This window comes from Panthera onca, chromosome D4, assembly GCF_046562875.1.
Source record: "Panthera onca isolate mPanOnc1 chromosome D4, mPanOnc1 haplotype 2, whole genome shotgun sequence".
In the NCBI taxonomy this organism is placed as follows: Eukaryota; Metazoa; Chordata; class Mammalia; order Carnivora; family Felidae; genus Panthera; species Panthera onca.
In genome coordinates, this window is record NC_138351.1 from 80,745,826 (window position 1) to 80,853,217 (window position 107,392).

The window sequence follows — 107,392 nt, forward strand, 5'->3', positions numbered from 1 at the left end:
AGCCTCCCACGGGAACACCCCCCTGCCCCTGTCCCCCACCTCCCAGGGCATCCAACCGAGCTGGGCCTCCCTGAGCCCCCCTGCCAGCCTCGCCCAAAACCTTCACAAATCGTTTCCTGGAAATCTCAAGGCGGCTGTGGTGTTCTTTTTCCCTAACTCAGGAGACAACTCAGCAGTTTTGTTTTTCAAAGTCTGGGACTCATAAACCTGGAATCCTTTCTTCGTTTTTTCCACTAGAATTTTCCTTGGCTGGACGCCTCTCCCCAGGGCCTTGGCCAAGAGGTTACGCTCAGCACGCCCTCTGCCGGGCTTGGTCCTCCCAACCCAGTGGGCAGTTGCAGAGGGGGAAAGACGGGACCTGTCTCAGATGCAATCACTTTACAGAGGGGGAAACTGAGTCAGGCGGTGGTAATGGGGTGAGGTTGGGGAAGGTAGGCTCCTTCCAAGTGTGTGCCAATGTGTGCTACAACTAAGTGGCTTTGTGATTTTAAACTTAACAGAAGACCATCGGGGAAGGGAAGGGGAAAAATAGTTTCAGAGAGGGAGGCAAACCTCTAAGAGACTCTTAAATGCAGAGAACAAACTGAGGGTTGATGGGGGGGGGGGGGGCTGTGGGAGGGGAAAATGGGTGATGGGCACTGAGCAGGGCACTTGTGGGACGAGCACTGGGTGTCGTATGTAAGCGATGAATCACGGGAATCTACCCCCGAAACCAAGAGCACACCGTATACGATGTATGTTAGCCAACCTGACAATAAGTTATATTTAAAAAGAAAATAAACTAAAAAAAAAAAGAAGAAGAAGAAAGAGCTTCCAGAGCTCAAACATGGCAGAAAAAGCTCTCTGCTCTTGCTGGCCTCTGCGTGGGGCAGAAGGCAGAGGTCTGGGAACTTGGTCAGTTTCAACTTTTTCCTTGACTCCCCATCATATTTAATTGGCAAGGAAATCAAGACATGGAGAGAGGTTGGGGGAAGGAGCAGGAGTGACATTCTCTGAGTGTCGGCTCTGTGGTAGCTGTGTGGACAAGGTCTCTCGCTTAATTGTCACAGCAGCCTCCTTGCTGAGGTAAGTGGTTTTGTCTCCATTTTACAGGTTAACGCATAGAGGCTGAGGGAGGTCTCGAGATCGGAAAGGGTAGGGGCAAAGCGGGGGTTTGAATCCGAACCTGCTGTTTTCTTGGCTTTGCAGGCTTCTAGATTTTTCCCATTTGGCTTCAGTGGGCCCAGGGTGAAGATTTTGTGGCTGGGCTCATGGACACAAGGTTTTTATGGCCCTTCTGCTCAGAAAGGGCGGCCCTCCCCTAGGCCTCTCGCAGAGGGCAGCTTGGGGTGCCCCAGGGCAATGGGCTGGGCAGCTCCGTCAGACTTGAAGCTGAGGGCCCCAGGGCTGGAAGGAGGGTCCTGGGACGAGCAGCTGTGCCAAGACCCCTTAACTAAGAGTAAAAAGAGGATTGGGTGTCTTTATAAACTGAACTCAGGAGAAGATCCAAAGGGCAAGGGTTTTCCTGGAAAAGAAAGCAAGTCCTGGAAGGTTTTTGTTTTGTTTTTCTTCTTAATGGGACCCTGGTTAATGACTCAAGGAAATGAAGAACACATTTCACCAAGAATTAGTCACTGCCTTTCTCAACCCGCCCTCCATCTTGTTGCCCCGTTGGAAACCTTCGGGACTGACTTCCTGCAGACAAAGATCCAAACCCCGTGTCTTGTTCATGTCGGGTCTGGCTCGGCCTTATCTTTCACTTGTCCCGTTTAAACAAACTACTTAGTGGTAATCTATACACTCCTCCTCGATTCTACCACTGGGCATGTGTCCACACAGTTCCCCCTCTCTGAAAAGACTTCATTTCGGCTTCTGCTTGTCTTCCTCCTTCTTTAGGACCCAGCTCAGAGGCTGCCTTCTCCATGGAACCTTCTCTACTGCGTCCAGCAGGGACTATGCTGCCTCGGGCTGGCCTTACGGATACATGTGCCAGTTCTCCTCAGAGACCGGAACTCTTGAGAAACAGTGGTGGAGGCATCTTTGATTCCCCTGTGTGAGCACATGTGTGTGTGCGCGCACGCGTGCACACACACGCGCGCGTGTGCCCTTCATACTACTTAGCGGTATGGTGTAATGGCAAAAGCCCCAAGACCCTTGGGGCTGCCTTTAGATTAGAGCTGAACAAATTTTGTGTTGGAGTGAGCTCTTGTGTGGCCCCCTTTCTCAAGTCAAGAAAGCGGGGCTTCTTTGCACCTGAAACTAATATAATATTGTATGTAATTATACTGAAAGAGAGAAGGAAGGACGGAGAGAGACAGATGTTCCCTGGAGTCTACTCAGAAAGCTTAATATGTGTCTATGGTAGTTTGAGACGGGGAGACAGGGGGACTGGCATCTCACAGCCACCATAGAAATCAGAAGGATGAGAGGGGCGCCTGGGTGGCTCAGTGGGTTAAAACATCCGATCTCGGCTCAGGTCCTGTCCCCAGCTATAGCAGTCCTACCTGCAGCAAGCCCTGTTGGAACAAAAGGTGGAATTAAAAAAAACATTTTTTAAAATGTTTATTTATGTTTGAAGGAGAGAGAGAGACAGAGCATGGGTGGGGGGAGGGGCAGAGAGAGAGGGAGACACAGAATCTGAAACAGGCTCCAGGTTCTGAGCTGTCAGCACAGAGCCTGACCCGGGGCTTGAACTCACGGACCTCGAGATCATGACCTGAGCCGAAGTCGGACGCTTAACTGACTGAGCCACCCAGGCGCCCCTAAAAGGCAGAATTTTAAATCAAATTTGGGATTTTGCTTTTGTCTGGGACTGAGCATCTCATTTAGGAATAGCGTTTGTTTGGTGACTGGAGTGGTCACCGGACTTTTCATTTCCTGGGAGTGGCAGACAGGTTGGAGGATGCTTGAAGTCTCATTGAAGGGCAGAGAAAGGGCGACCCTCCTTCGGGGGGCTGGGAAATGAAATTAAGTTGATTTATGATTATACACTGTGAGTCTTACTCAATGGATTGATTCTCTTCGCTATTGTAAAGTGGGATGTCTTCTTCGGTTACATTTTTCTACTCACCAGCGTTTGCTTCTATCACTTCTTCCAAAGCAGTTAAGTCCCCGTGCTCTGCCTAGATAAAGTCACTTAACGGGCACTAAACGTTGAGCTGGGCTTCAGGCTTCAGATACCTACCTTGAGGAAGATTTTAAGGAGCCTCATGTCCACAGGCCAACAGACTCGGTATCTATTTTCCTTTGCTGCACGTTCCTGTATGACAATCAAATTCTGATTCTCCTGTTCTAGTAAATGTAACAGCCTTCAGTTTATATCTGCCCTGTGCCAGGTCTTGTGCTTCGGGATACAGAGAGGAGCCCCTGTCCTCAAGGAGCTCACATAGCGATGACGGGACGTGGATAAGCCATCAGGACACTCGGTGTGTGGTGAGAGTTCCAGCATAGGTGTGCTCACAGAGGGTGGCTTACTGGAGGTTTCACCAAGTCTATCCCTTTTTTTTTTAAATTTTTTAATGTTTATTTATTTTTTGAGACAGAGAGAGACAGAGCATGAGCGGGGGAGGGGCAGAGAGAGAGGGAGACCCAGAATCCGAAGCGGGCTCCAGGCTCCGAGCTGTCAGCACTGAGTCCGATGCGGGGCTCGAACTCACGGACTTCAAGATCATGACCTGAGCTGAAGTCCGATGCTTAACCAAATGAGCCACCCAGGCGCCCCTCGCCAAGTCTAACCTTTGATGCTGCCACAATGCTTGGCCTGTGGTAGACACTCTGAATCAGACAATTCGACACTTACTTCTCATCCGCACGCAGATGGTCGTTACGTAATGGCAGTCGCTGGCTCTGTGTGCTTAACAGTATCATAAGCATTTTCCAGGTTCCTACCTGTCTTTAGAATGATTCTCTTTCAGAGGCGACCTACCATTTCATAGAATGTGTATGCCATCATTTATGTAATCGTTTCTCCCTTTCTAGGACATCACTTTGTATGTCATGTAGCTCTGTCGTATAAAGTACTTCCCAAAAGGTCGGCGCCTTACTTTACAGACCACAGTCTTAGACGCGTATATCCCATGGCTACTCAGTAACTCCACGTGGGCATCTAAAAGGCTTCTTGTGTAAACATAACAAACAGAAATCCTACTTCTCTTCTGTATGGTTTCCTAGGGCCATAGCCAAATATCACAAACTGGATGGCTTAAGACAACAAAAATGTATTCTCCTGCAGTTCCGGAGATGAGAAGTCTGAAATCAAGATCTCGGCGGGATTGGTTCCTCCCGAGGGCTCTGAAGGGGGACCTTTGCTGTGCCTTTTCCTGTCCACTGATGACGAGCTGGCAGTTCATGGCATCCCTTGACTTATGGATGCCTCACTCCAATCTCTGCCCCCTCCTCATGTGGCTGGCTCTCCTCAAGTGTCAGGGTCTCTACATGCTCTTCTCCTTTCTGTGTGTCTCTGTCTCTGTGTCTGAATTTCTCTCTTCTTATAAGGACGCCAGGCATGTTGGAGAAAGGGCCTACCCTACTCAGCAGGACCTCATCTTACCCTGACTAGTTACATCTGCAATAACCCGATTTCCAAATAAGGTAACGTTCTGCGGTGCTGGGGGTTAGGATTTCAACATCTCTCTCTCTCTCTTTTTTTCTTTAATGTTTATTTATTTTTGAGAGAGAGAGTGAGCGAGCAGAGGAGGGGCAGAGAGGTGGGGGACAGAGGATCCGAAGCGGGCTCCACACTGACAGCAGAGAGCCCGATGTGGGGCTCAAACTCGCGAACCATGAGATCATGACCTGACCAGAAGTCAGACACTCAACCAAATGAGCCACCCAGGCGCCCCTCAACATAGCTTTTTGAGGGGGACACAGTTCAACCCATAACGTCTTCCCTTCTCATTTCCCAAATTTTGATCTTCTCCCGTCTTCCCAACGGTAGCTCAAGTCGAGGATCCATGAGTAATCCTGACTTCTCTGCCTTCATCACCCCATCCCAATTCCTTCCACAAACCCTTCTAGCCCTGCCTCCAAAAATATCGCAAATCCATCAACTTCTTCTCCGTTTCCACCATGCCGGTTCAAGCTACTATCCCTTTTCACGGGAACAGCGGCAAGAGCTCCTAACTGCCCCTTTCTCATCCACAATCTGGTCTCATGCCCTTGCTTAGTATTTATTATCTACTGAACAAAGTTCAAACACCTCACCCGTGCTTGCAAGATCCTATTGATCTGGCCCTTTCCCCTCCTCCGAACGCATTTTGGATCACTTGCTTTCTTTGATCAGCTTTCTGGCAGTTCCCTGGAACACTGGCCTCCTTTTCTGGAATACTCTCTTCTGGACCTTCATATGGCTGCCCCTTCCTGTCCTGAGAATCTCAGCTTAAAGGTCATCTTATTTAGTGACATTTAAGAGACCATCCCTGGCCACCTAATCAAAAGCAGCCACCGAGTTATTCTCTACCACAGACCTTTATTTTAATTCTCTGCAGAGAATTTTGTAAATAGATTATTTTTCTCATTTATGTAGGTATTTATTGTCTTTTTCCACAGTTAAAATGTCATTCCTAGGAGAGCAGGGACCTTGTTTATCTTGGTTCCACCATCTAGAACTGTGTCTGGCACACAGGAGGAACTCAATAAATATTTATCAAATGAATAATTAATCCCGCACAGGAGATCTTTGTGTATGAACTCCCCCTCTCCCTACCCACTTTTGGAAATTTATTTTATTATAAATAATCCAAGAGGAGGAGGATTCCTGGATCAAGGGATAGAAACATATTTTGGCTCATAAAATGTATTGCCAGAAGTGGTTTGCAAAGATGTAAGGTCAGTTTTCATTTGTTAGGCAACTTTTTGAATCCCAAGTGCCAAGGTAGTGATCTTTGGTGTGTGGGGGAGGGAGGGACGGAGGGCGTGAGACACAAGTTGGGATGGCAGGGATGGACGGGTGGGTCAGGCCTCAGCGGCAGCAGGGACCAACCATTCAGCAGGCCACCCATTCCAGGAGGGTCAACAGCCTGGCTCTACAGACCTGCCTGGAGCCACACACGCAGGGGGCCTCACCCGCTGCATGAACTTGGGTGCAGCTGCAGGAGCCAGCCTGAGCGGAATAGCTGGCAGTTACACCTGCCTTTTGGTACAGCGGGGCCTAGTTCTGGAGGCCAGGTCGGGAAGCGGAGAGGGTGTGGAAGCCGAGGACACACAGTGGGGCTTGCACCCGGTATACTGGAGGCCCCTTTGCAAAGGTTATTCCTGGATTGGAGCTCTTCTTCTTAGAACCTGGAGTCTGGAACTTTCGGCGTCTGTGCACCTGCTTTGCACAGTTCTGCACACAGCCGGGCCCATTCAGCAGTGCCCTGCCCTGTCTCCTAAAATTGCTGCAAGGGCTAAAATAGCAGATGTGTGTAAGGCTGGCACATAGTCGGCGTCATCCAAGTGTTGGCCATTACTCCTCCTAGCTCTTATTCCTCACGGGACGACCGTGAGCTTCCTGATGGCAGATGCTATATTTGAGGCAGAAGAGTCTAGTGCTAATGGGTGAGGCTGCCTCAGTTCTAAATCCCGCCTCCACCACCTACGAGCTGAGTGATCACGGGCAAATTTCTTAATTTCTCTGTTCCTCAGTTTACCCCTCTGTAAAATGGTAATAATGAAAGTACCGGCCTCATTGGGTTTCTAGCGGATTGAGTTGATGAATGCAAAAAGCACAGACAGTGCCTAACATATAGACAGCACTTAGTGAGCGAATGGATTTAATGAATGCTCTGATCTGCCCTGAACACATTCCGCAAGGGTAGCCTACGTTTCCCTTAATGACCCCCTACCTTCTCTTTTTTTTCTTAAGATCTCTCATTGTTGCCTCGTGTTTCTCTGGCTGCCAGAATCCCTCAGCCTTTCCTGCAACCCATTCCTGAAAGGCCCAGGCACCATTACTCTTAACTAAAGTGCTGGCTGTTAAGGGGTTGCTTCCGCTCATGCAAAAATCCTGACTTTATGGGACACTTCTAGAACCTTGCTATGTCTGAGAACCAGCACTGTAGGCATCATCTGGGAAACGCAGAATCTCAGGGCCATTGCAGACCTACAGAATCAGAGCCCGCATTTCCACGAGCTCCAAAACAATTCTTCTTAAACTTTAATGTGCCTCTGCTTTTCCTGGAGATCTTTTTAAAATACAGATTTCTTGGCTCCACTCAGAGTTTCTGTTCAGTAGGCTGAGGTGAGGCCTGAGAATCTGCATTTCCACAGGGTGATGGGGATGCTGACCTAAGACAGCCTCTCGGATCAAAGGAATAAAGCCCAAACAGGAAAATTTGAGGCCCTGGGGGAGACGGCTTTTTAAGACAGCAGACCGCTTCCCAGTCTTTTAAAAGCACGTCAGGCAGCCTCTGCCTGTGGCATCTTAGCACAAAGATGCTTTTGATTATTAATGCTATTTCCATATTTATTCAAAATCCTACAGCTTATAAATTCTTTCATGTGTTTGATCTGATTTCATCCTGCAACCACCCTGTAGATTGAGCCAGGAGAAAGGCTCACCTCGTTTCCAAAAGAGAGAACCGAGGCGCAGAGAGTTACGAGGGGTAGAAACCCCACAGCCGGCTGGCTGCCGTTGGCCACCACAGACTGTGTTCCCTGGGCTGGCACTGAGGTACTATTTCTAATCCTCGAAACCCTCCGAGGCCGACAATGCTACTCTGTCTTCACAGAAGAACGTTCAGGAACATTCCCGAGGTCACAAACAACAGCAGTTCTACTTTTCACCATAGTTACTTCCCCTTAGTAACAGGTCCTGTCTCTGTCTCTTACACACACACACCTGACCACCCCAACTCCAGCCAAACAGAAAACCCTCTTTCTAGGATAGTTCTGACTTCTCACATCTCCTCTGTTGAAACTGTTAGCCCTGGGCCCCACAGGGGCTCTGACCTGTGCTGGCCGGTGAGGCCCAGCTGGTGGGAGGGGACACCAGGCCCTAACAGGAGGGAAGAGTGTACCTCGGTGGCTAAGAGCCTGGGCCCTGGGGCCCAAAAGATGCCCGACCACTTGTGAAGCTGTGTGACCTAGGGCAACGCGGCCTCCCAGACCCTCGGCTGTTTCCTTCCTAAAAGTAAGAATGGTGACAACCATCCCAAGGCTGTGAAATGTCGATAGATGCTCCACGAAATGCAATCAGTGTGGCGCGGGGCAAGAAACGTGTGAACGTCACCATCCGTGGCGTGCCAGGGATGTGTTCTTAGCCACCCCAATTACATTCGTCATTCCAGGCCCTGTGCGCATCACTTTCTGTGGGCTCTCCCGCTGAAGTCTCGCAGAAATCCTCCCGAGGGTGAATTCTTAGTGCTCCCGCTTTTCAGATGTGAAGACAGAGGCTTACGGAAGTAAAGCAGATGCGTTCGTTTCTACTAATGACCTCTCCGAGCCAAAGGCACATTGGGCATCCTCGGGGCAGACCTCTCACACCGAATGGTTCCTGTAACACTTCTGGAAGGGGTTAGTGACAGGACACTTGGTCCCTCCATCAGAGCCTAGTCTGTCCTTGAAGGGCTCTGGTTGGAAGAAAATGCTTCTCTGGAGGGAGCCCAAATCAATTTCTCTGTAACCGCCCCTCATCTGCGTGGCGGAAAGAACGCTGGGCTAAGAGTCGGATGCCCTGGGCTGGTGTCCCAGGCCTTCCACTTAACAGCCTTCTGACCACCAGCAGGCTGCTCCTCTGGGCCTGTTTTCCCAGGTGAAAATGAAGGAATTGGATGCGATGGGCTCTAGGTCCTTCCTGGCTTGGACATTTCAGATCATATAATTCGTGAGTCTCCGTGTGTGTTATGCACACATATCTGATTATAATGATGGAAACAGTGAAGGAGTGGACATTGTGTTCCAAGGAACAGATCTGCTTCTGCCAACATGTCTGTCAGGGTGGGGACCCTGCCAGCTGAGAAGAATCCAGAAGGTTCTTAGAAATGGAGTTCTCATCTTGTCTTAAAACAAACCCCTCCCTCCCTCCTTCCCTTCCCCTTCCTGCACTTCTCCACCCTCTCTCTTTCATTCTTTCCTTCCTTCCTCCTCAATTCCTTTCTGATTCAGAACCATAAAGCCACATTTCAATCTCCCCATCAGAGTTAAAGATCATGTCCCTGGTGACTCATTTCTCACATGACACCAAGCGTGCAGAATCAGTTTGTTTTCAGGAGCAGAGAAACCTATGCAAACATGACACGGAGCTGCCTTATGTCTCTGAGAGCCTCTCCCATCGGGCAGCTGAAATCCCGGCTCCTGAGGCAGGCGTCGGGCCCACGCGTGGACTTTCACAGGGGCTCCTGGAATCAGGCACAGATCTGAGCACTGTTTGTGAATGTGCGTTTTCTAGGAAAAAGAGTCTATGCGAGAGAAGACAGCTGGGTGCTGGATTGGTAGCTGGGCTTGGTGACCGTAGGAGTTGACCTGGTATTCAGAGTCAGGCTATCCTGTTGTCTGTGTCTGATGTCATGGAACACAAACATCACGCAAAATGGATCAACGTGGGGAAAAAAAAAAAAAAAAGCCTAAACTTTGCCATAATCATGTTTGAGCAGAAAATAGGAACAGTATCCAAACCACAAAAACGAGCAAACATCTCCCCCTTTCCTGGCTAATGTGAGTGACTGTTACTTCTTTTCCTTCCACTTAGATAAGAAATCTGAGTGCTCCCATTTTTCAGATGTGAAGACAGAGGCTTACGGAAGTAAAGCAGATTACTCCTGCTTCCTGACAGCGTCCAATCCGGAGCAAAGCCTTCCTTCCTTAAACCCTCCCTAAAATAATTCACCACAAGCCCAAATCCTGTAATAAGTCCTATCTAACATCCTTTTCTGAGAAGTTGTATGGTTCCCGTGCTGTGTGTTCTCTTTCATTGCAGAGTCAATGACCTCTGCCTCATTCGATTGGTTGACGCAACATCTCTTGTCTGTTTTACTACAGTGGCCTCCTGCTGCACTCCTCTGCTCAAAACCTCGCAATGGCTCCCCTTTCCCTCTGAGTAAAGCGTAAAGCAAATACCCTGTCCGTGACAGGCCTGATCTGGTCTCTGTGCAGTCTCTGGCCTCATCTCCACCCACCTCCCCTATGCCTCACTCTCCTTCTATTACACCAGCCTCTTTGCTCTTCCTGTAAGACACCAGGCCTGCTCCTGCTTTGGGCCTGGGTACTCAGTGCTCCCTCTGCCCGGAACACTCTTCCCCTAGGTGGCCACCTGGCTCCCTCTCTCGTCACCTCCAAGCCTCTGCTCACGTCTCACTTTGAAGCCCACTCTGACCAGACCACTCTATTGATAATGGAAACCCCTCCTCAGCTACTCCCCAGCTCCCTTACTCTGTTCTCCTTTTCTTTTCCTCATAGTTCTTGTCCCCTTCAGACAGTCAGGGCCAGGTGCCCAGGTATTGTCTTTACTGTTCATGATGTGTCTCTCCATCTGGGATCGAAGTTCCATCAGGGTGGGAATCTGGGTACCAAGCGCCTAGAGTTGGGCTTAGACTACAATTACCAATCAGGGCATGTTTGTTGGATGTTGCTGAATAAATTAGCATCATCGGGGCTGGGAGGTAAGACTGGACATGACTTTGGCTCAGGATTCCTCACTGAGGAAAATGGAGTGAGGCTGCCTGTCTCAAGCTTGGCACACTGTCAATTCCACATATTTTCTTAAGACAGAGTTTCCTAAACGTCAATCTTGTGCATGCCAACCTCATGATTTTCCCAAGAACAACCTATACTTTTGTTTACTTAAAACTTTTCCTTAAATAGACTTATTTTTTGACCGATACATTTATTTTTGAAAAAAATTGTATATCGTGGTTTTGAGGTGCTAGTTGTATTTTTTCTAATATATGTTAACACAAACATATAGCTGAATCGCTATATCACGTACCCGAAACTAATATAGCCCTGTATGCTAACTGGAATTAAAGTAAAAACTTAAAAAAAACAAAAAACATCTAGCCATTAAAATGAATAGCGTTCGTTTGTAGCATCTAAATCTTCTTACTGCCTCCAGTGGAAACCTGCCTTATGCTTTTCCCTTCAACCAGAAAGATCCTTCTGCCTCCCTCTCCCTACCCAAATCCTGCCCGGTCTTTAGGAGGTCCGCGGAAAGCCCTCTAGCTCACACACTCACTCACTTCTCTGAGCTCCCTTCCTACTTCCAGAAAGAAATACATGCCTTGCTTACATGCCATGTGGTTTTGTTTTCTGTTTCCCAACATAAAATTATGAGATACCTTCTTAGAGCTGTAGAAAGGCGTTTGAATGTTCCACTCCCTTGTTTACAGACCACCAAAGAGATGAGAAGGTTTGTCCCAAGTCCCTGCAGGGGCAAAGCCAAGACTAGAATTTGGGCTTTCTGATGCCCCATACTCAGCGGGAATCCGCAGACACTTAATGAGTCCCTGTGACACGTCCAGCATTGTGCCAGGCACCAGAGACAGGGGTGAACAGAACAGATCCAGACTTGCCCACACAGAGCGGACGATGGAGCTAGGAAGCTGCACCCTGAATAAACAATGTACCTGCTTGGAGACATAGTTGCAAGTGCCTTGGAAGAGTGCTCAGGGTGGAGCAGGGACCCCAGCCTGTTTGGGGGGTTGTGAAAGCCTCATTAAAGAAGTATGCTGGTGGATTTCTAACGGGTGCCGGGCTAACTCAGAAAGTTTTGATTTGATGTTTGAAAGCTCTGAGGTATGGTGGGTTAATTAGGCCACTGTGGCCCAACCTATTTGCCACAGTGCTTGGGGAAAAGAGAGACCCGTGCCTCCCAGCACTGCAGCGGCCGGCTCCATACATCCTGCATTTGGCAGGAGGGGGACAGGAGACGCTTCAGGTCAGCTCTGGAGGGGGGCCTCATCCCTTGCTGGCAGAGAGTCGGGGCATGGTTGTTTTTGCCAAGGGAGTGCCCACAATGTGAGCCTTGACATTAACGAAAATAAATTCTCAGCTCCTGGAAGTGGAAAATCTTAGTATTACTTACAAGGCACACTGCGAGCCTCGTGTAGTTCTGCCTAACTGGTAAAATGCTGATTTTACAAAAAGGGAATGTGTTACAGTCACTGTTACTGTTATAGCCAGAGTTTATCATCCTGTTTCCTGGTGAGATTTCAATGGAGTTCGTTAAACTATACCTAAGAAACTCCAACTGCATCCTACTTTGGTCTTAGAAAATTAAACCTGACAAGCAATGTGATGGTCATGATGTGGAAGAGGGATGTTGTCTGGACAGAGGGAAAGCCTTGGGGTTTGGTCTCCACTGCTGCCCCTTACCAGGCTGGGGAAATTGCTTCACTTTTCTGAGCTTCCATTTCCTCCTCCATAAATTGGGGATAATAATAATCCCTGTACCTTGTGAGATTATTGAGACATTAAATGGGAATCTATTGGGAAAATTCTTTCCTAAGATCTAAAAGTCACTTAGGGGCACCTGGGCGGCTCAGTCGGTTAAGCGGGCAACTTTGGCTCAGGTCATGATCTCTCAGATCGTGGGTTTGAGCCCCATGTCGGGCTCTGTGCTGACAGCTCGGAATCTGGAGCCTGCTTGGGATTCTGTGTCTCCCTCCGTCTTTACCCCTCCCCTGCTTGTGCTCTGTCTCTCTCTTTCTCTCTCAAAAAATAGACATTAAAAAAGAAAAAAAAGAAATGAACATCCTGTTATAGACCCTCTTTTAGAAAAGTTTAAACACGGCTCCAAGACCTGGTTAGGGCCCAGCAGGAAGGTCTCCTGATCACCACTTGGCTTCTCCTCACCAGGTGCTGCACTGCGGGCTGCCTCCCAGGGTGATTATTGCTGAGGGAGACCCTGGGGGAAATGGACAGGTGCTGGGAGGGAGCGGAGGGAGTCGTGGACCCCCACGGGGGGAAGGGGAGCCACAGGGGCGAATGCTCCCGCCTTCTCAGTTTGCTGAGGACTCTGAGGCTGGGCCTTCTCAGGTCTTTGTCTCTCAACTTGCCCATCTGTGTGGGTCCAGCTGGCCTCGCATAAAATAATAGGCCTCTTCGCTTTTTCCCACATTTTGAAAGCAAAGTCAGGTTTTAATGACCAGCTCTCTGCCCCTCGGTATTTTCTTTCAAGCAAAGGCCATGTTATTGTAAGATACTCCATTTCAATGGGGGCTATTCTTTGGTCCCCGGCAGACATTCCTGAGCGGTAGGTTTTAGGAGGTGGTCCAATTTTTATTGCTTCTGGTGTCCGATAGATAACCTTGGAACGGGTGTCTGTCTCCATGCCCCCTAAGGCCGTGTTATTTCCGAAAGTTACAGCTCTTAAAATCATCCTCTACTAAAAGCAAAGTGCCACTAATTCTAAGTAAAGTGAGCTTTCCAAATAAGACCAGCTGTGAATGTTAAAAAGAAGAAGAAGAAGAAGAAGAAGAAGAAGAAGAAGAAGAAGAAGAAGAAGAAGAAACAAAAGAAAAGGAAGACACTTCCACAACAGGAGTCCACAGTGAAAACCCTACACGATTGAACTTCCTCAGGGGTTTTCGCAGCCATTTAGAAAAATGTCTTCAGCAAACTCATCTAAATTAGCCAAGAACGCCTGGCATGATGGGCACATTGCGTTTGTAGGCCAATATTCAATCCAGGTGGACGAATCCAAAGGGTAGAGGTACCTGCCGAGAAAAAAGGAAAATGAATAGCGAAGAGCCCAATTCAAAGGCACTCAGGCTGCTCACCCCATGTGTCAGCCGGACTCTGCTGGGCCGGCCTCCCCCTGGGAAGGGCCACAAACCCTCAAATCTCATGAAGCTGCTTGGGGCCCCACGATTAAAGGCAGGAATGGCATCTGTTTCAAGATCTATTTTTTTAAGAAGAGATCATAAGATGCATATTTAAACATCTCCCTCTTTACAAACAGAACAGTCTGAGAACTTATTGAGGGGGCAGATGTGGCGGAGAGGGGGTTGGAGGGGCGCCTTCAGAAACACCTACACACCCAGGTGCTCAGTCGGTTTGTCCGTCATTGAGTTCCCGGCTACCCTGATGGTTATAAGTAGTTCTTTGTTTCCAATTCTCATTGTTTCATTGCTTCTTGGCCTTTTGGCTAAGGTCAAGTGTAAATTCACATTATTTTATTTATGCTCCTAATGGTTCGTTGGTTAATAGCAGGACACATGAGAAACGTATAGTGTATTTAAGAATAAATTACACCTAGTTTTGAAGGAAAGATCAGAGGGACTCCAAAATGACTTACTTGAAACTGAAATTGTATTTTATCTGGAGGGCTTCTTTACCCATAATCAAATATTGTCTTCCTTTTTCCAGATCAGCGTTAGCACACGTTGCCTTTTTAATGAAGGTGACGTCAGAGTCTTTCTGGGCAACAGCTTCTCCTGAGAGGCACACACATGTAAGGTTATCACATTCATGTTATAATGTCACGATTATAAACTCTCAGAATTCTAGTACCTCGTGGCTATTTACTCAAGAGTATATGTTTATCTCGAGTGGCAATTGGAAAGTGACAATGTCTATATGGTTAAGACTCTGGAATCTGGAATCAGGCTCTCTGGGACAAACCTCAGCTCTGCTGCTTGCTGGCTGTGTGGACCCGGACAAATGAGGCTCAGGTCCCTCATCTGAAAGATGGGAGTGACGATGAAACCCACCTTGGGAAACTGATGTGAGATTAAATGGGTTAACATATATATGAAAAGTGATTAGAACACAACAAGTGCTGTATAAGTGCTTGTTATTGTAACTCCTGTAGAAACAGGAATTAAAAGAACGTCTCTATAGTTAAACAATATTAATCCCCAAAATACCAAAAAAGTATTTGGTAGCTGGCAATGGACAACTTGGTAGAAAAATGTAAGCCGTGTGAAGGACTTGGAAAATTTTAAGGAGGATAACTTGGGATTCCCAAAGAACTCAGAGATTGGCAAAAAGCTATCTCTTCTACCTGGAATGCATTCCTCCCCATGTTGTCCTGTTAAATTTCTACCCATCCTCAAACACATCATCAATTCTCAAGGTATCCAGTAAACACTCCCAGAGGCTCTTTCTCATAAATATCTCTCTGTCTCTCCCTTACTCCCATTATACTTGAGCTTCTATCACAGTATTTCACCCCACATGTATCTTCAGCTAGGCTGGAAGCTTCTTGAAGCAGGGACTGGGCCTGATTCATTGCTATAGATTCAGGACTGATGATCAGTTATTCAACTCTGACAGAGTTATCCTAAGCATTAAATCTTGAAAATCTTCTGAACCTGTACATAATAGTAACTACATCAATGGCAAACTTTAATTAGTGTTCTTTAACTAGTGTGCACACATCAGCTCTCCTGATGACCATTAAAACATACATGACTTCCCCTGGCAGCAATATCTAAACAATATTCCCAGCACTGTTTACCAACTCAGCCCCTGTCACGGCCTTATCAATATTTTTAAAAGCCTCTGGTTATGGAAAATTTCAAGCATATTCAGAAAGAGGGAATAATTAACCTTGGCTCAACAATCACTGATCTTTTTTTCTTTTTTTCCCATTTATATCTTCACTCCAAGCATCCTATGTTTTGGGGGAAACACCAACTTGTCATTATCCTTGAACTGTATAATTGCTCTCTGTTTTAAATAGTTTAGGTTTTAGTTTGGCTTATTGTTAGTGTGCAGCAATTCTTGGGTAAGTGGTAAATGTGTGATGTTTTGATATTTATAGACATTTAAAATTTGTATATATTAAAAAATAAACACCCAGAAAGAAGAGATAATAAATTATGCAAAATTTTCTTAACATTTCCTTTTAAATGTCATAAATGTGAATCTTCGGAATGGACAGGAGAACAGAAAAGAAATGATATTAAAAAGAACTACAGCTTGGGGGGCACCTGGGTGGCTCAGTTAGTTAAGTGCCTGACTTTGGCTCAGGTTATGGTCTCATCAGGCTCTGTGCTGACAGCTTAGAGCCTAGAGCTGCTTCAGATTCTGTGTCTCCCTCTCTCTCTCATTGCTCTCTGCCTCTCAAAAAATAAACATTAGGAGCACCTGGGTGGCTTAGTTGGTAAAGTGTCTGACTTCGGCTCAGGTCGTGGTCTTGTGGTCCGTGAGTTTGAGCCCTGCATTGGGCTCTGCTCTGTGCTGACAGCTCAGAGCCTGGAGCCTACTTTGGATTCTGTGTCTCCCTCTTTCTCTGCCTCTCCCCGCTTATGCTCTGCCTCTGTCTCTCTCTCTCTCAAAAATAAATGTAAAAAACAAAAAAAAATTTAAATAAATAAGAATAAATAAACATTAAAAAAAATTAAAAGAACTATAGCTTGGGAATCATCTGATACTGCACAAAATTGAGAACAGTCTGGAATGTCTTTTGATTCTGTGCAAGAATTGGTGCAAAATAAAACAAATAACTTGCATTTCTGTAATGAAAAGCACTTGATTATTTCAGCAAAAATAGGAATGGCTTATTATTGCTTATAATGTGAAAGCTGGATGCAATTGGTGCTCAAAAGTTGGGCTGTGAAACGATCGAAGTGCTAAACACCTGTTTTGTCAGAATGACGATCATGGTTCAAATAAACAAACTTTGTGATCATCAATGAGAAAAAAACAGAATAACATGCTAAATCAATTTCATACAGTGAAACATTTGAAACAATAAAAACCAGAAAAGCATTTTATCAGAGTATTGATCCACCAAATAAATATTTGGAAAGTATTATTAGAATCCAACTCTAGTCTATGGCTAACAATGATCAAGCATTTTCAGACTCAAAACTCTTGATAGAATATCAAAAGAGAAAGAAAATCAATATAAACATATTGCAATTTAGATTTATGGTCCTACTTATTGTAAAATTTATATCTACTGAAATGAGAGCACAGCTTTTTGGAAAATCTAAATAAGGTGATAAAATTAAATTCCAATATTTTTTAATTAAACTCTTTTTTAAAATGTTACTTGTTTATTAATTAATTCATTAATTAATTTAGAGAGCACATGAGAGTGGGGGAGGGGCAGAGAGAGAGGGAGACTCCCAAGCAGACTTTGCACTGTCAGCACAGAGCCTGATGTGGGGCTTGATCCCATGAAACATGAGATCATGACCTGAGCTGAAATCAAGAGTCAGACGCTTAACTGACTGAGCCACCCAGGCGCCCCTTAAATTTCAATAATTATTGAGAAAATCAAGTACTTAACATCAAAAGTGTTTAAAATAATGTAAAAAAAACCTGCCGACTTCGAAGACTGCTTAATGGGTTTTATTGATATCAAGGTACTGGAAGGAATAACTGAACAACTGTTTGAGAGAATGGAGTCAATGAGGAATATTCATGTGAACTCCTTACTGGTGCAGATGCAATGCCAAAGAGGAGTCTGGGTTTCAGCAAAAATTTGGAAGTTCCCAGCTGTTCAATTTGGCTTTGACTGAATTATGTATCAAGTAGATATCAAGTATCTCTGGACAATATAAAGATACGAGCCAAGCAAAAGATCACTTTAAATATTGTCTTAATAAATTTAGTGTTTACTACCACATATCTAATACACACTAGACAGAAGTAAGTAATAAGAAGAAAGCTTTAAAAATTGTAATAATGAAAACAATTGCAATAATCAAAATTGGAAAAATATTGGGATTTTGATGGGCAGCTGGTAGTGCTAGAATCGTGAAGGCAGTTTGGAAATTATAAGTTTGATAGATTCACTTTGATACATAATTATGTACACAATTGTGTTATAGGAGCAAATATTTAGAAAGTGGATAGATATACTTTTTGGTGATTTGCTTATGATAGTCTAGCAATTTTGTCAATATCATCTTTAGCTGTTCAAGAAAAGATATTTCAGTTTTGATAAGCTCACAGATTACAGAATGATAAAACCATATAAAAATAAGTAAAGGAAACTACAAAAGTGGAACAAGAGCTGTTATAAAATCAAGAATGATCATAAATTTGACATAAAACAAAATAAAGTCAATTTAAGGGAAAAGCGAATTTATGAAAATATTTTTGTTTTAGTGACAAGAGTTAAAAATATGACAAACTTTTCAGTTTTTTAAAAAATTTATGAAGTCTACAGTTTTGCCTATGACATTTGGAAAACTGAGGGTTGAAGGGGAATAAAAATGAAGAAAATTGGGAAAACTAAACATGGCATTTCAATAAATTGTTTTTATGATTTAGCTGATAATAGAGATATGTTGAACATGAAAAATGTCAGACAGTATCCAAAGGACTAGAAACATTTTGAATGTAATTACTACCAATTTAGCTTGAGCTGAGAGAGACTTCATTACCATGAACAATACTGTCACTATAGGAGAAATTACTTATTGAGATTATAGGTTGTGTAAAGACTATCAATGCAATAAAGATGTAATTGGAAATGTTTGAGGTGGTTCCTCATTGTCAAATCAAAGCTCAGATGGGCAATTCTGTAGTGAGGCAAGCAAAATAAAACTGACAATTTCTAAAAATAAAAAACTTATTTGGAATTATTAGAATGATTTAATGGGGGCGCCTGTGTGGCTCAGTTGGTTAAGCGTCCAGCTCTTGATTTCGGCTCAGGTCATGATCTCACAGTCCTGAGGTTGAGCCCCACATCAGGTTCTGAGCTGATAGCACAGAGCCTGCTTGGGATTCTCTCTCTCCCTCTCTCTGCTCCTCCTCAGCTTGTGCGTGCGCACATACTCTCACTTTCTCTCTCAAAATAAATAAATATTTAAAAAAGAATGATTTAATGAATCATTTGTGTGGTAATTTATGTAATCTGACAAGCAGCATTATAACATTTATAGCTTAGTTTGATTAGAGAATAAAAGGGAACATATTTTTAAATGTTTTATGTGTTATTTTACATACAAGTTCATTTTATTCTATTGGTTATTGAAACTCTCATTTATCTTCACTGAGCCTCTAACCCAAGCCTTTGCACTTTACAGATGTCCTTAACTGGTTTCCCTCTTTCTATTTGTGTTCCCTCCAACAGAAGAAAGCCAGAGTTTTCTTTTCTTTTCTTTTTTTTTTTTTTTCAATTTTTTAAATGTTTATTTATTTTTGAGAGAGAGAGAGAGCCAGAAACAGAGTATAAGCAGGAGAGGGGCAGAGAGAGCCAGAGACGCAAAATCTGAAACAGGCTCCAGACTCTGAGTTGTCAGCACAGAGCCTGACACGGGCTTGAACTCACAAACAGTGAGATCATGACCTGAGCCGAAGTCGGATGCTCAACCGACTGAGCCACCCAGGCACCCCCAGAGTGATCTTTTAAAATCATAAATCAGATCATGCTATTTGCCTACCTCAAACCTTTTATTAGCTTCCCTTTGGACTTCTAGAATAAAATCCAAATTTCTAGCCATGCCTTATAAATCCCTGTATGACCCAGCTCATGTCTATCTCTCAGCCTCTTCTCAGGCTAGGCTCTCCCTGTCTCATTACAGCCCAGTCACCCGGGGTTCATCAGTTCCCTGATGATGCCTAGTTGCTTGCTGTCTCGGGCCTTTGCATATTTGGTTCCCTCTCTGCCCCGTCCCTTTAATGGCCACACCCCTAAACGATGCCGTCTGTTATCACAATACAGAAGCTTCCCACACTAATTCCATATCTCAAATATAGTGCTGGCTATGATTAATAATTGTTTAATTTGTTTTTTTCATTTCCTTTTTAAAAACACGTGTCTCCTTATATTATGGAATATAAGGTTTATGAAGGCAGGAACTCTGGTTGTGTTATTCAAGTTGTTTTCTCTGTGTCTAATAAAATGGCCCATAGTAAGTACTAAATATTGGTGGAGTGAAAGAATAAATGAATGAATTCTCACCAGCTTTGTAGATATCCAGGAGGGTTGCCGTGTACTTAACAAAGACATTTTCTTTGGTGATGGATGTGATACGAACTTTATAAGCTGGTAGAAGAAACAACACAAGAATTCATGCTTAATGTCACTAATGCCGTGTCCAGTAGAAGCCAGAGTTTGTCAAACAAATGAGAAAGGAAGCATAGCAAGCTTTTACGGGCACCCTGAGGTAAATCTCATTTCTTTCAAAAGGCCTTCCTAGATTCTGATAATGACTCATGGTTCCATTCTACTTAGAACCATTTGCCCTCGCCACTGTTACAGAACGGGCTGATCGGGATAAGAGCAATATTAAATTAAAAGACAGAAGCACACTAAACAGACAAAAATATGCCTTTGTTAGATGGAGTGTTCAGATTCTGATCCTTTAAGATTAGTGGGGTCACACCCATGGGGAACGTGGAGGAGATCCTTCTCCATAGGCCCACAGACAGTTTATCTACCATTCAGGCCTGCCCTGTGGGCCTCCTGTCTCCTTGCCTTGATCCCTTGCCTACCTCCACTGGCTTTGATCTTTGGGTTTTGACAGGATTCCGTTTTCTGACTCATCTTTGCTTGGATTGACAGCTATCTGACACAAGACATTCTCTATCCTGGTTTCTCTTCCTTCAGGCGTTACCTTTTAATCCATGGTATTTGATCTCACTTTTGGAATGGGAAGCTTAAAGAGATCTATCCCATCTATGTGGCCTAAGAAAAGATCTCATTTTTGCTTTGGGTGGGGTTGAAGTGAATGATCTGAAAGGTTTGCCCATTTTGGGGATTCTAGCTAGCGAGCTAGATGAATGAACTCATTGTGCCAGAACAAAAGCTGAGTGAATTAGTAGTTTAAAACAGATTTTAAAATGTCCCGAATTTCAGATTTATGTCTCTATGGTGCATATGGGCAACGTACCTGCTCTGGACATAGGTGGAGAGAGGGAAATATTTTATTTTGTTTTTATTTTATTATTCTAATATCAACCCATAGTCTTCAAAAAAGCCAGATAAGCCTTTTCTTGAGAATAATAAACTACATCCAGATTGCATTTATTCTATGTGTTAAAACAGGTTTTTGATATTCAAGAGTTAAAATAGTTCTAAAATGGAGGGAAGAAATAATTTGGTGAAATTTTTATTTATTAAACAATATAGTATTCAAATCTTAATGTGTTTTAAAACCTGCAGTGGGTCTTGGCTGAGTTAGGCAGCTTTTTTAGCTTTTTTAAAAAAATCAAGATGAATTCTAAAAAAAGAAAGACTATAAACCATACCCAATTCATCCTGAGATGGCTGCATTTCCACTAAGAGAGGTCAGTATAATATAACGGAAATGACACTGGAGACCAGGATGCATCCTCATTTTCCTACTGACTTCTTGCATAAATTTGAACAAATTACTGAGTCTCCCTGAGCCTCAGTTTCTTCACTGGCAAAATGTAGATAATTCTCTGTTACCTCAAAGAAGTCTTAGGGGACCCCACTGAGGAGCCATATATGAAAACAGTTGGTAAACACAAAGTGCTGAATTAGATGTACTTATCTTTCATTTATAAATAACACCCTACTTACACACACACATGGTTTGAGATAGTGTACAAAATGCTCTCTTTCTCTCTCAAAACAAACAAACACACACACACACACACACACACACACACACACACACACACACACACACACACACCAGAAATAAATAAACACTAGAAACTATGGGTAGAAAACAAGACTACAACCATACTGGGCATCAGATTTAGCTCTGTGCTCCGGGTAAACAGAAGGAGATGCTCCTTTTGAAGTGAAAGATTGCAGTTCTGCATACATTTAAAATGATTTAGTACCAATATTTTTACCTTGTCTTTAAAGGGAGTTTGAAAAAACTCCAAGCCCCCGAACGACCTTTGTCTCTCCCTCTGCTCTATTGACTGGAAGAATATGCTAGTGAAATCTTACATCTTCCTGGCTTCTCAAAAGTTTTCTTTAACTATATTTTAGTTCAGTTTAATTCAATATGTTTAATTCAATGTGATCTATTGGAGTAAAGTGTCTTGGCCAGGTGTGTACATCACTCCAATCATTTTAAATGAAAGTTACATTTCTTTCCTGAAGGATGAATAATTTTGCATGTTAATGCCAAAAATTGATGGCATTTTCCTTCAAGGGAACACATGGAGTACAGTATTCACAGATATAATCATTGTGAAAGGTTGTTGATCTTTCTAACTGATCACGTATTCATAACATCTCATGTTTAATGGAACTCTACATTGAACCTTTGAACTTACCATAGGCAATGTCTGGTTTACAGGCTGTTTCTTTTCTAGCATCTGCAGAGATTGTCAGATCCAATTCTGTCTGCATCTGTCCGCAGTCAGCTGGATTTTGCGAAAAGTGCTAAAAGTTAGGTTAACGTAAAGAAGCAGCCACTCCCTTTGCATTAAACACAGTTCTCATGAGTCCTGAGACAATCCAGTATAACCTTACAAATACCAGACACCTACAACCTGTCCATTTTCTCCTCTTCCACTAAGTAAAACATTATGCAAAGCAAAACCAAAACAGACACAAGCACAAACAAAATCTTGAACATGAAGGCTTAGAATGGGCAGTCACTCCACATTCAGTTCTTTAGAAATGTATATGTTTTCACGGAAGAAAGGAGGAAAATTTTCCCATTCCCTTCCTGCCTTGAAGGAACCAAGATGATAACTGGACTGATTTACGGTTATAAAATGGTATAGTAGGTACCTAAGAAATGTATAGATGTTAAGGTTTCTGAAAAACAAAATAAACCCCAAACCAGCTCAGACCCACATGGAATCGGTTGTTGACTGTTGTTGGGTTCTGGGTCTTTTTCTTGACCAAGAAGACTGTCTTAGGTTTACAGAAGACTGAAGGTAACTGAACAATAAACAGAGATGTCACAAAGTGGGAAGGACAAGGGAAAAAAAAAAAAGAAAGAGGAGCTAGTGGCTCAGTCTTGAGCCTCTGTTCTCTTAGGTTGTGGTCCTATTACATTAAAAAGACCATGTGAAAAGTAAAAATTTCGCATCATGCTATCCCTCTGATATCCAACAATTGTCTAGAGGGTGTTTCTCCCGCTCTGTATAGTAGAAGCTATCAGGATGTTCACGAGTTGTTGAGTAGTTTTATCATATTAAAGGAATCAGCTTTCAATCAGCTGAGATTATATGTCTACTTCTGAGAAATGAGTTTGTCAAATAGCTTCCCCCAGATTAGCCCTGGATTATGAGTGGCTGCTTTAAACAAGCATGCAGCCTAAACATGTTAAATGAAGTTTACCTTCTATGCATTTGCATGTTACTCCTTCACAGACTTTCTGCAGTCTGGCATCGAATGGGTTATAGAACATGGTGCACTGCTTATCTGTGGCAATGAAAACATAGTTAGGAGAAGTGGCTTGATTAACTCTCAATACATTCATGGATCAGTGAGTCTCCCATGGGAACTTGGAGATCACGTATCCCAAACCTTTCGATTTTGTAACTTAGGTGCAGGGAGGTTAAATTGTGAATTGCCTCTCCTGGCATGGGCCCCTTCCACCCTCCCTCAAAGACTTGCCTTTCTATGCTTGAAACTTACTGTTCCATATTTATTTCTTAGAATTAAAATATTTGGTGCTTCCATAAATGAGAGGAAATAAATTGTGTTACACGAGAGTCAATCGAAAGAGCTGTAATTGTTTGGGCTGGAGAAGAACAGGGGAAGTGGGGCTGAGTGTGTTCCATGTGATTCCAGAAGACACAACTAGAATGAATGGATATGAGAGTTTGGTTCATTTTAAGAATTTTTTTTTTTTTTTTGGAATAAGTAGAACTGCTTAATGTGGACTTGTCTGCCCTGTGACCCAAAGAGCTCTCCAATCACTTAGTATTAGAGGCTGAGTGATCAAAAGTGGGGGTCATTCACTCAACATTTATCAATACGTGTTATATACTGAACACTGGGTTAGATGCTGGGGGCACAAGGACGAAAGCCTTCCATCTGGGTTTGGTGAGAAAGACATGCAAACAGATAACAACAAAGCAATGTGACAACTGCTACAACGGAGCCCTTGGCAAAATGTGATGAGACTATCAGTGGACAAGGTGATTCTTGGAGGATGAAAGAAATAGGGGGGCGGGGGAAATGGGCTTCTCCAAAAACGAGAGATGCGGTGAGTAGTGTAACGAAGGCAAAGTCATACTCTGCAGAAATCTTCAAGTCAAGCTGATTACCTGGTCTGTGGTATTCATACACCGTGAAAGTAGCAGGATTCAGAAACCCAACTTGAAACAGCTCAAATATCCGGAACCGAACACAAAGGAACTCATCAGAAGGAATCTGTCCGACAAATTCAAGGTTTGAGGAAATTAATGGGAGAGAAGAGACTCAGCATTTTTAGCCTGTAGATTTTGGATAGTGATTGGAAACGGAGAACGGTGGGAGGTGGAACTTACCGAATTCAGTTGCAGAATAATATGTCCATCTTTGATTTGGTAATCAGCTAATAGTTGGTCCACCCTTTCCACAAGCTAAGAGAGGAAAGTGAAGGCTTGAATTTAATTTCATGATCTTTAAAAAATTTTTTTTCTCAAAGTTGATCTTTTTGTTTAAATGCTTTCATCCAATATTGGGATGTTAGACATGGGGATGTAATCCACTATTCAAAAAAGCTGAAAAGCAGCTCTTCTTCTTGAAGAAGTCTGGACATGTTATCATATGCACTCACATTTTGTTCAGACCATGCACACATATGTCCCCACTTTACTTCGGAAAATCAAAGCTTAGGTAGATTGTTGGTTTGGAAAGAATATTCTAGGTGGTTCCATGAAAGTGATATATTAAAAGGAAAGAAAATAGCTTTATCTGTAAAATAATGCAATAAAGAAAACCAAACATCCATAACCATATGTAAAAGACAACATTTACAGCTTTTAAGTCTTCCTGGTTTGCACCGATTCCAGTAGGCAAAGAGATATCCATCACTGCATGGGAAGATCCCGATGATGATTCTTCTTTGCTGGGCTTGTAGCTAAAACAAATTAGAGATTAGGAAATGCAATAGATACGTGGACAAGATTCTTCAAGAAAAGGTCTTATTTCTTAGTAGGCTTTAATTTTTAATTTGGGCCTCCACTTCCTTGCCTCTCTACAATACATGCATTGTAATCTCTAAATTTTAGAGTTGCAAGAGACTTTTGAGTCATCTATTCTAACTCTTGCTCACTTGGCAAATACTTTAAATGGACCACCATTCTGGAGCTGGAAAACATCATAGAAGTCATTCAGTCCAAGCTCTTTAATTAACTAGTTGAGGAAACTGAGGATGAGAGTAAGGTACTTGTTCAAGGTCACATGACTAGTTCACCCCAGAGCTGCATAAACCTCTTGATTTCTATTCTAGTTCTTTTTTTTCTAACAGAGCACATTTGAAAAAGAAAATTAGTTCTATATTGGAAAAAGACTCAATAAACATGTTTAGGAAAAGACTGGAAGGAAATACCTAAAATGTTAGCAGCTATTTTCTCTGGATGGTGAGATTATAAGTGATGATCTCTTTTTCTTACCCATGCTTTTCTGTGTTTTCTAAATTTTCCATAATAGATAATTTATTCTTTAAAAAAATTTTTAATGTGTATTCATTTTTAAGAGAGAGAGAGAGAGAGAGAGAGAGAGAGAGAGTGCACAAGCATGGGAGGGGCAGAGAGAGGGAGACACAGAATCTGAAGCAGGCTCCAGGCTCTGAGCTGTCAGCATAGAGCCTGATGCGTGGCTCGAACCCATAAACCACGAGATCATGACCTGAGCTGAAGTCAGGTGCTTAACCAACTGAGCCACTCAGGTGCCCCAATAGATAATTTATTTTAAAAAAGTGTTTGAGGACTATCCTTTGCTAGGAATTGTGTTTGGGAGGAAGCTAAGGAAAAAGGCAAAGGGGGTAAAATGGGAGATTTAGTGTTTAAGTTTTTTTTGTTTTTCTGATAAGAGAGAGAAAAAAAAACCACTGAACTGGGGAATCAGGAAACTTGGGATTCACCCAGTTCTGCTGAGACATTTCCACAAATTGTTCTCCCTTTCTAGAGCTCATTTTCTTATTTGTAAAATAAACTGTGAAGAAGAATGAACTTGTGTGTTAGTTTTATATTTATAATTCCAAGGCTTCGTTTTGAGTGGCAGAGGTTGATGCTACCATTAAGCAGAATTAGAAGATTTAAAAGGGGCAAGTTGGCAGGTCCGGGACTGGGGCCCAGGGACAGGGGCAGAGTGTGGTTCTGCAAAGGTTGAGTTTCAGGTCCCAGCTTCACCTCAAGATGCTTGACAGGTAGCCAGACTTTTGAGAGTGGAGCTTAAAGATCAATCAGGATTAAAGGAAGAAACGGGGGAGACAGTGTCGTAGGGGGGCAGATAAATTGATCTCACCTGAAGGACTGAGTTTTAATTAAATGGGAGGTTTTATTTGAGATAGAGGTGGCAAGGGATCTCTTTCCCCCAATTGCACCTAATCAGGGCAGACCCCCTTAGATGTCTTGCATGTAATAGTTACCGTAAAAGATATTATAAAATCTCTGGTTACAGAAATTTAACCCCATTCTTCACCAAATTAACAATTAACAACAGACTGTAAGACAACGTGGAACTGTAAAGTGATATCTGGACATCTCCCCGTAACAGGGCGGGTGAGTATCACCAGAAGCAGAGACCCCTTGCTCACAGATGCAAATCCTCTGTCAACAGAATGGAAAAGGGCCTCCTGAATGGAGAATGTCTATGAAAAGTTGCTGGAGCCTTGATGACTGGTTGCCATGGTGACTGTTTCAACCATGGAACAGAAACCTTCCTTTCAAGAAGCCCCTTGCCTGCTGCCAAAGACAGCAATCTCCCCCAAAGGCATTTTGTTCAGAGAGGAGAGAAGAGAAATCCTTTTTTTCTTCTCTTATGGATACAACAGAGAGGTTATAAGAAGCTAAATACAGGAAAGAGACCCCCTGAATACAGAAACTGTATGCTGGTGTGTTTTTTTTTTTGTTGTTTTGTTTTGTTTTGTTTTTTGTTTTTAATCAGGAGAGAGAATATTGGATGGCAGAGAATTTTTCACATAAATAAGTACTACACAGTCACTTTTGGACTTTATCCAACCTCACTTCAGCTTTACAGAGCCAAAGCATATTCCACCTGGCTTTTTTGAACATTCTGTTCCGAATTTGTAAAAGTCAAAAAATAGAAAATTCAATATTACATCTCCATTTGCCTTCTTTTGTATGTTAGCAATCTGGAATTAGGCCTCCTGTCAATGAATTCAAATGAATGAGTTTGGTTTTTTTTTTAAGTTTAAATTTTTGAAAGTGAGAGAGAAAGCATGAGCAGGGGAGAGGGACAGAGAGAGAGAGGGAGAGAGAGAGTCCCAAGCAGGCTCCACGGTATCAGTGCAGAGCCTGATGTGGGGCTTGAACCCACAAACTGTGAGATCACGACCTGAGCTGAAATCAAGAGTCGGAAGCTTAACGGACTGAGCCACGCAGGTGCCCCTCTCATGAATGAGGGTTTGATAAGAGCCTTTGTAGGTATTGCACAGCTGTGGAACATAAGAACTGGAAAACACCTGGGGATGAGATAGTTCGGTATCCTTGCCCTACAGAAGAGGCCCAGAGAAGTGAGCTGGTTTGCTACAGGTCACATGAGGACTTTGCAGCAGAGGCTACCCCCCAGGTGGCCTCCTCCACTATCAGAGAGCCCTCCTTTGCGCCCACTATAGGGTCCCACGCCGTGACTCTGGCTTTGCCCTGAACAAGTTTGCTCACCTCTCCCTGTGACAAGTATTGTGAATATAAAGACAACTCCCCCAGAAGAAATGGCAGTTAGGAGGAAGGGAAAGGGGAACCTTCTTCGCAGAAAGACATGAGGGAATGAGGAAGGATGTCTGAGAGGGAACAGAGGGCAGAGACTGGACAGGGATGGAAGGAGATATCGTGAGCAGACTGGCCAGTGAGGGAATCCTGAAGAGAGAGAGATTGGGCAAGCATTGGCAATGGCTGGGAAGGAGGCAGTGGGAAGCAGTGTGCTGTTCCTTGAGGTCAGTGGGCTCAGGTTATACTGATTGGAGGAGGTGGCTCAGATCCTGGACTGGGTGTCAGGGTCTGCGGCTTGAGGCCCTGGCTTTGCCACCAACTCTGTGACAACTTGGCAGGTTACCTCACCTCTTTGTGTCTCTGTCTCTTTATTTCTAAACTTTTTTTTAAGTTGATTTATTTATTTGGAGAGAAAGAGAGAGAGCATGAGCAGGGGAGGGGCAGAGAGAGAGAGAGAGAGAGAGAGAGAGAGAATCCCAAGCAGGCCCAGCACTGTCAGTGCAGAGCCTGATGCAGGGCTCAAACTCACAAACTGTGAGATCATGACCTGAGTCGAAACCAAGACTCGGAGGCTGAACGGACAGAGCCACCCAGGCGCCCGTCTTTATTTCTAAAATAAGGGATTACAATATCATCCCTAAAATCCTTTTCATCTCAAATCTATGACACAACGCGATGGAATTTCTGAGTTATCCATACTGAGTGCTTTGACATCACATGTGATGATCAGTAAAATCAGCAGAGTACCAACCACAGAAATCAGCTATTGAGAATATGAAGAATAAGGAAACAGAGCCCAACAGGAAGTGCTGAGGGGTAATGAAAGGAAGAAGGCAGAAGCCTGCGCTCGAACATGGCTTTGCCACTGACTGATTCACTCTATGTGAGCACTAAGATACGTACACATAGAATAATGGCCCCTGAAGACGTCCACGTCCTAATTCCCTGAACCTGTGAATACGTTACCTTATGCAGCAAAAGGGACTTGCAGATGTGATTAATTTAAGGGTCTTGCAATCAAGAGATTATTCTGGATTATCTGGGGGGGAGGGGGGGTGCCCAGTGTAATCACTAGGGTCTTTATAAGGGAAAGAAGCAGGGGAGATGGTAGCCTCCAGCATCTGGAAGAGGCAAGGAAGTGGATTCTCCCCTAGAGCCTCTAGGAGGAAGGCAGCCCATTGATTTCAGGCAGGACTTCTGACCTCCAGAATTGTAAGAGAATAAATCTGGGCTTTGTAACCATTAAGTGTCTGGTAAATTGTTACCAAGGAGCAACAGGAAACTGATACAGTGGCCAGTTCGGGGCTCTGGAGTTAGCCTGCGGAGGGCTGGTGGCTCTCGACACTGGCTGCCATCAGGATAACCTCTGGGGGTGAGGCTAGAGTTTTGGATAGTTCGAAAAGCTCTCCAGCTGACTTCCATGTGCAGCCTGAGTTGAGAACCACTGGCTGATAATGGCTAGGGAATTTTCTGGGGGAATGGGATCTAAGTAAGAGAGTAGAAGCTGCTTACAAGAAAATCTTTTGCTTTTTCTTTTCCTCATCCTTCTATCTCCTCTCTACCTTTCTGGAAGACAGAAAAAATAGATATTATAGTGTTTGAATTAGAAGAAGGCCAAATGTGGGAGGGAAAACTATGAGCAAAAATGAAGCTGTTCTACAAAGTAGCTAAGAATACCCATTATGTTCTGCATTTTAACAAGCAAACAATTTTGCATCTTCCGGCCATCTTAAAACTCCAAAAGATGTAAAGAGATAATACCACGGCACAAGTGAGGCCCTGAGTCTGTGCTCCCCTCTGTGGAAACAGACTTACCTGGCACATGCTACTATGCGTTTGTAATCTGAGTCGCTGTAGCGTCTGTAGCTGGAAGCTGCGCATAAAAAAACAAGCAAACAAAAAATGAGAGTAAACCATTCTTAGCTGTTTTGTGCCCTGTCGCAACAGAATAATCAACGAAAAGGTCCCTGAACACATTTAAACATGATTTTTGACTTGGAAGCTGGCGCTGCTGGTGATTTTAATGGCAATTCATGGCTGCTGACAATACCAATAGCTGTAACAGTTCCCTGCTCTCAAAGAAGTTATGATTTAAGGAAGGAGTTATTGAAGGTAACGTGTTTGCAGAAGGTTGGAGGGAGAAAGGGCCGATGCTTGGATTCACTGGTGGCCGGAAAGTTTCCTGTAGGAACAGGCCTTTGAGCCACAAATGGGAGCTATCAGGGCAGAGGAGAGCATGTACCCTGACCCCAGAGCCAAGGTTAGAGGGGTACTTCAGGGTGCAAGAGGGCTTGCTTTTGGAGTGGAGGAGAGAACCAACCCACCAGGAGAGGGATGTGAAGGCCACAGGTAGAAAAAAAAAGGCACACAATTACAGCATGTATCGTTCTGTTTTACCTTCTATGTCTTGGGCTTCAATTTTCAAATGAAAGCTGCAGATTTCCTCAGAAGTACTGGTTTTCTGAACCACAGTTGTTACCTACGTTGGGACGTGTGAACAATAGTCTATTTAAAACAGGACAGGGCAGCCACTCTGGAAAACAGTGTAGAGGTTCCTCCAAAAATTAAAAAGAGAACTACCCTATGCCCCAGCAATTGCACTACTAGGAATTGATCCAAAGGATACAGGAGTGCTGATTCAAGGGGCATATGCACCCCAATGTTTATAGAAGCACTATCAACAATAGCCAAAGTACGGAAAGGGCCCAAATGTCTATCAACTGATAAAGAAGATGTGGTATGTATGTATATATATATATATATATATACACACACACACACACACACACACACACACAAATATATATAATGGAATACTACCTGGTGATGAAAAAGAATGAAATCTTGCCATTTGCAACAACATAGATGGAACTGGAGGATACTATGCTAAGTGAAATAAGTCAGAGAAAGACATATATCACATGACTTCACTCATATGTGGAATTTGAGAAACTTAACAGATGACCATGGGGGAAGGGAAGGAAAAATAAGATAAAAACAGAGAGGGAGGCAAACCATAAGAGAGACTCTTAAATACAGAGAACAAACTGAGGGTTGATGGCGATGGGCTAAACGGGTGATGGGCATTAAGGAGGACACTTGTGTCGTATGTAAGTGATGGATCACTGGGTTCTACTCCTGAAGCCAAGACTACACTGTATGTTAACTAACTTAAGAATAAAAAACAAAAAACAGGACAGCGGGGAAGGCATCATGGCTGTACTGTTGCTGCAGGTGAAATGCCCAAAGTATTGACTCCACAATCCAGTACAAATGGGGTGTAGCAAAGACTCATTTCCCAACAGCTGGACTTTCAGCGAACTCTATAATTTGAAACATACCTGAGAAGCCCAAGTAGGCAAAAAAAAAAAAAAAAAAAAATGACATCTAGGCAGGCAGAATCTTGCCAAATCCCATGTGGTCAAATCTGAGTACTTTACTGTATAGAAAAGTTCCTAAGCCTCTTGTCCTGGAACCTGTATACTCTAGTTTCATGCAAAACACTTCAAGGCCAGGAAGTATGGTTTTCTCCTAACCCCCATGCCACCATAGTAAATGACAAATTACAGGTGTGCAGGGAAGGACAGAGGCGCTGCCAGAAGTAGATATACTGAGAGCAACTACAAGTGACAGAGAAAATGCACAGTCTGTCTCCCCCACCAACCCAACCATGCAATCTCATAAAGTCTTAGACGGAATGGACATGCCAAAGATAAGAGTGTAACTGAAATCATCAGTAGAGTGTTAACTGATGCTTAGAATATGTAGTTCATCTTAGCCATTCGGCAGTCAGTCACACGTTTCTCTAAGCTGTTTGTGTATGTGCATGCAGTCTACAGTTAAAATAATAGAAACTTAAGTCCTTACATATATTCATCAATCTGCAATGATGCTGGAGAATTGCGATGTGACTATGTAACTAACCATAGAAAGCAGGGATATGTATGTGTGTATAATCACATACATGCATCATATGCACATACAACTACAGAACCGTAAAATTATATATATATGTATAATTATATATATATATAATTTCCACAAATACAAAGACTATATACGTACAAGGATTAACGTAGCCATCTGCAAAAAGAAATTGTGAGGACCGCTACTGAGACAGCTAAAAAGAACGAGTAAATGAATCCTACTTTAGTCCTGGTTGCCCAAGCCTAGATCTCTGTAACTTTGTGGCAAAGTCCCTAACTTTCTTTCATGTTACTTAGTACAAGCAGACATATGGTTGAAATCGGCTCTCAATGAAATACTTACGTGCACCGTAGCCACGCCATTGCTATACCCAGTACTGACGACGAGGTCATCATTGAGGGGCACCTGGAAAGGTGGATGAGAAACTGTGCTTTGTTTTCTTCTTCAATAGGGAGGGAGGACAGAACAATGAAAAGTAGCCTGACACCTGCCAGCTTCCTCTCTCTGGGCTTCTGTGAGATTCAATGGATAAGACAGTGGAGATCCTGTGCACACAGATGCTAGAAGTGCTGGAAATTCCTTTTCCCTTGTCCGTATGAATACCACGTCTTGAGCTCTCCTGAGCAAGCCCGCAAAACCAACACAGCAGAAGCCACTTTGGGTTATGTTTTCATTTATATATGGTTATGATAGAACTGGATCTTCATCTCCTTTTGCCAACGGAATAAATCCCTTTCAGTGCCTCAGGAGGAGGCTCATCTCCTCCACTTCCACTGGTCTTTTATTCAAACCCCGTTGCCCCATCCGGCACCTCACTTAAGCCTGCCAGATCCTTAGGTGCTGACACTCTTCTTCCGTCCTTGCAGGAGGAGAGCGAAGGTCAGGACTGGGTTAAGAAAGCCTCCCCTCCGGAGAAGCTCTGTTGTACAAATGCTCCCTGATGTGTGGAAGGCGTGGGAGAGGCCATCCTGAGCAAGAGGCCCAAAGAGTAGGTTTCTTGCTCGCTCCAAGGCTGCGGGCTGCCCGTTCCCTCACTTAGCACACTAGTGCAAAGGGGATTCGGTGTGCATGAAGAGTTGTCAGCCCTTCCTCTAGATTTTAGTAAATGTAGATAACAAGGCCAATTCTCTTGTTCTCCCTGATGGAAGATAGCAGCATTTACTGAAAAGCCAGTGCATCAAGATGCTGCATGAGGAATGGGTTCTATGAACTTGAGTGACAGATAGGTTTGGGAAATGAATACTGTTGCCCTGCCCCCATCCCCATGTCCCTCCATTGCCCATTCTTCCCCAGGGTCACCACAATTACTCACATACATATGAAGGGTGGGGTAGGAATCCTCTATGAACAAACTTGATTAACTTCATTTAAACTAGAGTGTCCCACACTAACTTGACCACCAAACCTTTGTTAGGTAATGCATTTCAGGAAATGCTGGCATAGAGATATTCCAGACTAGATACTCATAGCCTGAGTTTTATACAAAGACAGCGTCATGGGCTGAGTTTTAGTTATTTAAAAATGGCAAGAGGCCCTTACAGCATTAGCCCTGTAGAGAAGAATTGACTGCGGTTACATCTCTGGTGGGCCTACCTTGCCGCTCAGGTCAAGAGCTCCTCATGAGATCTTACACCATTGGCTTGGAATGTGAACCTCTGGTGAAGTCTACACGCTCCCAGAGAAAGGAGACACATTGCCAACCCTGGGGGCCATAAGCACACGTGCCTGCAGAGGCCCAGGCACCAAGCAAGGGCACACAAAGAGCGCGCGCACACACACACACACACACACACACACACACACACACATATATCACGTGACTGCCAGAAACTGGGACCGGATGAAGAGTGCTTGCTGTGGCCAACACCCTGTTGCCTGATCGTCCGGTTTTTTAAGAGTTTGGAGGCAGATTTTTATTTGAGGTCTCTGGACTTTCAAGTGTTGGAATATTTCTATATCTCTGTCTATATATCCGTATCCATACCTATCTTTTTCTTTTATCTGTGGGCCAATTGTTTTTAATTTTCGCGTTCAATTTTATTTCTCATGCCTACTTACTTCTCCCAACCATGGATTTGTAGAGCATGTAGACAGTTAAAAACTATTTCCAGTCATCTGTGTATTTAAATATGACCTAAAAGAATCTGAAATGTGGTAATTAGAAAAATATATGTTAGCAGCCGTTTACTAGCAGCTACTCTTATCGACACAGAAACTAGTTCTTCCAACGTGTCCTTTACTTTGGGAAATTTTCACAGGCCATTGAGGTTTTCATAAAAAAAAAAAAATTCAGCAGGGGTACATGGGGTAAGCTGTCAGGGGACCCAAAGGCCAATCCCTCAGTTTGGCCATACTTTGTGTGTATGACGGGCCCACATGGAACCACGTGGATGTCCACACGTGTCTTCCCTCTCACTCTACCACTGCACCTTTGTGCATACTGTTCTCTCTGACTAGAATGTTTTCCCCCTTTTCTTCGCCTTGCTAACTCATCCTGATTCTCCCAGATTTAACCTGCGCATCTGGACGCACTTGACAAATTCCTACCTCTCACCTTGGGTCAGGAGGCCCTGCTCTGTCCTTCCATGTCCCTACCAAGGCTCTTATTTTTTTACTGTCTGTTAAAACAGCAGTCTCCCCGAGTACCCAGTTTCTTCATACACTTTGCTTTTGAATTCCCAGTGCCCTGGGACATAGCAGGTACTCAATGTATTTTTAAGTAGTAAATAGATACATTTGTAAAGTAAGAGGGGAACACATGACTTCAAAGGGCCCACCCACTTATAAAATTTTATAAAAAGTCCTTAATTTACCTCTATTGGCCTCCCAAGGAAATTCGTCTCTGTCATCTTATAACGGTGGAGGTCACCTTTATGCTTGTAAGAGACATTGATGTCCATGTTCAAGTGGAGTTGTTTTATCAGGAGTGAATATTCCGTCAGGCCCTCGATGGCATTAATCGTATCCTGTCAGCAATCAGCAAGGCACAAAAACAGGTTTAGCTCATTTATATCTTCCCTGTATTTACAAATCCGCTTTCTTATGAGAGAGTGAGGATGCACTGACCAGTGGGGAAACTCCAGCTGACTGAGTGAAATTGGTGAAGGGCTCCTAGGTGGAGGTCTCTCCCTCCCCAGTAGGGATGCTGCTGTTGGCAGGGAGAGGAAGGAGGTGTGGCCTCAGTTCCAGGCTCTCCAGGTGTCCTGGGTGCATGACCTCAGGCCAGTCACTCTTTGCAGAATGCCTTCTAATCATTGCATGACTGTCTCCTTTTTATCCTTAAGTCTCACCTTAGATAACTCTACAGTGAGGCCATAAATACGTTCTCCCTCTCTATTATTCCGTTTTCATTTTCTGCTTCTACCACTGTAATGTAAGATTTCTTGGCATCCATTACATTTAGTAGCTACTGAACAAGTATTTGTTGAAGGAATGAATGGGTGAACTTTATTTTTCTAGGTCTCCTCTTCCTCATGTGCAAGATTGGGAAATGTGACTGACTAGATCAGAGGCGTCAAACACGTGGCTACCCCGTCTGCCTGTGACATGGCATGATAATCAATGGGACACTCTTCCCTGCTAAGCCTACACTTGTCTCCAAGATGAAATTCATTTGCCTCCTCAGATTACATAATCACTAAAGTAACCTTAAAGGACCCCTCTAGCTCTAAATTTTATAAACACATAGAAACACATTCTACGATCATCCAAACATTCAAGGAACAGAGAAGATGCTAACGTTTGAGCTCATCTTTGAAACCAGAGCATATTATACAACTACATAATAACTACAAAACATACATACATAAATGAGTTTACACTGGTAGCTAGGCAAACCGTAACAGTCAGTATTTCTCTCACTTTTTACTCATTTTGGGGGGGAGGGAATCTCAGTACTTTGGTCCACACGGTGGCCTCTGTTCATTACATAGGATGTGATGGAATCACTGATAACCTTACTAGCCCTTCGTGATCATTAAGAATCATAGAGGAAGTACTGGATTTAGAGTCAGGAGATGTGAGTTTTGATTTTGGCTGTGCCACTAACTCCATGAATGAACCTCTTGGGGCTGACTTCCTCCGCTGTAGGAGAAGGGTGTCACTGCAGATAATCTCCAAGGGTCTTTTGACTCTAGTCATTTATTCAGATCTTGGCGGGAGGACGAAAGCATGGGCGACAGAATGAATGTGGCACATGTCATGCAGGAGGAGGGCAAATGTCTTCAGGAGGGTAAAACCAGACAGAGAAATGTTACCTGGGTTGAATAAAAGCCGCCTCCGTACCTCTGCTCTTCAGATAGCCATCTGATGATTGGGTTAACATAATTTATGTCTTTCAAGCTCAGACTGGTGAGTAAAGCGTAGGCAGTGGTTTCTACCACGTGTGCTGTACTGGGGTTAGGTGTGGATGTGCTTTCCTGTTGAAGATCGTCTTTCCAGAAGCGATAAATGACTGGATCGCCTGAACATCAGCAAATCACATTCATTAATGTGATTAAAAATGTGAATTTGAGGGGCGCCTGGGTGACTCAGTTAGTTAAGTGTCTGACTCTTGATTTTAGCTCAGGTCATGATCTCACAGTTTGTGAGACTGAGCCCCATGTCGGGCTCTGTGCTGACGGTGCGGAGCCTGCTTGGGATTCTTTCTCTCCCTCTCTCTCTGCCCCTCCCCTGCTCATGCTTGTGCTCTCTTCCTCTCTCTCCCTCTCTCAAAATAAATAAATTAATTAAAAAAATACATGTGAATTTGATATACTTCTAGCAGGTTTCTAGACATTTTTACTGGTAGTGGCCTTCTGATTTCTAGAAGTTTCTTACTCTTTTGTAAGAAGAACTTCTTCAAGGTGACCAGTACATAATAAGATCTCTTAATACAGTGCTCTTTGTCTTTACTCAAAAAGGTCATCATGCAAAGCCCGCATGTACTGGGGAGAAGCAGTACTGTAAAGGGAGAAGTGTAACCAACTGGTAACCAGTACACCCAGGTTCTAGTCTCTGCTCTACTAGGAAATGACCATGTCATTTTGGAAGAATTCTGTTTTATTCTGTGGGACTCATTTTCTAATACCTAAAGTGTACGTAGTACTTATTTCCTTGCAGTGAAACTCAGATGAGATACCAGATGTAACTTTTTATCAACCAGAGAGCACCATACACATAGAAAGCTTTATTGTGATTATTGACACAGTGAGATAAATTGGAGAACTTTTCTCCCTGACAGAAAAAAAATCTACAACCTAGAAATTGAGATCACACCCAAAATCTTAGTTCATTCTTTTTTAATCTCCTCAAGTTTAAAGCACTAAAGATAATTTCATATATGTAGCACTTTTCATAAATTAGGTTCTAAATTATATTTGTTATTGCTGTAGTAATTTAAACTGTCACTTTAAGTCCTTTTTTTGTGCAAATTATATTTTAAAAAACAGTGAGGCATATTTGGAAATTATTTTTGAAGATTAGTCAAAATTTTGATGTATCTGTTTACAATTCATAATTACATTATTTACATGACTTTGGGTAATGCTTCCCCTCCCTCTCAGAGACTCAGATTTGCTGTATTCAGAATAAAAGATTTGGTTTTTAAAGATATTTGCAGCTCAAACATTATTTGAATTATTAAGATCTCTTCTAGCTCTTCAATTCTATGATTTTATGATCCCTGTCTTACAAGACCCAAGACATTTCTTTTGTGTTATTTTAAAAGCACTGTACAAGTGGTTTCGAGGTGTATTCTATGATTCAGTCATTTTTAAACGATGACAGAAATAAAATCTTGTAAACAGTGACACACCTCGTGTTAGATTTATTAAGCTTTCAGGAAACCTCAGCCAGAAGAGGGCTCAGAAGTACCCAACCATATCCATGCTGGTACGGGCACACTGGCCAATGATCACTGCTACCCTCTTTCCATTTCTTTACTCTTGACCTATAGGAAGTGGTATCTTTATGTTTCAAAATGAAATACGTATATAGCCAACTCAGTACAATATAAGCCAGAGTAGAAAGTGCAATAAACTGGTAATCAGTACACCTCTGATAAAAAATCCTCCAATGTCTTCCCTTTTCACTCAAAGCAGAAGTTAAAGGTTTAGTGCTTCCACTGCCCCCCTCCCCCCCACCCATCCAGTACCTTGATGTGAATGAGACACAGGCACCCTTTGCTCTGGGCAGAAACAGACCCAAACTAGGATGCATGGCTAGGGGGGTGCCCGGGCTGGATTTCAGCCTCAGTTCACTGGCTTGGGTGGGGGCTGTCTACATTGCACAACTGTATACAGGGGTCTTGCAGAGCTCCTGTGATGACCTCCAAGGCTGTATATGACCTTCCTTGTCATTCATGGAGCTCCAGGCACCCTCCTGCCTCAGGCATTTGCACATGCGGCTTCTCCATCAGGAACATTCCTCAAGATATCCACCAGCTTGCTTCCTCACCTCCTTCAGGTCTCTACTCAAGTACCACCTGCTCAGTGAGGCTCAAGCCTGACCACTGTATCTAAAATTACAACCTACCCCTTCTCCTTGTCTCCTTTCCCTGCTTTATTTTGCTTCATATCAATCATCCAACCTATTCACTGTATGCACTATTTTACTTACCATGTTTGTCTGTCTCTCCATAACTAGAATGTAAGTTTCACAAGGACCTGGATTTTTTTTTTTTTTTTTTTTTTTTTTGTTGCTTTGTTTTGTTTTATTTTGGTCTGTTGCTTTATCCCCAGAACCTGGAACAGTATCTGGTACATAGGAGGTACTCAGTACATAAGCTGCGTGAATGAATAACAGCACTTAATATATCGTATTGTGACGGTTGGTTTCTCGAGGGCAGACACCGTGCCTTACTCAACTTTGCCTGCCCTAACCTCCTTCACAGAATTGGCACACTCTACATGCTTAAACGCTTGCTGAAAAAAATTGTGTGAAATAAGTCATACCTTTAACCAAAGCTTTCTTCTTCAGGGCTGAGACAATTGAACGAAATTGCGGGTGGGTTTTATCTCCCAGGGAAAGAGCGTAAGCAGCAATGGCCAGTGTAAAGGTGCTCTGGGCTGAGAGGGTATTTTCAAGCAGAAAGGTGTCAGCTTTAGTGATAGCCGTGTTGATTTTCTGGAACAAGAGCAGAGGGTACCTAAGTTTGTCAAGCCTCAACCTGTCAACTGATGGGAACCACCCCCGGGGGGGCACCATCCTGGGGCAGGCAAGGCGAAGGGTGGAAAGAAGACTGTCCTCATAGAAGTGGATGGTGTCTCACTGGAACAGATCCCTCTGGGAGAAGGAGCAGAGCCTAATCTCAGAAGGGGAAACATGCTCGTCCAAACCGGGTTAGGCTTTTTGCCCCTGGCAAAGGGCATCTCTGGAGACGTTTTCGCCTTTAGTTTCTGCTTCCCGCAGCACATGCAGCCCCTGGGAAGGAGAAGCCAGGCCTAGACTTTCACCACTCCCCCTTGGCAGAGCTGGGACAGACTCACATTTTCAAACAGAGTTTTACTAAAGAAAACCATAAATAGCAGGAAAAGAACCAAAAGCTACCAAAGTGCTTTTTGATCCTAAGAATTCCTGGGAACATCGTCTCTATTACTCGGTCCCGACTTAAGTGTGTGAGGAGAAAGCCGGAGTGATGTCGTGGTCAGCTCTCCTGGCTCCTCCCGTCCCAGCTCCCCTGCCCCTCCCTCACGCACCAGTGGGTGTCAACTTGTCCTCTAGGCCCCTGGGAACTTGTCCTTGTTGACTATTTTGCCTCGTTAAGTATAAATAACAATTCTCTTGGAAAAAACTACAAACATTATTTTGTTCTGTGGCTGAAACCCTATAACCCCCTTTGGGATTTTCCATGTCTGTTCTCTATGCTGGTTTGAAGGACATGTCTCATTCGCTTCCGATTTGTAAGCAGGCACGTTTGGCCTCAGTGTGGGATGGTCTCTCCCCCGATCAGGGAAGCTCCTGCTCCCTTGGAGTCTTTCACATTGATCCACGCAGGCGAATCCTCTCCTCTCTCCCCACAACTTCCTAGCAAATGAAATGGCACAGCCCAAAGAAGCAGACAGGCTATCGTGTGTTCTCAGAGGTTCCACAATACGAGATGCCTTGGGTGTAGGGTAACAGTCACATCCGCATCAGAACATTACCAGAGATGCAGGCAGGAGGCAGAGGAGACACTGCCATTTCCCCATGTCAGCCAAAAGTTACTGGTTCTGCTGTCAGCTCCACAGTTTGCTGGCCTGTGACACTGGACAACTGAATTCACCTTACCCAGGGTCTCTAATACCTATCATAATTCTGAAATCCTTTGACCCTGAAACTAAATTCATTTTCAAGGTGGCCCCTCCCACTAAATGGTTAGGAAACAGAGGATGGGTGTTGGAGAAAGGAAACTCTTACTTACCACCAGGGAGCATATATCAAAAGCCTTTCTAATTCCAATCACAGCAAAGGCTGTCAGATATAAGGTGTTCTCCCGGGCTTCGACAGGCAAGGTACCCTACAAGTAAGCAATGTTTTAAAAACAGAATGAAATGGCGTCCTCACAGTAAAATGACCTGGGTGTAATCTCCGTTTTGAGCCTAATCTCGCCCTCTCCCTTCATCATCAGTCCCGCAGGACTGCTTGCCATTTCTCAGCAAGATCTGGGTCTTTCTTACTTGCATATGTTCACGTGACTTTCTCCCCCTCATCTCCCCCCTCTGAAGCTCCGATTCATACCTCTTCACCACAAACTCTCCCCCTCCTTCAAGACTCCGTGAGGGACACCTGGGTGGCTTGGTTGCTTGAGTGACCGACTTGAGCTCAGGTCATGATCTTGCGATTCATGGGTTTGAGCCCAGCGTTGGGCTCTGTGCTGACAGCTCAGAGCCTGGAGCCTGCTTCGGATTCTGTGTCTCCCTCTCTGCCCCTCCCCTGCTCACACTCTCTTTCTCTCTCTCTCTCTCTCAAAAATAAATAAACATTAGAAAAATTTTAAAAACTATTTAAAAAAAAAAAAGACCCTGTGAAAATGCCACCTCCTCTCTGCAGCACTATCCAGCCTCTGTTCTCCCATGCTATTTCCTCTTAGGGCAGTAACATTCCAATGCGATGCTTATAAGACCTTCCAAAGTGCCCTCTATTTACCTCTCCAGCGTTATTTTATGCCACTCATCCCCTAGCTCTCTTAGCCCCAGTTATTTGAGTGAACCTCCCTCCCTCTCCACCTCAAAGTGCCAGGCACACTGTTTGCGTCAGATGGAACATTCTTCCTGCCTCCCTCCTACGTATTTCCCAGGGTCCTGGCCAAGTCATTTTCTTCAATTCCCCCACACCAGATTAGATCCCCTGCTTTCAGTGAAACTGTATTTCCCTTTTCTTAACATGCATCGCACACTTGAAATAACTTGCTCATGTCTGACTTCTCTGCTAGATCGTAAGCTTTATGGCCTCAGCGACCACATTAGTTTAGTTCACTGTTGTGTCTCTACCATGCAGCCCTTAGTTCCCATTCAGTAAGCGTTTCTCGTATGAATAAATGAACACACACAGTTATATGTAGATTAGTGTTGTGAGTATGTAGAGCCTACTTTCCTTACCAGTGTGTGAGCTTCTCTGTGGCGGGCCATCCTTCCCACACCTCCTCCCAGATTGTGCTCAAAATAGACCCTTGCCTGTATTAGGTGCTCAGTGAATGGTTGTCGAATAAATATGGATAGATGGATGGATGGATGGATAGGTGGGCATCTTAAGTAAAACACTGTTGTAGTATTTTACTCTTCAAATAGCACCTGCATGGTGTCAGTTGCCCTCCATTTCTTGTGGGAGTCCTAATCTGCTATTGGTGCAGCAGAGTACCATTATGAGCCCCATGTTAGCCAGGGAGGGATTGGGTTAGGGCAGGCAAAAAAATAAAATAAAATTTAAAAAAAGGCTGTTGAATCTTAAAGAAACATTCTAAGGAGCAGAAGATACTGTAATGACATTTTGGAGAGATACTATAATTGCTTTGTAATTCAAGTTTATAAGTAGATTCTAACCTTAAACAACACTTTGTTGCAGTTTAACAGACTGACCCCAATCTCTCTTACTAACAGGATGTAAATAGAGTCTCACCTTTCATGACAACACCTTGCAGCCTTGACCTGTAAGAGGGCTCTGAACTTCACATACAGGTTCTCTACCAAGGGTGTGGGGACATATTAGTACATTTTGCCTGTTCTGGGATCTCTAGCACTTACACCCCATGAGCCACCAATGCCTGTTACACAAGATGATGTCAAAGACATCACTCATGTGACCTATACTGAATTTTCTGAACTTTCATATTCTTTGCTTGTACGTGACAGGACTTTCTTAAAGGGTTACGTATGTTTTCTCTTCTTGAAACTCCTAAAATAGGATGAGAACAAAACTCAAACTTGTAAATTAAACTGTTGCTAATCTGTATACTTGGTTTCCTTACCTGTAATTTTATTGGTTGATAGCCCGAATTCTCCTTGAAAGATCCATTTTCTAGTTGACAATTCTCCACCAGCCACAATAAAGTATTACAAATTGAATTTTGGTTCTGTTCTATGTATTTATTTAATTGTCCAAGCACTCTTAAAGCAAAGGCTGTTAACCTTTAAGACAAAATCACATGATGAATATTTAGATGTTCAATCCCTATGGGCTCCCAATTTATAGTGTGTTTTAGTTAAAGCAATATTTATTCTTTAAAAGAAAATAATATTTTTAATCATACAGTTCTGAAGTAAGTTGTCACCATTGCACAGAGGAAGAGAAGATTTTAGGAAGATCTCCAAAAGCATTCAGTCAACAAATGTGAACAGCACATCTTTGGTGATTGCAGTATTGTTGACCAGCACACAAACTAAAAAGTGGTGCCTGATGATTAAAAACAAAATTACTCTAAAGTTAAAGACAATAGTGGTGAAGCAAATAGTTTTGAGTCAGGGCATGGACACATGTACTTGAGACACTGAGGAGCAAAATCCTAAAACTCTAGATTGTAAAATGGGTAAAGCGGTATAATCTAAAGTCTTGTCCAAAGCCTGAATTTTCCTCCCCAACATTCGTGGGAGTGTTTGCCTCGCTTCTCCTTGAGCCATGCCATTGATGCAGAACTCACCACCTCACAAGGAAGCTTGAACTGTCATGATTACTGAGGTGTTTGGTTTTTTTGTTTTGCTTTGTTTTTGCTTTTTGAAGCAATGTCAGTCTTTACTAAGATCTCTCAAAGAATACATAAGAGTATCTAATTCATAAGCCCACAACGCCTCTACTCCCTCCTCCCGCTCCCGTTCTCTCTCTCCGAGCTGCCAAGAGCTGCCCACTCTTCGGCCCCTCAGGTGCTTTTGAAAGTCAGCCCACTTGACTTTCACCTTCACTTAAGAAATTTATTTTCATTTTTCTTTCTACAAGGAATGATGCATTATTCTACGTACTTTTTTTGTATCTTCCTTATATTTCTCAAAAAAATATTTTGAAAGTATTCAGGTACTGACCATTTTCTTCTGTGTATATGTTTCTCTCAAGGAACTTGTAGAGTTGGGTCTGGGAAAGTACCCAAATATTTCTGTGTTTCTGGCTGAACTCAGGCTTGCCTAGAACTCTTGAGAGGTATTTACTGAGAGGTGTCTACTGAGAGGTTATTGTATCTTCTGGGGGGAAAGGGGGATTTTCTGTTCTCTAGGCATTTAGTCCCCAGCTGCTGCTGTGCTGGTTTCCAGTCTCACCAACACCAACCCCTTGCATCCTGGTTGGTATCCTCCAGTCGGCATGTTCCAGGGGTCTATGTGTCTTTTAAAATGTGCCACCCACACATGGTTAGACCCACTTCTAAGGTACAATCCATGGGACTTGATCACTGATTGGATATAGAACAAAAAGGAAAGGGAAGATTCAAACTTTAGTATAGAGTATTGCTGCCCACATATTAAGGAAACAAAAACAAAAGAATGAATTTGGCATAGATTATGTTTGAAGGGCTTTGATTCCCAGATCCCTAGAAATATGGATCTGGAGCTTAGGAAAAAAGTTAGGCCTTGAGACATTAATTAGGGAATCACCTGTGTAGAAATTATGGAAATCATGGGTTAGGATGAGATTGCACAATGAGAAACTACAGAAAATAAGAGGGTCAAGAATGAAATCCTGGGGACTGTCAGTAGTTAAAAGGGCATAATATAAAAGTCAGTTATTCCAGATTGTAAAGTTCTTTTTTTTTAATTTTTTAATGTTTATTTATTTTTGAGAGAGAGAGGACAGAGTGTGAGCAGGGGAGGGGCAGAGAGGGAAGGAGACACAGAATTGGAAGCAGGCTCCAGGCTCCAAGCTGTCAGCACAGAACCCATGAACCGTGAGATCATGACCTGAGCAAAAGTTGGACACTCGACAGACTGAGCCACCCAGGCGCCCCGTGGATTGTCAGATCCTTAAAAGTGTTTCACACAGTTGAATCTACAAGGCACCTGGAACACCATGTTTTCATTAAATATTTCGTCAGCACATGATAGCATTTTTTGAAAGCAGATTGCCTTGTAGCCTTTCAATTAATTCCAATGGTCTTTCCTTCAAATCATCAGAAATAAGGAGGTTATCATGCCTCACTGAATAAGCACTTCGTGAGCACCTGCTATGTGTCAGGTATGTACCAGGCACGAGGAACCCTTGGAACTGCCCGTGTGGAGAGTACATTCTAGCGGCAAGATAGACTACACGTGAGATAAGTAAGAATGTTAGTGACAAATTTTAAGGAGAAAAGGAAAGCTTGGGATGAAATGTTGGGATGAGAATGAGATTAGAACGATTAGCAGGGGCCTCGCTGAGAAGGTGACTTTTGGTAAAGACCTGAGGGAGGTAAGGGAACTAGGCACTGATGCCTGGGGAGGAGCATCTCGGACAGAGGGAACAGTCAGTGCAAAGGCCCTAAAGTGGAAGCATCCCTCTAGGTTCAAGGAACATCGAAGAGGCCAGTAGGGCTTGCGTGGAATAAAAGAGAGAAGTGAGGGATGCAGTTGGAGAGGTGAGGCGAGGCCAGACCAGGTAGGGTAGTTCACAGTAAGAAGTCTGGTTTTTACCCAGGGTAAGTTGGGAAGCTCCTGAACCGTTTCGAGTGACGTGACCTAACTTATGTTTTAACAGGGTCACTCCAGCAGCTGTGTTCAGCATAGACAAAGAAGGGCAAGGGCTGAAGACAAAAGACAAGGGGAGGTTAGTGCAATAACCCAGGTAAGAAATGATATATTACTTGGTCATCAAATAGAATGAAATCTTGCCATTTGCAACAACATGGATGGAACTAGAGTGTATCATGCTAAGCAAATTAAGTCAGTCAGAGAAGAGTAAATATTGTATGATTTCACTCATATGTGGAATTTAAGAAACACAACAGATGAACATAGGGGAAGGGAAGGAAAATTCAGATAAAAACAGAGAGGGAGGCAAACCATGAGAGACACTTGAATACAGAGAACAAACTGAGGGCTGTTGGAGGGGAGGTGGGTGAGGGGATGGGCATTAAGGAGGGCACTTGTTGGGATGAGCACTGGGGGTCGTACATAAGTGATGAATCACTAAATTCTACTCCTGAAACCATTATTACACTATATGTTAACTAACTTGGATTTAAATAAAGTTAGAAAAAGAAAGAAAGGAAGAAAGAAAGAAAGAAAGAAAGAAAGAAACAAACAAACAAACAAACAAACAAGAGTGGCTTGGACCAGGATGGTGTGATGGGGTTGGTGAGAAGCAGCCAACTTCAGGATATGTTTTGAAGGTACAGCCAAAAGTATTTGCTGGATCGGATGTGGCTTGTAAGAGAAAGAGGGCAATGAAAAATTACTAGACTTTTAGCCTGAGCAACTGGATGAATGGACTTTCCATTAAGACCGTTATTCTTTAGTTAGTTAGGCAACCATTTTATGAAAATGCAAATCAAAACCTTTATACTCACCAAGTGCTAGCACTGCCACCCTTCCACATGCTGTAAGAAGAGTCAGCATTTCTGTAGGACATGATGCTCACCATCCCTACGAGGCACCAGAGAAAGAACACAGTGCTTCACTGACCTCTATCTCTACTCACAGAGTGCTTTATTAGCTCCTGGGAATGGTAAACTTCCTTCGGTGCTGGGCAGCACGCATGTGCTCTGTGGCCAACGTTAAATTTCTCAAAAGAAGTATGTGAACTGCTTGAATTGGGAATTATCAAGTAGAACATTCTGAGCTCATTCAAGAAGTAAGGAAGTGCTCTGTAGAGTTTGGAAGGCAGATGTCTTGTCTCTCATCCAGGCATTTTGGTAAGTTAAGCCAAAATGCTACAGAAAATAGTGTTTATTTATGTAGTTGCATCTACCTCACGATTCTCTTTTTGTAGAAATGCTTTTACAATTATGTGTTTGTATAATTCATAAAATTATATATTGGTTTAATGGCACCATTGGTTTAAGAACCACAAGATCTTTAGGTATAATGTGTAAAATGGATTTTTTTTTTTACCTTCTTTTAATTTTTTCCTCAGGTTCTGGTTTTGAATAAGTGAATTAGTAGAAAAAATGTTCCAATTTTTTCCTGCTTCCAGGTAGTGAAAAACATAGAATACTGGGACAATGCTCATCAGTTCTGCTTCTGCATTCCCCTTGGGGAGGTGGGTAAGAATGTCAATGCCTTCCTGACTCAGAACTGTAGACATGACCTCTCCTATAAGCAGTCCTGTAATAGACAAACAAACAAAAACTCAAGGTAGATGAAATCAATTGCTATCAACTTCTGAGTAATGGTATATTTTAAACAGAGAGCAGACTTGGGGTGTCTGGGTGGCTCAGTAGGTTAAGCGTCCAACTTCGGCTCAGGTCATGATTTAATGATTCATGAATTTGAGCCCCATGTCGAGCTCTGTGCTGACAGTTCAGAGCCTGGAGCCTGCTTTAGGATCTGTGTCTCCCTCTCTCTTTCTCTCCGCCCCCCCCCCCCACTCTGTCTCTCTCTCTCTCAAAAATAAACACTAAAATTTAAAAAAAAAAATTTTTTTTAAATACAGAGAAGAGCAACTCTCTCTGTTCTTTCCTTTTTATCTAAGCAATTGAATTCCTTCTTAGCTGGGGAGAGACAAAATAGATCTGGTCAGGAATATGGATTTAAAAGAAACACCAAGGAGCACCTGGGTGGCTCAGGTGATTGAGCGTCCGACTCTTGATTTTGTCTCAGGTCATGATCCCAGGGTCATGGGATTGAGCCCCACCTGGGGCTCTGCACTGAACATAGAGCCTGCTTAAGATTCTCTCTCTGCCCCTCCCCTGCTCTCTCTTTAAAATAAAATACATTAAAAAAATTAAAACAAAAAAGAAAGAAACATGAAGAATAGCCTTAAAAATAACCACTCAAATATGGTGGTAAGATGGTATAATGTAGTGGGCAGATTACTGCATAGAGGACATGGAAAATTAGTTGTCGTTCAACCTGATAGCTTTAGACATTGTAGACCCTATTAATCAATTGCTCCCACAAAGGAAAGCAAAAGCCTGGACTGTGAGGGCTTTGTCCATAACTCATCATGCAATGTTGGGCAAACCAGTATTTACACATCCAATAGGATTGCACATGATTAGACAAGTTGTTCCCTGGGGTGCCTGGGTAGCTCAGTCTGTTAAACATCTGACTTTTTTTTTTCTTTTAATGTTTATTTATTTTTGAGATAAATAAAGAGAGAGAGACAGACATACAGACAGACAGAATCCAAAGCAGGCTCTAGGCTCTGAGCTGTCAGCACAGAGCCCGATGCAGGGCTTGAACTCATGTACTACAAGATCACGACCTGAGCCGAAGTTGGAAGCTTAACCGACTGAGCCACCCATGTGCCCCTAAACATCTGACTCTTGATTTCAGCTCAGGTCATGATCTCAAGTTTTGTGAGATTGAGCCCTGTGTCGGTGCTGATAGCGTGGAGCCTGCTTGGGATTCTCTCTCTCTCTCTCTCTCTCTCTCTCTGCCCTTCCCACCCTCACACTCACTTGCATGCTCTCTCTCTCAAAATAAATAAACTTAAAAGTTTTCTCCAGTACTAACATTCTGTGAGTCCAGGGCTCTCTCTGAGCTAAAATGCAGTCAGGACATTCTATTATTTTAATGATATGTTATTGACTTATAAAGGCTAGGGACGAGGGAAAGCCCACCAAAGCTTCCTCTTCCGCCAATGTATCAGAAAGAAGAGAACCCCTTTGGGACTGATGTTGTGTTTCAGTAGAGCAGTGCACCCCTGGTGAGGCCACGTGTATGTCGTAGAGCCTTGTCTGGTGCAAGAGTGGTCGCTAAGATCATGGAAAGTTTTAGAGAAGTCTTTGGGTCAATGACAGCCCCCCACCCTCCATCATGGGAGCATGAACCTCTATTTAAATCAGGCCAGTGGAAGAAGATGGTCGGAAAAGTGGTTGGAGGTTTGAAGGTGGAAGGGGTAGAGATGGGTTTGTATATGCTGCTGAGGAGAGAGGAGGAGAAACAGAATAATCACGAGGATATTTGATTGTAGTGCAAAGCATAAAGTGAAATGAGAAATGAAAATGGCATATGTCAATTTACCTTTTACGCTCACTATCCTTTTGACTTTTGTTTTGGGGACCAAATCTAACGGTATCCTGTATGGGAACTCTTTTCGTCTAGTAACGACACCTGAAAATTAAAAAAAAAAAAATTAGATTGGGGTGGTTGGGCGGATCAGCTAGTTAAGCATCTGACTCTTGATTTTGGCTTGGTTCGTGATCCCATGGTTCATGACATTGAGTTCTGCATTGGGCTCTCTCTCTGCCCCTCCCTCCCTCTCTCTCTCAAAATAAATAAATAAACATTTTAAAAAATTATTGGATTTACACAGAATTCTTGAGGGAGCACCAGTAGCAGATTATTTATAATATACCAGCTTCCAAGGAATTGTTTTAAAAGACTCTTTTATAATAACATTAAAATCTAAAAAGGAAATTAAAAATAATCAAGGATTTTTATCAGACCCTAGGCTTATATAATCTCTTTAAATAGAGCATTCAATTTAACTGTAAGCTTCCTGGTCATTACAAGATAGGAAATAAATAGGATATATAAATTTTATCCACCAGAAAAAAGGAGCACGCCGTTTTGTCCAAAGAGAGAAAATTATTCTCAGAACTGAAAGCTAAAAATAACTAAAGTAATTCCTTAGTCAAGGGTACATGAGATTATCTCCTTTGGGAAACATGCCCTGAAATTCTTTCCAATCTCGCTTGATTTAACTTAGACACTTTTGCTCTATGCGCAATAACAGAGTTTTAGCATACCTGTATCAGAGCATTTTTCTACTTTAATCGTTGGTTTATTTCACAAAAATGACATTTATCATTCTATTGGTAGAACAAGCACTCTGCTGAGCTCTTAAATGCATTGTTATACTGGATCTTACAACAATCCTGTATGCCAAGTCTATTGTCATTATTTTTATTTTATAGATGAGGAAACTGAGGTTTGGAAAGCAACTTGCTCAAGGTCACAGAGCTGTGCAGATGGGGCTTGGATCTGAGCTCAGGAAGTGTTACTGCAGAGCCCACAGCAGTCATCACAAAGAGACCCCCCCCCCCCACACACACACACACTATTGTCTTGCCAAGAAAGCTCTGAGGGCAGGAACCATCTCTTATTAAATGTTGTAATCCCAGCATTTAGCACAGTCCCTGGCACAGGGCAGATGTTAACAGAAAATAGTGACATTTTGCCATTCAATGGACAAGCCAGAGGACTTTGCAGAAGAGACAGGAATGTTCCTCAGGTAACTTCTTTCTTCACTAACCTTTAATAAATGCCGAGGATATAATATTGAAATAAAACTCAGTGAAGACATTTAAGAGATTTGCGGTGTGGTTGAAAGAGCATGGGGTTCAGAAGGAGCTCACTCTATACGTGACACGGGGCAGGACACTTCAGCTTTCTATGCCTCACTGTGCTCCTCAGTTCAACAGAGGCAATCACATTTTCCTCCAAGGGTTTTTATGAGGGCGAAAGTAATACAGACAAAGAGTCTGGCAAACAGTTCATGCTCAATACATTGTACTTAATGACAGTAGGCTCTCTGAAATTATCTAAATTCGATCCCCCACTATTTTTCCACTGATGCCCACCCTTGACTATCTCAATTCTCATTAGCAACTGTGCTCCCAGATGGAAAAGGTACAGAAGAGAAAACTAAAACCTAAGAGAAGTAAATTTTACTCTTTGTCAGAAAGCATGATAGAAGACTCATCATCACATAAGAAGCTGGATGCCAGAGGTGGGGCCCCTGGGAGGCACAGTCGGTTAAGCATCCTACTTCAGCTCAGGTAGTGATCACAGTTCCTGAGTTTGAGCCCTGTGTCAGGCTCTGTGCTGACAGCTCAGAGCCTGGAGCTGCTTTGGATTCTGTGTCTCCCTTTCTCTCTGCACCTCCCCCACTTGTGCTCTGTCTCTCAAAACTAAATAAACATTAGAAAAATTGTAAAAAAAAAAAAAAAAAAAAGGTAGATGCCAGAGAGATTAAAACATTTACGAGTTAAATCTATAAAACCAATAGTATACAACATTATCTTTGTGAACTAAGGGTGGGGAAAGACTTCTTAAAGATTACCCTCCAAATATATAACAGCCTTAAGGTAAAATTATAATGAATTTGACCGTATCAGAGTAAAGGATTCCTGTTAAAATTATTGCTCAAAAAAGTACACCAGAGACAAAAATCTTAGTATATGTGCTACCAAAGCAAGCACATCAGAGACAAAAATCAATAGACAAGAAAACCCAAATGGCAAATAGGAAATAGGGCAAAAGATAAGAATAGGTAATTCACAGAATAGGAAGCGCAAATGGCCCATAAACATATGGAGAAAGGTTAAAAATCATTTGTAATCAGAAGACTCCACATTAAAACAACGAGATACTGTATGCCCAAGCGGCACATTTTATAGATGCAGGTAATAATACCAAGGGTTGGTAAGGATGTAGGCAGATGACAAGCTTTATGCAATGCTTGTGGATCTGAAAGCAGCACAGTGGTTCTGAAGACCAATATGACAGCTGTAAATAATATTCAGGATATGTATGCCCTTTGACCCAGGGGTCACACTTCTGGATATACAGTCCAGCTAAAGGCTGATGCGGATTTGTAAAGGGAGACGTGTAAGGATGTTCAGCATGGTTTATGGTGGTGGAAAATCTGTCTCTAAGAAAAACTGTGGTGGAATAGACTCTGAGACACTATGTAAGAAGCAGTGACTATTTCTTTAAGACAGAGTGTTGCGTTTACAAACTGGCGACATAGAATAGGATGTAGATAGAATAGGATGTAGACGAGGATTTGAGTGCATGTCAGGAGGAGAATGGAACTAAGAGTAGGGGTCAGCAATGCAGGGAGAAAACACGAGAGGGGTCTGCCCTGACCTCCAACGATGTGGTGTGCCAGGAAGAGAGGAGGGCGAGACGGGCTCCCTGCAGCCGAGGGAAGAAAGGATTTGGAGGCAAAGGGCTCGTTGGGGAGAGAAAGCAGGAAGTCAAGATGAGGGCTTGTGGGACTGAGTTTCCAAATTTAGTTCTCATTTTAAGCTGATGTCATGCAATTTTAATTACTTTACAATTTGCTCTGACACTTCCTTCTCCCTCACTGACATATAGTTTTTCAAATTTTCAGTGATGTTATTGTCCATTTACTTTTCCAAATACATCTTAGCCTTTTTTTTTAATGGAATTTTAGGGGCATCTGGGTGGCTCAGTCGGTTAAGCGTCAGACTTTGGCCCAGGTCATGATCTCAAGGTTTGTGAGTTGGAGTTCTGCCTCTGTCAGCACAGAGCCTGCTTGGGATTTTCTTTCTTTCTCTCTGCCCCTCCCCAGCTAACACTCTCTCTCTTTCTCTCTCAAAAATAAATAAATAAATAAATAAATAAATAAATAAACACTTAAAAAATGGAATTCTATAAAGTATCATACTGGTATAGAAATTCCAATATATAAATATTGGAAGTATTTAATAAAATCTCCAAACTCAACTGGACAGAATTACTTGTCATCTTTACCCTATTTAGCTCTCCAGAAAGTAACAAAGCTGCTTAAATCTAAATTGTCTCAAACAATAAGGGAAAAAATCAGATGGCAAGATTGGAAAGAGACATAGACATATTATTTATTTGATCAAGATTTTTGATGGAGAGATTTATCTCCAGATAAAAGATCAATCCCATCTTGTGGCCCTGATGTCCACGCCTGGGATGTGTAAGACAGGGCCATTTTGGGCACAGGAGGCATTAAAGGTACAAAGGAAGGAAAGCCAAAGGACCCAGTGGCTCTGAGGGTTGATTTAATTGCATGAGGCCCCAAACCTCAGGATTTGTAATATCTCTACCCACAGATCCTTCACAATGGACAGGCTGGAAGAAGGTCTGTGGGAAGATAAAATTAAAGAAAAAAGTTAGCATATGCATGTAGGATGAATTTTTCTTTTTGTTACTCTGTTGAAGTCATCCTTAGTATGCTTATGATTCTCAGCTGATTTAAATGTAAACGTCTGAATTCTTTGCTTTCTCAGAGGAAATGTCTTTCTTGATGTGTAAGTAAACTTTTTTTCTCATTGCTATATGACTGAAAGAAAGGAAAATGATTCGATGCAATAATAAGGTAAATTTTAACCATTTACTAAGGACTATGGAAGGCTATCTTCTTTGTTGTTGAAAAGAATTGTTAGTTGAACACATTCTAAATTTCATATATATATATTATAAATATAAGTATTTATATTTACATATTTATTTCATGTATGTATATACTTAGGCCTTGATTAGATGCTCAAATGTTTGCAAAATTCTAACTGTGAGAAGATTCAGAATATCTTTATTGATGGGTAAAATCAGGGAAGCAGGAACAACGAGGAATGGGTTAGTTAAGTGATTAATCAGCATTTTTGTGTTTTCAAATCATGCATGTTAAATTAGTACATAGATGACTTTTTCTTAGGTGTTCTTTGGATTGATAGCTCTATAAGAAAGTATTGTAAATTATTGTGATAGATACAAAATGACTAATATATAAGAGAAATCATGCAATTATTACTATTTCAATGCTTTGCACTAAAACTAATGGAATTATTTCTCTTTGTTCTAAACACGTTCAGATTACAGTATAACACATGCTATGAAGAATGTCAATGAACTAAGAAGTGGTATTTCTGATCCCATACAATTAACATTAAAAAAAATTTTTTAATGTTTATTTTTGAGAGACAGAGTGCAGGCAGGAGAGGGGCAGAGAGAGAGGGAGACACAGAATCTGAAGCAGGCTCCAGGCTCTGCACTACCAGCACAGAGCCCGACTTGGGGCTCGAACTCACAAATTGTGAGATTGTGAGATCGTGACCTGAGCTGAAGTCGGTTGCTCAACCAACTGAGGCACCCAGGCACCCCCAGACAATTAACATTTTAAAAAACAGTGTTTCAGGTTACCTATACACTTGAATTTCTAGGGCAAAAGATAACATATAAAATACAAAATCATTTTGCCTACCATAAATACCCCTTGGGTCCAGAGTAACACCAGCATAACTTTCCTTTTTGACACCTTCTGGCTAAAAAGGCAGAAAACATTCAGTCAAGAATATAATTAAACTTAACTCCCTCAGTTAACTTGTTCCTCATTTAACTGTAACTTAATTTGTTCACTGGATTTTGGATGCCCCCTTCAAATGACAAAAGAACATAATTAAATTTATATGACCTGAATTCTTGGATCAACTTGACCACTTTCTGATTGAAAAATCATTTTTTTAAAGGTCAAATATGTTTAGATATTTACATTCATACATGCAAGGATAAGATTTTCTGGCTATTTTCATAATAGAGCAAATACTTAAATAGAAGTTATTATAAGCCAGGTAATTGATCTAAGTGCTTTGTATGTATTAGCTCATTTAACCTCAAAAAATACTCTATGAAGTAGATGATATTATTACTCCCATTTGATAGATGAGGAAAATGACACATAGAGAAATCAAGAAAATTATCCAATGTCACACCGCTTGTAAGCAGTGGAGCCAGGATTCAAACACAGAGAGCCTGTCTTCAGAGTCTGTGCATGGAAACACCATGCAAGGATGCATAGAGCATGCCTTGGACAAAATAGGTCAGTACATGTTTACTGAAGTGATTTCATGGCTTAAAACAGAAATCAGAGAATGAAGACCCAAGAAGGCCCAGTTCTGTCATTAACTAGCCATGTGACTCTTGGTGAGAATCTTAATCTTAGTAAAATAACATGAAAACACTCAACAGACTATGTGGGTAAATAGTACTCTAATAAATGATAGTTTTCTTTTTTACCCTGTTTACTCATTTGTAAATGGAAAATTTCTGTAGACTATAAATCCTAAACTGTAAATGCATGGGCTGTATCTTATCTACTGTTATATCTCCAATACCTGGCATAATGTCTGGCACATAGATTTTAAGACCTTCTGAATGTGCTAGGGGGAAAAAGCTTGAAAGGCTAGATACCAAATTGTTAAAGCTGTATATCTCTGGGTGTGGGAGTTATCAGTGATTTAATTTTCTTCTCTGTGGTTTTTCAGTATTCTATATTTTCTACAATAAGCAAGTATCATTGTTTTATTTAAATTTTAAAACACTATGTCAGACTTAAGGAAAAGTTATGATAATAGTAAAAAAAAAAATCTGAGATAACCTCCCCCCCAGTTTCCCACAAATGTTACCATTTTATTACATTTACATTATTCTTCTCTGTGTTCTTTCTGAACCACTTAGTGATAAGTTGCTGACATTTTTTTCAGACTGAAAAAAGTTGGGTTTTTTTGTTGTTATTGTTCTTTTCCTTTCTTTTTAAAAATTTTAATTCCAGTGTAATCAACATACATCATTATATTAGTTCCAGGTGTACAATACAGTGATTCAACAATTCTATACATTACTCAGTGCTCATCACGGTTAAGTGTACTCTTAATTCCCTTTCTATGAAAAAAGTGTTTTTAAAAAGAATCAGAAAAAGCATATTTTTCTTACCACCACTCGTAATGTTTTTACTAAGATTTCTTTTCCAAGTGAAGTCTCCAGTGAAAAGTTGATGTTGTGGAGGCCGATTTCCAGGGGAAGCACGCTGAAGGTCACCAAATGACTGGAGGAACCTTCTACTCTCTGGGACAGACATTTGGAGGGATTTATGCCCTGGTGGCCAATGGCTTGGCTTCCGGATGTACAGATTCCCTCCACGGTAGACATTTTAACACAGAACTGAAATATCACCAGTAAACAGTTACATTAAAACACTTTATGATAAGGAAAGTATGCCTGGACCATGTTTGTCTGGATACAAACTCTCCCTGATATTTTTACAGTGTTAAATAATCCCTTAGATTCTAAGGCAGAGGAGAAATGTGTATCAAAATCCTTATACAATTTAAACTAAATCCTCAAGCAATTACTTGACACTTGGGGTCTTATAATCATAGAATTTAAATATATTTCAATGTCAGCGGCACCTGGGTGGCTCAGTTGGTTAATCTTCGTTTCGGCTTGGGTCTTGATCTCATGGCTCATGAGTTCTAGCCCCCAATGGGCTCGATGCTGACAGTGTGGAGCCTGCTTGGGATTGTCTCTCTCTCCCTCTCTCTGCTCCCCCACAGCTTGTGCTCACTGTCTCTCTTTCTCTGCCTCTGCCCCTACCCTGCTCATGCTCTCTCTCCCTCAAAATAAATAAATAAACTTAAAAAAATATTTTGATTTCAGATATCTACTTTTTTTGCATCATAGTATGAGGGTGATCAATAGAAAACATTCAAGCATAGCATATACAACATTAGGAGAGTGAAATGGAAATATGTATTCACAGAGGAATTGGTATTTAATCTGTTGGTAATTACAGTTTATTTGGGTATATTAAAATGGAATTTTATGGCATTTAGATTCTGCTATATACATTCAGAAATTTGATATAACCATTTCATTAAAATATTAATATTTAAATATTCCAAAAGTTATAGATTAGCATATTTTTTGAACTTATGATAAAAAATTTTAGAAGCTAATTCAAAATATGCCAATGGGGTACATAGCTTTCCCCTCAGCATTTAGAGAGCATGTAAGCAAAATTTTTGGAAACCGCTGAGAATGAAATTAGAGCTTTTTAAAAAATATAGTTATTATGTGGATGGAACTGGAGGGTATCATGCTAAGCAAAATTAGTCAGAGAAAGACAAATATATGACTTCACTCATATGAGGAATTTAAAATACAAAACAGATGAACATAAGAGAAAGGAAACAAAAATGATATAAAAACAGGGAAGGGGACAAAACATAAAAGACTCTTAAATATAGAGAACAAACAGGGTTACTGGAGGGGTTTGGGGAGGGGGGATGGGCTAAATGGGTAAGGGGCATTCAGGAATCTACTCCTGTAATCACTGTTGCACCATATGCTAACTAACTTGGATGTAAATTAAATAATACATAAATTTAAAAAAATAAATAAAAACTATAGTTAGATTTTTGGACACACTGAGTTCCCATATAAAGTTTTGTGACTGTGATTTTCAAATGAAATCAGTCACCCTATTGCATAATTCTCTATTTAGCTGTGTGCGGCAAAAAGAAGAGAAATGGTGGGTCCAACCATGGTTGGAGTTTTTCAGGGAGTGTACCCAGGAGTGAGAGAGAATTAAGGGAATTAACATGACTTTAACTAGTGTGGTTTATTATTATAGTGGTAGTTTATGGATTCTAACCTGAACAAGGAGCGAAGTAAAGACAGCAGAGGGCTAATGGATAACAGAGGAGTGAGGAAGTCAAGGGATTGGAGGTTTCAGTGATGTGCAGACCTGTAGCTACAAAGTAACGGTGCGATGTCTGAAATAACTTTCAGAGGGGACCCGGACATCTACAAAGCAAAGATGAGCATGACTGGTAAAGACAGAGAGAAGGAAAGGGCTGTTAGATGCAAGACGATGAAGAAACTCAGAATCCAGGGACATAAATGAACTGCCTGTGAAGCCCTTTCTCTGAGCCTCCACAGTATACTGATTATCTTACAGACTTGTATTCTTCTTTAAATTGGAGTTATAAGAATACATGTCTTAAGTCTGCCTTTCTTCATCCCTTCACTGAGCTGAATTTTTGTGTTTTGTGTGTGTACGTGATCATTCCATGAATAGAATTCATATAAAATCAGAGAATTCTTCCTTTTTCCATTTATCTGAACATACCATAAATACCTACTCACCTGCATACCAGACATTCTATAGTTGTAAACAGTTCCTTTCAACTGGATCTGCTCCCCTCGCACAACAGAATATGGTATATTCACTTCCAGGAAGACATCTTTGAACACCTGTGCCTTGAGAGTATCAGCAACACATATACCTTCGGTCCAAAGGGAAAGCAAAGTAGAGGCATATTAGGGAATTCCTATTAATGCCTTGTTAGTACTACTACACCTAAGAATTGCTGTCCTTCAAGGAAAAAGGAATACTGTATCATATTTTTCTGTGTACTGTCATGTCCTTGAATTTTCCACTCATTGATCTTTATTTCAATAATTGTTGGTATTAACAGAAAACTTCATTTCTCCAACAAATATTTAATTCTATTTAAGGCATGAGAATGTTTATCAACTGAAGTGCCAAATCTCTTTTTGGATATGCATTATTGGCTCTATTTAATAGGTATAAAATTTTGATTGTGGAAACCACGATTTTAAAGAAATAAAAAATACAAACAGATGAAACCAACCCTGAAGTGATTTATAAAGTACCTCCACTAAATCACCACAAAAGGGAATTAGCCCAAGGGAAAAGTAATACATTTGCTTCTAACTCTACTCAAGCTCCCAGTCACTGAGAAAAACAAAGGAAATGGGAAATGGACATTAGCATTTATAAAATGCTCGTCAATATGGTCAGAGATATGGGCATATCCAAGTCTTTTTGTAGTATATTAAAAAGATATTTAACAAATGACACCACTGAAGTCCTGGGTGAGTTTATAAATTATAACAAAAAAACCACATTTTGCTAACAAAATCACTCCTTAAATGAGCATACAACTTAAGTTTGCTTACCACTATTTGAAATGCCAACACCTTGAATTTCCCAGGTAGTTAGAGAATCAGGTAGCACAAACTGCAATTGGCTTCTGAAAATTAATGTGTTAATATTCAAATACAGTGAAACATTGAGTAGCCCAATTTGCCCCCATTCACTAAACAGAATGTTTGCTGCCTACTACTTTAGAAGAAAGAAAAAATTCACAATAAAGCAAAATGACGTCAGGTGTTAAGGAAAAATCAAACCAGAAAAATATATTCATTAAGTCTCCTACTTGTTGCTTGTTTTTAAATATTTCACTTGTATGAGAATTCAAATTCAGAAAGATGCCTTTGAAACACCGCAAACTCAAAACATACAGAAAAAATATTTCTCGTGTGCTATGTTCTAAAATAGGGCAGAAAGGTAATGCATCTTAACGGTGCTCATAACGAAGTCAACATAACTAAGAATTTCTTTTTTTAATATATATTTAGGGAGAGAGGGCGGGGTGGGGGAGGGAGGTAGAGAGAACCCCAAACAGGCTCTGCTGTGTCAACATGGAGCTAGACTAGGGCCCCATCCTGAACCGTGCGTGACCTGAGCTGAACTCAAGAGTCAGATGCCCAACCGACTGAGCCACCCAGGGGCCCCCATAATGAAAAAATTCTGATTAAGATTAAGCTTATACATTTATTTCTTTGATCCAACAAACAGCTGTTGTCCACCAACCTTGAGTCAGGCATAGCACTAAATACTGAATATGCAGCACTTACGAGATAAAAACCTATTCTCAAGTAGTTTATAGTCTAGTAGAAGAGACAGTTAAGTAAATACATTGTAGTTCATTGTAATAACTGTACCAATAAATCATCTAAAAAGTTCAGAGCCAGTGTGCATTGATTCAACAGATTTATTTGAGTGCCTCTAACAAGCTGGACCCTGTGCCAGGTCTGGAATATAAAAGAGTAATCTGAATTTAGTCTTTGCCCTGAAAGAATCCTTCTCATGTGGGAGACAGCAGGTAAACAGGCCATTATAACACTGTATGATATAGGCAACAGGGTTGACTGGGAGGGGTAATTACCCCAGTCACTGATAGGGTGGGGGAGAGTGGTGGGAAGGCTTACCAGAGGAAGTGCTAGCCCCAGGGGAATGTCAGCTGAAATGGGTGACACTGTGGAGGAAAACTTAGAGGAGACGAGGGTAGAGACGAGGAGACCCATTTTAAGACTGATGCCAGTGTTGGGCCTTGGGGCTTGAAAAGTCGATGCTTGGAGCCCCCAAGGGACAGTGATGCTCAGGGACTCAGCACTGTTCATCACTGTTTCCAGTGCCTGGGATAGAGTAGGCATTCCCTAAGAGTGTGTTGAAAAACAAGAAGAGAATCTTTCTTCTTATTAATCAGTATTTATTTTCTAATACAGATATTTCAGGATGAAAATGCCTGCTTAATTCTCTCTCTGCCTCTCCTCTATTCTCTCTCTCTCTCTCTGTCACAAAAATAAATAAATAAATATAAATAAATAAATAAATAAATAAATAAATAAATAAATAAATAAAATGGGGCACCTGGGTAGCTCAGTTAGTTAAGCATCTGACTCTTGATTTCAGCTCAGGTCCTGATCTCAGGGTTTGTGAGTTTGAGCCCCGTGTCAGGCTCTGCACTGTCAGCATGGAGCCTGCTTGGGATTCTCTCTCTCCTTCACTATCTGTCTCTTCCCTGCTCTCTCCCCGCCCACCCCCCCCCCCAAAAAAAAAAAAAGATGAGGGAGAATAAGAAGAAAAAGAAGAAAGAAAGAACAGAAAAGAAAAGACAAGACAAGATGATGGCTGCTCACTGCAGCATATAGCACACATTTGAGCAAAGGCTTACTGAAGCGGGATGAAATTAAATAGAATAGTACCCTTCCTTACCAAGAGTTAATTTTGTCCTGGAAGTAATGACTAGAGCAAAGCACACATTAAAAAAAAAAAAAAAAAAAGGTAAAGCAAATAAAACAAAATTTAACCAAATGGTAATATTGCCTTAACTCTTAAATAAACTATTGGGAAATGGGTAGTTTCCAGATTTATGGCCATAATATTTGCATTTTCCCACATTTTTCAGAGGAAAGTCAAAGAAGTATAATACCTTCTGGGGACATGATGAACTTCCCATAACCAGCTTTCTGGAAAATAGCTCCTTATTTCTGGCTTGCTCACTGGTAACAGGGTCTTTATATCTGGGGGGAAAAAGTATATGTGATTATGAAAAAACAACACGCATTTTATTTAGAGCCAAATTTTAAAACGTGGACAGACATTAATCTATAACTTAAATATTTTCTGAAAGGTCAATGAAACATTTTGTTTAGTGATTTTCAAATAGAGCTTTATTAATTTTTTTTAATGCTTATTTATTTTTGAGAGAGAGAGAGAGAGACAGAAAGCAAGCGGGGAAGGGACAGAGAAAGAGGGAGACACAGAATCTGAAGCAGGCCCCAGGCTCTGAGCTGTCAGCCCAGAGCCCAACACAGGGCTTGAACCCACAAACCGTGAGATCATGACCTGAGCCAGTCAGACGCTTAACCAAGTGAGCCACCCAGGTGCCCCCCAAAATAGAACTTTATTTATTTTTTAATAAAGTTCATTCATTCATTTTGAGAAAGAGAGGGTGCAAGCAGGGTAGGCACAGAGAGAGAGAGGAGAGAGAGAATCCCAAGCAGGCTCTGCACTGTCAGCACAGAGCCCAATGCAAGGCTTGAACGCATGAACCGTGAGATCGTCACCTGAGCTGAAGTTGGACGTTTAATGGGCTGAGCCATCCGGGCGCCCCACAAAATAGAACTTTAAAGGTCTTGGAATTTCTCCACTAATAGTACTGAGAGAACAAATAAAGCACAAAAATATCTTCAATGATTTGTTTCTTAAATTGCTAAATGTTTAGTGTTCCTGAGATTATAGAAGATACTCATCAATCTATAAAGTTATTTGCATTTTTTCTATTACAGTAATTGTGTTTATATTATAAAATAAAGAAGGTTTACCTAAGGGAAATTTATTTCTACTTCCCTTAATAAAATGGACAGAATTTCTGCTTCTGTCCAAGATGCACTGATAAGAGTTACTCTTTTGCCTTAAAAAAAAAAAATCAAGAAAGAAAAAAACCCCAGGAACTAAAAACACCAGGCACGTTATATAAAACAACAGTTTTCAGACATTAGAGCATAAGTGACCCAGGGCCATGATTCCTGAGAGAAGGGACACTGGTTTGTTGAACCCTGAAATTGTCCAGGTTTACTGTCTGCAGGCAGTTTTCAGGCTGCCGAACAGGGAAAGAAACCCATGTAGACCTTTGCAGAGTTGCAAAACCCGTAGGAGTTTTGGGAGGCCAACCTGTCTAGAATGAGGGGCAGAGCGGAGCACCAGAGAGGTGGGGTGGATTGGGGGCAATAGCAGAAACTCAGTTCCATGCAGTGGAAGCCAAACCAGATGATTATAGTTGAAAAACCGGACAATGAAAAATATATGTACTAGGTGGCTTGTGAAAATGCTCCTTGAAATAAGCAAACATCTGAAAACAACCTAAATATATCTAATAACATGGTTTTTAAGAAATGACCACAAAAATTTACGTTTGCAGAAATATATCCATTCGGATGGACGCTGTTTAAGACACACTGTTAAGAGAAACAGATTCTGAAAACAGGAGCTGTCATTCTGCTTTTGTTCCTTTTGTTTTGATTAGATATAGATGCAATGAAAGTCCTGAAAGTTCTGGAAACATATCAATGAGAGTTTTCTAAATCCTGAAAATATATTTTATTGAAATGGAAGATTTAATCTTTTGTGTAAGTACACTTAACCTCATGCTAGGTTTAGAAATTGTTTGCTATATTTGGTCAACATAGGCATCAACAAAATTTTTAATGGTTGTAATATCACAGAACCCTAGAATTCTAGAACTCAAAGGCATGTTGGAGATCATCTAAGCCTACACTTCTTGCTTTAAAAATGAGGAGGTTGAGGCTCAGAGGAGATACATAATGATTCAAGTTTATAGAAAGAGCTGGCCTTACACTTGCCCTTGGGTCTTGACTGTGGCCCCGTGCGCTCTGTTCTCTACTACATATGCCTCCTTTGATTCCCCAAAACAATAACTGATTTTCTTCTAATGGGCATTTTTTTTCCTAATTTCAATTAAAAATTTTGTTCTTTTTTTATGTTTATTTATTTTTGAGAGAGAGGGAGAGAGAGAGAGAGAGAGAGCATGAGCAGGGGAGGGGCAGAGAGAGAGAGAGAGAGAGAGAGCATGAGCAGGGGAGGGGTTAGAGAGAGAGGGAGACCCAGAATCTGAAACACGCTCCAGGCTCCCAGATGTCAGCACAGAACCCAACGTGGGGCTCAAACTCATGAACTGTGAGATAGTGACTTGAGCCAAAGTTGGCCACTTAACTGACTGAGCCACCCAGGAGCCCCAGTCTAATTTCAATTTTAAATAGAACATGAAAACTGTCCTTTTTTAGCAGAACAGGATCACACAAAATTCCCCATACTGAGCAGAATTCTGATAGAAAATGTCAAACTCACGCAGCCTTCCCAGCCGGATGTTTTTACCAAGATCCTCATCACGGTGCTGCTTTGCTATAAGACAACATTCCTTGAAGATCCTGATGCATCTGGGACCTAGCGTAATGCGGGCAGCACGCTGCTCACAGTCCTCATCGTCGTTACGGTAGGCTCCGTCGAGGCAACATTTCTTGAATAGTGTGTATTTGTATTTAGCAACTGAAATAGTAATGATGCAAATGTCCTTGATTATGCACAGAGTCGTAGCACCCCAGGTTCAGAAAGGATCCTGAGGGGTCCTTGGGTCTACGGCCACATGACCCTGCCCCCATCCCCGGGCCCGTAGCAACAGCCAAGGCTAGGTGAGTGACCCCCCACACTCAGCTGGGTACTCCAGGAATGGGGAGAATGTGGTCTCACAAGGCAGATCATTCTCATTCATATTAAATGTTTAAAGAGCTTCTTGCAATTAAGCTAAATACTGACTTTTGACACTGGCACCTTGGGTTCAGCACCCTTTGAGTGAAATAAGTTAATGGAGAAGCCTTCAAATATTTGAAGATGGCTATCAGCACTGTATAAGTGCTTCCTTCTTTAAGCCACATATCCTGCTTTTTAAAACTTTTCTTATAGGATGTGGTTTGTGGAACTCCACTGGTGGCATCGTAAGAGCTAATATTTAAAAAAATATTTTTAACGAATATAAATTTGAATGTATAAAAATGAATATGAATAAAAAATTTTTAATGTTTATTTATTTTTGAGAGAGAGAGACAGAGCATGAGGTGGGGGGGTGGCAGTGCAGAGGGAGAGGGAGACACAGAATCTGAAGCAGGCTCCAGGCTCTGAGCTGTCAGCATAGAGCTCGCCTTGGGGCTTGAACTCACCAACCATGAGATCATGACCTGAGCCGAAGTTGGACACTTAGCCAACTGAGCCACACAGGCATCCCAATAAGTGCTCATATTTTATCATAAGTGCCCAAACTACTCAGTGTCTTTCATATTGTTAGAACTTAGAACTAGGGTTGGAATTAAAATAATTCCTATATAGATGGAAGGAATTCTTATCTTACTCTAAGCATGATTATTAGTTGAACTCTGGCCACTGACTTTCAGTTCAACATTCTTCCTCTTTTAATATCACCAGTGATCATATTTCCATTTAAATAATTGTTCAAAAATAATTTCTGTTAGACTGATTTCCCAAAGAATAATCCAAAATACTATCAGCTGTTAAATACACGGAATAGAAGAAATAGGTTTCTAGGTACACTCCAAAGTTAATCGAATCATGATTTTGGTCAGAAGAAAATGGAAGAATATAATTTTAATTGCCAAATGAAGTCTATGCAGAGGAAATATTTGTAACAAGTAAAAAGTTAACCTTTTAACTTTAGAGATATAAATAATACTTATTTTCCTCAGACTGAGGTTATGCCAAATGAAGTTGTAGAGTTATTTGGATTAATATTTCTGAGAGAGGTAAGCTAAGACATCTGTACATATCTTTCTTTTCATCCATTCCATTTGGATTAGGAATAATTAGATAATGGTTCGTTCTCTCCAGCTTTTGAATAATAGGATCATAACCTTTTTATAATTGCATAAAACTTTTAGAGTACCTTTCTCCTCTATTTTCTTTTCCAGCATTCTCTTTGGCCTGAGAATTTCTTTGCAGGGCTTATCTGTTAAAGGAAGAAGGAGAAGGAGAAGGAGAAGGAGAAGGAGAAGGAGAAGGAGAAGGAGGAGAAGAAGGAGGAGAAGGAGAAGGAGAAGAAGAAAAAGAACAAGAAGAGGAAGAAAAAGAAGAAGAAGAAGAAAAAGAAGAAGACAAGAAGAAGAAGACAAGAAGAAGAAGAAGAAGAAGAAGAAGAAGAAGAGAAGAAGAAGAAGAAGAGAAGAAGAAGAAGAAGAAGAAGAAGAAGAAGAAGAAGAAGAAGAGGAGGAGGAGGAAGAAGAAGAAGGAAAAGGAGAAGGAGGAGGAGGAGAAGGAGGAGGAGGAGAAGGAGGAGGGGAAGAAGAAGAAGGAAAAAAGAGTTAAAATGACAAAAAAAGAAAATTCCATGAAATTATTTAAGTACTTAAAACATTCATAAGTCATTCATGTATTCCACAAATTCTGAGAGCCTGTGTTTGACTAGGCACCATGCACAACACATCTTAACATTTATCTTACCTTAGAGGAGCTCATGATCTAGTGTCCTCTAGATTGACTTGTTTGATCCAAGTTTGGCTTTGAATCCTGCAACCTCTTTGACCCACTGATTACAGAGAAATAGCTAAGCATTTAAAGTGAGCAAAGTTTTTGTTGGGCATGCTACTTTTATCATTTGCTCTTTGTGCTCTGTTATTATGAATAACAGGTCAAATATAATTATGAACAGTTTTATAGCCACAGAAAGAATATGATTAAGATGTGGTCCTTGTCCTTCAAGAGCTCACAGTGCATTGGCTGAGGCAAAATACATAACGAAATGGAAGAATATTCAGTGATGCCCTGCTACTGTGTTACTTATAAATAGAGCTAGTCGCCACAGTATTCTCTCTGTGAAAGGAGGAGGGAATGATCAATTCTGTATGGGGAAGAAACCTTATTGAGGAGGGGATTCTTTTATCGGCTTCTCCAGGCTAATACAAGGGAAAGCAGTCCTGATGGGTAAAGGCCTAAAGGTATAAAATAAAATAGCAGAGAGCCACACCTAGAACTACACTTGGGTCTGCACAGCTTAAACCTCAGGTAAGATAGAGCAAGACAAAAGATAACTGGAGAGAGCTGGGGAGAAGACTGTGGAAGATCCCTGAGGACTACACTAAAGATTTTGTACTTTATCTTGATGGCCAGTAAAACATTTTGTACTGGGGCGTTACGTAGTCATGTCTCTCTAAGATGAGCATAGAGAATTTGTGGAAGACAATTACAAAAACGGTATCAATGTAAATTGATCAATGTAAATTTCAGTAACCATTTTGAAGAATAAACCAAAAAAAAAAAAAAAAAGCTGAACATTTTACCATCTTCTCGGGTGTCATCTACATTTGCGTTGGTGAGAAAGAGGAGTCCAGCCAGATGGAATACATCTGCATTGTTGCGGCCACCACCTGCCCCACAGCCCAGGTCGCTCGTCTCTAAGACTTGAAATACCTGTCCAGAGGTGGTTAGCTAATTTAATAATTCTTAGGAATTAACTCAAGGCAAAATGTGGAGTCTACTTAGATGTATAAATTATTTCCCCGAAGAATTACAGGTACTGGTTGTCACATGGGTAGAACAAATCAGGCCATCGTTCATCTGTCAAACGGCCAAAGACCAGATTTCCCAACTTCATTATTTTAGTGTGTCCTTTTATATTTATAAATACACACACATTCAATATTAAAACAAGAACTAAGTTTTACACTTTGGTGAGAAGATTCTTAGGAACTAACCCATGGTGTGTTGGACATAGAACGAATGCTGTGGTCAGTGTAAGATCCAAACAAACAAACAAATAAATAAATGCATGAATGACTAAATTAACAGACAAATTAATTTTTAAGTTGCTAAAAAGAAATGAGCACAACCTCTTATGTTTAGAGGAAGAAGGCTCTAGGTTCTAAGTGGGTGAGAACTTGTTTGGGGAAGCTTATTCCAGTTTTAATTTTGATCCCAAATTTTTTTTTTCTTTTCTGAATGGTTTTAACTGTATAGTTATCTTTCTTTTTTGTTCAAAGAAATTCAAGCCTACAAAACAGTTAGCAGGGCATAGGGGAGATAAATGGGAACTTAGGGGAAGTGAATAATTCTCACATTCTTTTGTTCCAGATTTTAATGAGAGTAAAAAAGAAAACAAAAAACAGAAAAGTCTCCATAGGCTGCCTATCCAGTCTTCCATTATGCTGCCACTTTATAAAGCCCCCCGCCCCCAGGTTCAATCTCAAAATCGTCCAAATTGATGGCACTTTTGTCCCAGGAATATAATTGCCATTATGGTCATATGCTACACTTGGAAAAACAAAAAAGGATGAATCAATGTTTTAGAGACTAACATGAGGATAGCTTACCTTCCTAAGAGCCATTGTTTTGAGTATATTTACAGAAGAGCAGATCCAGTCTTCCCTAATTCTTCCCCACAACCTACCCTTGGGGCCACACTTTGTGAAGCATTATGCAGAGCCACCCCAAGACCCAGCAACCAAGGCCATGCACCACTTAACTCTTTCCAGAGGTTTCTTGGCTCTTCTCTGGACTCCATATATAGCACTGTCCACTGCTGATAAAGCCACCCAGGAATTTGACTCAGTTGCCATATTAAGAGATACATGTTGGCTTGGAGAATATGATGCATCTGCACTTGGAGACAGATGAACCTAAAAGATCATTTGAAAAAGAAAAGACAAGGTTATTTGCATGAGACAAAACTTCACAAGTAGTTATATTTATAGTCTCCTTTATTCAGAAGAAAATTTGATTGTGACTCATAATTTGTGGCTTACCTGGAGCTGATTGCCACACTTTTCTTCGATATTTAACCAGACTGAATCAGACACCAACTCTGCTGTCTGCTCTCCTGTGACGATGTAATAGACCAGGAGACGGGCTGAAGGAACCATGTTTTGTGTCACTGGAATGTTTATGTTTTGATAGGATGAATCTGGAAGTTTCTCTCTTGTGCCAAAGTGGACAATTTTGCCCTTAGATAAAATCTAAAAATAAACAGCAGTAGTGACCATGTTAAAAAACAAAAGTTTTGCTTTCAGTATGGAGCTTGGAGACGGAGTAGAAAGTATGTTAAAGAGAAAGAAAGGTTCCTGGTTAACAGGAACCAGGAAAGGTCAGGAACCTTTCCGTTTACTTAATTCTTTTCTTTCTCACAAGTCAGTTGGATAGGAATATTACGCCCACTGTGTAGATAGATAAAGGGACTGGGGCTTGGGAATTAACTAAATGTCATACTGATTTTAGCTCAAAATCACATAACTAGGAAATCAGAGAGCTAAGAGTTGATCCCAAATCTATTTAAAGTCATCATGCTGTCACTAAAATCTCTTTTGTTTTATTGATTGAAACAAAATAGATGCATGAATAGAGTGCATCTTATTTGGGAATTAAGGTTTTTTTTTAATTAAAACATTTTTTTCTTTTAATGTTTATTTATTTTTGGGAAAAAGAGAGAGACAGTGCAAGTAGGGGAGGGGCAAAGAGAGGGAGGGAGACAGAATTTGAAACAGGCACCAGGCTCTGAGCTATCAACACAGAGCCTGATGCTGGGCTGGAACTCGGGAACGGTGAGATCATGACCTAGGCCGAAGTTGGATGCTTAACCAACTGAGCCACTCAGGTGCCCTTTTTTAAAAATTTTTTAATGTTATTTATTTTTGAGAGAGAGAGACAGAGTACAAGCAGTGGAGGGGCAGAGAGAGGGGGAAACACAGAATCCCAAGCAGACTACAAGCTCTGAGCTGTCAGCACAGAGCCTGATGTGGGGTCCAAACCCATAAGCCGTGAGATCATGACCTGAGCCAAAGTCGAAGCCTTAATCAACTGAACCACCCAGGTACCCCTGGGAATTAAGTTTTAAAGCCAGAGATTAGGTTCTGTATTGGAGACATGGTTAAAAAACAAGTTACAAACCACATGAACCCAAAATGTCCCCAAACTTAAATTGTCCTCAAACTTAAATAGACTGCATATGTGGTTTTGGTACATAGTTCCTAAACAGGTCCCATAATTCTTCATCCATCAATATGATCTGTGTTCCTCATTTATTTTTTTAAACTTCTTTCTCAAAAATGTTGAAAAAGCTATCACCACCTGTTTGGCCTGGCCACTGGAATAATTCATTCCATTTCTTTGGCAATGTGAGGAAGCCCTTAAGATTTCCCCCACCTTCTGTCCTAGGTTTCACCTATAGGCTTGATTGGCCACCTTTGTTTAATATAAGGGATGTAATAGGGATGTTGCTAAAGGGTAGAATTGGGGTAGATATCATATGACTCAACTCTTAAGAGCAGGATTTGAGTCTCCCTTTTATGCCAATGAAATGCACATATTTGAAATAGGTTTAGGCCTGTAATCTTTGGCCATGAAATAGAGCAGAGGTAATGTGAAAATTTAATCAGTCTCTGTGGAGTAATCAGGCTCTCTTAGGCAAAGGGCGTATCAGATAAGGAGTCAGAGGTTCCCAGTTCAAATAAAAAAAATATTCCTCTTTCAAGCTGAGTGACCATGGTGAGCGTTTTAACCTCTCTGTTCCTCAGTTTCCTCCTCTGGGAAATGGTCATGAAAATCATGACCCATCTCAAAGGTTTTTGAAAAAACTGATTATCAAATTGAATTATGTCCTTGAAAGTACCTTGTACAAACAAATATAAGGGGTCATTCTAATGTTCCTCTGTAAGCAAAGAGAAATGTTCAAGGTGGGGGAATAGATAGTTTTAAATCTATCATTCCTGTACTTACCAAGTAATTATAGTGAGATATTTTGTTAATATATGGACTTCTGGGGGTAACAATAATATTCAGATATTCTCCCACAAGCAAAGGTTTATAGTTTCCAGTCCAGTCAATATAAAGGTAACTTTGGCTGAGAGATGAATATGCTATTGCTTGGTAAACTTTGCCAGCTTGATTTTCTTCTGGAAGAGCTGGGTCATCAGTCTTGACCTGAAAAGGGAAATTTCAAAAAAGACATGTGGACTGTGATGAAATATTTTTTATGAAACATACCTTGTAAATTTCTTTCTTTGCTTTATAAATTTCTAACTTTCACAACACCAGATGCTAAAGAGGAAAAAAAAAAAAAAACCTCCACTACTCCAATGTTTGTACAGCTGTGATATCAAGTAACTTTACAAAGACTATGGACAATAATTGGAATAATATGGGGTTATGAGCTATGGTGGGAAAGTCTGGTGAAGAGGAGAGGCAAAGATGCTTCTGGAACAAATATTGGCACCTTTCCTGAAATGTCATGGAAAGTTGGGGACTCCTCTTCCCATGGGTTAGCAGGGATTGGGGGTAAGAGAAGGGTGGTAAGAGGAGGCCTTGAGGACTGGGGACAGGAGTGAACATTGCACAGACTTTCTGGTCCAGTTTCATTGTAAAGGAGCAGCACGGAAGTGTACTTATAAATATGGAATGGGGCAGAAATGATATCATGGCTAATAACCCCTTTGATAGCAAAGGGGTTATTAGCTCACACTCTGGAGTGAGCTATGCATTGGTTTGCATCCCAGAGCCACCATTTATTAACTCTGGATAAGTTAATCACAAGAGAGGTTAGAAGCCTATATTTCCACAGCTGCAAAATGGCAAAAATAATATTCTCTAATTCATAGAGCTGACTAACTGGGTATTAAATGTGTTCAACAGAAAGCTCTTAGCATTTCCTAAGTGCTTAGTAGATGATAGTGAATGTATGCATGTCACTGTCATTAATGTGCATTAACTAATCATTTATGGGGCGGTGGGGAGGGGGGCGGATTGGGAACTTATACATTAGTTGCTGAGAGAGAAACCTGTTAACTGAGCTCTAAAGTAGAGTGGCTCATGCAGCTAGGAAAAAGGGAGACTTCCATGTGTGACTCCTTTGTGTCCCTGAAAAAAGATAAGAAGTGGGGGTGAGGGAGAGAATGTTTCTACCACTGACTTCCACTGCTATACTTATTCCGAAGCTATACCTATCCTAATAAAGTCTTGCTAATGTAAGAGAAAATCATTAATTCCCAAATAGAAAATGATAGATTTATCTTCCTCAAGAACCAGGCAATGGATTAGCATATTGCCTCTGGTGCCTTCCCCCCACCCCCCCCCCCCTTTGAATGCAAAATTGCGGATCTGTTCTCTGGACTCATGTTTAAAATCTGCTGCATCTGTTCTGCACACTAGCCAAAACACACAGTCAAAAAGCACACATTGTCCCAGAAAGTCCAACAGGAGAATTCAGCTCACGTTAAACTCCAACATCCTTGCTCCAGATGGAAGATTAACCATAAACGAAGCTACTCCATCACTGGAACGTGTTACACTTTTCTTCGACTCCAAGTTAGACATCTCTTGGTTTACATCGACCGTTTGTGCGCTCAGGGTCACCGGGACCCCTCCTACCAATTGGTCAAATGAATCCTTAACCTGCACCTGTTTGCCAGAACAGTCCAGATCCATTTCAGCAGCTCATCACTTTTTTTTTTAAAGCGGAACAATTCTGAAATAATTTTTCTTCTTCCCCACCAAAGTATAAATTATTCACATTTAACTCAGTAGAGAGAGGCATGGCCTTAGATTATAGAACGGCCTAATTCTATTTAGATACTTTAAGCACATACAAAACTTGCTTTAGCTTGGTAAATCTTTCTCTCTTAAAAGCCAGTGACCCACAGTGAATATTAAGTAACACATTTTAATTATACTAAAGTTGAGTTTTAATAGCAACACATTTCCAAAGAATAAAAAAGTAAAACACTCTGTTCTAGCTTTCTAAGTTAAGAACAGGGAACAAAAATTTTCATCTTAAAAATGATTATTTTTTTATATTATAAATTATAACATGTACTATATATAGTGAAATATAAAATACTAAATAAAATATAATTAGAAAGTCAAATGAACACATTAACGCTATACTACCAATATTTTAAAAAGGAAAAGTAGAGGGAGGAGAGAAAATAGTAAAAAGGAAGGAGGAAGCAAAGAGAGAGAGAGAGAGAAAGAGAGAAACAGAGAAGCAAGAACAGAAAGAGCCAAAATGGAAAGCATGGCGAATAACACAGAGAGAGGTGAGACAGGTGTATGCAAAGACCACAGGGGCAGACTGAAAAGCACAGAAATGCAAACTCAGATAAGACACATGGGAAGTAGAAAATGGGGAGAGAAAGGGGTTTTATTTTCAAGGAGTGATATTTCTGTTTTAAGGCTTTTGAAGAACATGCCACCAAATAATTTTAAATGTTAGCATTATTTTTACTTTTTAAAAATTTTTACTTTTTATTTATTTTTGGGAGAGAGAGAGAGAGAGAGAGAGAGGACGGACATGAGCAGGGGAGGAGCAGAGAGAGGAAGACACAGAATGTGAAGCAGGCTCCAGGTTCCAGGCTCTGAGCTGTCAATACAGAGCCTGGCGTGGGTTTTGAACTCACGGACTCTGATGAGATCATGACCTGAGGTAAAGTCAAACGCTGAGTCACCCAGGCGCCCCAAACGTTGGCATTTTTTTTTAACTATAAACTTACGGTGTTTTATTTACATATAACTTAATGTAATGCTTTTTAAGGGAATGCCTAGCACAGGCTACCTGACTACTTGCTAAATACCGGCACTTGCCCTACAGGCTAAAATCACTCTGAGGCTGAAGCTGGCCAGCAGTTTCCCACCTCCTTTTGCATCTTAAGGAGCAGGTTTTACAAATGAATTCCCTCTGTGATTCCCTTCTCCAGCTTCCCTCCCCTGTTTGCCATCCCCATGCTCTCTGTAAACAGAAAAAGAGAACCATATTCAGCAATCTTCCCTCCTTCATCTACCTTGATAGAATACGGAATCCCGGGCTTCATGAAAAGAGGAGTAGCAACCAAATTCAGTTTGTAGGGAGAGAGGACATATTTGATGCCAGGAATTTCTGCCTCTTCAGAAAATCCACCTAAAGAAATGACATGCATCACGTTGACCTTTTTTAAGAATATGCCAATCCTTACGGGGATCTGTTTGACCTGTATATGTCTCCACAGACTTATTCACTTACTTGCTCCATTCCTGCACTCATTCATTTATCAGTAGTCTTGGTTCAAAGGGGGTAGTGCAGAGAAAAGTTTAGACCTCAGGTGTTTTCCAAAGCCTTATATCCAAGGCTTGTGCAAGGAGAGCTACAGGGTTGGACTGGGGAGGAAGGTGAGGAAGGGCCACCACTTTTTCTCAGTGGCCTGAGTTTCAGTTGAATATGTACAAGGGATTATGGAGAGAGGGAAAGGACTAGGCACTGAGCTTTGCAGGGATTCACCTGTAGAGCACAGGGATATGGAGAGATATGGAGAGGAAAACAGAAAAAGAGTGCCTGAGGTAGAGGGAGCCCTGAGAGTCCACTGGCAGGGGCCCAATAACATACAAAGCTCCAGTATCCCCAAAGTCCTTTCCAATATTACATCCGTAACACCCATATGCATATCCTATACTTCGGCCAACTGGATAATCAGCCAGATAATCTCAAAGATCAAGTCTTGCCTGCTACCTGTGGTATGTCCTCTCTATGGATGGTGTCCCACTTCTCCCCATCTACCATCCCTGCCTCAAAACCCTACTTATCCTTCAAGACTGATTACATTCAGGGTGCTATACTTGGTTGCTCAGCAATCATCTAGGAGCTCACCTACCTCTGAAGGTCAGTAGCATTAAGTACTTTGCCTAGAGGGCAAATAGAATTCCTGCTTATAACAGAATTCTTCGTTTACCTGTCTTACAGCCGATGCTAGTTTGTAAGCCACTTGAATGCTGGGATTACACACATTCATATTTGTAAGCCTGTATGTTTAGCAACACTCTTTGAATATCTCATAAATGTAGCTTAAACTGAATTTATTTGAAATAAATTGAGAAAAAATAAAAGTAAAAAACAAACATTAAAATAATGTCGAAAGTAATATCCTGGGCAAGGAGTATCATTCTCCAACATCTATCAACCATTTGATAAATACAAGGTACTCAATAACTGGATAATTATCGCCATTCTTCATTCTACTACCCTTCAAGGACAAATACAAAGAGGCGGAAGGGGCCTTAGGGACCATGTGGTCTAACTCTCATTTCACCACAAAAAGGAGGGGCTAGTGTGGTTACATAACTTGTTCAAGTTAGTTTGGAGGTTTAATACAAACCTGAAAATATAAAGAACATCAGTAATCAAGATGCCAGAAGTAAGACAAATTGACCGAATTTGGAGTAATATTTAATGACTATTACAAACCACTGGAGTCGGGGTTGAGAGCACAAAATACTTTTAAGGATGCTAGGAAAGTAATAAGTAGAAAGAAGGAGGAGGAGGAGGAAAAGGAGAAGAGGGAGCAGGAGAGGAAGAGGGAGGGAGGGAGGAGAAAAAAAGATAGAGGGGAAGGGGGAGGAGGGGGCTAATACCTTATATGGTATTCACTAGCTGACAGGTATTATTTTACGTGCTTTGCATATATTGACTCTCTGATCCTCACCACAACCCTATATGTATGCTATTATTGTACCCATTTTAAAACCATTATCTCTGATTTTAGATAGAATTCTTGAATATTACAGCTGAGAGGGGCTTTAGGTGGTATATTCGTTGTACGGATAAGGAGACTAAATGATAATGCAGTATCTTCCATTTGCATAGCATTTTATCACACATTTGTACATACCTAATGTCATTTAGATTTTTATTCTTACCAGGTGAGAACATTGGGGTGCTACATGTTCAAGTCACATAGCCTGCTAGGCTACTCAAGATGTCAACTGGGCAGTGCTATCCCATTTTTGCACATGGGGTGATAGAGACCCAATGATAGAGTGGCAGAGCTCTACTCTAATCTGTTTTTAATGATATGAAAAGGAATATTTAGCTATGGAAGAAAATAAAATATGAAAGAATTTTAGAAATTATTTATACTTTTAATATGCTGTCTAAATATTATTCAAGGAAAAAAAAAACTTACCTGTAGACTCTATGACTGTGACACCAATATAAAGGTACTTGTTGTTTAAATCTTCCAGACTTTCATAGGACAGTTCCTTGGTTGCCATTTTAGAGTTAAATGTGACTTGAGCAATTCCATTGATCAACTTTTTGAAAAGGGAAAATGAAAGAGGTATTTCAGAGAAGAAAGAGGTATTTTAGAGAAAATGAAAGAGGTATTTTCAGAAAGAGGTATTTCGGTTTGTTGGGGCACCTGGGTGGCTCAGTCAGTAAAGCGTCCGACATCAGAGAAGGGAAAAATTAACAAAATCTGCCTTTATTACCTTCTAAATAGAAGGCAACTATCAGAGGAGTAGTTTATTGTCACCAGTAGAGTCAATGATTGAGTCTACAGTTGAGCCCAGAATACTATTTTCTAACTTAGTTTGGGTAGATGTATAGGAAGAGTCTTAAACACTATATGGTTCAACAAGGTTGGTTGTTCAACAACAACCTGGTTTTTTGTTTTTTATACTAGCTGACACAGATTCCTTCTTCTAATCTTTGAGTTGTCACCCATGTTTCTGGGCCTGCTTTTAGTTCACTTTTGCTCCTGAGAGTTTGTTGGGTTCTATGATATTTAATTTGGACTTCACTGCGTACACATGGAAACACTAACTTAAAAACACCCAATGGGTAAAGGGACATAGAGTTAAGTCATATCATATTATTTAATTATTAACCACAACAGTGAAATAGATGTTGCCTTATTTTTCTTCTAAAATCCAGTAGCTTGAGGCCAGGGACTTTTGTCTTATTTACCTTCAAATCTCAGTGTCCAGCATAAAATCTTACATTAAAAAGAGGTGTCTGATTTATAACTTGAATAAATAGAACTCTTTGGAAAACTATAGGCTAAATACAAACCACAAGATGATACAAACCACAAGAATATACAAGAATCAGTAGAATGTATACAAGAATATACAAGAATCAGTAGAATGACATGAGCCCTTATCATCTGAGGTATAGTGTCAAGAACACTGAACAAGGGATAAGGGGACCAGGGCTCTAGTCTGAGCTCCGGCAACCACTAGCCCTTGACCATGAACAAATAACTTCCCAATGAGTTCATTCACTCAGAAATATTCATAGAGCACCTGTCATTTGCCAGGAACCAGGTTGGCTCTGGGCATATAATGGGAACAATTCAGACCCACAAAGGGTTCAGTGTAGAGGATGAGAGAGAAGCAAGTAAACCATTGCAGTAAAGAAGGGCTTCTCAGTCTCAGCCCTGTTGACATTATGGACAGGATAACTTGTTGTTAGGGCTGCTCTGCACATTGTGGGAATTTGGCAACATGCTGGCCTCTACTCACTAAACGCCAGTAGTACCCCCCTCCTTCCCAGCTGTGACAACCACAAATGTTTTCTGGACATTGCCAAATGTGCCCTTGGGGGTAAACGATGTCTCTGGTTGAGAACACTGTAATAAAGTACAAAACGTACTCCAGTAAGGGAGGCTCGAGAGCTGGCAGGGGCAGCCAACCTAATTTACGGGAGTCAGGGAAGACTTCTCAGAGAAAGGGTGTTAACACTGAGACTTAAAGAGTAGGAAGGGATTAGCCAGGCCACAAAGAGGCAGAAGCCACAAAGGGACAGAGCATTCCCAGGCAGGAGCGGCACTGCAAACACCTGGAGGCAAGAGAGACTAGTGAGAGTTCCAGGAACTAGTGACCCGAATAGGAGAGAGGGAAAGGGGAAAGAGCAGGAGACAGGCTGGTGAGGGAGGCTGATGTCACGCAAAGTGGACTTCATCCTGAGGCTCAGGAGAAGCCAAGAGAGCATTTTAGCTTCGACTTGCACACCTGTGTAAAATGGGGGGTTGGACTCGATGATTTGGAAGTGACTTTTCTCCAGCCTTTGTGATGCATCTTTAGGTACAAGTGAACGCACGTGTCTTAACATCTTACCATTGTGTTTTGCATGGCTTCTTGCATCATTTCTTTTTGATCATCTTTTAAGTCGTCTCTTATTCCGAAAGTGACATAAACTTCAGCCTCATTGACGACTTTATTATAAAAATATCTGCCAAACAATAATGCCATAGAATTGTTTTGCTAACATGGTTACAATAATAAAATTCAGATCAAATGTAACAACTCGAAATTACATAAAGCACTCGATACACTTTAAAGTGTCTTCCATCCCCTATTATATCTCATCCTCATAAAGCTGTAATAATAAAGCCGAAGTGCGGATTTTTATGACTCTGTGCTAGATGAAAAAAACGGATCTTGCTTGAGGAGATCAAAAGACCTCAGGTCCGGGATCAGGAAACACTGCTTCCTTGATGATTTTGGTATCAGTGAAGCACTGTGCCCTACCTTCTTTGACACCTTTGGAAGCAGCACGCTCAATCTCATTGTTAGAGGAGATAAGTTCTTTTTTAACATTCTAACTTTGTATTTCCTTTTTTTAGTTTAGAACTAAAGAGAGGCTAAAGGAAACTTGCTGCATAGAAAACAATACTATAAAAAAAAAAACAAAAAAAAACAAACAAAAAAAACAATACTATAGCTAGAGTTAACCTCCCTTATCCGTGGTCTGCACACGTAAAGTAAGTTCCTCCATTAAAAGAAGTCAGTTTGTTGGGGTGCCTGGGTGGCTGAGTCAGTTAAGCGTCCGACATCAGCTCAGGTCATGATATCGCAGTTCATGGGTTCAAGCCCCACATAGGGTTCTGTGCTAACAGCTCGGAGCCTGCAGCCTGCTGTGGATTCCACGTTTCCCTCTCTCTCTGCCCCTCCCCAGCTCGTACCGTGTCTCTCTGTCCCTCAAAAATAAATAAAACATTAAAAAAAATAAACTACAAGAAGTCACTTTGTTAATTCTCTGTCAGATGAGTCTTTATGTTGGTTTAGACTAAGTAACACTCTATTTTAGGAATAAATGCTACTAAGAAAGGCAGTGTAGGATAGGGTTGAAAGGCCTGAACCCTGAAACCAGACAGACCATGGGACTTCCTAGCTGTGAGATCTTGGGCAAATTACTTAACATTCATGTACCTCTGTTTCTTCATTTGTAATATGGGGACAGAAATAGTAACTATCTCATAGCGATTTCATAAAGATTAAGTAAGCTAATATATACAGAGTACTTAGAAAGATGCCCAACACATATAGTTATGCAAATTGGTTATTGTTACTAATAATGATATTATATTGTCATTTTTAAATGACCTGAGCTTTTGTGGGAGATTGCTTGCAAAACTAACTCCAGTTCTCCACTGCCCCATATATCTACCACCTTTGGAGCTCCTTGTGGGTAAAAGGTGTAAAAGAAATCTGTTTCCTTTGGGCTGGTCTTGTAATTTGCTTTGGACAAAAGAACGTGGTAGAAGTGATGGACTTTTATGCCTTCCATATTCTTTCTCTGAGCACTGCTGCTACTACAGACAGATCTGCTGGATGATGAAAGATACACATAGTCCAATTATCTTTGTACTTTCAGTCAATCTAAGTCAACTGCCAGGCATGAAAATAAGACCTCCCTAGACCAGCCAGCCCCCAGGTGAGCTGCCAACCGACCCCAGGCACACGGGGGAGCACCGCTTACATTCAGCCTGGACCAGATCAGCAGAACTGCCCAGCTGTGTTGTAAATGGTTGTGGTTTTAAAGCATTGGGTCTTGAAGAGGTCATGCAGCATTAGCTGGTTGATTAAGCCATTAAAAAATGACGAGAAGTAAACTCTTCACATCTCAACCCCAATATCCTTATGTCATGCTGGTTCCTAAACACACACATTGAACTTAAAACTTTAGGAGTTTTTGCTGTTGAGTAACCAACAAAACTAAAATCAGAATCAGCAAAAAATCAAAACAAATAAACTATAAGCCCAATGTTTCCTCAGTCAATCCCAAAGTCACGAAAAACACTGCCAGTAAATCACAGATCTCTGCAATATATATGCAGATTAGATCAACACATTGTACACCTTAAACTTGCACTATGTTACATGTCAACAATATCTCGATAAAGTGGATGGAGGAATCACACTTCTCACTTTGGGCAACTATCACCAATAAGAGTTAGCACTCAATTTAACTGGATGATCTGAAAAAAAAAAAAAAAAAAGAAAGAAAAAAGAAAACTTTCTTACCTTGCTTTTATAGTAATTTCAAAATCATTGAAGTCCTTATAGCCAATGAAACTATTTTCTGGTTCTATTGAGACAGAAAAATGTGGCAACACTGAAAATAAAAACAAAGAGGCAATTTTACCGTTTAAATTAGAGTAGCCTTCTTTCCGGTATAGTTAGACAAGCTGTGACATCAATACAACATCCACCTTGCCATCGTCATCCTCCTTCTCATCACTGTCAGCAATATCTCTGGGACACCTCCTACTCTACCCATCAGAGGTTTATCCAGCTCTGTGTACCAGAAGCACTTTGCTTATACTTTGATTACAGCATTTATTCACTAAAGTACAAGCTCCTTGAAAACCAAAAAGGCTATACTCTATGTATCTTTGTATCTCTCCCCCTCCCACGCTTCTCATGAGCCTTAAACATAGTATATGCTCCATGAGTTTTGTTAAGTTTAAAATAGAAGAGGAAAATTCTGGCTGATTTAACAGTTCCCTTTTTTGTCTTGTAGATAAACCCATCCAGTCTCCAAATTCCAACATAAAACTTTGACTTTAGTCAAGAAGAGAAAGCTTATAATTAGCTAAAAGAAAGAACATTCATGCAAAATTTAAAATTAGGGTAGACAGGAAGGAGTTCTTTCCCTCTCTCTGTCTCTCTCTGTCTCTCTCTGGTATCTTGATTGCTCAAGAAAAAAGAATTTCACCTGTCAAAAGGGCACTGCCTTCTCTTTATACTAAAGCTGTGTACCAGGGCTTATGGATTCTTTATTAATTTTTTCTTGAGGGAGAGAGAAAGAGAGAGTGCTCGAGTGGGGGAGGGGCAGAGAGAGAGAGAGAGAGAGAGAGAGAGAGAGAGAGAGAGAGAATCCCAAGTAGGCTCTATGCCCAGTGCAGAGCCCAATGTGAGCTTGATCCCATGACCATGAGATAATGACCTGAGCTAAAATCAAGAGTTCAACGCTCAGCCAACTGAGCCACCCAGGGGTCCCATAGATTCTAGTTCTATTAACCACCGAAACTGTTAATAGAAAATTGGGTAATTGGGGCGCCTGGGTGGCTCAGTCAGTTAAGTGTTCCACTCTTGGTTTCAGCTCAGATCATGATCTCATGGTTCATGGGATTGAGCCTGACATTGGGCTCTGTGCTGACAAAATGGAAATAAAGAGGAATGCACTTTGTTGCTCTAGGGTGCATTCCCTATTTTACCAAAGATGAAGGCAGGTGTGTTCTCTCTGATATGACATGGAGGAAAACATTTCATCCTTTCATCTAATACCTATTTGCTATGTGGCAGGCATGCTCCTATTGACAAGGATATCCCAGTGAACAGAAAGATACAAACCTTGTCCTTAATGAGCTCATTAGTCAAACAGTAAAGACAGTGGTAAGCAAATAATTACACAGAAAAACACCTATACCACAGTTATGAAAACCAATATACATTACAGAGAATCCTTCCCAGGAAAGAGAAGTTAGGAACAGATTTGCTGAATAAATGGCTTTTCAGCTGAGACTTGAAACATGAGTAGGAGTTGGCTAGGTAGTGGGGGAGGGGAAGAATGTTCTGGGCAGGTGGAACATTGTGTCCAAAGTCACCACTGCTGGAGGGAAATAAGAGGATGAATGGTATAAAATGAGGCTGCAGAGGAGGTAGGCAGGGGCCAGCTCAAAATAAGGATTTTGATTTTGATTAGCAAAGGAACAAGGAGCTATTGGGGACTTTTCAATAGAGAAATAACATGATGAGATTTGCATTTCAAGATTATTTTGGCCAATACCAAGTGAGAATAGCTTGGAAGAAGGGACAGCAATTAGGAGACTTTTGCAGTAGTCCGGGGAGCGGGGGGAGCCTGGTGATGAATGGATGAGGATGGTCTCAGATGGTAAGAGGTGGATGAATTCTAGATATACATGAGAAGCAGCAAACATACTTGGAGGGAGTGGGATCAGGTAGGCTTATAGGTTATTGAGAGGCTAGAACCTTTGAAATTGTTTCAGCATAACAAGTTATTTTTTGTCACTGTTTTGTTTGCCAATCGTTAACATCTGTGGATTTATTCTCCATATTATTATGAGTCTCCTGGAGGAATAAAAAATGACTTCAAGCAAAACAAAGTTAAATTTGATATCAAAGCACATAAATACTCTAGTAAACAACTATAAGAATGGAAAGATAAGCTATTTATATGTTAATTATTAGTCCATTAATACGATTGATTTCGAAATAAGAATATCTTAAGTTTTCAGATAAATATATTAGGGATTAGTGAGCCAGAAGGAAAATAGCACTGAACTTGGGGGATGCAAACCCAATTGCTCTCGTTCTCGCACCAGTTGGTTTTAATGACTTGAGTAAATCATTCGTCTTACTGGGTTCTGCTCACTTCATCTCAGCCTACTTAAGCTTCTCCTAAAATCATAATTTTTGACCGTCATTAGTCAAGCTCCCTGGGGGACTAGGTCTCTTCTGGCTCTCTGATGAGGAACACAAGTCCAGAGAGGTTTGTGAGCTTATTGGAGGGTAACAAAGGCATGCTAGAGCCAGAGCCTAGGCCTTCCAACAATGAGCACACACCCCCTCCCCCCGTCCCCGCCCCCAGCCACTGTTTACAACCATGCCAGCCGGGCTGCCTCTTCATCTGGGACTGATTCTGCCGTAAGTTCACTAATGGAAAGCATTAGTGCACAAACACTAATTTTTTTACAGGTAAGCTTTTAATTATCACAAATTACCATATTCTTTAATCTCAAAATATGCGGTTGCAGTCGTTGAAAAATCCTCTTTATATTTAGCTCGGATTGTCCACACACCGTATCTGTGGAAGCAAAATATTTAAAATTATGGAAGTCATCAAGTAGTTTTAATTTGCCCAGAGGAAATCCAATCGATTCGTGTTTTAAGGAGGAGAAAATGGGGCGCCTGGGTGGCTCAGTCAGTTAAGTGTCCGACTTTGGCTCAGGTCATGATCTCACGGTTTGTGAGTTTGAGCCCTGCCTGGGGCTCTGTGCTGACAGCTCAGAGCATGGAGCCTGCCTCAGATGCTGTGTCTCCCTCTCTCTCTGACCCTCCCCCGCTCATGCTCTGTCTCTCTCTGTCTCAAAAATAAATAAATGTTAAAAAAAATAAAGAGGAGAAAGTAAGTAGAGATGCATTTAGCCTACGTAATGTATTTTATTTGTGTAGAACTTTAAGTAACAAACAAATAATTGAGCATTTTCAGGACAATAGAAATTGTTTGGTAATTAGTTCTTCATATATTGTTATTTTTTTCAGGAATTTTGTCTTAATCTAGTCAATGGCTTTGATTTGAAGAGCTTGTGAAACTTGAGGATTAACTTAATTAATCTAAACCATAATTATACTAACATAATACTAAAATCCGCACTATAGTAGGACAATGTTTGTAGAAAGATACAAGTCGAGCTTACCCAGATGATACAGCACACACCTCACATAAAAGAAGTTATGGTTAGAGACAAAGCATGGTTCATTTAAAGAGGAAAATGACCTGGGTTTAATTAACAACCTCTATTTAAAAATATTTACTGAGCACTGGAGAAACAACTAGAGATAAAAATGAACAAAATGGAAGAATTTGTCTTCATAGAGCTACAGTCCAAGAGATTTGTAATTCCCACTTTTCCATTTACTGGCAAATTGGATTTGGGCAAGTTGCTTAACCTCATTTGTGAAATGAGAAAAATGCTATTTATCTTGCATGTTGGTTATGCAATCAATATACTTAATATTGTGACTATCATCATCATCATCATCAATTCAATGAATATTTGCCAAGTGCCTGTTATGTTGAAGTGCTAACGATGTAACAGTGGGCAAAAACAGACAATAAAGAGGCATATAAATAAATGTAACATTGAGGTAAGTACCATGAAGTAAATAAATAAGAGAGTAAAAAAAAAAAAAAAGAGAAAGAGAGAGGGACTACATTAGATGGTGCATCCAGGAATAGCCTCTTTGAAAAGGGAGCATTTACTTTGTGTCCCAAAGAATGAGAGGAAGCCAGCCTTGTGAAGAGCAAGGTGAAGCACATTCTAAGCAGAGGGAACACCATGTGCAAAGGTACTGGGGTAGAAAAGTAGTGATCGTGAGGGGCTACCATGTCTGATATAAATAAAATCTGTTAGGGAGCAAATGGCACAAGATGAAGTTGGAGAAATGATAATAGTTATAAAATAATAAGATCAGTTCCGTGTGATAGAGCATGTAATATTTTCAAGGAAGTATGCATTATAAAAATTAAATCCCCAACTTCACTCACATTTCTAGAACATCTTCAGTGAATTAATTGCAAACAGCAAATTAACTGCAAACTCCCTTCCAGAGGTCAGAAAAATGACCATAAGGAGATTTTGCTTTAAAGTTGTATTTAGCCATTTATTTTTTTTAACTTTCAAATTGATTTTTTTTTTAATATGAAATTTATTGTTAAATTGGTTTCCATACAACACCCGGTGCTCCTCCCAACAGGTGCCCTCCTCAATGCCCATCACTCACCCTCCCCTCCCTCCCTCCCCCCCATCAACCCTCAGTTTATTCTCAGTTTTTAAGAGTCTCTTATGGTTTGACTCCCTCCCTCTCTAACTTTTTTTTTCCCCCTTCCCCTCCCCCATGGTCTTCTGTCAAGTTTCTCAGGATCCACATAAGAGTGAAAACATATGGTATCTGTCTTTCTCTGTATGACTTATTTCACTTAGCATAACACTCTCCAGTTCCATCCACGTTGCTACAAAAGGCCATATTTCATTCTTTCTCATTGCCAAGTAGTATTCCATTGTATATATAAACCACAACTTCTTTATCCATTCATCAGTTGATGGACATTTAGGCTCTTTCCATAATTCGGCTACTGTTGAAAGGGCTGCTATAAACATTGGGGTACAAGTGCCCCTATGCATCAACACTCCTGTATTCCTTGGGTAAATTCCTAGCAGTGCTATTGCTGGGTCATAGGGTAGATATAAGTACACTTATTTGTCTTGCTCTATTATAATTTCCATGAAGACACGGACTGTAGATTATTCATTTCCATTTTGTGTATTCATTCCCTATGTGCTTTGCACATACCAGGAAGATGCTCACTAAATATTTATTACATTGAATTCATTTTATTACACTGAGCAGTTTAAACTGTTCTTACATCCATTTTTAAAATGTTTACTTATTTATTTTGAGAGAGAGAAAGAGAGAGAGGGAGCATGGGAGGAGAAGCAGAGAGAGAGAAGGAGAAACAGAGAATTCCAAGTAGGCTCTGCACATGGGGTTTGAACCCATGAACATGAGATCATGACCTGAGCTGAAATCAAGAGTCAGATGCTTAACCACCTGAGCCACCTAGGCGCCACCTTAAATCCTTTTCACAGGAGGCCTAAATACATAAAGAAAGAAAAGAAAAAAGAAAAGAAATGGCACTGAGAACACTCTCCCTCCTGAAATCTGTCTTCTGGTAGTCTACACAGACAAAGACTACAGAGGACCAATATTTTTATAACTCTCAGAGCAAGGCATGGGACCATACCAGCCTTTTAGACTGATAGTCTCTTAGGTTCCTTGAAGGGTAGAGGGTTGATGGTTTTAATGAAAAAAAAAAAAAAAAAAAAAAAAAAAAAAAAAAAAAAAAAAAAAATCCTGGGGACTATTTTTGTCTCTCCCAAATTTTTATTTCTATATATAAAGAGGATTGATGAGAAGTGGGAGGTTTTTGTTTGCCAGAAACTGAGCCTCACTTCTCATTAGACTTACATTTTGTTTCACACTTACGTTGTGCCCTTTTTGTTTAAGAACATTTTTTAGGGTCTTTCTACTTTTTCATTATTTATTTTATTTTAGTTCCAGTTAGTTAACACGCAGCGTTATAGTAGTTTCAGTGTATAATATAGTGATTCAACATTCCATGCATCACCCGGTGCTCATGACAAGGGCACTGTTTTGCACAGCCTCCTTTCTTTCACGCTTACACCATTTGTTAGCACTAGGTGGCTCCATTTGACTGGTTATCTGCCTCACAACCAAAAGTTCCAGATGTGCTTTTTAGAGAAAACTTATATTAACAAATACTTTAAAGTACTTAGGATTGGATGGAATCTTGAAGTCAGGAAAAGAGATGATTCCGGTATAATCATTTTCTTCCATAATGTCCACTTCTGATCCTTCAGGATCCTTTGAATAAAAACAAACAAACTCAAATCACATAAGCCACATTAAACAAGTCAATTGATTTATATTATCTTTGACTTGTGGAAATATTTACTAACGAATATCTATGTCTCCAAATTAAATATGAAGGAGGAAGATCACTTAAATGTTGTGAAAGGCAAATATGGTTCATTTAAGCTCCCTCTTTTTAACCTCTCCTCCATGTCCTGCCACAGGGAGAGGGAGGGAGAGGGAGGGAGAGGGAGAGAGAGTCAAAGAGAGAGAGGAAAGGAGGGAAAGAAGAGGGAGGGAGGACAGAGAGAGAGAGAGAGAGAGAGAGAGAGAGAGAGAGAGGTTTAAATTGGTGTTCGGCATATCCTAGTCTCAATTATCTGGAAGAGACTCAACTTTCTGTTGTAATAACTAAAAAAAGAAGTGTAACAATAACTGATGTTATAACTAACCAAATGTGAACTTACAGGCTTTATAGGTACCACAACCCAAATTCCATATCTGTTCATGTGAAGTTTTCCAAAGCAAACATGCTATAAAATGCTTTTATTAGCAAGGCATTTTAGAATTGTGCCCTATGGACATTTTGAACTTGATTAAACACCCAAAATGGTTAATCAAACTTGAAAGTTTTCGTAAAGCTTCCCCCATAAATTTCCTTCTATGTGTGGGTTTGAAAATTATTGAAAGGAGGTTTTTTTTATTTTCTTTGGACTACATGCAGAGGTCCATTTTGACCTTAATCCAGAAATTTACCACCATGTGCCATGACTATGAAATTCACGGCCAGGATTTTAAGGTGTTTTTCCCTTGAGGTACAAAGGCCTATTCTGAACCAGAATCAGGATGGCAGCTAAATATCTTCTGTGCTGTTCTTTATCCCTGGAGTTCGTCCCACCCAGTGCTTCCGTGATGATCTCTCTTGAGCACTATTTTCGGGACACTTCCTGTATACAGATTCTCTGTGGCTCTGGGATCAGATTCCTCAATCCTCTCTTCTTGGGGCAGCTTATACATGGGATGACTGGCATCCAGTCTCCCTTGTGCCAGGATTTTTCAGCACTGAAGCTCAACTGGGAGAAATAAAATAAAATAAAAAGCATCTGTCCACATCCTCTTGTGTTTTCTGACAGAAAAAGGGCATTTGAGCTGACACTGCCTCTCCTCACTCTGTCCCCTCCCAGACTCCCAATACCACTTGGCCAGTTTATTTGCGATCTCATTTCTTACTCCCTCCTGCTGCCATTGGAAAACTCATCCTGTTCCCTACATAGGAAGTTCTCCACTACTTTTACAAATCTGGGTCTACTCTTTTAATTGAAACCTGTTCTATTCCAGAAAAGGATCGCTTCAGCCCTCCCTCTCACCTCCATTTAGCCTTCCCTCTGATCTCATGTGCCATTGGCCCTACTGTATAATTTGTTTGGTTTATAGTCCAGTGGGTTTTGTCCTGTAGTATCTACTCCAGTATGTATAGCTACTCCTCAACTCAAGTCTTGGTTCCAGAGGAAAAGGCTCATAGTTTTAGGACAAGCCAGCCCACACAGACCCGTTATAAACTGGTAAATTCACATTGGCTTCCTAGTGGCTGTCAATGCCACTCTCACTGGCTTCTTCTCCTCACCCTCATTCAGGCAGTCTGAGGGGCCTCTCTCTGCATTTCTTCTGCTGCTGCTATCACACCTCTCCCTGCACCTAGGTTTCTGCAGCAGCCCAGCATGGGATTCCCTTACTGCACATCCCTTCACTTCTACTGTAGTGGTGCTCATGACTACACATTTGCCCTCCATTCTTTTCCCTGGTCTCTTCAGTAAATCCGCAGGGGTTCTTCCCTACAACCTGCTACATCAACTCTCAACTTCCAGGTCTGGTTATTCAAGCCTCTGGTGCCCTGTTCTAACTTTCAGATCTTATTGACCCCTCTCTTCCCAGGGATGCCTCTGCTCTGGAATCAGATTGCTTTCTTCCTGTCCAGTTCCTTTCACCTCTGATTCTGTTCTCGGTTGTTCCTTTCTAGCAACCTGCCCATGTCTTCTCCACCACTCTCAATTTGGCTCAATTGTTACAGGCCTAGTCCAAATCTCACTTCTTCCTTGACCCATCCCTTGGCCATCCTAAACTCTTTTCTGGACTGCTGGAGTTTACAGTCTATATCAATAGTTATCAGCCACATTCTTGGCACACTCTGATGTTTCACAAGTAAATCGTTATCACATAGTCAGAGGTTAAAGTTTGTTAAAGGTTTATGATTTTTGTAAGCTATACAGCATTCCAAGTTATCCCTGTAGTTCACTCCTTCTTGTGTTCTGGTAAGGTTTTCATCTTACAGGGTTTTTTAGTAGGAGAAAAGGGGCTGCAGCCTATTGTGAAAGACCATGACTAATATACCTGCTGTTAATGGGTGAGTGTTACTTCCTCACAAAAGTTTTATAGGGCTGTGACACAAACTGGTAAGACCACAGGAGGCATGTCTTCTATTATGCATGTTATGGCTGATAAAGGGTTGATAACTACTGATCCTTACTTATCTCATGTTTTAACACTATTTTTCGCATGTGTTAGTATGTTACTAAACTCTAAGGTGTTTTTTTTTTTTTTTAATGTTTATCTATTTTGAGAGAGGGAGAGCAAGTTGTGGAGAGGCAGAGAGAGAGTGAGAGGGAGAATCCCAAGCAGTCTCCCCACTACCAGTGCAGAGCCTGACGTGGGGCTCGATCTCACGAACCACGAGAGATCATGACCTGAGCTGAAATCCAGAGTTGAATGCTGAACTGACTGAGCCACCCATGCGCCCCTAAACTCTAAGTTTCTTAAGTGTAAGTGGCCCAGATTATAATTCTTTATCTTGAATGGTACAAATAAAAAATCTCAGAAGTAATATTCAATTAATAGTCAACCAACTCTTGGTGGTTGATTGATGCTTTTTAAGAAAGGAATCATGAAGGATATATTTAAAGCGTTTAGCTCAAAGTCATAACTGCTGAAAGTTAATTTTCATGAGTTTTTTTTACATATATCTATTGTCGAGGTATAGACTTACAATGTTATACTTACAGAAGATGTTCAATAACCGTTTACCAAACATTGAATGAGTTAGTGTGGGGTTAGGGCAGAGTTATGGAACCACATACCTAATCCTGAAGATGAGCTAAATTATTATTTAAATAAATAACATACTTACGATGTAAGTTAAGACAGTTTCTCTTTTGGCTGGTTTCAGGTCATCATTCAGTGAATAAACTCTAACCTTTACTGTAAGAATAATTGATATTATCAAAACCTCCATTAAACACAAGAGTATTTTGATTTTTTTTACAATAATCATCCTTAAAAGAGATGAGTATAATTAAAAAAAACTCAATCACAAAAATCTACACAGAAAAAATCCATATTTAGAAGAAAGAAAAAGTTAGTTTACAGACATATACATTACTGAAGATTATTTTCTTTTAAAGAGAATTCTCTTGGATGTCTTTAAAGAGCTACTTTTCCTAGTGAAAGTAAAGTACAGGTCATTTTGTTAAAATGTATATCCATACAACTTTTTGGGGAACACACATTAGGCCACTGTTTACCAAGAATTTCATGGTAAATAAAAAAAGAATTTCATAGTGATCTCTACCATATGGTTATATGGGAATATAATGTCTCGTATAAGAGTTGAAGATTTCAGCGGAAAATTAGGTAGTTTGATTTCAACATTATATACTTTTGCACTTATAAAAACCAGCAAGGCCCCCAAAGTATCCCTTATTGTTGCTAATGGCAGCTTTGAATTGTGTGGTATTAGATTCATTGAGCCAGATCCTACCATTGTTCTGTCATTGTTGAATGTGTAATGGCAAGGGCTCAGGAACAATTAGTTCTCTTCATTTGTTTTCGCCAGCTAATAGATCCCTCCCTGCCTTTTAAGCAAATGCATCTGCTTAGAATTGAACTCTTAACTGCTTGAGACCTGCTGATCTAGTTCCTTCCAATACGACATATTGTAATTTCCCTGATGTTCATTTACTGATGCTCAAATCATTTCATGGCCAAAACTTTAGCCACAAAATAAAATTCAAGTGGAGCCATAATCCTTTTAAAGGGTTAGTATTATGCAAAGCTCTACATAAAGAAGCCACATTAAGCTCTCTAAAATTGGTTTCAATAAGGTCAAAGCAAAATGTTCAGTAAATCTGCCCACCCCCCACCCCCCCTCCCCCGCCACGCACACTCTGCTGTCCCCCTTGCCCTCATCCCCCTTCTGCCTCGTGTCCTCCCTTCTGCATTAGGGACATACCCAGTTCAGACTGAGTGTCACTGGGATGCTGCCAGATGCAGTATGTCACAAAAAGTTAAGAGCTCAGGCCCTGGAGATTCTGGAGGTCAAAACTTTGGTTTCATTCCTGGGAAGGTCGCTTCCTAGCATGCCCCGGAGTGAGAGACTTAATCCCTCTAAATCTTAGTTCCCTCATCTGTAAAACAGAACTGCTGGTATCCATTCTGTAGCATTGTGAGGGCCAAATGAGACAAAGCTGTTACACAGCCTGGCGCATCATAACTACTCAACGAGTGCTTATTACTTTTATTTTAGTATTGTTATTTCTACAACTGCTACATATCTACTTTTTACCCAGTTGGAGTCTAGATTAGAAAATTAATCTTGTCTTCATGGCAACAGTGTATTGGAGGCAAGATCAATATAATTCTTTAGTACCAAAGATAATGGCTTCTTACGTTTTGAAAAAAGCGTATTGAATGCCTTCTATGTGTCGACACGATGCTAGACTTGGAGATAGGGCGGTAAGAAAATCAGACACGGAGTGGAGGAGAGAGAGAACCCGTGATATCACAAGTGTATGTGCAATCCAGGGTGAGAAGCACTACGAAGACACTGCCTGGCTTTCTGAGAGCATAGAAGAGGGAGATCCGAAGCAGTCATAGAGGTCAGAGAAGGCCGTGCTCTATGGATAACATGTGGGAATCGAGTGGGTGTTAATAAGGCAGGCGGGGGCGGGGGGGCATGCATGTACCAGGCAGAGATATACAGGCTTTAATATGGGCAGGAACGTAGTGTGAGAAAGCAGCTAGAAAGAGGTCAGTTTGACTGGTTTCCACAGATGAGGGGGAGCATGGTGGGTGATAAGGCTGGAGGGGAAGGCAGGACACAGGTTGTATGGAATTGAAGGATTTTGGTTAATATTCTGAAGTCCTTAACCTACAAAGCCTTGAAGACTTAAGCCTTTAGCCTTAAAGATGGTTACACTAAATCCCTCAAGGATCTTCAGATTAAATGTGTGGATCAAGACATGAGAGCTAGAAATAACAAGATTTAATCAGTTCTAAGAGAATTACTTTTAAGTAATTTTTTTTCTTCTGTGTAAATGAGGCTTTGTGCTATTCCACAGATCAAATAGTAATGGAAAACACTTCCCTAGTGCTTACTCTGAGCTAGGCATTGTCTTAAGTGCTTTATCCATATGAATTCACTTATCTCTTACAACGATTCTGTGAGGTAAGTTCTAGTAGTATCTCTATTCTACAGATGAGGAAAGTGGGGCTCAGAGAGGTTGAGTAACACGTGCAGGGTCATAGAGCTCACAACAGCCCAAGCTGGGGTTTGAACCCAGACACTCTGGCTCCAGAGTGTCTAATCTCCTAAATTAGTCCTTTGATATAAGAGGAGGACAAGGGCAAAGATATGTCTGTTTCTAGGTATGATTATGTTTTAATGTTTGTTTTTGAGAGAGAGAGAGAGAGAGAGAGAGAGAGAGAGAGACAGAGTGTGAGTGCGTGAGGGGCAGAGAGAGAGGGAGACAAAGAATTCGAAGCAGGCTCCAGGCTCCGAGCTTCTAGCACAGAGCCAGATGTGGGGCTCGAACTTACGGACTTCAAGATCATGACCTGAGCTGAAGTCGGTCGCTTAACCGACTGAGCCACCCAGGCACCCCAAGGTATGATTATGTTTTAAAGGGCCCAAGCTTTATGGGCTCTATGTACATACTAAGTCCTCTTCCTGGAGTCAAGAGATGCTATTACTCTGCCAATGACCATCTGTCCAAGCTGACAGCAATATCCCACCCTTTCTAGGCCTTTCCTTTCTGAGCTTGTCTGAACAGGAACCCCTAGTGCAGTGGTCACAGTTAGGCCTGTTCCTTCCTACTACTGTCATCACCAACATCAACCAACATTTAGCAAGTATGCACTGTGTGAAAAGCATTTCCACAAAGCTGGCTGGTCCCTCTACCCTTCCCCCTGTCCTTCACCAACAATAACATTATTGAAAGTCCATAAACTCCCCTCCCACATGTAGCTCTCTTATAATGCTATCTTTGATGTACTCAAAAGTTAACGATGGTGAGAAGAAGATACAGAGGAGTCAACTGACTGCAGACATGTGACCTTTATTCAGTTTTGAGAGACAGAGAGCAAGCAGGGGTGGGGCAGAGAGAGAGGGAGACACAGAATCTGAAGCAGGCTCCAGGCTCCGAGCTGTCAGCACAGAGCCTGACACGGGGCTTGAACTCACGAGCTGTGAGATCATTACCTGAGCCAAAGTCAGACACCCAACCAACTGAGCCACTCAGGCACCCCTACACTTTTTTGAGTTTTACTTTTGGTTCACTGGGAATAAATCCAGTCATCCATCAGTCATAGAATGTTGCCTGCTATCCTGCCCTTTCTCCCACTAACAGAGGAACCACGAATATGAAGCAATATTCTATTAGAAACTTTCTTAAGTAGAGTCCCTCAGAAAATTAATATCCATATATCTGTTATCTAATTTATTCTTTGCTGAATCATCTGATTCCCTAGGGTTGGATTTGTTTTCTGAATTTGAGGAATAGCTCCAAAGTCAAAGGAAATTTTTAAAAAATGAACATGGCTCCATAATAAATTATTTTCTCATTTCCAAAATTATATTTGCAATTACATCTTCTACTTGTTTAATAAATAAAATATAACACAATATTTCACAATTTTTAAAAAAGCTTTTTTCTCCATGGAAACAACTAATGGGGCAGATTATATAATGGTTCATTTTGTACTTTCCATACGAATTTAAAAGTTATACTTAAATGGTGTATTTAGTAATTTCTATATAAATTTTAGATTAAAATGTTATTTATAAATATAGAAGTCATTGGGAATTGAGACTCTTTTGATCAAGTGGGAAACTTGTGTCCATTTAATTTCAAGTGTAAAAAAAAACTCTACAGTATAATGTTAATCCCCCCCTCTCCACCACAGAGGAAGAGGCATCTTATACCCTACCTGACTGTTGTGGAGTGTAAACAGGCTTGTCTGTATGAATGAAGAGAAATCCATTGTCATAGGTTATTGGCACTTTTTTTGATCTTGAAAAATGCTTCGATACAACTTCCAAATACACATGTGAAACTGGGTTCTGTCCTCCAGACAACTGTTTGGGTTGTACCTGTTAAAGAAAATGTTGATGGACTATAGTTTTTAGGTTATAAAAACTGTTGATTTTCTGAGTCCTACTGTCATTTCAATAGAACAAAAAAATGGGTATGAGTATTTAACCATTTAAAAGTCGTAGAGGAGACAGAATACTGAATAAATTTTACCCAAAGTGTGTCATGTCAAATATCATAGTCAGGATTTAGCCTTAAGCAATTAAAAGTCTTTTGGTTTCCATGTTTCTTAAATTTTATATACCCTTAATAAAGCTGCTACTATAGAAGCTTCTTAACAAACGTTCATTTCATCAGCTCACTGGATTAGCCCGTGCTCTCCAGTCCCTCGGTGCCACATCCTGCCTGATGTTCAGGACACTTTGTACTCTCTCTATCCTTCTGCCCCCTTCAGGCGGGTTGACCTGCCTGCTTTCTCATTTGGTGTATGTAATTGTAATTACTTTACATATGTTTGCATGATATGCAAATATAATACATAAAGAGTAATAAAAGAAAGAAAAGTGTTTCTATGAAAACTCAGGCTTTGGAAACATGGGGTAAAAGTTAATCCCTAAAACCAACACCCGTGGAATTAAATCTGTGAGATCACTGTCAAAGTTTGGAAGACAGTAAAAACCTATAAAGACTGCACTCAGATTGCTTTACAAGTGTCTTTACATTCTTTCTCCGCTTTAAAGAAACAGAAACTGTAAACAAAGATGATTTGTTAAAGGTGCATTGCATAATAAATAAGATTTGACACTCCAACCAGGGTGCCCATGCTTAAAGAAAAGACCTTGGCACAACATCAAACAATTGGCAAACAAAGATACATTACAATGTAAAATTAAATGCCGAAGATATGCATCAAATTTTATGATTGCCTACCTAATCTACTCTTTCAATTAACTATCTAAGTCTGCTCAAGTCATGAGCACTTTCTGTGATGATGGAAATGTTCAATATCTACATTGTCCGATATGGTAGCCGCCAGTCACATGTGGCTATTTGAGCACTTGGAATGTGGTTATTGTGACTGATGAACTGAATTTTTTATTGCAGTTAAATTTGATTGATTTAAATTTAAAGGTAACAGCCACACATGTGTGGCCAGTGACATCAGATATAAGAGTGTCTACTGAAATTAATTGGGAAATTAATTTTAATTCTTAATAAACTTAGTAACTGGAAGTATTTAAGAGATTAGAGGATTTGCAATCAAGAACATTAATGAAAAAATTCCTACATTTGGTTACAATTTATTTAGATCAGTGTTTCTCAAACTTGAATAATATACAGACTCCATTTAAAGGATCAAATGTGGGGTGCCTGGGTGGCTCAGTCAGTTAAGCATCCAACTCTGTTTTGGGTCAGGTCATTATCTCATGGTTTGTGAGTTCAAGCCCCACATCGGGTTCCATGCTGACAGTGCGGAGCCTGCTTGAGATTCTCTCTTTCCCTCTCTCTCTGTCCCTCCCCCTCTCACTCTCTCTGTCTCTCTGTCTCTCAAAAAATAAATAAATAAGCTTAAAAATTTTTATAATGGATAAAATGTTCTGGAGGACTCTCAGTGCTGACTTTTTATTGTTTATAATATAATAAAAATTTATTTTTATTACAATGTTACTTAAATATGTAAAACCTCAGACCAGTGTAATCTTCTTATGCTTATGAGTTTTATATAATTATAAAACCAAAACAGATTTATGAAATAAATTCAAAATACTAAATATCAATATAATTCTCATCTTAAGCTCTTTTGCTTTTTATTTTTATTTTTTTAAATTTTATTATTTTTAAGTAATCTCCACACCCAGCGTGGGGCTTGAACTCATAACCCCGAGATCACAAGCGCACAATCTACCAACCGAGCCAGCCAGGCACCCCTCTAATCTTAAGCTCTTTTAAAATTTCAAATATAAATTATTTTTTAAGGAGCTCATTTTAAAGAAACACTGGTCTAAATGAGCTTCAGAGCCCCTTCCACATCTAGTTGTCTTTGATTTTCTGGTTGTTTACTTTAGAATCTATATCAGAATTTAAAACAGCATTTTGAGCAGGAAGTAATTTTTAGTTAGAATTTTAAATAAGAAATGGCTGCAAACACTACTCTAACCAAGGTACACTACAATATCTTCATAGAAGGAAAAGTTATTTGATCCAGAATGATACAGCTTGTCAATGGGAGCTGTTCACTCAGGTAACCAATAATTTTATTAGTTTGGGAAGCTATAATTGCAGAATATTGGAGTTCAAGCTAACAAATGTTCTATAGCATAGTTGGGGTTTTGTAGGCAGTGCATTACAGATCAAGATGCATATTCATATTTTTCAATTTCTTTGTAATGGTAATTTTCACAGTTAGCTAGTATTTTCACTTCATTTCCAAATATTTTTGCATTAGTACAATTTTACTTTTCAATACGATCATTACAATTTACATGCATTGCTCAAAAATCAGATACAACTCTTCTAGAGTTTTCTGTTTCATCCATATTATCAGGGGTGACTGACATCATTTAATAATTACACAGTGGTGAGTGATAATAAATGGCCAAATCTCTACAACATTCAAAGTTGGTACACATTTTGTTGAGAATATTCTGTATGTATAAAGAAAATGAAGAATAAATACATACTGTTAAGACTGCAGAGTTTTGGAATTTATTCTCCATGGATAAAGTAACATAGCCTGAAGAGTAACTAAATTTTTTATCAGGATAACTTTTAAGAGAGATTGTTGCATCAAATGCTTCGGTGTATCCATAAACTTGAATTACAATATTTTCAGATGCTCCAACACGGAATATTTTTGGCGCTGAAATGACATACCTGTTGAAACAGGATAAAAAAAAGGCCGTTATCTTTAGGTGATTGCATTTCGTCGTGTTTCTTATTTTTTCATCTCACTTGAGAAATTCAAATAGGCACATTTTCTCAAAAGTGGTATTTTTAAATCAAAGTTTATTAGTGATCTATGATAATTTCGGCATGGCTTCCAAGAAGAAGAAACTTGGAATTAAGACTTGAGAAACAGCTGGAGATTTAGTTAGCATTTAGAAAGGTACTAATAACACTTTCCCTGAGCCGCTGCAGCAAAGAGAGACTCTGAATGCTGTTGACTGGAATATGTACCTAAGGTCAATATATTTACTCAATGAAGAAGGTGACAAAGGCACCAGGGATTGAATTCCAGTCTGTCATCTACTGGTTGAGTGACCATGGTAAAGTCACTAACCCTTTCTAAGACCAAAATAATTTACCTGTGAAAATAACACCTTCTTTACCAGCTTGCAGTAAGGACTAAATGAGAATATGTATATGAAAACATCTAGCGTGCTTAGTACTTGATAAATGTTAAGTTTCATTAATTTGACTAAAATGAGTTAAAAGCTATTCCCAGTATTGTTTTTCACATGGTTTACACAAGAATGCAAATGAGTCTATATAGGTTTTTGAAATAAATTTTCTAAATGTGTGTATTTTCATTGGTTTATTAAAAGAACACTTACAAATATAAACTCTTAGTTATATTTCATGAAAGTGGCTAATTTGGATAGTGAGAGCCATATGTGTGATTACACAGGAAAAGAAAAGTGTGCTCCAACCCAAAAGGTCACAGTGACGGACCAATTCAAGTGGCCGAACAGGCCTGGAGACCACCTGCCACGGCACATGGCAGAATTATTGCAGGCCCTGTCAACAATATGACGTTTAAAAAGTCAGGAAGTCTTTGGTAACAAATGAAATTAATTTGGAAACAATTAAGTCCTTTTAAAGCATCTGGCAGCAAACAAATTGTAAAAGAGGGAAAAGATCTCCAGATTTCCAACCGTCATCTGAATTCCTCAAATGCTTACCCAGGAAGAGGAGGAAATGAGAAAAGTTAAGTTTTGCTGATAATAAGATACATTTCCTGAAATCTGTGCTAGGTACTGTTTTAACAACTAGATAGATAGGTAGATAGACATACTCACTTTGTGCTACAACCACTCTGTGAGGAAGATCTTATTATTACCCCATTTTACAGATGAAGAAACTGATAATTTACTTGCCAAAGGTCACACAGTTAAGTTACAGAATTAGGAATTGAACCCAAGCAGCCCGTTTCCTGGGTTAACAATTTCAATTGCTATACTAGACTAGATAGCAAGAGTTATGCAATCTGAAAAATCTAGAAAAATACGCTATTTTAATTTCAGCATTCTCGTAAGTTTTATCTTTTTCAGTTTAATATTGTTTTAATTTTGAATTGTCCATGTGGTGGTGGTGGTGGTGATAAGACATAAAGTATTCAGTATTTAGAAGTCCCTAAAAGATGGCTTTGGAATCACCCTTCATACAGATTCTGGTCTTTATTGGCTTATCAGTACCACAATCTATTTACATAAAAAAGTCATTCTTAAAAAAATATATCCTACTTTTCTTATTTTCTTTCAACAGTTTAAGAGGGTCAGGCCAGGGACGCCTGGGTGGCTCAATTGGTTAAGTGTCTGGCTCTTGGTTTTGGCCCAGGTCATGATCTCATGGTTTATGAGTTTGAGCACCACATTGGACTCTCCACTGACAGTGGAGAGCCTGCTTGGGATTCTCTCTTCCCCTGCAGCTACCCCACTCGCTCTCTCTGTCTCTCTCAAAATAAATAAATTAATTAAAAATATTTTAAAAAGAAAAGAAGATCAGGCCACTGAGCTTGCAGAGAGGCAAAAATATGACTTTGGCCTCTACCTGGAATACTCTTTCCCCAGATATTTGCATAATTTGTTTCCTCTCACTTTCTACAACTTTGGGGTAAGGCCCCATCATTTCTTTATCCTCTGACTCTATTTTTTTCTTCCTTGTACTGATAGCCACCTAATATTATTCATTCATTCATTGGTTCATTCATCCACCCATCATTTGCTTCTCCCACTAGAATGCAAGCTTTATACCACCTATTACATCCCCAGTGCCTATCACATGGTAGGTGCTCAATAAATTTTGCTGAATCAATCAATCAAATTAATTATATTGTTTGCTATGCTGTAAACAGCACACTGTCATTTTTTCAGAGAAAGAAAGGAGATGCTCATTAAGGGCCAGTACGGTGTAGTAGAAAGAATTCAGAATCATGAGACCCAGGTTCTAGTCCTAATTCTACTACTAATTTGAAGTCACTTAATCTCAATCTCCCTGAACTTTTACCACTTGCCTCTCAAAAGCGAGTATATAAAAACTACCGAGGGAAGGGGGTAAGACTGTGGCCATGTGAGAAAATCAGATAGGGGTGGGAGAGTGTTGTAAATTTATGACATCCTGAGTATACATTTATATTTATATTTTCAATATTTATGTATACATTTATGACAAAATGAAAAAAAGAAAAAGCAAACCAAAGTGGAAAAAAAAAGAATCCTTAATACAAGCCCTGCTTTTGTCCCCCTCCAGCAGCATGATCTTTGGCAAGTCACTTTCCCCTCTGTCTGGGTTTATCCTTATATGTGAAATAAGTAGGTTCAATTAGATACTTTCCAGTTCCTTTTCAGTACTAAAATGCTATTTCTAGATACAAAATCATTTATTTATTTATTCCTTTATTTATTTATTTAGAGGGAGTGAGAGTGAGCACGAGCGGGAGAGGGACAGAGAGGGAGACAGAATCCCAAGCAGGTTCCACGCTGTCAGTGCAGAGCCTGACCCATAACCTGAGTTGAAATCAAGAGTTGGACGCTTCACTGAGCCACCCAAGTGCCCCCAAAATCAGTATTTTTTTTTAACATTTATTTATTTTTGAGTGGCAGAGTGAGACAGAGCATGAGCAGGGGAGGGGAAAAAAGAGAGGGGGGACACAGAATCTGAGGCAGGCTCCAGGCTCTGAGATGTCAGCACAGAGCCCGACATGGGGCTTGAACGCATGAACCTCGAGATCGTGACCTGAGCCGAAGTCAGATGCTTTACTGAATGAGTCCCCCAGGCGCCCCCAAACCAGTATTTTTTAAGAAATACTTTAAAATGCACAATATTTCTATAACACCAAAATTTGTGAAGAATTAATTCATAAATTTAGAAACAGTTACAATAGGTTTTCAAATCACAGTATTAGAATTGACCTCAAAGTAACATGTGCTTTACTATGTACAATAAGTACATGGAATATACAAAGAAAATTATGAACCAAATAGAAATAAGCAATCAATGGCAAGAAAGTTTATTATCTTGAGTTTATTTTCTGCTCTTCTGAAGAGGAATTCAAACAATCACTTATGTAGATTTTTATAAATAACAATCCCATAAAGCTGCTGTGTTGTAAGCCACTCCTCAAATCAAAATGCTTCCATGACTTTCTCATTCAGAGGTGAGACTATTCACCAGGTGCTCTAGGAAGTAGAAAGTTATTTTCAAATTAGCACCATCTACTGAATTTATTTTTCACTCATCACAACTAAGATGCATTGATAAATGAAGATGGGTTCTTTTACTTACGTTTGTTCCTGTCCCCAACTTTTACCCAGGAAGATTAAAAAAACAAGTATGCCCCAAAGGCCCATGGCTGGAGGTATCAGTAAATCATGGATATAACCTTTTTGAATCTACTCTCCTTTTAAATAAACTGAGGTTGAAGAATTTGGGTACATTAGTTTACTGGTTAATTATTAATGCCAGAAAGAGGGACTTTTAAGTCGGAAAACTAAAATCAGAACTGAAAAACACCCTTTAATGCCCAGATGCAGAGGTGGGAGATCTTTTAGAAAGGGATTTACACCTAGAGATTTATTTTGATTAATACAAATAAGGAGATTCTAACATGGGAATTTGACAGAATGAATGGCTCAAAGCTAGAAGCCAGTAGGTCTCTTTGCCTTTGGCCTTATCCCTTTTGACCAGGACACCTGCTCTGAAGTTGTATCAATCTGTGAGCATGCCTCTGATGAATCTATATGCTCTGATACTGACAGAGACCCACCAGGATTCAGTTTCAAAATGAGATGATTTTAGGATAGGTCTGGTTTAGACAAGGCTCATGAAGTAATCTTTCTAGAGAAATCCTGAGTGGTCACGTTATTGGCACTGGAAATGGCCTAAGGATAAGACAGATCTTCAGAGAAGCTCTATGGAATTGTTCCTTGGTCTGTCCCAGTCTACAGAAGATGCTGAACATTAGGTAGAGGAAAGATTGTGATAGGCAATGAAAATGCCATGCTGAGGACACTGGCATTGTTTTCTAGGAAATAACCCATCAAATACTTTTCTATTTAGCAGGGAATGGATATCCTCCAATATCTATTAATTCATATGACACAAATTCCAAATTTGCATTCATTCAGATGCAGAATATCTTTTTTTTAAAATAAACTCATGTTTATACCTTTCAATGAAGATTTTAATAATTTTAATAGAAGAGCTGAAGAAAAAAAAAGCTTCCTATAACAAACAAGTCTATTAACTTAGAATGAAATAAAACTTTATCCTTGAGATTTGTATGTTTTATGTTTGCTAGAAAAAATTTTATGTACAATCTTCCTTATATTTGTACTCATCTACCTTAGTACGTAATAGGTACTTTATTCTAAAGTAACAGAACCAATTTCTCTAGACATTTTTCAATTATTCAGATGTTTTAGGGTCACATTGGCATTCCTTGCTTTGAATTAATAAGGTTTTAACCTTACCAACATTTTAGTACTAAACTCATTAGAAAAATGTCACACAAAAGAGAATTTGATATACAAATTTCACTAAAGATATTTCTTGCATGTTATTGAGGTGATAAAAAAAAATCTTCCATGATTGTCTGACAATCTAGTACATTTATTTCAAAAGGGAATCTGTGAAATGATTAAACTGGGTTACGAAAGATGGGTCAAGTTAAAACAAACAAAGTCCTTTTGCCATCATTTTCGGGAAAAGATACTTAGGAGAAAGCAAGAATACTCAAATCATCGTAGATATCTGTGTTTTAAGCCCAAGGAAGTTTGCTTGTATTATAGAATCAATAGTGATAAATGATATTTGCAAACATTTCCAAACATTTCCAAACATATTGGCATATTTCTGTGAAAGAAAACACTTTTTATTTTTTTTAATTAAAAAAAAAAATTTTTTTTTAACGTTTATTTATTTTTGAGACAGAGAGAGACAGAGCATGAATGGGGGAGGGTCAGAGAGAGGGAGACACAGAATCTGAAGCAGGCTCCAGGCTCCGAGCTGTCAGCACAGAGCCCAACGTGGGGCTCAAACCCACGGGCGGCGAGATCATGACCTGAGCCGAAGTCAGACGCTTAACCGACTGAGCCACCCAGGCACCCCGAAAACACTTTTTAAAATAATGGATCTCAGAGGTCCCCACTAAAACCAAAATTCAATTCACAGATTTTCAAGTGTGTTTGAAACTTTTTAACTGCCTTTTAAACATGGCTCAGAGGTGGATTCTTCTTCACAATGTTGCCTTTCGGGGGTAGTTTTTAGCTTTTACACAAATATGCAACTCTAAAAGAGGAGAATCCAAGTCTGGCAGAAACTTTGCTGGTCATCTGGCCTTCCTGCTAATGCCATGTTGATTCTACCCTCAGGACAGAGCCCACATGACTTCACTTAGTTCACAAGGCCCCTCCTGATCTGGATTCTACTTGATTCTTCAGCCTCAATGTTGCCCTTCTTCACTCCAGTCAAATAGCGTAATTCCTTATTATTATTCTCGGAAGTCACCATGATATGAAGGTGTTCCTACCACCTAAATAGTCAGCCCAATACTATCACTATTATTCTTAACTTATTTATATCCTCAAGTTGGTGTGTCATCAGAAATATGGGATATATATGGGTTAGTGCTACCAGCACTGAAGAATGCAGCCCACTCAGTCTATTTATAACAGCCGCGTGAGAGGGAATATTGGGGTACAAACTACAACTAATTGGGAACCTCATATATAAATATCTCTCCTTAGTCACTTGTCTTCCTATATATTTAAATGGATTTTTAAAAGTTTATTTATTTATTTTGAGAAAGAGAGAGAGTGAGCATGAGTGGGGAAGGGGCAGAGAGGAAGAGAGGGAGAATTCCAAGCAGATGTGGGGCTCAAACTCACAAGCCCTGAGATCGTGACCTGAGCTGAAACCAAGAGCTGGGCACTTAACTGACTGAGCCATTCAGGTGCTCCTATTTAAATGGATTAAAAAAAACCACTTAGCTACAATAGTTTACTGAAACAAAGTCTTGCCAAAAATTCCAATGTGTAAAATAGTTGGAGTAGAGGTGCTTTGAGAGAAGCACAGTGGGGTGCAGGCTGTCTGCCTGTCTCCCCCAGGTGCACCCCCAGGTGGCCCTTGAGGAGGCTTAATGGGAACTCTGGGGTCCCTGGGCACATGGTTTAAAAATTGTTGACTTAAAGTACCAACAACCTCTTCCAAGCGTTCTTGCTTCACTTGGTCCTTTCCCGTTACTTCTACTAACATCTCCAAGTCCAGCTTGAAATTAGTTTTTCAGTTGATCAGGCCAAAGGAGAAACTAATCTCTTTTTCATCTCGTGCCCAAGAGCCACTGCTTTAGCTGCAAATTAAAATTCCTCTCCCAAGTGACTTGGGCTGTCAACACCAAGTCCTCTATAAGTCCCTTGTTCCTTCATAATCCTGTGCTTGTATCCTACAGCCAAGACCCCAGTACCCCAACATTGCTCAGCAATTCACCACAAGCTCCAAGAGGCCTGGTAGAGGATAATGGAAAGGTCGAAACTCTAGGTATATACCCCAGAAAATGTGCACACATTTGCCTAAAGAGACTAGCACAGGAATGCTCTTTGTAGCATTATTTGTCATAGCAAAATGTGGCAGCAACCTAGAACAATAGAAAAACGGTAAATACATGACTGTATTTTCATGCAATGGAAAGCAATGTTGGCTGATAAAACCAACCTGCAAAATGACACAAAGACCATAATAACACGAACATAAATTTAAAAAAATGCAAAGCAATGTTATGGCCTATAGACATTTACATCAGTAGTAATAACATAAACATGATTGTGAAAGATAAATACTGCATCAGGATAAACGGTAATGTCTGGGAAGGGAAGGAGAATGGGGGAAGGGGTAGGAAAAGGGTACACAGACTGTATCCCTTATGTTTTGTTTTAAAGGAAGATCTGAAGTCAGTATGGCAATATTTTATAAATAATTCAGGGGAGTTTCGCAGTAGTTATACTGGTGTTTGATACATCACTCACTGTACTTTTCTAAAAGTTTGAAATATTTCATTGAAAAAAAAGAAAGGATGGTTTGAAGTGAGGCAGGCTCGAACTCAAATCCTAACTGCCTATCTAGGGATAGGATCTTGGCCAAATTAAGATCCACTTTCATTGTCTATAAAATCAAATGATAATTCTTCATAGAGCCGATGGGAGAATGATATGAAACATGTATGTAGTTCTTGACACATAGCGTGAATCTGAGAATGGTCACTGTTCTTCTTATTGGCTAGGACAGACTTATGACCTTCTACTCTTTTTTTTTGGAAATATGTGCACAGCATCATGGCAATCTGTATTTGATACAGTTTTATTTTCCTGGCCGCTGCCGGGCAGACCACAACACCAACGGTAGCATGACTCTCAGGATGAAAGGTTATCTTTATCATCGAACCCAGCAGATTTTGCTTCCCACTTCTTTTGTTTGCAAATGTCAATTAAAGGTCTGGGATTAGATGACTAACATCTTAAGAATCTATCTAATTGCTACATCCTGAGAATCTGATAGCCTAACTTAGCAAAGGAGCACAAAAAGGTTTCTATGGACCAGAACCTTTTTAGAAGGCATTTAAAGATAATTTGCTTTTGTTTATGACATTGATTTCCATTAGCAGATTATGTGTACCCTACTATTTTCCTTATAAACCGTAAGAAGTCTTTGCTCAAAAAGGTCCTCCTCACTCTGACCCTTATGAAAGATACTGTTTGAAGCATTTTCTTATTTCGCAGGAGGAGGTTTAGTAATTAAGAAGGAAAGCCATAGGGGCACCTGGGTGGCTCAGTTGGTTAAGTGTCCAACTCTTGATTTCGTCGGCTCAGGTCATGATCTAACCGGTTCATGAGATCGAGCTCCATGTCTCTCTCTCCCTCTCTCTCTGCCCTTCCCCCACCTGTGAGTGTGCACACACTCTCTCTCTCTCTCAAAATAAGTAAATATTTTTTTTAAAGGAAGGAAGGGCATAAATGTTAATTCACCATCTCAACAAGACCTATTGAACTCCAGTGAATTTTAATAGGTGCTTTGTGAGAGCCAGACATAGAGGACATGTTCTCAACTTTTAAAGAACTTATCCAAATAATGACAACGTAATAGCCACCGATTACTAGCTCCTAATGTGTATCCATTATTGCAATAATGAAGTTACACAAATGGTCTCTGATCTGCACAACCACTCTGAAGGGTGCTATAACCTTCAGGTCACCAATGAAGAAACTGAGGCTCAGAAAAATACAGTGGTTTGCCTCAGGGAACACATCTAATAACTAGCAGAGATGGGGATTTGATTGTGGTAGGGTCAGTAGGAAAAAGAAGAGAGACATACCAAACCAGGCTGCAGTCTTAGCTTCTCTTTGACCCCTCCTCCAGCTATTTGTAATTGATTCTCCATTTTATAAACTCTATAATACTTTATACAGCCTTATCCACACATTCTGATTTTTATTTACACACCATTGTAAATTCTAGACAAAGGCTCAAAGGTACTACATGGGAATAGGTATGACATTAAGTGAAGGACTAATCTGACTTCTGTCCGGTTCTCTCTTCCTCACGGGGTGCTGAGGTAAGACTAGCTGATCAGACAACCAGGCAGATCGTAGACTGGGGAGATGACCTGACAAGGCTAGAGGTAGGCACAGCCAGAGAACAACCAGGTAAGCCACACCCTAGGAAACACGGCGATTCAAATCCAAGGATGGATGATCTTGTATTTAGGTCCTTGAGAGAACCCAAGTCAAAATGACCCAGCTAAGGCATTCCTGAATCCCTGCCATTACCTAGCAACACTAAACTTGTACACTAGAATAGCTGTTTCTCTAAAGATACAATGCTGGGGAAAGCTCCTTGTGCTCAGTACCACCACTAATGGGCACTTGCTTACCAGTCAATAATTCCCAAGCATACTCTAGGGGTGCCTGGGTGGCTCAGTCGGTTAAGCGTTCGACTTCGGCTCAGGTCATGATCTCGCGGTCTGTGAGTTCGAGCCCCATATCGGGCTCTGTGCTGACAGCCTGGAGCCTGCTTTGGATTCTGTGTCTCCCTCTCTCTCTGACCCTACCCCGTTCATGCTCTGTCTCTGTCTCAAAAATAAATAAAAATTAAAAAATAAAAATTCCCAAGCATACTTTAAGTTCTTAAAGAGCAGCAGGTTCAGACAGCTCCTTGGAAGCGCCACCTGCTGGTAGTAACTTAACCTCATCCCAAAGCAGACTGGAATAATTTGTGCTGTGCTGATGGCCAGTGCTAACACCTAACACCTTCTCCAAGGTAGACTCAGACTTCCCTTTTCTCGTCCCTTCTGACAACTAGTTTCTTCAGTTCCTGGAGAGAGCAATGCCTACCTTGCCTTCTTATAGGAATCCTGAAATGTGATATCCCTGAGCATTGGAAATCATATAAACATGTAAGGAGTTCTTATGATTATTTTTTTAAGCATCTTATCTCTCCTGCTTTATCAACTTCTTTCTTTCTGCCTGCAAACATGCAGAAGTCTCCATTAATTGGACAAAAAAAAAAAAAGCCAAATATCACAGAACTTTTCAATGGATTTTTCTCCAAAAATCACTGCTAAACCTCTCAAAGGCTTAGTCTGCTCCCTTTTTAGAATTTTCTTTTCCTCCATTTATCCATGGACTCCCCCTCACCAGACTGCTGCACAGATATCTTCATGGAAGTTATTTAGAAAGAAAATAAGGAATGAATAAAATGATTGCTCAGCAGCAGAGGCCACTTGATGTTGGTTGGCATGATTTGGCATTGTTCTCATTTTACACACAAAGACCCTGATGATCAGAAAGGGCTCAAAGGAAGGAAGGGGGCCTAGAATCACACAGAAAGAAGTAGCCAAGGCCACCTGTACAATTTGAGGGTCCCAGTGTAAGATGAAAATGTAGACCTGCTTATTCAAAAAGTAAGAAAAGGTGCGGTATTAAAACATAAAAACCATTTCTTCTGTGGTCTCTTCCTCAACTTGCAATGGTGTTTTTTACTTGCTATTTTTAATGTCATTCTAAGTCAAGCAAAATCAAAGGTTTAAATTAATGGCGTGAATTTTACCATTCGTCTTCATTTAGCGCGATGCTAGTTTTAAATGCTAATACAAGGGCCCTTAATTCATATGTAGAATCACCAAGACCACGCAGTTTGTTTTTCAGATCTCATACATTCATGTATACTTTGTTCTTATCAGAACATTGGAAATGCAGTGCAAAACAAACTCAATTGTTATTTTACTTTTTGACATGTGTGTATTCTACCAACACTCTCTACCTTTGCTTACTGAAGAATAAGAAAAGCCTGAATGGAAAAGGAGCTATGGGTTATCCTGTATTTCCCCTTCCTTCTGTGTCATCATATTTAGTTCAAGTCATTGGCTAATAACATGAACAAGAAAGAATATGATGAGTTTCCTCTGTCATTTGTGTTTCTTAGAATGCCATTGTGGTTGTTGTTTGTTTGTTTTTGCATTCAAACCAAGTTCTGGCTCCAAAGGAATATATGGCCTCTAAAGGCTGTCAGCACCCTGCTTGCTGAGTCATAGACATGACATACTTACTTTGTATTCACTTTGAGTCTCCCTAAACTGCATTGTGGGTCCACTGGTATTCTGTGTTCATGGGGTATCGTGAATGCTCTATGTGAATGGGGTGAAAAGGAATGGTGGGCACATGTGTTTGCACATATCTCCTCTGTTCACCTACATGCTCCATTTCCCCATCAGACTTATAAGACACAGGTTCAAAGATATAACTATTAATAAATTCAGAAGTGTGGGCCCTTTTGAGTGCTGGGCCCTCTGTGACTACACAAGCTGCATGTCCACGAAGCCAGCTCTGGAGTAGCAAAGCCAGGAGCAGAGCCATATAGGACTCCAAAGTCTCTTAACATCACATGGAGTCTCTTCAAATAGCACAGGGCAAGTAGCAAAGGGATTGCAATCTGGGAGGAGAATGATAAGGAGGAAGAAGTGTTTGGGAAGATGGTTGTCAAAAGGACACAATAGCTCAGTTACTTTAGGCAGACGTACAGACTGGCATGAGCTAGGAGATATGACCTGGAAGCAAGCCAGCTCCCAAGGGTTGGACAGACAGTGTCCTAGCTTGTAGATGCTTAGAAAGCATTCCTTTTGGCAGCCAGCATCTACAGAGCACTTTCAAAACGAGGCAAAAGAGAGGCAGCCAGTATCAGGGGTCTAAGAAAGTAATATCTTAACAGGTAGGTCATGTTGGGATGCGTTCCTCAAGAGGCCAGGCAGAAAATCACATTAAGATGGACTATTGGCAAATAGGTAGGACCTACCTAACTATACGGCTGAGGTCAGGGGATGGCCACGATGGAGGCAGGGTCCCTGATCAAGAAACAGACCAGGAGGGGGGAGTCATCATTTAATAGGCACAGAGTTTTTGTTACAAATCATGAAAAGGTTTGGGGTATAAATGATATTGATGGTTACACAACATTGTGAATGTATTTAATACCACTGGGTTGTATATTTATGAGTGGTTAAAATAATATTATGTTATATATATTTTACTATAATTTTTTTAAGCTGCAAAGAAAAAAGACCAGGGAGGAGGCAGACATTCAAAGATCAGAATTGAGGCATATATAATATGAGCAAGGAGAAGTAGATGCCAAATCCTATACCACATGTACTCAGCATTTAATAACATCTTGCCTCTAGACCACATAGAATCACTTCTGGGAGTTCTGCACTTTTCCCTTAAGAAAATAAGATCTTGGGGGATGATGGATGTGATCTGGCTGGGGTGAGGGTAGGGCCTCTTAAAAGCTTTTCCCTACTCTGTTAGGGGAGCAAGAAAGGCAGTTCAGTGTGGACATCTCTGGTGGCCTCTTCACTTGCTTGGACAGGTTTCCTCATCTGAGCAGCTACTATGCCAGCTACTGTGGGACAGAACCTGGGGCTGAGACCATAGAGATCTGGGAAAGAGGGAGGGCTAATTCTGCCACATAAGGGGGGGATCCTGTGCACCAAGCCCTGGCACAGGCCATGGGTAAGGGGCACCTTGAGAACTGCTAAGACCATGGTTTGGGCTTGGAATTGTCTCTCAGAATTCCCCAAGGGTCCTTGGAACCCCAGCCCCAGGTGCCACATGGGATCTAGCTTCAAGTGCACTTGGCGAGAAGGCCTGTATTAGCATCCTAGCTCACCCTTTTAAGAATAATGTCCTTCACCCTTGTGAAATTGGTGGAGTGCATCCCAGGTATCCCTGGCTTAGGAATGAAGGATGTGGTGGACAGGGATGGGAATGTTGCAGGGGGTGGCAAGAGGCTGGGATGAGATAGAGAGATGACTGGGCTGTCATTAGGGATGGAGAGAGATGAAGGATGGCTTAATCAGATGGAGAAGTCTGATAGCAGGAATAATCTATAAAGGATGGAGAAGAGAAAGAGAGAAGAGAGAATTGAGATTTAGGTGTGCCTGCAGTCAACCATTCAACAAATGTTCATTGGGCACCTAAAATGTACCAGACAGTGGTTGGGGCAGCAATGCAGAACTAGACAGGATGTTCAAGGAACTTGGGGTCTAGTGTTGAAGACAGACCATCAAATGAACAGTTAAACCAAACTGTGATGAGCGTTATGACAGGGGAGCTACACAGGGCCAGAGAAAGAAAATGAGTTTATAATAATTAGAATTAGGTTCTGCTGGGGCGCCTGGGTGGCGCAGTCCGTTGAGCATCCGACTTCAG

General features: G+C 40.8%; 1 protein-coding gene across 1 annotated transcript; it reads right to left on the reverse strand.

Moving 5' to 3' along the window:
• Positions 1-13,011: 13,011 nt before the first annotated feature.
• Positions 13,012-98,027, reverse strand: LOC132662999 (complement C5). Its single transcript, XM_060608840.3, has 41 exons — positions 97,923-98,027; positions 94,100-94,292; positions 91,315-91,477; positions 87,239-87,309; positions 83,978-84,069; positions 80,625-80,707; positions 77,902-77,992; positions 75,712-75,826; positions 73,779-73,905; positions 71,628-71,743; positions 70,063-70,248; positions 68,572-68,775; positions 66,606-66,815; positions 66,327-66,479; positions 65,145-65,274; positions 63,755-63,817; positions 62,152-62,349; positions 59,714-59,804; positions 57,615-57,688; positions 56,778-56,917; positions 54,564-54,791; positions 53,056-53,116; positions 48,093-48,182; positions 46,017-46,229; positions 45,473-45,548; positions 41,978-42,137; positions 39,935-40,030; positions 38,487-38,658; positions 35,811-36,016; positions 34,368-34,520; positions 31,897-31,959; positions 30,025-30,106; positions 29,443-29,500; positions 24,710-24,812; positions 24,238-24,312; positions 24,016-24,121; positions 23,081-23,164; positions 22,063-22,152; positions 19,763-19,846; positions 14,192-14,330; positions 13,012-13,610 (listed from the first exon to the last, which is right to left on the reverse strand). The coding sequence occupies exons 1-41, from the start codon at positions 97,985-97,987 to the stop codon at positions 13,472-13,474; spliced, it is 5,043 nt and encodes a 1,680-aa protein (XP_060464823.3). The 5' UTR covers positions 97,988-98,027; the 3' UTR covers positions 13,012-13,471.
• Between the last annotated feature and the right edge of the window lie 9,365 nt (positions 98,028-107,392).

Coding starts and splice junctions, on each gene's coding strand:
- LOC132662999 (XM_060608840.3), bottom strand. CDS start 97,987: ATGGGCCTTTGGGGCATACTTGTTTTTTTAATCTTCCTGGGTAAAAGT. Junction 94,293..97,922: donor AGTTGGGGACAGGAACAAAC/GTAAGTAAAAGA, acceptor CTGTTTCAACAG/GTATGTCATTTCAGCGCCAA. Junction 62,350..63,754: donor AAAGAAAATAGAGGAGAAAG/GTACTCTAAAAG, acceptor TTACTATTTCAG/TTGCTAAATACAAATACACA.